The sequence below is a fragment of the Diospyros lotus genome, chromosome 6, assembly GCF_014633365.1.
Source record: "Diospyros lotus cultivar Yz01 chromosome 6, ASM1463336v1, whole genome shotgun sequence".
Lineage (NCBI taxonomy): Eukaryota > Viridiplantae > Streptophyta > Magnoliopsida > Ericales > Ebenaceae > Diospyros > Diospyros lotus.
In genome coordinates, this window is record NC_068343.1 from 11,781,788 (window position 1) to 11,925,966 (window position 144,179).

General features: G+C 37.1%; 13 protein-coding genes and 1 non-coding gene across 31 annotated transcripts; 4 read left to right on the forward strand and 10 right to left on the reverse strand.

Annotated features, from left to right (window-relative positions):
- Positions 1-222: 222 nt before the first annotated feature.
- On the forward strand, positions 223-36,632 carry LOC127803294 (protein S-acyltransferase 10). 4 transcript variants are annotated; one of them, XM_052339416.1, is made up of 12 exons: positions 223-383; positions 468-582; positions 1,495-1,569; positions 1,697-1,768; positions 1,974-2,111; positions 7,193-7,228; positions 29,028-29,061; positions 30,562-30,671; positions 32,526-32,612; positions 33,407-33,490; positions 35,931-35,996; positions 36,214-36,632. In XM_052339416.1, exons 1-12 carry the CDS (start codon positions 302-304, stop codon positions 36,389-36,391), a joined length of 1,077 nt encoding a protein of 358 aa, XP_052195376.1. In that variant the 5' UTR covers positions 223-301; the 3' UTR covers positions 36,392-36,632. The 4 variants fall into 4 exon arrangements, with proteins under 4 accessions (XP_052195376.1, XP_052195377.1, XP_052195378.1 ...); XM_052339417.1 differs by having other exon boundaries at positions 468-579; XM_052339418.1 differs by lacking the exon at positions 7,193-7,228 and having other exon boundaries at positions 36,214-36,631.
- A 264-nt stretch (positions 36,633-36,896) lies between these two features.
- On the reverse strand, positions 36,897-54,409 carry LOC127803293 (ribonuclease E/G-like protein, chloroplastic). Of its 7 annotated transcripts, XM_052339413.1 has the most exons (14): positions 54,237-54,409; positions 53,347-53,542; positions 52,807-53,059; positions 51,386-52,719; positions 50,983-51,300; positions 50,804-50,845; positions 49,762-49,886; positions 47,048-47,195; positions 46,212-46,284; positions 39,543-39,655; positions 39,282-39,401; positions 38,829-38,984; positions 37,249-37,445; positions 36,897-37,133 (listed from the first exon to the last, which is right to left on the reverse strand). In XM_052339413.1, the coding sequence occupies exons 2-13, from the start codon at positions 53,401-53,403 to the stop codon at positions 37,266-37,268; spliced, it is 2,919 nt and encodes a 972-aa protein (XP_052195373.1). In that variant the 5' UTR covers positions 53,404-53,542; positions 54,237-54,409; the 3' UTR covers positions 36,897-37,133; positions 37,249-37,265. The 7 variants fall into 7 exon arrangements, with proteins under 7 accessions (XP_052195373.1, XP_052195370.1, XP_052195368.1 ...); XM_052339410.1 differs by having other exon boundaries at positions 36,898-37,445; positions 53,347-53,437; positions 54,237-54,408; XM_052339408.1 differs by having other exon boundaries at positions 36,898-37,445; positions 54,237-54,408.
- Positions 54,410-64,051: 9,642 nt separating this feature from the next.
- LOC127803527 (protein FAR1-RELATED SEQUENCE 5-like) lies at positions 64,052-68,514 on the reverse strand. Of its 3 annotated transcripts, none has more exons than XM_052339799.1 (4): positions 68,132-68,514; positions 66,937-67,036; positions 66,778-66,839; positions 64,052-66,384 (listed from the first exon to the last, which is right to left on the reverse strand). In XM_052339799.1, exons 3-4 carry the CDS (start codon positions 66,788-66,790, stop codon positions 64,283-64,285), a joined length of 2,115 nt encoding a protein of 704 aa, XP_052195759.1. In that variant the 5' UTR covers positions 66,791-66,839; positions 66,937-67,036; positions 68,132-68,514; the 3' UTR covers positions 64,052-64,282. The 3 variants fall into 3 exon arrangements, with proteins under 3 accessions (XP_052195759.1, XP_052195760.1, XP_052195761.1); XM_052339800.1 differs by having other exon boundaries at positions 66,778-66,856; XM_052339801.1 differs by lacking the exon at positions 68,132-68,514 and adding an exon at positions 67,341-68,088.
- A 7,557-nt stretch (positions 68,515-76,071) lies between these two features.
- Positions 76,072-76,971, forward strand: LOC127804322 (uncharacterized). The gene has a single exon (XM_052341180.1). It carries the CDS (start codon positions 76,072-76,074, stop codon positions 76,969-76,971), a length of 900 nt encoding a protein of 299 aa, XP_052197140.1.
- Positions 76,972-79,091: 2,120 nt separating this feature from the next.
- On the forward strand, positions 79,092-79,901 carry LOC127804323 (uncharacterized). Its single transcript, XM_052341181.1, has one exon. It carries the CDS (start codon positions 79,092-79,094, stop codon positions 79,899-79,901), a length of 810 nt encoding a protein of 269 aa, XP_052197141.1.
- A 1,954-nt stretch (positions 79,902-81,855) lies between these two features.
- LOC127804325 (uncharacterized) lies at positions 81,856-82,846 on the reverse strand. The gene has a single exon (XM_052341182.1). It carries the CDS (start codon positions 82,844-82,846, stop codon positions 81,899-81,901), a length of 948 nt encoding a protein of 315 aa, XP_052197142.1. The 3' UTR covers positions 81,856-81,898.
- A 1,913-nt stretch (positions 82,847-84,759) lies between these two features.
- Positions 84,760-85,659, reverse strand: LOC127804326 (uncharacterized). Its single transcript, XM_052341183.1, has one exon. The coding sequence runs from the start codon at positions 85,657-85,659 to the stop codon at positions 84,760-84,762; it is 900 nt and encodes a 299-aa protein (XP_052197143.1).
- Positions 85,660-92,147: 6,488 nt separating this feature from the next.
- Positions 92,148-93,054, reverse strand: LOC127804327 (uncharacterized). Its single transcript, XM_052341184.1, has 2 exons — positions 92,932-93,054; positions 92,148-92,873 (listed from the first exon to the last, which is right to left on the reverse strand). Exons 1-2 carry the CDS (start codon positions 93,052-93,054, stop codon positions 92,148-92,150), a joined length of 849 nt encoding a protein of 282 aa, XP_052197144.1.
- A 3,518-nt stretch (positions 93,055-96,572) lies between these two features.
- On the reverse strand, positions 96,573-99,078 carry LOC127803240 (uncharacterized). Of its 5 annotated transcripts, none has more exons than XM_052339334.1 (2): positions 98,663-99,078; positions 96,573-96,626 (listed from the first exon to the last, which is right to left on the reverse strand). In XM_052339334.1, the coding sequence occupies exons 1-2, from the start codon at positions 98,894-98,896 to the stop codon at positions 96,588-96,590; spliced, it is 273 nt and encodes a 90-aa protein (XP_052195294.1). In that variant the 5' UTR covers positions 98,897-99,078; the 3' UTR covers positions 96,573-96,587. The 5 variants fall into 5 exon arrangements, 4 of the variants coding, with proteins under 4 accessions (XP_052195294.1, XP_052195291.1, XP_052195290.1 ...); XM_052339331.1 differs by lacking the exon at positions 96,573-96,626 and adding an exon at positions 96,674-97,805; XM_052339330.1 differs by lacking the exon at positions 96,573-96,626 and adding an exon at positions 96,697-97,805 and having other exon boundaries at positions 98,248-99,076.
- A 2,993-nt stretch (positions 99,079-102,071) lies between these two features.
- On the reverse strand, positions 102,072-102,968 carry LOC127804328 (uncharacterized). The gene has a single exon (XM_052341186.1). It carries the CDS (start codon positions 102,966-102,968, stop codon positions 102,072-102,074), a length of 897 nt encoding a protein of 298 aa, XP_052197146.1.
- Positions 102,969-104,710: 1,742 nt separating this feature from the next.
- Positions 104,711-105,466, reverse strand: LOC127803261 (uncharacterized). The gene has a single exon (XM_052339362.1). It carries the CDS (start codon positions 105,454-105,456, stop codon positions 104,821-104,823), a length of 636 nt encoding a protein of 211 aa, XP_052195322.1. The 5' UTR covers positions 105,457-105,466; the 3' UTR covers positions 104,711-104,820.
- Positions 105,467-110,686: 5,220 nt separating this feature from the next.
- TRNAL-CAA (transfer RNA leucine (anticodon CAA)) lies at positions 110,687-110,770 on the forward strand. Its single transcript has one exon. It is a non-coding gene; the product is annotated as a tRNA-Leu (tRNA).
- Positions 110,771-113,355: 2,585 nt separating this feature from the next.
- On the reverse strand, positions 113,356-114,285 carry LOC127804329 (uncharacterized). Its single transcript, XM_052341187.1, has one exon. It carries the CDS (start codon positions 114,283-114,285, stop codon positions 113,356-113,358), a length of 930 nt encoding a protein of 309 aa, XP_052197147.1.
- Positions 114,286-122,711: 8,426 nt separating this feature from the next.
- Positions 122,712-129,192, reverse strand: LOC127804591 (pentatricopeptide repeat-containing protein At2g17670). Of its 3 annotated transcripts, none has more exons than XM_052341465.1 (2): positions 127,723-129,192; positions 122,712-123,332 (listed from the first exon to the last, which is right to left on the reverse strand). In XM_052341465.1, the coding sequence occupies exon 1, from the start codon at positions 129,133-129,135 to the stop codon at positions 127,726-127,728; it is 1,410 nt and encodes a 469-aa protein (XP_052197425.1). In that variant the 5' UTR covers positions 129,136-129,192; the 3' UTR covers positions 122,712-123,332; positions 127,723-127,725. The 3 variants fall into 3 exon arrangements, with proteins under 3 accessions (XP_052197425.1, XP_052197423.1, XP_052197424.1); XM_052341463.1 differs by having other exon boundaries at positions 122,712-123,313; positions 127,723-129,190; XM_052341464.1 differs by lacking the exon at positions 122,712-123,332 and adding an exon at positions 123,339-126,783.
- Positions 129,193-144,179: the final 14,987 nt, after the last annotated feature.

The following is a 144,179-nucleotide window of genomic DNA, read 5'->3' on the forward strand; positions in this document are numbered from 1 at the left end:
AATTCACAATTATTAAAAATATTATTTATTAATAAAATTTGTGCACTCAATTATGCACACTAGTAATAATAATAATAATAATAATAATAATAATAATAATAATATTTTTATATAAAAAACAGGATCAATTTATTACCGTATCTAGGAATTGGGGGTCTGTTGAGCGTTGGGCTTCCATTTAATTCAAGTCAGTGAGAGAGAGACTGAAAGAAAGAATTTTAATTTGCCAATTTGCTAATAGGAGAGAGTGTTTACGGCTTTTGAGTCTTGATCGTCGTGCGATGCGAGTTCTGTTGGATCCATGACGATGGTGGGTCTCCGCGACGGATGGAATTGCGCCTTCCGCCGATGCCTCGACTATTTCCCCTCTCTCTCCGATCCCGGTAAAGCTTTCTTCCTTGCTCTGTGTTTCTGTGAAAATTGTAGTTCTCTGTGAAGTTTGATGTGTCGGTTTTGTGGGGGTTTAGCTCGGAGATCCTCTCTGTGCTTGAAACTTGCGCTGGTGATGATACATCTTATCTACGTCGGCGTTCTCTTCCTTTTCGATAAAGATTTGGTTGCAAAGACAAAACAACAACCGTGGTATTATTCTGCCTTCGACTTGTTGCTTTTGTTTTTTTTTTTTTTCAGTCTTCACTGCCATAACAACTGGCTTCACTAACCTGTATTAATAAAGAATGAGTGTGTAATTGGTCCGATCGATTATGAGAACCGTGCGACACTAGTTCCAGCATTGGCGCGTTTATGTAATTGGAACTTTCACCATTTGAAATTTCTGAGCTGTACTAGGGTGGTTGCTTGATTTCCAATTGGTTGGATGGGAAAGGATTTGAAGTAGGTTTATAGAAGATTAATTAAACATTTGCACATTGAGAACGAACTTATCTACTGTAGCTTCTCGGTGTTAATCTGGACCCTCAATTGTATACGAAATCCTACACAAGCTGTGACAATATTATTTAGTACTATTGCAACAATAGTCTCATGTTTTTAACAAGAATAATAAAGTTCCCCATTCTCATAAGGTTCCACGATCATTTTTTGGTGTAAGATCTTCTGAATGCAGATGAATCTGATGAGATATAGCAACTTCTTGTTATAATTATCTTTCCATATTTTCTTTTCTTTTCTTTTGTTCATGTATTGTCACAAGCATGGGAATGACTGATGCATCTAAGATCCTGTTAGTTCTTATACATTATTCATATGCAACAATATATGGTATACAGGAGAGAGGATGTTTATATAAAGTCAAAAACTGCTGTGCTTGATAACATGAGTCGCACCTGATGTGTAAGTCTTGATGGATGAATCTGAAATGCCTTCCAGTACTTTGACAAAGACTTGGGCAAATATTTCAATTATTGTCAAACATCTAGAGATGTGCATAATTCTTCTCTTGGTGATATTTCTGAATTGCTTTTATTCCTTAATGTTATTACCCTAACGCCTCCCCCCCCCCCCCCCTTTTCTCTCTATCTCACTATCTCTCAGGTACACAGGATTATATTTGTTTTTATTTGTTGCTACATTGGTTCAATATTTCTTGACAGCTGGTTCCTCTCCTGGGTAAGCATCATATTATGAAGAAAATGCTAATGCAAAAGGCTTTAATCTAGAAGTTTGTGTGGCATGTGTGAATATTACCTCATTTTTTATCTCTAATGATTGTTTTGTTCTCATTTTTATATGTTAGCTACGTTCTTGATGCAATGAGGGTTGCTAACCAGGCAGATAATTTATTGAGGAAGACATCAATGACAATGAAGTAAGAACTGGTATTCATTTTCATTTGGTTTATCATTACTAAAAGGAAAGATTCAGATAGAAAAGAAGAAAATATTTTAGAGTAGTCTTAGTTTCTGGTTTCTTAATTAAACGTATAAGATGCAGGGAAAGTTGTATTATCTGAATCTGGGTCTTATTGGTTTCCAGATTATTCTGATTCTGTGTTTTTGTATGATCAAGTAAAGACAACCTGCTTCAAGCAGAAATGTAAGCGTGGTTTTTCCAGTGGATGGGAATCAGTTGGGAAGAAACCTTTCAGGGAATAATCCTACAACCTGGACAAAGTTGGTGATGGAGATGTATCCTCCTGGATCTTCTCCTAGGTAGGAAACTTCTATTGGCATTTTTAGTCCGACTCATGTTTCAAAACGAAGCATGCAGTAAGCATTTTGTGTTACTTCTTTTCCTTTAAATTTTTGTTTTTTTATATATTCATGTACTTATTTAGACAGAATTTATATGTATATATACATTCAGTGTATCTGTACCTCTTATATAGAAAGATAGCTACAAATTAGCTAACATTTGCATTAAACAATACATCAGAGTATGATCAATTTCATCCTCATTGTTGGATTATGATTTATTGTAGGTTATGTCTAAAATACTGGAGGTCATATTGTTATGTATAGAGAGAATGGCCTTGGCCAAGTTTACTTTAAAATTTCACTTATCTGTTGGCATCGTACTATAGGTTTGTAGAAGAACAACATCATCTGCATTCTTGCACATGGCATTTTGAGCAATAGTTTAGATGATAGCTAATTAGTGTGTTTTGTTAAATTTGGGATGAACATGGCAATCTGGAAACCACAATGCCTATGTGTGTGCATATATTTGAGATCCAACAACAAGAACAACAATACCAAGCCTTAAACTAAGCTAGATAACAGCCATAAGCGAAGCTAGGAAAGAGAGATGAAGATGACGAGTATTGCAAATTAGGCAGGACCTTGAAGAAATACATGTAGTGATGCCTGTAGAGGCTTTGCTAAAGGAATTTAGGAGAGCAAAAGAATTAATGTCCATGGTACAACAACAACAACATATCTAGCTTTTATCCCACTATGTGGGGTGGGCTACATGAATTCTAGACTTCCATGTATTTTTGTCTTTTGTTATATCTTAATTTAGGTCTATACACTTCATATCAAACTTTAATGTCTCTCTTTAAGTCTTCTTGGGTCTGCCTCTACCTTTTTTTTTGACTAATTGTTCAATTTCATCAACTCTCCTCACAAGAGCGTCTTTTGGTCTTCTTCCCACATGACCAAACCATCTTAGTCTAGTCTCTCTCATCTTCTCCTTAATTGGCACTATTCTTACCTTGTTATGAATAACCTCATTTCTAATTTTATCTTTTCTTGTATGGCTGCACATCCATCTTAGCATCATCATCTCCGCTATGCTCGTCTTTTGCTCATGCTGGTATTTGACTGCCCAACATTTTGAGCCATACAACAAAACTGGTCTTATAGTTATTATATAGAATTTTTGTTTCAGTTTTAATGGGATTTTACCATCACATAATACCATCGATGCATTTCTCTATTTTAGCCAACCTGCCTTAATTCTATGCGTGACATCCTTGTGAATTTCTCTATCTTTTTGAATCACTGATCCCAAATATCGAAATGGTCTTTTTTTGTATGATTTGGTCTTCCAATTTTATTATAACATCCTCCACTCTTGCATTCTTACTAAATTTACATTCCGTATATTCTGTTTTCCTTTTACTTAATTTAAATCCTTTAGATTCTAAATTGTTTCTCCACAACTCAAGCTTAGTGTTCACTCCCTCTTTTGTTTCATCCACCAATACTATGTCATCTGCATATAGCATACACTATGACACCTCTATCTGAATGTGTTTAGTGAGTTCATCTATTACTAAAGCAAATAAGTATGGACTTAGTGCAGAACCTTGATGCAGTTCCATTGTAATTTTAAACGATTCAGTATTCCTTCCGCATGTTCTGACTCTTGTCTCTACACTGTGATGCATGTCCTTAAGGGCTTGTATATCGGTTATTCAGACTCATTTCTTCTCTAAAACCCTCCATAATACTTCTCTAGGGATCCTATCATAGGTCTTTTCTAGATCTATAAACACCATATGCAGGTCCTTCTGAAGATCTTGATACGTTTCTATTAGGCGCCTTAGTAGGTATATATAGCTTCTATTGTTGACCTACCAGGTATGAAACCAAACTGATTTTTCGAGACATCTGTTTCTTTTCTGAGCCTCTACTCTATTACTCTCTCCCAGAGTTTCATGGTATGGCTCATTAACTTAATTCCTCTGTAATTTTCAAAGTTTTGAACATCTCATTTGTTCTTGTATATAGGAACCAAAGTACTCTTCATCCACTCATCTGACATCTTTTTTGATTTAAGGATCACGTTAAATAATTTCGTTAGCTAGGAGATGCCCTCTTCTCCCATGTATTTACATACTTCTATTGGTATATTATCCGGTCCCACCGTCTTATGATTTTTCATCTTTTTTAATGCTTTTCGTATTTCTTTTGAAGTTATGCATCGATAAAATGTATAGCTCATGTTCCTTTCGGAGTTACTAAGATATCCCAACGTAACTCTTGTGTCCCCACCATCATTGAATAATTTTGTGAAATACTCCTTCCATCTCTCTTTAATCGCTTCCTCATTCACTAATACATTTTGGTTTTCATCTTTTATGCATTTCACTTGGTTTAGATCCCTTGTTTTTCTTTCTCTTGCTTTAGCTAATTTATATATATCCATTTTTCCATCTTTTGTATCAAGTCGTTTATATAAATTCTCTTATACTTTTGACCTTGCTTCACTAACAATTCTTTTTGTTGCCTTTTTCGCTTATTTATAATTTTTTAGGTTTTCTTCATTGCTGCACTGATATACAGCCTTATAGCAAGTTTTCTTATTTCTAATTTTCAATTGTACCTCTTCATTCCACCACCAAGACTCCTTTATCATTTCTACCTCTATCATTTGTCTCTCCAAGGACTACCTTTACCGTACTTCTCAGGGCAGTAGCCATTTCCCTCCACATTTAATTTGCCTATCATTCTCCATTCTATTCCCTTCTACCCCTTAATTTTTTTTTTGAAGATTAATTGTTTCTCCCCTTTTAAATCCCACCACCTAATTCTTGGATTTTGTTTTATGTGATTTTTTTTCTTCCAATTTCTTACTTGGATGTCAAGTACCAAAAGTCTATGTTGAGTAGTCAAACTCTCCCCTGGTATCACCTTACAATTCCTACAACATAACCGATCCTCTTGTCTCATGAGGAAGTAATCTATTTGGGTGCTTGATGACATTTTTATATGTGATTAAGTGTTCGTTTTCTTTTTTGAACTTAGTATTGGTTATGATGAGCCCATATGCCATAGCAAAATCTAGAATAAACTTACCCTCAATATTAATTTCCCCGAATCCATATCCTCCATGTACCTCTCTATAGCCGTTTCCGTCTCTACCCACGTAACTATTTAAGTCACCTCCTATAATCACTTTCTCTCATCTTGGTATCATTTGTATGAGTTCCTCTAAGTCCTCCCAAAATTTTGCTTTTATCTCATCACCTAACCCCGCTTGTGGTGCATATGTACTAAAGATATTCATAGTCATTCTTACTAGACTAACCTTCACCATAATAATCTTATCCCCTATTCTCTTTACATCCACTACCTCATCTACTAAGATTTTATCCATAATAATCTCCACTCCATTTTCGCTTGATTATTTATATTTTATATCCAGTTTCTGATAAGGTTTTTGTTTTTTCCCTACCCATCTCGTCTCTTGAAGGCACATAATATTAATCTTTCTCCTAATTGTTATTGTTTTGCCTAATGTAATTGGATGCTGGAATTATGGAAGAAATCAGGAAGAAATAAGAGATAATTTAGCAGCAATTAGTAATAGGACATAAATGTAACTAATTGTAATTTCGAAGGGTAGATTTGACTTTTATGAGTTAGTTATTTTTCCTTAGATAGTTTTGCCTCTCTAGTCTATAAATAGAAGTGGGCGGAGGTCAGTCTGATCATCGAAACTATTATATCTTTCATTCCTTGTGTTCGGATACAGTGAGAGGCGAGAGATAGAGTTGTGCATTTATAGTTCTTGTTGTCTTCGTTAGAGTATTGTATTCGAGAGGCAAGGTGAGGTGAAAGAAGGGTATTCTTGTACTGGTTTCTCATACGTTTCTAGTGGATTGGTTGCTTCTTGGATTGCTGGATGTAGTGCCATGTAAATGGCATGAACCAGGGTATATCGTGTGTGCTGCAATTTGGTTTGGTTTTCTTTACATTTAATTCTGTTTGTATTATTTTCATTTCAGTCTTGAATGTTGTTTGAGTTTCGGTAAGGTTCTTGAATAATTCTTGAGAGATTATAGTTCTCGGTTTTAACATTAATCATCACATTTACCACTTCCATAGCTTTGCCTGTTAATGTTCTTATGTTCCACGACCCAATCCTTAATCTATGATTTTGATTTTGGGTTTGACTTTGAATTTGATTTTGTTTTTAATTTTGGACTTGCTTCTTTACCCGCATCCGTCCAAGTAAATGCGAGGACCCTTGCTCATTTGTCACTACATCCGGGCGTCGATGTAGCGGCCTTAACTCACTTGACACTACACGCGGGCAATGTAACGCGTCGCTATGAAAGGCTACGCCCCAACGGTTTTTTATAGTTTGTCTAGAGTTCATGTTTTGGATCCGTCTAGGTTTTACGTTAGCTGTCGGCTAGCTAACACAACCCTCCTCCTTTATCTAGACTTGGGACCTGGCAGTGGATAACATCCAAATGCGGAGTTAATTAATGTCCATGGTAAGTGAATATTTTTATTCTTTGTTAACACTCAGGGTGATGCTAGTAGACACGAAAATTAACTTCAGCTGAGATGCTTCAAAAATAAATAAAAAATCAACAAAATAAATAATTGTGATTTTTGGTCCTTAGTAGATTGGAGTGAAGAAAGAGGACTTTGGGAAATGCTTATTTGGACTGGACCTATTATTTGGTCTTTAGTAAGTTTGTGTACATGTGCATTGAAATCTTTGGACAATTGCTAAGCATGGAGAAATCTAGCAGCTGATGAAATGAAGATGAAAAAGAATTTTCTCCACATAAAGACCATACTGACTAGCATCCATGAAGGGAAGACGGTTGCTTTTGCCACTTATGATTAACATTCATGAAGGCATTCTTGTCAGATGAAGTAAAGAGTTAGAATTTTAAAAGGTGGTGGTGGTGTGTGTGTGTGGGGGGGGGGGGGCTCTACTGATGATGTTATTTTATAATGTCAGTTAAGTAGCTTGCCTATAGTTCATCATTGATGTGGATAATGAAATCTCATTTTTTGTTGACTGCATGTGATGGAGAACACAGGCAAACAGACCGTTACATAATGCCCTTTCTCTTAAGGTTAAGTGACTCTATATCTTTGGCCTTGCATGTTTTTCTTAGCTGTCGATGTCCGTCATCTAAATTCGCTATGTCCAATCCTTAATCAAATAGGGTTAAGCTGTAGTTCTTAAACAGAAAATGGAAAGAGAATGTGATTTAAATTCAAGCTTGGATTGCCTACTAGCATAATCATAAGAGGATTTGCAGTTGATAACTGCATGATACCCAAGGGAAAGCATTTTGTTGAACCTACTTTAATTGTATTGGAGTTTGAACTTAGGTGGAATATCTTGCTGTCCACATTGTGATGGTGTGGGCATAATTATAATGCAAATAATTCAAGAAGAAAAACTTACATTTTTATCTAGAGCTGAAGAAAGAGATGCTGGTGTGATTCCTAACATTTTCATCTAGCTGCAGTAAACCTGATGCATAAGCAAAGCATGCATGGAAAACAATTATGGGATTACGTGGTGAGGAATTGTAGAAGTGCACAGTTGTCCGTCAATTTCTTTTGGTTGACTTTCTTCTATTCACCAAAATGGGATGTGGAAACAATATGATGGAAAAAAAGAAAGAAAAAGTATCTGCGGAAAGCATAATTCAATTGCTGATATTCGGACCTAGGTCACTAGTTTAAATCCTCATATGGTTCTTTGTACTAGGTCTGTTTTCACATGCTCTTTAACTTGCCTTAATCTAACATTCAATTTACATGCATTCATTTTACTCCTTATATATGGAATAACTAGTGATTTTTCATAAGAAAAGAGGTTAAATAAGAGTTGCTACAACTTTTTGCTTTTTGTATGTAAGGATTATTTTGCTTTTCTATTAGAGATCTGCTAGCTAACATAGACAGGAAAAAAAATTAACAAAAATGATTCTTTCATATAAAATGAGGTGGTTTAACATTGCAATTTATACATGAGAACGGTAAAATGATAGATGCCGTTGAATGAAGGGGTGCCAGTTACCATGCTTGCCCTCAAACTTTTAAATCAATCTTGGTGACCTGTTGGGTTATTTTCTATCAAATATGGCCTTGAAACTTATTTCCTCAAATAGGTTAGCAGAGGATTGTAGTATATTATAGGATGGGTGGCATGATAGTGGAGGTGTTGAAAGAAAAAAGGGGGTATTCTTGGCGCCTGGTATGATTTAAGATGGAAAGTGGAGGAAATGATGTGGACCACCAAATAATTCTTCAAAATATTAAAATTTAGGCCTCGTATTATCCGTTGACTATGCATGAATTTTCAGTACTTTATAACTACAGCGACCACAAATCAAACTGAATGATTACTCTACTTCTATAAATAATACTGAAATTAGAGATGAATTAAGATAAAATATGCACACATTTTATTAAAGCAAAAAGTTTAATTTGAATTTAATATTATTCTCTATGGAAATGGCTTTCAGAATTAAGGAATATAAAGATTGTTGGCTAGAATGCCTTTGCCTTGCTCTAGAAAAAGCACTTTTTCTGCACCCAAAGATTCTTTTTCATTTTTCACCCTGGTGGGAGGCCTGGGCACAACTAGGTGTGCGGAATAGATATGCAGTAAAGTAGAGGTAGATTGACACAGTAGGAACAAGTTGCTCAGATCGCCTGATTAAAAACACTTGATAGAGGAATGTAAACTAAAAGCTGATAAGACACTTGACAAAAAATGAAAAAGAGATGAAGGACAAAGCCAGCGCCACCGCCACCACCAAAAGGGAGAGAGAGAAGAGGTTTTTTTAAAGCTGATTGAGTGAAAGTTCTATTGATTTGTTGGTTTTGATGCCTAGATTTTTTTTTTCTAAATTTTAATTTTGAAATTCTTTTAGACAGAAGGCTTGGCAGAAATGATAAGGTTGCTCATTTGTGATGGAAAGGTCACAGGCTTGAGTTGTGGAAACAGCTGTCACACACGGCAACTTACCTTCTGTTATTTCCTTTTCTTAAATGCTGTAATCGTTTGCTTTATTTCTGTTATTGCCTATTATGATTGTTGCTTTAAATTCCAGCTGTAATAGTTTGTTACTAGGAGAATATTCTAGGAGAAGCCCATGTGTAAGGGGTAGAATAGGACAAACCGGTTGTTATAACTGATTACAAGAAGGAATCTGCTATGGCAGCGTCCATGCTAGAGGGTATATATACCCCCCCTCCTAGACCCTCAAGGTTATTAACGAGAATATTATTGGCAATCAACATCTCTCTCTCTCTCCCTCTTTTGTTATCTCCCTACTTCTCTCTGTTCCTTCGTCCTTCCTTTCTTCCCAGCCTTTCTACTGCTATCCACTGATTAATCCTAAGTCAATGAGATAGCCATTGTCACTAACAGTGACAATTTGGTATCAGAGCTATGGTCTTGGCCGAAGTTAGTAGAGCAATCTTCCATGGCGGAAGGTACCCGCATGAAGAGCTTTGAGTCGCAGCTGCAGTAGCTTAACTCGACAGTGACAGACTTCCAGAATTGTGTGGATCAATTAGTATGAGGAGCTGCTAGCAAGACTACGCCTGGAGAGAGAGGTGAGGGCAGAGCGATTGACGGTCTTCTGTGATTCTCAGCTCGTGGTATGTCAAATACGAGGCGAATATCAGGTGAAGGGTTCGAAGATGGTGGCCTACCTCCAAAAAGTTCGGAACTTAATGTGCACCTTTGAGAGGTGTGAGGTGAGCTAGGTGCCAAGGAACCAAAATTCACGCACCGACGCTCTAGCTCGTCTGGCATCAGCTCAAGACGCGGATTCCTTGAAAGCCATTTCGATAGAGTTCCTAGCAGCACCAAGCACGGAGGGTCAAGGCGAGGTTTTAGCGATCACGGTGGCCCCAGATTCGTGGATGGAGTCCATTATTGACTACTTACGGGAAGGAAAGTTACCAGATGACAGAGTAGAGGCACGTCGTGTGAGAGCTCGAGCGGCCAGATACTACCTTCATGATGATATGCTCTACAAAGGGGATTCACTGCCCCATTGTTAAGATGCCTCGATGACCCTGATTGCTAGGTGGTACTCAAGGAAATCCACGCAGGTCACTGTGGAAACCACGCTGGGGGGCTATCCTTGGCTCAAAAAGCATTTCGCCAAGGTTTCTATTGGCCTACAATAAAACAAGATGCTATGAACCTAGTAAAGAGATATGACACATGCCAAAGGTTTGCAAAGATCCCAAGAGCTACACTAGCCTATTTGTAGCAGATGAGAAGCCTGTGGCCCTTTGCCATTTGGGGCATGGATCTAATTGGCTCACTCCCAACAGCTCGCGGAGGATGTAAGCACGCTATAGTAGCGGTTGATTACTTCACTAAGTGGGCGGAAGCTAAGGAGCTCACACTAATATCCACGGCCAAGGTAGAGAGGTTTGTCTAGAGTAATATCATTTGTAGATTCGGAGTTCTCCAACAGATAATCACGGACAATGGGACCCAGTTCACCAGCGAGCAGTTCATCAAGTTCTGCGAATCGCTGGGGATCCAGAAGAGCTTCTCGGCTGTGGATCATCCTCAAGCTAATGGTCAAGTTGAAGTTGTCAACAAAATAATCAAGCAGATCTTGAAAACAAAGTTGGAAGCCAAAAAGGGAGCCTGGGTGGACGAACTACAAATGGTGCTCTGGGCCTATTGAATAACAGCTCGAACTACCACAAGAGAAACTCCTTTCTCTATGGTCTACGGGTTTGAGGCGATGATCCCTGCGGAGAATAAAGCGATCAGTCAACGAAGAGCCACCTTCAACCCTGAGGACAACAACTAGCTATTGGCCACAAATCTTGATTTACTCGAGGAGGCAAGGGAGTTAGCTCGCGTGAGGATGACTACCTATCAACAACGAATTGTGAGGTATTACAATCAGAAGGTTAGAGTTCAGTACTATAATGTCAGTGACCTCTTGCTGCACCTTATTTTTCCTGGAGCTCGCAAGGCCAGCGACGGGGCACTAGGCCCGAACTGGGAAGGCCCTTATGTTATCAAAGAAAACCTGGGCAATGGAGCGTATCACTGAGCAGATATGAACGAAACTATTCTTCCACGAGCTTGGAACGCGGAGCATCTCAAACCATATTTTCGATAAGCAACATCTTTTCTTTGCATGATATTTGATAGATGTTCTATTTATGCTGAAATTATTATGTTATGGAACTGAACTTACGATTGTTGCTGTCAAATCTTATTATTTTCGTTTTTCATTAAATTTAAGAAGTAAGAAATAATCCTAATTCGGGATTAAAAGGCTATGGTTTGCGAGCTAGAGCCCATTCGACTTGGCCTACGTGCCATGGTTTGTGGCTTATCTGAGCATTCATCTTAACCTTTGCCCTAGGCCATGGTTGGCGAAGTAGAGCCCATTCATCTTGACCGCAGTGTCATGGTTTGGCACCTATTAAGCCACCACCTCGGCTAAAAACTTATGAGTCATGGTTCTAGTTGAGGTCCTCTCATCTTGACAAAAGTCATGGATTGCGACCTACCTGGGTGTTCATCTTGACCTCGCTAAGCCCTTAAAAGTTATGGTATGTTAGCTGGGATCGAATAACGATTCACTTGGATGTATAGCTTGACGGCGAAATGCGATTTAATTTGACGTTCATCGAGCTACCGTATGTTAGATTAAATTTGATCTCGTGATCATGACCTACTGGACATACGACACGAACTAATGAAATCTTACTTAACATATTATCCGAAATTGTTTAGTTTTGAGATTTATTAGTTGTGAGCTAAAGATGTCCTTAGTTAACTAAATTTAAACTCATGCACGATCTTTGTGTTCGGCTCTCAGCTTGTAGCAAATGATAAAGAAACAAAAATTCGATTGAATGAGGAAAGTGTATTGCTTCCTAGTGGGGAATGCAATCACAATGCGATCTTAGCATTAGGTCGCAGGATGGAGAATTCAGGTAGGGGAATTGGATAGAAGGTTTGAAGGGGCTATGTCTCAAGTGCGGGAGGATAATGCGCAAATGAGAACAGAGCTGGGGGCCTAACTCCAGCAATTTATGGTTATGTTCACTTGCCAAAATGCGATGAGATTGGCCCCTGAGTTCCCTCCTAGAGATAGAACAGAACCATTAATACCAGACGATAGGCGAGACAGGGTAGTGGGAAATGATGAAGTCGGGATTGAACCGGAGGAAGATATGAGGAATATGATTGAAGGTGGACAAGAAGGGCCGAATCGTCCACAACCACTAGGGTTCCCAAACCCCCGGCTGGAGATTCCGGTGTTTGATGGGAATAATCCCCGGTGGTGGGTGAGGAAATGCGAGCGAATGTTCGATTGGTACAATGTACCTGAGGGAAGAAGGGTTGCCCTGACTTCAGCCTACTTTGATGACCTGGTAGACGCTTGGTACCAGGGGTGGGCGAGGGTCAGGGATAATCCTACATGGAGGGAGTTTATTGATAAGTTATGTGAGAGGTTTGGGGAGAGAAGCATGTCAGACGTTATTGAGGAATTCAATAAATTGAAACAGGTGGGAGAGGTGAATACCTACCTGAGGAGGTTCAAAGAGCTGAGATCACTGATGATCAACAACGACCCCTACCTCTCGGAAGCTTATTTTGTGTTTAGTTTTTTTAGTGGACTCAGCAAAGACTTAAGCCTATGGTGAAGATGATTAGGCCGCGGACAGTGGAGCAAGCGGTAGAAAGTGCACGTTTGCAAGAGATGGTGGTGGAGGCCTTGATGAGGAAACAGAGGCAACAACACTGGATTGTAACCAGGAGTGCGTCTCATCAAGGAGAAAAGGGACACAACCGTGATTGGGGTAGAGGCAACCAGGGTGTCAGGAATCCAGGGGGGCCTGGTTCTGGGTGAAAATACAATGAACCGAGGAGGCAGCCTGGATTATGTTTTAGATGCAGGGATAAGTACTATCCCGGGCATCAATGCAGACGACAGCTGTTGTTGCTAGAGGGAGACTCGAGGGAGAGATTAGAAGAAGAAGAAGATGAAAGGGAAGAGGATGAGGAGTTCGGAGAAGGGGATAAGGGTGAAATTTCGCTGCATGCACTGAAGGGGGTGACCAATAATAAGATAATTAAAGTAGAAGGGAAGGTTAAGGATGACAGTTTGTTGATCCTAATTGATAGTGGAAGCACGCATAGCTTCCTAGATGAAGGGTCTGCTAGAAGATTGAGGTGTTCCCTTAAGGAAACTCAACCCCTGTGTGTGACAGTGGCTAATGGAAATAAGGTGATAAGTGAGTTAGTGTGCCCGGGGTTCAATTGGGAGATGCATGGGGAGAAGTTTGAAATAGACTTGAGGCTATTGCAATTAGGGGGCTGCGATGTGATATTAGGGGTTGATTGGATGAAGGGAGTAAGCCCCATAAGTTTTGATTTCAATAGGATGGAGGTATCTGATAGATTATTGAAGATAATCTATCTAGGTTTACTGAATTTGGAGAGAATTACAACTGAAAAAGAGAAACAAATGAAACGAAAATGGACTTTTGAGAGGTCCACACTCTCCCGAATTCCTTACTACTCAAAAAGATGCCTTCCCCCTCTACTATCTTTCCTACTTAACTGTTATTCCAGCCATCCCTCTCTAACCGATTTTGTTATCCGCACATGCCACCAGCTTGCTCTACCCATAATACCCTTTACCCACTTTGTCGCTTCCTCCCTTACTCGTATCACTATTCTGCCCCTGCTTATTCCGTCGTTGGTAACGGAATTGTATGGGTCTCCTATCAATACCTCCCCCCATATAACTCACCTTGTCCTCAAGGTGGAAATCAGGGAATTGTTGCTGGAGCATGTCATAGGGTTCCCAGGTGGCTTCCAAAGGTGGCAGCCCTTTCCACTGAATGAGTATATCCAAGCCTCTGAGGTTCCTACCCATTCCTGGTCTTACACCAAGGATTGCCTTTGGTTCTGCTAACTTCTCTAGTTCTTCGCTGAGCTGGCTAGGGATATCGGTTTGGGCGGTGGATATACCGCTGGCCTTGCGTAATTGGGATACATGAAATATGGGATGTATGCTGCAAGTCGCAGGCAAGGACAGCTTGTAAGCGACTTACCCAACCTTCTTCTCCACAGCGAATGGGCCATAAAATCGAGGTGCTAGCTTTCTCATGAGGGCGGGCTGCCAGTAACTTGCGGCGATAGGGCCTGATCTTCAAGTAAACCATGTCTCCCACTTCGAACTGAACATCTCGTCTTTTCCCATCTGCCCCTAACTTCATCTGAGCTTGAGCTCGCAGTAATTGAGCCTTCAGCTCTTCCAACATCTGATCCCTTGCAACCAGTTGCTGCTCCACCGTCGATACTGGGGTAGATCCCCTTTCGAACCTCAATAACCCCGGTGACTCCCGTCCATAAGCTACCTGAAAGGGAGTAAGTTTGGAAGCCGTGTGGTACGAAGTGTTGTACCATAACTCTGCCCATGGAAGCCAGTTGAACCAAGCCTTTGGTTTTCTTGACGCAAAGCATCGGAGGTAGGTTTCTAGTGTCCGTTTTAGTACTTCTGATTGCCCATCCAATTGGGGGTGGTACGCCGTACTTCTGCATAGCTTCATGCCCTGAAGGCAAAATAATTCTTCCCAAAAATGGCTCATGAAAACCTTGTCTTTGTCAGACACAATAGAGCGAGGCACCCCGTGTAGACGTATCACTTCCTTCACAAAAATTACAGCCACACTTCCAACTGTAAAAGGGTGTCTCAGTCCTATGAAATGTCCATATTTGCTCAATCTATCCACCACAACCAATATCGTGTCCATATTTCTGGATCTAGGCAACCTTCAATAAAATTCATATCTATGTCTTCCCAAACCTGACCCAGAATAGGGAGTGGTTGCAAAAGGCCTCCCGGTGATAAGGTTTGGTATTTGTGCTGCTGGCAGATGGCACATTGGTTCACACAGCTGTGGATATCCTTCTTCATTCCAGCCCAGTACAAATTCGCTGCTATCCTCTTGTATGTCTTCAAGAATCCAGAATGCCCCCCCCCCCCCCCCCCTCCCATCGTGCCCCTCTTGGAGCAATATAGGAATCAAAGTCGATCCTTAGGCAAGTATAATCTGCCCTTGAATAAGAGCTGATTGTTGGCCCATTGATAGTCGGGTTTGGCCAAAGGATCACGCTGTATTTCTTGGATCAATTTCTGCACTTCCCCATTTGCCTCCACTTCCTCAGCATGCTGTTCAAGTTGAATAACTTTAGGAACTGTTATTGCAAAAGGACCAGCTGAGTGATTGATCTTAGAGAGGGCATCTGCTGCCTTGTTCTCCCAACCGGGCTGATATTGGATGTCAAACTGATAGCCCATCAGTTTCAGCATCCATTTTTGGTGTTCGGGGCTCACCAATCTTTGCTCCATTAGAAACTTCAAGCTCCTCTGATCAGTGCGTATGATAAACTTCCGGCCCAATAAATAATGCCTCCATTTTTGGATAGCAAACACTATTGCCATCAATTCCTGCTCATACACCGACTTGTTGCAGCTGTTTGGATTAAGGGCATGGCTGTAAAAGGCGATGGGGCGATGCTCTTGTATTAAAACCGCCCCTAAACTTGACCCGGACGCATCCGTTTCCACCACAAACTATTTAGTGAAATCGGGTAATGCCAGCACTGGTAAGGAGGTCATAGCTTCCTTCAATTTCTGGAAAGCCTTTTCAGTTGTTTCATCCCAACTGAACCTGTTCTTTCGTAGTTTTTCCGTGAGAGGCCAAGCCAACTTTCCATAATCCTTCACAAACCGTCTATAGTACCCCGTAATTCCTTTACCGACCCCGGCCTTGGCCACTCAAGCATGGCCTTAACTTTGGACTGATCAGCAGCCACCCCTTTGTGTGAGATGACATGGCCCAAGTACTCCACTTCTTGCTGTCCAAACTGGCATTTTTTTCTATTTGCGTAGAGTTCATTTTCAGCCAACACCTGCAACACCTCCTTCAAATGCTGCTCATGTGCCTCCAAGTCATTGCTAAATACCAAAATATCATAAAAAAAAAAAAACCAACACGGACCTTTTCAACTGACCTTTGAAGACCTCATTCATGAGGGACTGAAATGTTAACGGTGCATTGGTCAGCCCGAAGGGCATGACTAGAAACTCGTAGTGTCCCTCGTGAGTACGGAATGCCGTCTTGGGCACATCTTCTTCCTTAACTCTAATCTGATGGTATCCAGCTTTGAAAACACCGTGGCCTCGTGCAGTTCGTTTAACAGCTCATCAATTATCGGAATAGGAAATTTATCCGGCACCGTTATTTTATTCAAGGCTCAGTAATCTACACAAAATCTCCATCCCCCGTCCTTTTTTACCATCAAAATAGGGCTGGAAAAGGGACTAGTACTAGGTCTAATAATCCCTGCAGCGAGCATCTCTCGTCCTAACCTTTCAATTTCATTTTTCTGAACATAGGGGTAGCGATAGGGCCTTACGCTTACTGGGGCCGCTCCTGGCTATAAATTGATAGCATGTTCTCGTGTCCTTCTTGGTGGCAGCCCATCTGGATCATTAAATACTTCATTGAACTCAGCCAACACCTGCTGGATACCCCCTTGTGTGACATCCTTAAACTCCCCACAATTTGTCGACAAACACCCTAATTCGATGAGCACACCCTCCTCGCTGTCCTTTAGTGCTTTCATCATGGCTTTTAATGTGACAAGGGTTTTGCTTAAACTCGGATCCCCTTGTAATGTAACCCTCATTCCTCCTGCCTTGAATCTCATAGTTAAGGATTTCCAATCAACTTGTACCTTGCCCAAGGTTGCCAACCATTTCATTCCTAGGATGACATCCAAGCTGTCCAGCTCCAAGGGAAGAAAGTCCTTGATTATCTCTAAGTTTTGAAGAGAAAGAAGCACCCCCTTACAGATTCTAGTGCCCTGCACAGCCATCCCCGTTCCCATGATCACTCCGTAGCCTGCCGTCTCCGACCTTGGCAGTTCCAATGTCTGTTCTAGCTTAGCTGAAATGAAATTATGCGTAGCCCTGCTGTCTACAAGTACTACAACCTCGTGGCCAGCAATCTGCCCTCGCACCTTCATGGTTTGGGGTGGGGTAAGCCCCACCACTGAATTTATAGACAGTTCTATCACCTCTCCCTTAGCCTCCTACACCTCCCATTCACCCCCTCCTTCCACCTCCTCTTCTAACCCCAGCTCATCCTTCTCTTCGTTATAAATCACCATGACTTGTAACTCCCTATTTTTGCAGCGATGCCCAATAAAATACTTCTCATCACATCTAAAGCACAGGCCCTTCTCTCGTTTGGCCTTCAAATCTACCTCACTCAGTCTTTTGAAAGGCGGATTACTCCCCTTACTAGCAGCCGGATTTCGGTGCAGCGCAACCGCATTGGTTGTTGTTGGCTTTGGCGATGCTGATGGGGCAATCGTGCTCATCGATCGGTGCTGATTCGGAAATGGGCTGAAGTGAGTTGTCCCCCTGTTTTGACCACTTCCGATGGAGCTTCCTCTGACTACCATGTTTCTTTCCTCAATTCGTTGGACCACTTCCATGAGCTAATCCAATCCATTCGGCCTAAGCATTCTCATTTCCGCTCTGATTTCCGGCTTCAACCCATTGATGAATTAGCCCTCCAACAAGGCCTTCGGCATGCCTTTGAGAGGTGAAGCCAATGTTTCAAAGCAAAGGCGGTACTCTCTAACTGATCCCCATTGCTTAAGGGCAAGGAATCTCTCCTCCAGGGTCCTCTCATGCGTGGACCGAAATCGGCTTCTTAGCATCACCTTCAGTTCTTCCCAACTCCTTACCCTCCTCCGCCTTTGTTCCCATTGGAACCATGCGAGCGCTGGCCCATCAAAATAGAGGGCTGTGGATTCCAACTTCTCCAGCTTGGACAACTGATTAACGATGAAGTACCTTTCAGCCCTGAAAATCCAACCGTCTGGATCTTCCCCCTCGAAGATCGGCATTTCCAGGCGCCTTCCCTTATAATCGGACCTTCCTGCTCCTTCGACTCCATCTACCCCCTCGCCTCTGCCCATTCTCACTTCCGGCGTTCCCTCCATGAACGAAGAGGAACCCTGCGGCAGCTCTGTCCTCTTCCGCTTCCCTTTTCTCCCTCGCTCCTGTTCATCCCAATGGGCTATCAAGAGAGCAAATTGATCCATCAGCGTGGCCATGTTTTTCTCAATTCCGCTCACCTTCTGCACTTCCGACTTCAACGAATCCAATCCACTGTACAACCCATCTATCCGCCCTTCTAGGTCCCCTACTCGGTCACTAAGGTTCACCATGGAGATCAATTTTGTTGCTCCGATACCAAATGATAGATTATTGAAGATAATCTATCTGGGTTTACTGAATTTGGAGAGAATTACAACTCAAAAAGAGAAACAAATGAAACGAAAGTGGACTTTCGAGAGGTCACACTCTCCCGAATTCCTTACTACTCAAAAAGATGCCTTCCCCCTCTACTATCTTTCCTACTTAATTGTTATTCCAGCCATCCCCCTCTAACCGATTCTGTTATCCGCACATGCCACCAGCTTGCTCTACCCATAATACCCTTTACCCACTTTTGTCGCTTCTTCCCTTACTCGTATCACTATTTTGCCCTTGCTTATTCTGTCGTTGGTAACGGAATTGTATGGGTCTCCTATCAGTATCCTTTGACAAGGGGAGAAAGAGAATGACTCTCACGGGAGGAAGAGAGTTTGGGGCCTGTAGGATGATAATAGGGAAGAGGCTCCACCGAGTGTTCAAAAACAAGTGGAGCCAGCTGACCCAATTATTCTCCATTATGGCAGTAGAAGAAAGGGTCGAGCAGAAGCTATATGGAGAATTGCACCTGACGGTCAGCAACCAGCGATGTGAGCTTGACCAGGTACACCCTCAAACCCCTATGGATGAATTGCTAGAAGAGTTTAAGGACTTATTTACCTAACCTGCTACTCTACCCCCAACTTGAACCTTGGACCATTCAATTAACCTCAAATCCAATACTGAACCAGTCAACATCAGATCTTACCGATATTCTCCAGCCTAGAAAACAGAAATTGAGAAAATGGTGATGGAGATGCTAAAGCAATCCTTCATAAAACCCAGCCAAAGCCCATTTGCTTCACCAGTCCTTTTTGTAAAAAAGAAATATGGGTCTTGGCGTTTTTGTGTGGATTACCACCAATTAAATGCCTTAACCATCAAAGACAAGTACCCTATACCCTTGGTAGAAGACCTAATGGACAAGTTGCACAATGCCAAAAAATTTTCAAAGCTAGACCTTCGTTCAGGATATCACCAAATAAAAAAGACTGATGATGTCTACAAAATAGCTTTTAAAACCCATCATGGACATTTTAAGTTCTTGGTGATGCCATTTGGGCTCACCAATGCACCAGCCACCTTTCAATCCCTAATGAACCAAATCTTTGAACCCTACTTAAGGAAATTCATACTTGTATTTTTCGATGATATCCTTGTCTACAGCCCATCTCTGAACCAGCACCTACAACACCTAAAAACCACCCTAGAAGTCCTTCGATCTAACCAGCTCTTCATCAAAAGGTTTAAGTGTTCCTTTGGTCAAGATCAGGTCGAGTATTTGGGCCATTTGATATCAGGAGAAGGGGTTAGGACTAATCCCAAAAAGGTGGAAGCTATGTTAACTTGGCCAAAACCCACAACAGTGAGAGCTCTATGGGGGTTCCTTGGCCTTACCGGGTACTATTGTCGATTTGTGAGAGGTTATGGAGTGGTTAGTAAACCTTTAACCAACCTGCTAAAGAAAGGCAATTTCAGTTGGGGACAAGAGGTTGAAGAAGCCTTTGAAAGACTGAAGGTGGAGATGAGCAGAGTACCTATTTTGGGACTGTCGGACTTTGCTAAACCCTTTGTGCTGGAGACAGATGCCTGCTGAGGGGGGAGGGGGCATTGGGGTTGTGCTATTACAAGGAGGGAGACCATTGGCATTTCTAAGCCAGGCATTAAGCCCACGACATTTGGAATTAAGCATCTACGAGAAGGAGTTCCTGGCGATACTTATGGCTGTAGAAAAATGGCACCATTACTTAGAAAGTGGGAGGTTCATAATCAAGACATATCATGAAAGTTTAAAGTATTTGTTGTAGCAGAAATTGCAAACACAACTTCAGAAAAAAGGGATGGCAAAACTGATGGGGTTAGACTACATAATTCAGTATAGGAAGGGCAACGAAAATGTAGCCGCTGATGCCCTTTCGAGGTGCCAAGAGGAGGGAAGCATAGTTGCAATCACCACCGTTATATCAGAATAGTGCCAAGAAGTTATGGACAACTATGGGGCGGATGAACAAGTGAAAAAGATATTGGAAAGATTGGCAACGGGGTCTAAGAAGGTTGAGGGTTACACTTTACGTGAAGGTTTGATAAGATTTAATGGGAGGATTGTCATTGGTAATAATGGGGACCTCAAGAGGAAGATTATGCAGTCCTTGCATGAATCTCCTTTGGGAGGGCATTCGGGAGTTCAAAATACTTACCTTAGGGTAAGGCAGCTGTTCCAATGGCCCAGGCTAAAGGTTGATGTCAAGAAATTTATCCCGACTTGCGACACATGTAAGAGATGTAAACATGAAAATGTGGTTTACCCTGGTCTCCTTCAACCCCTTCCTATACTTGACCAAGCCTGGACCAGCGTTTCAATGGACTTCATCGAAGGGTTGCCCAAGTCTGAAGGGAAGGATAGTATTTTGGTTGTAGTGGACAGACTAACCAAATTTTCCCATTTCATAGGGTTCTCTCACCGTTACATAGCCCAAGAAGTGGCAAGGGCATTTATGGATCGAGTAGTAGCGTTGCATGGGATCCCAAGCACTATTATTTCAGATCGTGATAAGATCTTCACAAGTGTATTCTAGCAGGAGTTAATGAAGTCTATGAGGACCAAACTTAACATGTCGACATCCTATCATCCACAATCGGACGGGCAAACGGAAAGAGTCAATCAAAGCTTGGAGACCTACTTGAGGTGTGTGTGTATTCTACAACCTAAGAGCTGGCACTGGTGGTTAGCATTGGCCCAATGGTGGTATAATTCTAACCACCACACATCCCTAAAAATGTCACCTTTCGAGGCCAACTATGGTTACAAATCTCCCATCCTACCAGCCTTAGAGAGGTAGGTCACAACAGTAGCTGTTGAAGAATATATGCAGCAAAGGAGGATGGTTCTGCAACAACTTAAGTAGGAATTGCCTTCAGCCCAAAATAGGATGAAGCAATATGCTGACAAGAAAATGAGCGAGAGGGATTTAGAAGTGGGGGAGAAGGTGTATCTGCGGTTGAAGTACACCCAACTGAAAGCCCTCTCCCAAGGGCCAGTTTCCAAACTTAGCCCCAAATATTTTGGCCCCTATCCCATAGTGGGCCGGGTAGGGAAGGTAGCCTACTGTCTACAACTCCCTTAGGAATCCCAGATTCATCCAATCTTCTATGTCTCCTTATTGAAGAAGTCAACTGGAGCTGAGCCGGTTAACCCAGCACTGCCCACCAACCCCAAAGAGAAGGAGACTTTGAAGAAGCTGGAAGCCATTATGGACAAAAAAGTTATCTACCGCCAAGGGATACCCCTCATCCAAGTGCTGGTGAAGTGGCAACACGGAGATCAGGAAAGCGACACTTGGGAGTACCTATCAAGTATTCTCCAGCAGTTTCCCATGGCTATCAGCCTCCTTAGCATTTCTTGAGGACCAGAAATGGTTTAAGGGGGAGGGAATTGTCACACACGGCGACTTACCTTTTGTTATTTCCTTTTCTTAAATGTTGTAATCATTTGCTTTATTTATGTTATTGCCTATTATGATTGTTGCTTTAAATTCCAATTGTAATAGTTTGTTACTAGGAGAATATTCTAGGAGAGCCCTTACAAACCGGTTGTCATAACCGATTACAAGAAGGAATTTGCTATAGCAGCGTCCATGCTAGAGGGTATATATACCCCTCCTAGACCCTCAAGGTTATTAACGAGAATATTATTGGCAATCAACATCTCTCTCTCTCTTTTGCTATCTCCCTACTTCTCTCTGTTCCTTCTTCCTTCCTTTCTTCCCAGCCTTTCTATTGCTATCCACTGATTAATCCTAAGTCAGTGAGATAGCCATTGTCACTAGTAGTGACAACAGCTTGCCTGCAAACACGAGCCTCTTGTATTGAGAACACCCTTTTTGTAAGAAAAGCCAAGTTGATTGGGTTTAGGGTTGGAAATGTGGTGCAAAACATGGGGGCAAGGTAAAAATTTACATTTTCAACTTTCAATGATTTGTCACAGGTGCATCGCCTACCAGGTTCAGTGGACAGTTGCCACTAGCTCATGATACTTCTTTATTTCAAACATATTAATGTTTACTTCTGTTGATATGAGGAAGAAGAATATAGATTATAGAAAAAGTTTGGGGAGCTATATTTATGTAGGATGGGAATGTTAATGTTGTGTTTGCCTAGAGTTTGTGCAGTAGAAGATCAGTAAAATATTGGAGATGCATCGGCCGGAAGATTAGATCAATTGGGGTTAAAATACCAAGTGTAATTACTTAGTATTTTGGGGAGGCCTAATTGTAATATCCCAATAGTAGTTGGTTATATTGGGACGTCCGCCCCTTCTATAAATAAGAGGGCATGTGAGGCAGTCGAGAACCATTCCAAAAGAGAGTTTCTATTTCATCTGTGATCGAGTAGTAATTTCATTCTTGAGAAAGAAAGGCTGAGTGTTTAGTCTTGTGTATTATTGGGAGAATGAGTTGTGTGTACTCAGGGATATAGATGAGGGTTAGAAGCTTGATGTGATGATCGATTTATCTGAACAAAGACTGCTCTGTCGGGTGTTGACTGCTAGATGTAGGTTTGCCAAAGGCATTCTGAACCAGGATAAATCTCGTCTCTTTGCTGGTTTGATTTATCTTTTTGTTATGTCATATTTCATTTTGTTTTGTTTTGATTACTCAATTGTTTCTAATTCTATGAGTGTGTAAAAGAATTCGAGTGGGAATTCTCTTCGGGTTGGTCATGTTTGAGAGTCCTAATATCAACAATCTGGTATCAGAGCCATTCTTCAACCAAGATAAGCTTTCTTGTTACTTTTTCTTGATAATTTCTTGTTGAATTTGTTAGACATTAGTTCTGATTATGGCACTGGCAAAAATGATTTCGACCTTTGGAGAATTAAGATGAAAGCGCTTATAGGGAATCTAGGACTGAAAGGGCCATTAGAAGAAGAGAAAAAATTACCCGAATCTAGTACTCCTGAATAGAAACAAGAATATAGTAAGCAGAGGGAAGAAATAGATGAAAAAGCCTATAATACTTTGATTCTTAGTCTTGGTGATAAGGTCCTACGGGAGGTCTCCAAGATGACCACTGCCCTATCTTTATGGAATAGGTTAGAGACTTTATATTTGACTAAAACTCTTTTCACCCAACTGTTATTGAAAATCAGATTTTTCTCATTTAGAATGGGAGAAGGCCAGAAGCTACAAGATCATATAGATGACTTTACAAAGTTGTGTTTAGAAATTAGATCTAGAAAACATTGATATAAAGTATGACGATGAAGATAAGGCTCTTGTCCTTTTACATTCTTTACCAAGATCTTATGAGACTTTTGTTGACATATTAAAACATGGAAGAGAAAATCTGTCTCTAGATGATGTTATTGGAGCTTTAAACTCCAAAGAACTTCAACAAAAGGTAGAAGTCAGGAATTCTATAGGAGATGCTCTTACAGCTAGGTCAAGGATAGAAAAGAAGGATCAAAAGACTAAGGGAAGGTCTAGATCAAAGTCTAGAAACGGTAAGAAAATTGTAAGATGTTTCTTATGTCACGAAGAAGGTCACATTAAAAGGAGTTTCCCTAAGAAAAAGAGGGAATTTCAGAATAAAGGGAATGTTGAGATTTCATCCTCAATTTGAGAATTTGATTATGACACTGCTGATGCACTTATTGTGTCAAATATCGAGGATAAGCAGGCTTGGGTATTAGACTCTGGTTGTTCATTCCACCTGACACCTCATAGGGATTGGTTCCTAAGTTTTAGGGACTTAGATGGGGGTAAAGTCCTTCTAGGAAACAAACAGGAATGCAAAATCAAGGGAGTTGGGGATGTGAAAATCAAAATGCATGATGGAATAATCAGGACATTGTCAGTTGTAAGATATGTACCAGACTTGAAGAGAAATCTGATATCTCTTGGAGAATTAGACAAAAACGGCTACTCCTAGAGGAGTTGGTGGAGTCCTTAAGGTAGCAAAGGGGTCCCTCATATGCATGAAGGCTATCCTTCAAAATGGCATATATATGTTGCAAGCATCCACAGTGTGTGGAGAGTCAGCATTAGGAGAGGGAAAATCCTATGAGCAGTCTAGGTTATGGCACTATAGGATGGCTCACATTAGTGAGCAAGGACTTAAGGAATTGGCTAAGCATGGGATTTTAAGTGCTGGAAAGGTTACAGCTATAGACAAATGTGAAACATGCATATTTAGAAAATCTATAAAAGTTAAATTTCCTAAAAAGGCTATTCACTCCACTAAGGCCCCTCTAGAATATATTCATTCTGATCTATGGGGCCCTTTCCAAACCTTATCTCATGATGGAGCTAGGTATTTCTTATCCATAGTTGATGATTATTCTAGGATGGTTTGGGTTTATGTTTTAAAATCTAAGGATAGAACTTTTGAAACCTGTAAAACCTGGAAAACCATGATAGAAAATCAGAAAGGAAGCAAAATTAAGACCATTAGGACTGATAATGGTTTGAAATTTTGCAATAAGGAATTTGCCCACCTATGTAAACAAGATGGTATCCTAAGACACCTATCGGTTCCAGGAAATCCCAAATAGAACGGTTTGGCTGAGAGAATGAACATAACTCTTTTAGAGAGAGTTAGGTGCATGATTAGTCATGCTAGGCTTTCCAAATCTTTTTGGGGAGAAGCATTATCTACGGCAGCCTATGTTATTAATAGGTCACCATCTGCAGCCATAGGGTTTAAAACTCCTTATGAAATGTGGATTGGTCACAAGCCTAATATAGATCATATTAGGGTGTTTGGGTGTATAGCTTATGCTCACTCTAAGCAAGGCAAGTTGGACCCTAGAGCAATTAGGTGTTTGTTTATAGGATACCCGGAAAGAGTTGAGGGTTATAAATTGTGGAGTTTAGATCCAAATATGCCTAAGACCTTTGTGAGTAGAGATGTCACCTTTGATGAGGGATCTAACATAAAAGACTTTGAGGGAAAGGAAGAATCAAAGGATGTTGAGAAAGAAAAATCAGTAGATGTAGATCTACCTAAAGAACCATTAGATAGAGGCTAAGATAATCCTCAAGATCAGGACGTAAACCTTCTAGAAGAAAATGAAGGGTATGGAGAATTTTCTCCAAGTCAGCAGGATGACTATGAAGCATCCTTCTGCTAAAAAAATCCTCCTGATCCAGAAAGGTACAATGTTGCTAGGGATGGGAAGAGGAGGGTTTCCAAACCTCCGGTAAGATATGGCTATTCTGATCTAGTTTCCTATGCCCTGTCAAGTGCTGTGACAAAAATAAGGGAGGAACCCCTTTCATATGAAGCAACAATAAGGTCCAGAGACTCTCAGAAGTGGTAAGAAGCCATGAAATCTGAGATGGACTCTCTTAAACGGAATAATACTTGGGTTCTTGTAGAAAAACCCCTAGGAAAGAGGGTTGTTAGCTGTAAGTGGATATATAAAATTAAGGAAGGTGCTGGGAAGGAAGATAAGCTTAGGTATAAAGCTAGGCTAGTGGCTAGAGGCTTTACTCAAGTAGCCAGTGTAGATTTCAATGAGGTACTTTCACTCGTAGTGAGACACACCTCAATAAGGATTCTACTTGCAATCACAGCCCATCAAGACTTAATTTTAGAACAAATGGATGTCACCACAACTTTTCTACATGGAGATTTAGAGGAAAATATTCTTATGAAATAGCCAAAGGGATTTGAGGTAAGAGGAAAGAAAGTACTAGTGTGTCTTCTTAAGAAATCTCTTTACGGTTTAAAACAATCCCCTAGGTAATGGTATAAGAAATTTGACTCATTTATGTTGTTCCAAGGGTTTAAGAGGAGCTCATATGATAGCTGTGTCTATTTTATGCATATGCCAAATAATGTATCCATATATCTTCTTCTCTTATATGTAGATGATATGTTGATTGCAAGCCAATCAGCTAGGGAAATCAGGAATCTAAAAATGAGTTTGAAATCAGTTTTTGAGATGAAAGAATTAGGAGAAGTTAGGAAGATATTAGGCATGGAGATTAAAAGGAACAGGCAGCATAGGCAGCTAATTTTGTCTGAAAAATCCTATCTTAGCAAGTTAATCAAGAGATACAACATGAGTGATGCAAAGAATGTATCAGTTCCTTTTGCCCAACACTTTAAATTATCACATGAGCAGTCTCCTAAGGATAAAGAAGGCATTAAGGAAATGAGTAAGATTCCTTACTCTAATGCGGTTGGGAGCCTAATGTACAACATGGCCTATACAAGACTGGATTTGGCCCATTCTATGAGTGTATCTTGTAGGTTTATGGCCAATCTGGGTAAGGCTCATTGGGATGCTGTAAAATGGACCTTTAGGTATGTTAAAGGGACTTTAGGTATGGCTTTGGTTTATGGTGGAGGTAAATTAGAAGGAAAACCTTACATCTTAGGGTTCACAGGTGCAGATTTTGCTGCAGATATTGACAAGAGAAGGTCTTCAACAGGTTATGTATTTCAGCTATGGGGATCTTCCATTAGCTGGAAAACAAACCTGCAATCGGTAGTGGCATTATCCACAACCAAGGCAGAGTATATTGTTGTAACTGAAGCAATAAAAGGTCTTTGGCTTAAGAGAATCATTAGTGAACTATTAGGAATAGATGTTAAGGTTAGGCTAATGTGTGATAGTCAAAGTGTTATTCACTTGGCTAAGAATCCTTTACACCATGAAAGAACCAAACACATAAATGTTAGATATCATTTCATTAGGGAAATTCTTGAGAAGGAGGAGATAACCCTAATAAAAGTTGCAGGAGAAGAAAATTCAGTTGACATGTTTACCAAAGCTGTCCCTATGTATAAATTACAGCATTGTTTATCCATTCTTAATGTTCTTTGTATCTAATATGATCAGTGTTTTGTCTTACATTCTAGATGAGAGCAGGTTCAGGGCGATCGAGTGAAGAACTCAAGGAAAATGGTGGAGAATTGTTGTGTTTGCCTAGAGTCTGTGCGGTAGAAGATCAGTAAAATATTGGAGATGCATCGGCTGGAAGATTGGATCAATTAGGGTTACCAAGTGTAATTACTTAGTATTTCGGGGGGGCCTAATTGTAATATCCCAATAATAGTTAGTTATATGGGGATGTCCACCTCTTCTATAAATAAGAGGGCATGTGAGGCAGTCGAGAAGCATTCCAAAAGAGAGTTTCTATTTCATCTGTGATCGAGTAGTGATTTCATTCTTGAGAAAGAAAGGCTGAGTGTTTGGTCTTGTGTATTCTTGGGAGAATGAGTTGTGTGTACTCGGGGATATAGATGAGGGTTAGAAGCTTGATGTGCTGATCGATTTATCTGAATAAAGACTGCTATGTCGGGTGTTGACTGCTGGATGTAGGTTTGCCAAAGGCATTCCGAACCAAGATAAATCTCGTCTTTTTGCTGGTTTGATTTATCTTTCTGTTATGTCAATTGTTTCTAATTCTGTGAGTGTGTAAAAGAATTCAAGTGGGAATTCTCTTCGGGTTGGTCCTGTTTGAGAGTCCTAATATCAACAGTTAACCCTCATCATGGAATGGGGAGAGGTGAAGGAGTGATGTCGATACCCATACAGGTGGAAGTTATTTGTGGATATACCATAGTGTGTTTGGTTAGGTGAAATGAGGCTGCTTTTCTCTTCTTTTTTGTATAATGCAGTACTGTTTCTTCCTAATGGTTGTTCTATACCACTATGGTGATTAGTTTTTTCTAACTTAAAATACTTGTTTAATTAGTATAGCAATATTGTATATATATTAAATGTCAATTTTCTTATTGATATCTGTACTTGGTTCATGTGACAAATTATAGTAGGTGTTTGATATCTACAGATAAATAGTTAGAAGAAAGTGCTTTTCAACTCTTTTGAGTCACTGACAGTCAACAAAAATGTTGTGTTAGGTAGCTAATAATACTGGGACCATATTAACTAAGTAATTAAGCAACTTGACCGCCAAAAATTGAAGTTGTGTGTCATGATCCACGTAGCAAGGAGGGGGAGATAGAGTAATAAATGTAATAGGAAGGGAGAAATAGCTATTAGCAGTATAGGCGGTAGAGTATGCTGTAAGGGGGGTACAAGTTTGTTGCTGCTTAGGCGGGTTGTACATTCCCTAGCTGTAAGCGGTTAGCCGCACATGGGCAAGGAATCCAGCTATATATTCGGCTGATCCTTGCCCATGTGCAGCTAACCGCTTACAGCTAGGGAATGTACAACCCACCTAAGCAGCAACAAACTTGTACCCCCCTTACAGCATACTCTACCGCCTATACTGCTAATAGCTATTTCTCCCTTCCTATTACATTTAATTTCTCTATCTCCCCCTCCTTGCTACGTGGATCATGACATTGTGTAATATCAGCTCTCAAAGTGAAATATTGTATTCTTTCTTCCTTACATTATTGTAGTCAGGTCCATGTACCTTGAAATTTTCTGCAATGCTGCTAGATTTTCAATATTTTGATTATAACTTAAAACTCATAAAAAAATGAACAGTTTTTTCCACAACTGTAAGATATGAACCAAAATTTTCATAATCAGGTTTGTAATTAAACACAATTTAATCACTTCATATTTCCTCTTGTTTTTTTGCAGGTCCTTGACTTGCAGTTACTGTAACGTTTTGCCGGTAATTTTTTCTAGCTATGTTTTATGTACAACACCTGAATCTGCTACATCACCATTGCACAAACTCACATATGTGCACATATGCAAACACACTGGGAACACTGTTGTGAGTTTTCTGTAATCTTATGTCCTATGTTTAGTAAGATGAAGTAGAGAATTTACTTAGCCAACAAAACAGTGCCACCGAGCCTTAATCCCACTAGGTGAAGTTGGCTACATTGATTTTAGTTGGTCAATCATCCTTATACACTAATATATAACTTGTAAATCATTATATTCTATGTCATGCCTAAGAGCTTTTCACTATTTTTTTTTCCATCTTCCTTGACCTCTTTTGCTATAAACTTCTTCCATTCTATTTATTCTCCCCACAGATGAATCTATTGGTTTAGGAAAAATAATTACTCTAAAAAAGCAAGAGAACTAAAGCAGCCATCAAAACAGAGGGTATTTATAGACCAAGCCCTCTGGCTTAGTTAGTAACCGATATGATTATCAGAGTAGTGTCTATGATGCAGAAGTATATTATTGTCTATATTGTGACCCCACAGGCCTCCATTTAAAAGTGTTACCTAAAGTTAACTCTTTTGGGTTCATGAGACCGAACAACATATTATACCTAAGACCTATCCAATAAACTATCGAAATGGGATTGGATCGTGACAAGCTTCCTTCATTTTGGGCCATGCATCCTTGCCAGGCAAGAATATCTCATATTGTCATAATTCTAACATATGTCAGTCTTGGTCTCATACACTCTGTTGACACATATCCACACAATACTAGTCTTGCATCAGCGCACACTCTCATCTAAAGGTATTAACTGAACTTTACTCTCAGGGAATGACCTCCTGAATAGACTACTGATATGGGGCAAACTCCCCCCTTTAGGTCGTGGCATCCTCGTTAGGTCATAAATCAATTTGAAACACTCGGTTCACATCCACATGATAGTTGTTTTGAGTCTACTTTGGTACCACTTGTAAATCCACATATTCTCATCTATAGGTACTAGCTGAAATGATCCCTTAAAGATCAAGTAATTAGGTTTAAGATCTCCTTAGTTGACTGCCAATATGGGATTGGGCCATGACATGTGAATTCACATTTTACACTAGTGAAAGTTTCATATTTATCTTATTTTATTTTGTCTATAATTTTTAATGTTTGCATGCTTGTCCTGATTCTAAAGTTTGAATTTCATTCTACTGTGAAGTCTGTGGACTTGGTTTATTTACATGCATGTTTTTGATGTTTTCTCATATCTTGGTCCCTTTTGACGAAAATCCTTCAAGGAGAATATAAGCTTCCCATAACAGCATTCTTGTGAAAATTAACAGTGGCCAGAAATTGTGCCATACACTCCTGCATTCCAATATCATTAAATCTACAAACTCAAGAATAATTATGCATGTGCGTTTACAAATTCCTTTGAAGCTGTCGTTGCTGACACTCGGAATTACTTCTGGTTATTGTTAATTCTGCATCTGGCATGTTACAGCCCCCAAGAGCTAGGCATTGCCATGATTGCGACAAATGTGTTCTTGAGTTCGATCATCATTGTGTTTGGCTTGGAACATGCGTAGGTCAGGGTAACCATTGTCGATTTTGGTGAGTTTTCATCCTTTATTGTGTTGTATTCTTCTTGCTTCTTACTTTAATTAGCTTTTTAACCACCATCTGCTGGTGGTTGGTGGTAAAAATGCATGTCCTTACGTTCTTGGTGCTTTCTAAGCTTTATTGCCCTTGTTGCAGTGTGGCAGCTTTAGTTCCATGTGGTCACCTTAAGCTGTCCATCGGGGTGACATTTTCTGACCTATAAACAACCCGCCGTCCCCAAGAAAAAGAAAAAGAAATCTAGCAACATATATCCACACCCACCAAGGGTAAATTGCATGTAGATCCCCTATGGTTTAAAAAATGTCTTTGAAGGTCCTTGTGGTTTTGTCTTTTTGCATAGACCCCCTTCAATTCTACTAAATTCCACCTAGACCCTCTTGTGATTTTGACTATTTTCACACAGACCCCCATGAGTTGCTTTAATTTTTCATAATTCAAATCAAAATCAAAGACACTTATTTGGGCTATGGAGTTAGTTGGTGTTGGGGGGGGGGGGGGGGTTGTTTTGCAAAAGAAGAAAACCACAAGGGCTTTCAAAGATGTTTTTAAACCACATAGGGTTTCCTTGAAATGGCCCAAACCACAAGGGTTTATGATGTAGTCCCTTAGAATAGGATCTTGTAATAGGGAGATTTAATCCATAAATCTTACTGTCAGCTAGGAAGATGAGATTTCTTCCTGCCTTGCCCACTTATTTGACAAATTGAATGGGCTCATTTAAGGGAGGAAGAGAACCCAAAGATCTTCACAATACAACCCAGGTTTTGAATAACTTCTCTGATAATCCTTTTCCCCTCCTGAATGAAGTTTAAATACAAGTTATAGCCATATAAGCCATATAATAATAACTCTCTCTGATGATCATTTCTGTTATGCTCAAATTTGCAGATGTTGATACGTTACTGCCAAACATTTTGTTTCATATAACAAAGTTGGTCTTATAATTGTGTTATAAAATTGTTCTTTTAGTTTAATTGAATCACACTATCACACAAAACATCAACGTATTTTTCTGTTTTAACCATCATACTTTAATTCTATGGGTAATATCCTATCCATCTTTTTGGATGATTGATCCAAGAGATATGAACTGATCTTTTTTTGGAAGGCCTTGATCTTTGATTTTTTTCACCGTAACTTTTATTTTTACTAAACTTAATTTCTTATGTTATGTTTTGAATGTGGTCAACATTCCATTTATGAAATGACACAACTAATCATACTGGCTAAGGGTAATAGGGGCAGGGAGGGGTCATGCCCCCCCCTCTTCCCCCAACAAATAAATGTCACATTTGTCACATTCCTAGGGTTGTGATTGGAATTAGGGAGAGAAACTGGATGATAGAATTAAAGGAGGGAGAGAGAATTAGGGAGATAAGAATCCACTTCATTCATCAATATGGCTTTCTCTACATATTAGGGCCTGTTTATAGGCTATTCCACAGTAAATGAAATCTGGAAAATAGCACCCATGTGCTCCTAACAACTCACAAAATACCTCCTACTAACTACTACAACCTTATTACAATAATACCCTTCTAACTACCCTTGAGTTGTGACAACCTTCTGCCCCTGTTATCATAGTAAATGCCATTGTTCTTAAATATGTTCCAGTTTTGTTGCTATCGCGGAGTTTTAATATGCAATAAGTTCTGAATATGGAAAATATAATCCTTTTTGGACTTTGTGGTCCAACCAAATAAAAGGTATATATTAGGAAAGATGTTCTCATTTTTTGTTTCCCTGTGACTCTTATGTTGAACAAACTTTTTGTGAGCAATAATTCTTCATTTCATTTTATATTATTATTATTATTATATACTCTTTTTGCAAATGGATATGCAGGTGGTACATCTTTGAAGAAACAGGATTGTGCACTTGGACTGGTATCTTGTACATTACGTATCTAAAAGTTAATATTTCAAAGGCATGGTATGCATATCTCTCTGGTACCTTCATCAGTTGAGAAATTATAACTGGTTGTTTCTTGTTCTGTTCTCTCTCTCTCTCTCTCTCTCTCTCTCGCACGTGCGGGGGGTGGGGGTTTGGTTGCCAAAATTTAACGTGATAGAAAAGCAGTTTATTTAGGGCCATTCAGAAACCACTTTATTCACTTTTCAATTTCTTTGTTTTTTCATATTCAGTTTTCGTCATCATTTAACAAAAGGAAAACATGTTTCATAACTATGATTTGTTTTTACTTTAGTTTTTTTTTTTTTTTTGTATTTTTGCCTATTCTCCCTACCATTCCCATCACTGGTGACCGTGACTCTTATTGTACTGGCTGGGGTCTTGATGATTGCCAAAGGGCTCCCAACAACCTCTCCTCTGACCACCTTGGTAATTTGACAGTGGGAAGGGGCCCTGGGGGGAAGAAAACAAAAACAAAAGGAAAATTGTGAGAGCACCTTTTTCTTATTTTATTTTCTTGAAAAGTTTTCAAAATTTTGGAAAATAAAACCAAGCAATCAAACTCCATTTTATGTTTTTGTTTTCAAAATAATGAAAATGGAAAAGAAAAAACTGAAAATGAACACAATACTACCCCCCCCCAAAAAAAAAAAAAATAAAGAAAGAAAGAAATAAAGAAATAAATAAATAAAAGGAAGAAAGATGCCTACAAGTAATAGAGGCAATCTTTGTGATGACTATTCTTGTTAAGTTCCTCTTGCTCTTTGCTATTTTGATGCGATCTAAGTTTAGATACTGGAATGGAATTGTTTCAGGTGGATAGATGTGATAATGATCTTCTTGTTGGTTACTTTGTCAATGTGCTTTGTCTTTCTGCTGCTGCTGGTCCTGTTCCATAGGTAAAACTTATTTCCTCAAGGATATACCCCTTTTTCTTCTTGGCATCCTGTATTGATTTTGATCTTATGTATCACTGAAAGTTTGCTCTGCATTGTTGTAGCCATGAGAATAATTGGTACTGTCAATGCCATGTATAATAGTGCTACTTCAGTCAACGTTCAGTTTATTGGTTCTGTTATGATGCGGGCATATTTTAGTTAGTTTGGTTCTATGATTTCAGAAGTAGACATTAATTTAGCTGGTTTAGAATCGAAATGTTTTAGGACAATTAAAGCAGAAAGAGGTCAGGGAAAAAAGGGTTTGTGGCATTCATGGTCAGAAGATACTCAAGATTTGTTTGATTTATTTATTTTAAGTTGCCATGTCCAGTGCACATGTATAGAGAATCTTTTTTTTTTCTCTTCAAATACTGGAATTTTAAAAATTTTTAAACATTTGCCAGTTGGGCCAAATTATTTAACAAAATACTATCCTGTCTTTCACCTCAGTTACCATGTGCATAGCAGTTTCTGAACGAGGGAGAATTGCTGGTGAGACCGGCAGTTTATAAACCGCCAGTCTCACAAGCGACTTTCAATATAGTAAGTTCACTTTAAGTCAACCAATGCAAACTTTTAGAATGAGCTTAATGCATTGCAGTGTTCTAAAAATCGGCATAGGCGGCCGCCTAGGCGCCGGTGAGGCGCTAGGCAGCCCCTGCTCGCCGCGAATATGGCCTAGGCGGCTCCTCTAGGCACCAGCCCGATTAATCGGGCGGTGGCGGCGCCTAACCGCCTGGGATGCCTAATTTTTGTGTTTAAATTTTACCTTTTGTCGATTCCAAAGCCTCTTTTACTACTCTCAGCCGTCGCCCTCTCATACTCCTCTCAGCCCAAGGTCGCTGCTGCCTCAACGCCGCTGGTACCTCCTCGTTGCCTCGAGCTCCATCGCGACCTCCTCACCGCGTCAACGCCGTCAAGCTCCATCCTTGTTGCCGCGTCCTCGCTGCGTCAACGCCGTCAAGCTCCATCTCTGCTTTCGCTTCCACTTCCGACCCCCCCCCCCCCCCCGGCTCTCTCTCTCGCTCACGCGCGCGCATTGTTGGGTCTCTCTCTCTCTCGCATTGTTGGGTGTTAGTATTAGGGTTTATTATGTTATTTAATTTTTTTTATTTATATGTTAGATATATATATATTTTTATTTATATGTTAAATATATTAGATATATATATTTTTCTTTTTCTATTTCTATTTATATGTTAGATATACATATATGTTTTCTTTTCTATTTATATATTAGATATATATATTTTTTTCTACTTATATGTTAGATGTATATCTAATATATATATTAGATACATATATATTTTCATACCACTTTTAACTTTGATTTAATTAAAAATAACATCAAGTTACATCATAAAATTGAAAAATATAAAAAAAATCAACAGTTTTTCTAGGCCCCGCCTAGGCGCTAGGCCCCAGCTTGACGCCCGACTAGCGCCTAGCGCGTTTTAGAACACTGATGCACTGGAAACAGTTGGTCTCACTAGTGGTCCTTGGCTAAAAACTGTCACACTGGAAGATGTGTTGAGGTGTAAGATTTGGTTCAGGTAACATCTTTTAAAAGATTTTTAAAATGGGTAGTATTTTAAAAATTTCCATAAAGGGCAACATTGTAAAGGAGATGTTGCCCATTTAATTGAAGAATGATGGATGAGAAGAGAAACATATGAGGTGACGTGATAATGCAGAAATCCTGCCAAGTTAAAGCTTAATGCTATCTGGGTGTTTTGACATGAAGGCTTGTATTCATTCACCAATATGGGAACTCTTGAAAAGCTTGATATGGATTGTTGGGGCTCTTCCCTGAACAACTTAAACTTTTAGGACAACTGGTAACTTGATAGGAACAATGAGTTCCAATATAGAATAAGACAGTGCTGTAGAATGCTTGATAACCATTGTTAGCATTTCTGTTTGGGGCAACACGGATCATAGATTGCCAGACAAATAATGGGGAAGCATTTTTTTTTCCCTAATTGAAAGGATTACAGGGAACTAGGCTTAAGAAGTTAATTCAGTTAAAGCATGGTGGCTTGTGATTCAGGAATTTCATGCTGCTTGGGCCAATTGTTAGTGATAATGCTTTGTAGGTGTGTGTGAGAGAGGATTTGGCCTAGACTGTTGTGCAGGTGTTTGAACTATTCTGTTAGAAAATTCTATAAAATCTACTGGCTCACATTAAGTTCAGCCTGTTGATTGTGATGCTATAATATTATAACGCACAATGGATTTTTAACTCCATAATTCAGTTGATTTAATGGAGATGGTATTACCATATTTATGGGAGGAGATTTTTGTCTAATTTCATTTGATACACTAGAAACAATGGCTCTTTGTGAGTATTCTTCATTGTTTGTGTTTAATAGTTCTCTTTCCCTCTTAATCTTTATGGCAGCTTTCTTGTGTTAACAAATCAAACCACATATGAACTTGCAAGACGGAGACGCATTCCGTATCTGAGGTCAGTATTTGTTTTTCCTTCTGATGTTAATGAGAGAGATCGACGTGCAAATTATTTCATGCTTTTTAATGCGTGAATTATTTAATTCATTTAGAAGAAACCTTGGCAATAAGAATCATAATATTTGGAAAATGTCCTAAACCCGGTCGTGTCACTATTAAGTCAATAAGATCCTGAATGCAAAACGTCAAGTGAAGAACTTTGCATTGATCTGCAGGGGAATTCCTGAAAGAGTGCATCCATACAGTAAAGGAGCCTGCAGAAATTTGTACAATTTTTGCTGTACAATAAACGGTACATACAGTCTGGAACCGCTGCCGTCACAACAGGAGCTTGACGAAAAGTCGAAACCCTACACATGCATGGATGTTTTGTCATGCCGTTGTTGCTGTTAGTCTGGCCATTTGTATTATCCATCTTCATTATTTGTTTTTATCCTCTACTGGGACTTAGTTAGCCGATTTGATTTTGAATTTTTATGCCTTTATAGGTTATTTAAATCCTTTCTAATTTCCGTGCTTAATAGTGGAGTGAACTCGCTGTCTTTTGTGTTCTGAACAAATCTGATAGTTTTTTCATGCAAATATCAAGTCCTGAGCTGACAAATGATGTTCCAGAAGAAGCCCGATACTCATGGTACATTTCAGATATTTCCGCCATCAAATATTGATTTAGACAGGAAAAAGCAAAAAAGCCAAATGGGGCTTAAATAACAACAATCACTAATCTGAATTCGTAACAGTGATGACTATATGAATTTTAGTTCTATTTCCGTCCGTATCTAATGGTATGGTTGTACTATTTAATAAAAATTGCTGCAAACAAACAGCACTACCTCATTTAACAATTTCCCTCTCGATGAGTTCAAAGGTCTTTGTGGGCCAAGGAATTAGAAACCATGTTTTCGTTTGAATTGAACAAAACCATGCCAGGAACTCTTCGGCAGAAAGTATAATAGAATAAGAATCTTATTTAACAACAAATATACAAGTATATTAAAATGAAAGCTACTGTACATCTGCTTGGCAAATGAAGTAGAAGCATTCTATGGCTTGGAAAGATTGGAGGCAAAGGCGATTACAACAAAAAAAGGGTACATGCCACCCGAACTAGTCTGGCATTCAGAGGTTGAAAGACCTATACAGATAATAAAAGAATAAAACCAGAACCTGATCATGATAGCCTTTTGTGGGAGAAAAAGGAAAGGAAGGTGATCTTGTGTTTAAACAGTGCATCTCTTTATCTTTCCTACCTTAGTGAAGTGGGTGCTCACTTCCTTGCAGTCCTCCATTTTTTAATAGGAAATACAGTTAGTTTTCTGCTGGGAGCGTAAGATCCAACTTCTGTTGGTTGTAACATGGAAATGGCAACCTGATGCTGACTTCCGTAGGCCTCGTCATCGGTCAATGGTTTCACCTCAAATGCTCCCCTGGTAAAACCCCTAGCAACCTGAAGAATCAAAGCTCAATTACAACAATCATTCCAAATAATGGTAGCTATTTGGCTGAAGTCAAATTAATTAGTACACAAGTGAACATCTAGCAAAAAGAAAAAGAATATTAATTAGAGACACTAAACAGATAAAGCAGCATGCATATGATCTGCAAACTAACTGCTGTTGGTTGGCTTTTGGTGCTGAGAGTCATAACCTTCTCTAATGTTAAATACCCTTCATTCTCTTTTCTATTTGGAAAATATTTCTTGTACATCAAGAGCTACACCTTAGACTAAACACATACATGTAAATGATCAAAATACCTTTTGTGCCTCACGGTGAGGTAAGACGCATGACCAAAATACCCCACCTAAGGCGATGAGGCGCGATGGGTATTTTGGTCATTTGTGGGGATGTGTGTGGGCCAAGGTGTAGTCCTTGATGTACAAGTAGCACAATCATTTCTATTTCCTCTCTCTCTCTCCTTCTATCTGACTTAAAAAAAATAGAAAAAAACAATTAGTGGTCGCCAACGGCCATTGTTTTGGTCGGTCTGAGTTTGAACCCAAATTCATATAGGAGTCAAATTCTCTGTCTTTGAACCCAGATCATCCAGGTTCAACGAAACCTAGATGAATTTGGGTTTCGTTGAACCCAAAACAAAGAAAAAGAGATAGGGGACTTATCAAGATGGTGGCAGGCAACAACAATTAAAGGAGGTCAGCAGCAAAAGGAGAGGCAGAGAGGGAGAGGAGAGAAAGAAAAATGTGGGCGGAGAGAGGAGAGAGAGAGAAGTTTAAGTGTAAGGGTATTTTGGTCATTTTCAATGTTCAATCAGTATTAACTAATGACGGGAAATATTGTAACACGTATTAAACCTCAAGAGTATACTTCTCAAACATTAAGAGTAGTTCTTGCAATTGTCTTAAACCTTAGGGGTACCGCATATAATTTTCCCTATTCTTTATTGAAAAAACCTCTTTGGATTAAGGCAACATGCTTTAAACACGACACGAGTCCATAGCTTAGATAAACATAAGCATAGTATATGCTAAAAAAATAACTTACAACAATAATTTTCCACGTGTAATAGAAATGCATTTGTAATAATAAGTTTATATTTATACATGTCATCCCTCTCTCTGGTGTCCTGAACTGATGGATCTCTGCATATTTTGCCATCTTTGTTGTGTATCCATATCTGTAATTCTAGTAGTTCCTTGATAGGATTGAGCGGGTTATTTAGTTATTTATTTTAGTTAAAGAATAAAATACTTCTCAGAACTTCTAGACAACTCAAAAACTTAAACATGTGAACAGTTATTTAACCAGTATACCCATTTATTTCCAACTTCTGCCAACAATAGTAAGTAAATGATTGTGCTATTTAGATGTACCTTCAAAAGGATCCAAACTTTGAGAGAGCTACTCAGAACTGCTAATCTTGTTCTTTTGCCAGAAGTCAAGTAGTTACACATGTAGCGATCGACCCACAGCATAAATCTTGGCCAGGATTTGGGGTTTTGGGGATCTGGTTTCTGGCTCATCATTGCCTGCCGAAAAATCATCAGAATTAAAATAAAGTCATAAAACTAGGAATAAATAGGTAAAGAAAAGTGAAGCATGTTGCTACGATGAATAAGATTTCCAAGCAACTAAGAAACAAAATAACAAACACAGAAATGGCTCTCAAAGTCGAATAAGAAATATAAAGGCTGAGAAATTCGGAAGATCCTTTCCGTATTTCATTCACAAGAACTATGATGATCAATCAATAGCAAGTAAGTTGTGGACCTATAGATCTGTATAACAATATAGTAACTTCCTTATTGCTATAGAAGAAAACTTACAAGCAACCGGCAAATTTCGTGCTCAATTTTGGAAAATGAGGTCTCCAGAGCTTCCACTCTTCCAGTAGCATGGCAACAAGTGCATGGTTCACTAATCATAAATGTCACACTAGGTCTAACCTGTCAAGGGTGGTAACCAGCTTATTAGGAAAAAGTAAATGCCACTAGTCATCTATCATCATCTATCTTGTTCAAATGGTTTCTGCAGGTAGTAAATGAGGCCAAAAAAGAAAAAAAAAAATTGAAAAACAGCAAACAGACCCTCTTTCTGGTGATTTCCATAAGCCCATGTCGGGACAATTCAGAGACTTTAACCGTTGATCGGTCTCTCTCCACAGCCTTTTTAACTTCTTCATATACCAGTCTCTTGTTTGCTGGAATATAAGATTGTGTAAGTTTCACTTTTACATCTGGAAGTCACTATTAACATAACATCATTCACAAAATAATATTTATAAATAAACAATACTATAAAATAAAAGTGGGACCAGCAGGTGTCGCCTCAAATTCTCAATTAACTGTATGTTATTTTATTTGCCAAAGATTTTATGTTATCCTTGCAAAATACACAAAGAATGGAACTTGATTGGCCTATATTTTATAAATATGACCAAATCAACTTGATGGTATTATAGTTATTCCAAAATCTTCTTTCGTTTTCATGTAGACAACCAAGTTAAGGAAACACTTAACCCAATGCATGAGGCAAAACTTAAACAAGTTTTTCCATCCTTGATTGTTGCTGATCTCATGTTACTACCAAGTAATATCTAGTCTACTGTACCATGGCTTTCCAAATTGTAAGGAAATCATTGTTCTCCTATAGTGCCTATGTGGTACGGGTTTGCTTATGCTTAACTGGTTTTGAATACTTTGATTGTAGTTAAACTACTTTTGTTCATAATTAATTGAGTGTTAGGGTACTGCATTTTTTCTAAGTGCTATTAGCCGCTGAAGTGATCTTCTCACTGATTGGCCCTGTAGTACTGAAAAGGCAGCTGTAGATGTCAAGGTGCAACCTTACCATAGAAGTCCTTGGGCTTCTTTTCTTTCCCTTTATTTTGTGTCGGCAATTAGGTCCTAATCTTGGGCAAGATCAGTGTTGATTGATTATGAATGATTGATTGATTATGATTGTATATATTTCCTAAATTAGGATTGTATCTTCTAGATCTAGATTAGTATATATTTCCTTAATTTGTTGTATCCTAAAAGATGTATATTTCCTAATCTAGGTTTAGAAAGCTTTCCTAAGCTAGTCTTTGGCAACTTCCTAATCTTCTAAGGAAGTCTGTATAAATCATAATCCTCCCGTGGGAGATGAATAAGATTGAAGAGAAGCATTTTTACTATTTTTCTTGACATGGTATTAGAGCTCTAGGAACTCTTAACAGATTCCTTGGGACATTCGTAGCCTATCTCTTTCAATCTTCTCTCTGTCTCTCTCTTTTTTTTTTTTCCACTCAAACTTCATTGACAAGGTCTACCATTCAAGACCCTACACTCGATTCAACAGATTCTAGCCATACCTTCAAGCAGTTTACCGTTTGAACAGTAAGAACTACCTGAAATGGTCACAATTAATCCATTAATCCACACCTTCCTTAAAGGAAAAGGGAAGCTTAGCCACTTGTTGGGAATTGGCCCAAAGGAGAATGATCTAGCGTTTGAAGCATGGGACGAAGAAGACTCCTTGGTGATGTCTTGACTCTGGAATTCCATGATTCTAGAAATCAACGACACTATCATGTTCTTAACAACCAAGGATATCTGGGAGGCCATAAAGTTGACCTATTCAAAGATCAAGGATGTAGCTCAGATTTATGAGATACAAGCAAGGGTGGCAGCAACCAAGCAAGATACGAAGACCATCACAGAGTATGCAAATTTGTTGCAAACTCTATGGCAAGAACTGGACCACTACCAGTGTCTAATGATGAAGTGTAGTGAGGATGTTGCACTATATAAGAGATTTGTTGAAAATGAACAAACATACAACTTCTTAGCCGGCCTCGACATAGAATTTGATGTGGTCAGAGTGCAAATTCTTGACAAGGAAGACTTACCTTCCTTAAATGAGGTAATTTCTTTAATATGAGCAGAAGAAGGGAGAAGGAGTGTAAGGCTGGAACCCATCCTGAGTGAGAGCTCTACTCTAGTGTCCTCGAGAGCTCACAATCAAAGCAAAGGGTCTAGAGACGAGAAGAAACCCATGGATAGGGATTCTCTATGGTGTACCCATTGTAAAAAACCTAGGCAAACCATAGAGAAGTGTTGGAAGCTTCATGGAAAGCCACCCAAAGGAGGACCAACAAGGAGCCAAGTGCAGGGACAGGCCTATATGGCAATCAATGGCCAACAATCTGAACCAAGGGATTCTGAACAAGGAGGAGAGACCCTTGAGCTCAACAAGGCAAAAATTGAAAGGCTAAGGAGTTTTTTGGGGTCCCTAGACAAGAAGGCAAGAAAAGGTACCAGCTCTCTTGCTCTCACATGTACTCTTTCCTCCTTTTTTTCTCTACATGCTTCAGAAACTTTGCACCAAAATTGTTGGGTCCTAGACTCGGGTGCTTCAGACCACATGACCTCCTATCCACACTTGTTTATTTCCCATAACCCTTGTCCTAGCTCAAGAAAAATCACAATGGCAGATGGCTCTCTTACCACTGTTACCGACCAAGGAGATGTTCTTCTCAATGAGCATCTAACCCTTAAAGAACGTCCTTCATGTTCCTAAGTTGTTTGCTAATCTCATATCAATTCAAAAACTTATTGAAGACACTAATTGCAATGCATTTTTTTTATTCTAATGTCCATGAGTTACAGGAACAAGGCAAAAAGAGGATGATTGGGCTTGCTAGGACTAGAGAGGGGCTTTATTATCTCGAGGAACCAGGTGGACAGGACAAGAAGGAGTCTCTTTCCCTCCTGTCATGCCTAGCTCAATCCAACGAAGATAAGATGTGGTTACAACATTATAGACTTGGTGACCCCTCTTTTCTCACTCTCAAGTTAATGTTTCTTGATTTAGCCAAAGGTCTTGACTTTGAACATTTTAGTTGTGCTGTGTGTGAACTTGCAAAGCATAAAAGAGTGTCTTTTCCTCTATCCAATAAAAGGATTTATTCTCCTTTCTCTTTAATTCATAATGACATTTGGGGTCCATCAAATGTTCTCAATATTTCTGGGACAAGATAGTTTGTTATATTTGTGGATGATTATACAAGGGTGGTTTGTTTATATTTGTTGAAAACAAAATCAGAAGTAAGCCGTGTCTTCCCTATATTTTACAACATGATTAAAACTCAATTTGGGGTGGAAATAAAGCGGTTTAGATCAGATAATGTTAGAGATTTTTTCAACCTATCTTTATTTGTTTTCTTTCAACAAAAAGGTGTCATTCATGAATCCTTTTGTCCCTACACTCCTCAACATAATGGAGTGGCCAAGAGGAAAAATGGCCACCTTTTGGCTACTATTCAAGCTCTTCTCTTTCACCATAACGTACCAAAACATTATTGGAGGAAAACAGCTCTAACAGCCACCTCCCTTATCAATAGACTTCCATAAAAAACCCTAGAATCTCATAGTCCTATTCAATTATTGACTAGTCATTTTCCTGATTTTCATGTGACTAGTAATTGGCAGCCCAAGATATTTGGGTGCACAACCTATGATCATATTCCTTCAACCAATAGAGGGAAGCTAGATCCTCGTGCCTTAAAGTATGTGTTCGTTGGATATTTAAAATGGTTATCGATGCTATCACCCTCCTTCAAAGAAATTTTTTGTATATGCAGACATGACCTTTGTTGAGTGAGAGTGAGTCCTACTTTAAATCCTCTAGTACTCAAGAACAAAATCTAACCTTGACCAATAGGGATTCTCCTTTAATTCTCTTTGACTATGATCTATCACCTTCCTTGAACCCATCTTCTAATATGAAGGATTCGGTAAGTGTGACACCAGAGGAAGTTTCACCATCTACTCCTCGCCCATTACAGGTATATTCAAGGAGAAAGAAATCTCAATCCAAGCCCCAACATCCACTGCAAGTCCTACTAGTCTTGAAATCTCCCCAGACAGAAGTGACATTGACAATTCTGCCACCATTTCAGAGCCATTTCTAGGGATCTCTTCAACTAACCCTCTTGATAATAGCTTTGTAAAACTTGTTGAATCCACACTCGAGACAGATACATATGACTTGGATTGGCCCATTGCCCTTAGAAAATGAACTAGAACTTGTACCAAACATCCTTTACACCTATTTCTTTCCTTTTCTAAGCTATCATCTACCCACAGAGCCTTTTTTACCAGCCTACATACTATTCCTATCCCAAAAAAAATTTCTGAAGCTATAGGGAATAAGAACTGGAAGGATACCATGGAGGCTGAGATGGCAGCCCTAGAAAAAAATCAAACCGAGGATTTGGTGAAATCGCCTAAGGGAAAACATATGATGGGTTATAAATGGTTTTATACTGTGAAATATAAGTCTGATGGGTCTGTAGATCGATACAAGGCGAGATTGGTTGCCAAGGGGTATACACAAGTGTATGGGGTGGACTATTTGGACACATTTGCACCAGTGGAAAAGTTGAATACAGTTAGGGTTCTCCTTTCTTTGGCTGCTAACCTAAATTGGCCATTGCACCAATTTAATGTCAAAAATGCATTTTTGCATGGGAGTCTAGAGTAGGAGTTATGTATGGAAATGCCACCAGGTTATGGGACAACCACATGAGAACCAATTGTATGCAAACTAAAAAAGGCCCTATGTGGACTAAAACAGTCCCCACAGGCTTGGTTTGGCAGATTTACAAGTGTAATGCTTAGCATGGGATGTAAGCAAAGCCAAGGAGACCATACACTTTTATTCAGCACTTGGCCATAGGGTGAGTGACAATACTTATTGTGTATGTGGATGATATTGTTGTTACTGGTAATAATGAGGAAGGTATGTCCCAACTAAAGGAGTGTTTGGTGAAGGAATTCGAGATCAAAGATTTGGGGAGATTAAAATATTTTTTGGGAATAGCGATGGCTCATTCAAAAGAAGGCATATTCGTTTCCCAGCAAAAATATATAATGGATCTCCTAAATGAAACCAGATTGCTAGGTTGCAAGGCAGTCGAAACCCCTATTGACCCGAATCATAGGCTAGGAGAGGCTTTGGAGGATAATATGGTTGACAAAGGGGATTATCAAAGACTAGTAGGGAAATTGATATATCTAGCCCATACTCGGCCAGATATAGCTTATGTTGTAGGGGTGGTTAGTCAGTTTATGCACAATTCAAAAGAAAGACATCTCAGAGCTGTGTACAAAATACTTCACTATCTAAAGGGAGCACCTGGGAAAGGCATTTTATTCAAGAAAGGAGAAGCCATGACACTAGAGACCTACACAAATGCTCACTATATAGGATATGTTGTAAATAGAAGATCAACTTCTAGCTATTGTACCATGTTAGGAGGCAATTTGGTAACATGGAGAAGCAAAAACAAAATGTGGTTGCTAGGTTAAGTGCTGAGGTGAAATTTCAATCCATGGCTCTAGGTATGTGTGAATTATTGTAGCTAAAAATTTTACTAAATGATCTCAGGATTGAATGGACCACACCTATGAAACTCTATTGTGATAACAAGTCAGCAATCAATATCGCTCATAATCCAGTTCAACACGACCAGACAAAACATGTTGAAGTGGACAATCATTTCATAAAGGAAAAATTGGATAGTGGACTAACATGCACATCCTACATTTCATCACATGATCAGTTAGAAGACATGCTAACCAAGGGCCTACCTGTAGCCGTGTTTAGAAGAATGATAAGCAAGATTGGGATACATGATATTCAAGCCCGATCTTGAGGGGGAGTGTCGGCAATTAGGTCCTAACCTCAAGCAAGATTAGTGTTGATTGATTGACTGATTATGATTGTATATATTTCCTAAATTAGGATTGTATCTTCTAGATCTAGATTAGTATATATTTCCTTAATTTATTGTATCCTAAAAGATGTACATTTCCTAATCTAGGTTTAGAAAGCTTTCCTAAGCTAGTCTTTGGCAACTTCCTAATCTTGTAAGGAAGTATGTATAAATCATAATCCTCTTGCGGGAGATGAATAAGATTGAAGAGAAGCCTTTTTACTATTTTTCTTGACAGTTTGGTTTTCCATCTAGGCATCCCCTTCTCTCTTTTTCTTTTTTTTAAAAAAAAAGGGGGGAAAAAAAGAAAAGAAAAGAGAGGAGCCCTCCCAAGACACCACCTAAAAGTACTAGATGGAGTTAATTTGAGCTCTTAAGATCAAGTAATGCACACAGGACTTCCTAATACACTTCGTATATGGGATTAGGTCATGACAATAATGCTGAAATATTCTATAGCACTGGAGACAATAAAAACAATAGCCAAAGTGTTTGTGACACCAAATCCCATTTTGAAAGAGTAGACCAATGACTGCTTGTGCTGAATGCAAAATTTTTCATTTTGGACTCGGCAAATTGATAAGTAGATTGCCAAACACATGGGGGACCAAAATGGGATTCTTGAAGTTGAAATGTCAGTTTTCATTTTAACTTCCAATTACAATCCATTTGAATATAATACACTTTCATAAAAATATAATAAAGCTGCAGTTGTTGAATATATTATCAATAGACATGCAAGCATGTAACCCCAATCTGTTAGAATATAATAGATTTTCATGAAGATACAAAAGTGATATATTAGTATAATATATCATCAACAGAGATGCAAGCATGTAATCACAAACCGTTTGAATGTTTTCATGAAGATACAATAACGTCAACTTAGTAGGATAAATCATCAATAGAGATGCAAGAGTTAAATATGCCACACAAGTGTGCGCACAAACACACGTGAAGAGAGAGAGAGAGAGAGAGAGAGATTATTCTTTACCATCATCCATCATATCAATGAAATCTACCACAATAATGCCGCCAATATCTCTCAGCCGCAATTCTCTAGCAATCTGAAGGGGTTGACATTGTTAGTAACACCACTTGAGCATCCCATTTTTCACAGCACCAATAAGCAAATACAATGCATGGATAATATATTGAAACATGGAGAGGGGGAAGCAATTTATAGAATTATTCCAAGGTGGGGTTGATAGAAACAGCAGCTGTCTAAGGCAGTGAACAAGCTATGGTTGTGGGTTGCTTGGTGTCTGCATGTTAAGGCATTTGTATTATCATTTAATGTGGGGAAAAATCTAAAACACAATTCATTCGCAATAGAGTAATGTCCTTTTTCTGAGAATCCAATATAAATTGCTTAAGAACAACTTACCTGAAAAGTTAAGAAGAAAAGAGAAGCAATTGTTTCAGAAGCCCTAATAAATATTTTTTGTCTGAAGCCTTCATTGTATCTTGTACCAAGCTGATTTTCAAGAATAAGCTAGTAATGGAATCTGAAAAATATACCTGAGGAGCAACTAACATGCAGGAAGCTAATTCAGTGATGGATATTGAACAAGATCGTGAAAGGTATTTTAGACTCAGCCAAAAAAAAAGGAAAGAAAGGTATTTTAGATCATAATATCAGCTAACTAAAAACTTCCAATTTCAAAATTCATCTACCTAAGATTTTCAGATTTTCTAAATCAGCCACTTTTGTTACTAGACGACCCTAGTCTTATTCAATGAAAAATTTACAAATTGATTCCAATAAAATAGTCTTGATTTACTAGACTGAGCCAATTAACTATTTTGTAATGCATAAGGTTGATTTACTTGTCTTGCAGCAGCTAGGTTGACATCAAGAATTGCTGTCTCTTGGGATCTTCCCTGACCAAGCATGCATTGTCCACCATTCACGTCAATAGAGACTAATGCCTCAGTTTGCTCAATAACTAGATAGCCTCCATTAGTGAGAGGAACCCTACAACAGAAGACGTGTAATCAGCAGATGGAGTCTAACAATCAATTTGGAAAGAACAAAGAGGAAGTTAGGAAAATTGTTGTGAACTAGATTCAAAAGAAACTAAAATTAGTGGAATTTGAGATAAAGACATAAACTCAACACAAAAAACTAACATTGAGTCTTATCCTATTGAGATGTCACTGACTTATTCTTAACCCCATACATCTTTTTTATCCTTTATTAGGTAGATAACTAGCCTTCAAACAAGAAAACAAAATTTTTAAGCAAGAACTGGAAGTGGTAGAAATTGTAAACAAACAAGAAAAGAGGACAATTATAACAATAGAGGCTAGAACCTTTTACAAAAGATTGATCCTCCTAAAGCTGTGGGAGGATGCCCCAGAAAAATCCAGTGTGGAAGTATGCCAAGGCCATTTCAGAATAATACAACAAAAACAACATATCAAGCCTTAATCTCAATATATGCGAGATTGGCTACATGAATTCTAGCTTACCAGCATTTCTATCTATGGTGCTATATTTTGTAAGGCCCTTATAGCTTATATAATACCTAAGTTCCCCACCAAGTTTTTCTTGGCCTTCCTCAACCTCTCTTTCTATGTACTTATTCCATTCCATCTACTCTCCTCACAAGAGCCTCTATTGGTCTTCTTCTCACATGACCAAGCCATCTTAATTGTGTCTTAGGTTAAAACAAAATTGTAATCTTGTTTTACAAAGCTGGACAACATTTCTGCATTATGGCATTCACAGTAACATGATTTAAGGGTGTATCAGACAATCAGACAATATTTTGGTCTTACTGTTATAGCTACACTGGTCCTCTTTCATATAACCCCCCCCCCCCCCACACACACACACACAAAAAAAAAATAAAGAGTATAGAATTGTTAAATGAAGTTTCTTCAGAAATTTAGGAAACTGTTAGAATAAAGAATTTCTGGAATTAATTAGTGTTCATTTTCTTTTCTAGCATAGACAGCTCAGTCCATATTTCAATTTTAAATTCTAGGCATCTATTTAAAATTACTCAAGTGTTTAAGGCAATTGGCAAACAGAATAAGAAGTGTTTGAGAAACATTAGGTGTAAAAAGAAATGTAGTTGAAGTATATTAAACAAGTGATAATGATGCAATGTCCTATGTTTTATGGACACTTAAAAACCTAGAAGTAGCCATACTTGATACTTAAAACACATATGGGATACGTCAGGATATGACCGTTTGACATGCAACCAAGTTTGTATAGACAGTCAACTTTGATACATGCTCACACAAAAAACTTTCATTTTTATATACAACATTCACTGCTAGTTTGTAAATACTATTTTGGTAAATAATTTGTTGGTAAACATCATGTTACCCTAAAAAGTAGCATTAACCATTTAAGAAGTATAAAATATTGGAATGCTATTTGGACACTCAGTTGTGACGCTTTTGGTAACACCCGTGCATTGATGTGTTGTACTTTGTGTTACATCAATGTAGATGTACAACACATCAATGCATGAGTGTCATCAAAAGTGTCACAAGACTTACAAATGAGCATCCAAATAGCATTTTTGATAAAAATATAAAAGGTAGTCCATGTATATTGGACATGCCAAGTAGATAAATCTGACACTTAAAATACCCATATGCCATATTTAAGTTGTATAGGCAATTTCATATAAAATAGGCTACACAACACTTCTTTAAGAGTGCAGTTCAAGCACTTGACAGTTCAGCAGGTAATTAAGAAAATGTATTTTATATGAAAATTTGTGAAAAAAAATGGATAAGAAAACAGAAATCGCAAATATGGTTCATTTAAAAGATGAGGACTATAACAAAGGTCTCAATGCAAAAAATAATTCTAGCGAATGCAATAGTCCAGAACTATTCTGTAGAACAGAGCACAATGATATCCCCAAGCTTCAAAGTAACAGCCCTCATGCTACGGCTGCCTGCATGACTAAAACCAGCAAACAACAATCATGACAGTATCTTGGCTGTCTAGGTAACATTCAAAATATGTATGGACAAAATACTAGTCAGGTCACTAAATCCTGCTAAGCCTCTTCAATCACAATGGAGAGTTAAATTACTGACCAGAAACCTGTGGTCATTCATTATTCTATGAATGATGGCAATATGTAGAAAAGAACACTTGATATGCATTAGATTCAAGCCACATACTTCTTCTATTATCAAAACTAACCTGTGTTGTGTTTATTTATTTCCTTACCCATGTATTAGTATAATTGTATTTAACTATGCCAAAGACAAAAGCCTACCTTGACCAATTCCTTTTAGATGCCACACTAGCTGTTTAACACCATGCTGAAATAACTTTGGCAGCTTAATTAGAATGCATCTCTACTCTCAATATGCTAACCATGTCATATCTATATTATATTATAGATTGACAAGTGCATCCTTTTAGTGAACTTATCACCAAGTATTATTTTCAGTAACAAATAACAAATATTCATAATATACATATGAAGTACTACAAGTCTAGACAATAACTACCTTGTAGTATGACAGTGAGAAAAATGAAGAGAACAGCTGCCTTTTCTTACCTTTTACTCAAAATGTTGTTTATCTCTTCCTCAATCTCATATTCATCAAAAAGTGGAGTTCTTTTTTTGTATAATTGAACTTGATCACAAAGATCAGGAGCTATTTCCTGAAGATAGTTGGTAACCTGAATATAATAACATAGCAAAGTGACAAGTGAAATTTAGTTAATGATGGAAGACAAACTTTTAATCCATGAAAGCAAATTCAATAAGCATGATATTTCACTGGTGTTTACGACACATCTGTGCATAATGATAACCACCTCGATTCACTTGTAAACTCAACAATTAATAATATTAATCTTCTAAAACCCCAATATTGCAAATGGTAACATAATTAGGTTCAACTACCATACCCATGTAAGAATGCCAATGGAAAAGATAAACAATATTCTAGGTAGGAGTTGCCAATCCCTTTGCTTCTTGGATACAATTGGAAAATGAAGTTAAGTTTAGCAAAGAATATTATTAGACGAAACATCTAAATGGACAGCTTAAGAAACATGATGCTTTGACAATCTTAAGCATCCAGCCAGTATATATTTTACAATAAGATTGACTTTTGTTGGGAAATTAAAATTGTAGGCCATGTTTTAGAGTTGAAAACAGGTTGATATGCTTACAGAGTGGACTCAAGTTGTTCTTAACCACGCAAAGTTCAGCTGACATGTTCAACCTTCAGCATTATAATTGGATCTTATCAAACTAAAATCAAACTGATAACGACATAGCATTGTAATCATTATCCAATTTGTTGTTGGAGCCCTTGGTTGGTTTATCTGTTTTACACATGCACAGAAGCCATAACCAAATACCGGATCCCCTGCACCCCTCCTAGCAAGAGAGAGAGAGATGATGGTTACTGTGACGGTCACCTTCACCCCTCACAGCCACATGACCATCCACAGTATAATATGGTCATTTACAATTGATAGGGGAAGAAAAATCTAAACTCTCTAAGCATCCTGAAATTCAAGAACAAACAATTCCTTCCAATTAAACATTAACTTCATTAACCTGGTGTTTTTGACCGATGCCATACCTCATGATATGTCCTTGAAGAATCAACAACCAAGCTCTTAACCTGAAGGGAAGCCATGTTAAGAGACCATAACAAATTGAATCACTTCGATGGCATACCTAAGGAAAGCTTGAAACAACCTATACTAAGCATGTCATAGTTTAACAAAATAGTGGACAACTAATTGAGGACTTGTTCACCTTATCACTAAAGTAATCCTGGACAACACAAAGTGTTTGACCCATTGCCCTGTGCAACAGAACAGGAATTGCCCCTTCAACACCTTCATCTGCAGCAAGAGCAGCAGATTTTGCGTGGTCCATTATATCTTTCCAAGTTGAAAGCAAGCCTTCCAAATCCTTCTGTAATTCATCCAAGGAGCGACAGGCAGCAACAGTTCGCACAGTAAGACCAAAACCTTGAGGTTGCAAAGTTTTTGCTATGACTCGCAAGCGCGTTCGCTCAACACCAGAGATTTTTCTTGAAATTCCAATACTATTGCAACGAGTGTTCAGGATCTGAATGCCAAACAAAATAAAAGGGTTCCAATAAACAAGAAATACAGAAAAAATGAATAAAAATTTGATCAAAAAAATGAAATACCCAAAATCTGCTCCTCAATTTTGGATAAGCAGTTAGAGTGGGACCCTTTGTACCCAATCCCTCTTTAACAACTTGTACAATGATTTTAGTGCCTTTTCGAACTTGTCCCCACTTGTTTTCATTGGTGCATTCGTCCTTAGAATCTGTTTCCATATCTTGGACCTGAGAAGGTGGTGAATTCTCAAAAAGATCTTCCACATTGTGCATGCTTCCAGCTAACTGACCTGAACTGCCATCAAAGTCAGCTTCCACCTCATCATGAGCAGTTAGACTACCATTGACATTTTCCTTAAGAACTTGTTGAATATCACATTCATCCTCAATGTCATGCTCTGCATACTCATCATGCATGTATTGCACTGATTCATCATCACTTTCATCATCCTCAATTTCATCTATTACTTCAGCACCATGTAAATTTATCTCATTTTCTTCAGTGCCAAGCGGCTCCTCAAGCATGGCAAACATGGAGTCATTTACTTTTTTCTTCTTTGTAGACTGGCGAAAAGGAGGGAATATGAATGGTTCCCTGCTATTCTTTATGTCCATAAGAGAGAGTCTAGGACTCCCAATATTTACAAATGCACCACCCATATGGGGAACAAGTTTTGTAACTACACCAAGATATACGCTATCACACTGAACATTGTTTTTAACAGGTTCCAGTAATAATTCAACCAATTTTCCATCTTCTAACACAGCAATTCTTTGCATGGTACATAAGGAAGAGTTGACCAATATAATTGTAGGAACAAGATCATCCTGAATAGCTGCTTTACTCGCTTCTTCAAGTACCAAATTTTCTGTAGCCTCATGATTCTGGGCATTAAGTTTGGGGAGAGCTCCTTCATCTTCAACAGTTTCTTTATGAGAAACTGCCTCGGCAGACTGCAGAAAAAGACATGACTCAAATAGCCACGGCTCCTCGACAGGCTGGTCCCTCTCAGAGACAGTTCGATAATGATTGCATTCATCATTAATAGAAATTGAGGTATCTTTGCATTTAGAATGGGATTGCGCCTTTAATATGGGCAGATCAGAGGAATGTGCTCCTAAACAGTCACCATTATGGTGTTGTACAATCCCATGTTCACCTGTTAAACCATTAGATCCATTAGAATGTGCAGCATAATGTGACTGGAGAGATGAATGAAGTAGCCAGGGCTCCTCAACAGGTCCATCAATCTCAGAGACTTTGTTTTTAAAATCTGAGACCTTGTTAGTTGCAGCATCTGTATTCTTTGTGTAAATTTCAGATTCAACATTGATGTCACTTGATAATTGCTTTGAGACCAAAGAATCACTTTTAAAGCATTTCAGAATTTGGCCATTATCTGTCAAATCACTGGAAGTATTTGAGTGTCAAGAAACATATCAAGAAATGACATGAACACAAAGAAATGTTTTCATGAAAGTAATACCTCTGGCCGGATATAACATGAAAGGTTCAAGAGGAAAATATGTCTCCTCCATCCTTGACCCCATCAGTTGAGCTCGAGACTTTTTGGCATAAAATCTCATCCATGAATCCATCACCATAATTTTCCTATACCGTTTTCCAGGTGGAGGTACTGAAAGAGAAAATTCAGGCCTGACTCTCAATAGTGTATCACATGAAGGCAACATATGTCCCTTTTTGAAGAAATTACACTTGAAATTCCGGTGAAGAAGTATCTGCCAAAACCATAAAAGTCAACAGAAGAACTCAGTAGAATATTTGGTAAACCTTAAAATGGTAAACCATATCAACTAAATCCTGTAGATCCATAGTTTCCATATTAGATAACATGTTCGCTTCGATCCACTCTTCTTGTTAAAGAAAAACAGAAAAAGAGTGCTGACAGGAAATTTTTTGACATCAGTTGCATGATTGACTGACTGATGAGCTGTTCTACTTATAATGCACTGCGTTTCAAGAATTACCAAAATAAGACTTGGCTTATCACCAACTCAGATTTTACCTTGACATCTGAATTCCATAAGTTAGCATGCTCGGTAGGAGACATGAGAACAGCCATCTAAGAACCCATCATCAAGGGCAAGACCACCTGACTAATAAAGCCAAACATCTGCGAAATCAACTTCTCTAGCACAAAGCTTTCCATGTGATTCTCCAGTCAATGGAGAATCCACAGAGTGCTGAATCCATTATCCATTCTATTTAAATCAACACAATAAACTCTCTGAGAACATGTACAATCTAAAACACTAAAATCTGCAGTAACTGATAATAATCATGGCAGAAAATTGAACAAAAGGAGAAATCAAATAGACAGAGAAAAGGTTATCCTTGAAAAGGTCAAATGAAATCAAGTTTTAAGAGGACACATAACCCCCCCCCCCAACCATGGCAATATACATCTAAAAGTGAATCATTTGTTGCAGAGTTGTCTGGAACAGCTTCTGCAAGAGACAAGTGACACATAGAACCTAAAATTGCATTTTGCAAAACACCTAAGCAAAACCGGAATTACACCTGAACTCAGTTACTTAACACTAGCATTGTCATAGTTATTTTCATCATCTGAAATACCAATACCCTTTTGATTGGAAAGGCTAAAGAAAATTATAACACATCTACTTTGACGGTTCTCGTTTTAGTCTAGCAAAGCAATTAGCATTGAGAAAACCAAGCAAATTTACAAACACGTGGCGCTCAATATCACTGGCCCCGCACCAAAAAGTGCATTTCAGCAATCACTTTACAGAACCTAAACATTATTCCAGTAATTTCAAGATGCTCATACTAGAGAGCATGAAACCATATAGGTAGCGGTTAGATGCAACAGCAGAAACTTCACAGAAGTACTAACAGATACAGTGAGAGAGAGAGAGAGAGAAGGCACCGTACGAAATGGGAAGCAATCTTTCTACTTCTGAAAACGGGAACGGAGGAAGAGTACGTGCTGAAGCTGCGAGGGATAAAGGTTCACGAAGCTAAGCGTCGAACACCGAGTTTTGAGTTCACGTTTCCATGGTATTGGTAGATAGAGAAACCGATTCCAATTTCCCTCTACGCGAGGAAGATAAGGAAGACTATATATACATGGGCAATGTTGTCTTTTTATCAGAAATAAAGGGCCGCTCTTTTCAATTTAATTCTCTATTGGTTTTATTTATTTATTTATATTTTTTTTATAGGTTTCAGGTTGAGTATTTATTTATTTATGTTCAATTTTATATAAAAAAAAAAAAAACTCGAACAAATAGTGGCAGAGCTGGGATGGGGTAAGATTTTCTTGGAGGGTATGCTATATGAATATTACAAATATGTTAATTAATTAATTATATCAAACCAAACATTTTAAAGCAAATTCAAGACGTTTAAAAAAAATATTAGAAAAAATCTTAAAAGTGAAAAAAGCATGCTCAGTTGACCTCTACTTCAAATTGCCAACATTTTTTAACACATATTTCTTGCTATTTTTCATCGGAGTTGGAGTTGGAGTTGGAGTTGATTGTTTACATGTGTGGGCAAATGGCAATGAGAATTAGGATTTGTGATTTCAATTTGGTTTGGGTTTGCAGTTTTGTGTGCCCAAATGTGTTATTCAATGTTACCTTACTTAACGTTGCAAAGAGAATTAGTGGACTGGGGAAGGATTATTTGTGATTTTAATTTGGATTTTCGTATTTTTTGTAATCATAGTCTAAACCCTAAACTTTAAATTGTATTCCCCTTTTAAAGTTCAAGTTACAAAAAAAATTAAATAAAAATAAAATTACACATAACCATAAAGATTACGAGTACTAAAAAAAATGGAATTAGGACTCCTCATGTGGGCTAAAACCTGATCATAAAAATATGACCATAATTGATGGGAATTCTTGGGGATCTCCATTGGCTTGGACTTAAAAAGAGTTATAGGAGATTAAATTAAATAAATGGCTTCCCTACTTAAATGGTATAGTCCCTGTTGTTTGTGTCAGCATTGAAGGTGGTTTGTGCCTGAAAGTGCTAAGAAGCTTTGGAGGATGTATTCCATTACACACTCCTTTTATTTTACGGTTAGTAATTTATTAGCCATTCAGTATTTTGCTTCCTTTCATTCTTAGCCAAACCATTCTACACCAAAAGGGTGGTCAACGTGGGAGTAGGGTTCATGGACATGTTAAGGTACAGAACATATCAACTATACTTTTGACGATGATAACCCAATAATCAATCATTTATCAATTAATTACCCTCCCCGAATAATGGCCCGTTTGTTGCAGCTTAATTAGAGAAATTATAGCTTCTAATTTCTCATATTATAACTTCTAAAATTTAGAATAAATTGTGAACTTGTTTGTTGTAATTTCTCAGAATTTGTAGTTAAACAGTTATGGTGTTTGATATCATAAACTATAAAATAACTTATTTTTGTATAATTGTCCATAATACCCTTAATAGTTATAGAATAATAATTTAAAAATTAATTAGTGTATATGTATAAGTTTTAAGTGTTATAAAAAAATTAATTAGTGTATAAAGAAAGAGGAAGATGGCAAGAGAGAAGAAGATATCTGAAAATGAAGATGGCAATAGAGAAGAGAGACTCTTGATTGCGTGGACAGAAGAGTAATTCTTTGTTAAAAATAGGGGTAAAATTGTCACAAAAATATAACTGTTTAATCAAAAGTTGTAGAAATTGGGATACTCCAGTTTTGAAAAAGCCAACTTCTATCCCTTCTAAAAACTAGTAAAAGCTATAAATTAGAATTCTACAAGTTAAAACAAACACTACATTCCTACTTTTTTGAAACTAGAAACTAAAAGTTACACATTTTAAGATGCAACAAACAGGCCCAATGCTACTTGAACAATTTTATCATGATAAGTTTGTTGATAATTAAATTTATCATAATATTTTGATATCAAAATATCGCGATATTTTAAACCCAATAAACAGCTCAATTTTTGAATATTCACCAAAAACATTCTTTCTCGTACTCTCTCTCTCTCCCCTTTCAAATCTGAGCTTTTTTCTCATCTTCTCTCTCTTTTCCCCCTCTCTCCGAAGCATCTTCTTGACCTTCTTCATTCATTTTCCAATTGTCTCTTTCTCCAAAAATATGAGCTTCTTTCTTCACCTCACTCGCTCATACTAAAGCAAAAACCTACTTACCTACCCAAAAATTCGACACCTCCTTAATCTATGAGATTTTCAATGTCTCATCCTGCAACAGCAATGATTCTTAGGTATCACCTCTATCTCCCAACCTCAATCTCTCTCTCTCTCTCTCTCTCTCTATATATATATATATATATATTTCACAATCTCTTCCACACATCCCTCGCTTATTGTGTTTCTCGCTTTTGTCTATTCTATATCTCTCACTTTTGTTGTCGATCCCTCATTCTCTCTCTTTTTCCCCCATTTTTCTCCATGTCTTCACTCTCTGTCGTTCACATCTATCCGACAACCAACTTCATTTTGCTTCTAATTTTTTAAAAATTAAACTAACACATACATAATATATATAGTATATTTACTAAAAATATATTTGAATATAACTTTGAGTTAAATACACATTTTTTAAATAAAAATATAAACTAAACAAGATACAAATAAATAACATATTTTGGGTTAAAAATATTTTATGTTATTATTTATTTGTATTATTTGTATAACGTGAAATATAATACTATAATTTTGTATAACTTTACATATAATTTTTGAGTTTTGTAAAATCTGATATTATGATTTTGTATAATTTTACTTACAATTTTTAACCTTTTAATTCTAACAATATAAATAAATAATAACATAAATATATATAATTATACATAAAATAATTATAAAATATATAAAATTTTATGTTTTGTATGAATGATAAAGAGAAGAAATATAATTGTATTGTTATTGATATATATGAATATATCTTTTTATTAAAAATAAATATTACAATATTATAGTTTATAGTTTGATTTCATTTTATAACTTAAAAAATGAAACAAAACTACAAAATAATTTTTTAAAAATAGCAAGCCAAACTATGCTCTTAAAAGGTTCAACATATTACAAGTTATGCTCTTAAAATTTTTAAAAGTTGCAAAATAGATTTAATTTGGTCCAAATAATTTTGTATAATATATTTGTGTATATTTATATGTTATAGAGTACATGGTTGTTAAACTCTCGATTTTACCGGTACGATTTTACAATTTTGTGTATTAAAAACCCTTACGATTTTGAAGTTGAATCGCACTCGATTTTACGATTTTACATGTCGAAGACCCTCTTACGATTTTAACAACCTTGATAGAATATACTGAAACAACGGCAAAGGCGGTTGCGTTGGTGGCGACTGCCAAGGCGGTGAGAAAAAGAAGAAAGAGATGGAGGAGGGAGAAGAGAGAGAGAAGAGAGAAGGACATGAAGGCTAGCTCTCGACGGACAGATCAACAGCGAGATGAAATACTAGATGAATTACGAGAGCGAGAGATCAACCGTGAGATTGATTACCAGTCATGCACTGCTGGCAGGTCACGCATTGCGTGACGAAGGACTGAACGATCACAGGCAAGAACGAGAGAGAGAGTACGCTGGAGACGTCAGATCTAGACCAAGTGCCACCAAAATTTAGCTGAAGAGACAATGTTGCAGCTGCCCAGATCTGGCAGGAGATGTCGTAGTGAGAGAAATGAGAGAGTGAGAGATATACACACACACGGAGCAAACCAGATACACACATAGGAGACGGACGCAGCTTGCAGAAGTTAGCGACAATGGTGGAGAGAGATAGTGTGTCTCAGTTTGTAGAAATAGGTCGCAATGGTGGAAAGAGATAGAGAGAGAGAGAGAAGGCCTGAGTAGGCTTTCAAAATATTGATAAGGGCAAATCTCTAATTGTGACATGGATAGATGTGTAATTTCAACTTAAGTTGTACTCGCCCAAGAGCTTTTTCTTCATACTCTCTCTCTCTCCTTTGCGTCTCCTCCACCTTCAACATGTGTCTCTTCCTGTCGTTGTCGACCCTCACCACCAGTGACGTCGATCCTCTTACATCCATTCCACCTCTCGCCTTCGATCTTCTAACATGCTTCTCCTCCTGCTGTTGTTGGTTCTCACTAGTAGCAGTGTCGATCCTCCAGTATCCCATCCAATAGCAAAATTGATCCTTTGACATTCCTTCCAACTCACTAGCAGTAGTGTCGATCCTCCAGTGTCCCATCCAATAGCAAAATTGATCCTCCGACATTCCTTCCAACAGTGGCATCTATCCTTCGACATCCCTTCCACTTTTCACCCTTGATTTTCTGGCATTCCCTCCACCTCAGATCCTACGTGTAGTAAGTCCAAAAGAAGAAGAAAAAAACCATTTTTTTATGGTTTTGTTTGCATTTGTTTTTTTTTTTTTTTTCTTTTGCCATGCACATGCATTTCCAGTTAAGTGTACGTTTGGGGTAGAAATTATTTTTTTTTTTTTGGGGGGGGGGGGGGGGGGGGGGGGGTGTTGGGCTCTGTTACGTGCATGATTCCTGCAATGCTCCTGTTCGTATCTTTTCCATTATGTGGAAGTTTGGCTGTGTTTCCTATCTGTCCCTATACATGATGTCATGTCTTGTAAAGTGATATAAATCTAGACTTTCAAAACTTATTTTCGCTACATGTTCATATCGTGTATGTACATATATATAGATGATATAACATGCAACACTACTGTGTTACCTCTTACTTAAACCACCCGAGCTGAAATGATCAGGGAAATAGACAGTCGCAGCCAACCAACTTCAGCACCAACAGAAAGTTGACCAATTCCGAAGACAACAACTTTTGTTTATTATATATATTTGTAAATTTTCATGTTATTTAATGTTGTGACCATAAATTCTCTTTTAACTAAATTGGTTACCTGTTCATCCCCTATCGGCAGATTCAGCCGATTGATCACTATCCAATTTTATTGTTAACTTATTCTTACAGTCTCCATTTTAATATATTATTAATGTTTTTTTTACATATTTTATAGTGTATAAATTTGTAATGTTTAGTAATGTTTTTTTACATACTATAAAAATGAAAGATATCGACAATGTTGAAACATTTCAACTACAATCATTTAACTAAATCAAATTTAAATTTTATTGTCTTAGCTAAGATAACGTCTAATTTGAAAATGAGTGAAGTTTCAATCAACTCCTCTACCTCTCATCCAAAAATTGTGTATAATTATGATGCATCTATTTGAAACTACACATCATGGAATAAGTCTAATCCTAAAAGAAAATTCTTAATGTGTTGATTCTAGAAGGTAATTTGTTATCTTATAAATGAAAAAACTGTTAATGTGAATGTAATTGATTGTTAGATGGTTTAGTGAACATGATGATGATTGTAGATGATTTCAATGAATTGATGATGAATGCACAAATCGTGAGAAGGAAATATGTGGAGTTTTGTTGGATAAGTTGAATAGAATTAAATGTAACATAACATAAATGGTTAAAGAAAGATAATATTACAAGAACAAATGAGTATTTTTGAGAAAAAAAAAAAGCCTTAAAGAGAAAAAAGAAACTGCTAAAGCTTGAGAAAGACTATAGGTGTATCATGAAAAATAACTTTTAATTGAAAATAGAGCTCAAAGAGTACAAGACAAAAGAAATTAAATTTATTAGAGGTATGATAGTGTTGGGGTTGAATTATTTTCTCTTAATTTTATGAGTGATAAAAAATAAAAAAAATAACTTAAAGGTATTTGACTTTACCGTAATAAGTACATTTCTTGTTTATTAATTATGTATTTACAAATTATTATCTTAGTTATTAGTACAATAATTAATTATCTTGATGGTTGTCTTAATCAATGCTAAAATATAAACATAATTTTTTTATATTTTGGCATACTTGATTCTGGAAAAAAATATTAATTGTGACCCATATATATATATATATAGAGAGAGAGAGAGAGAGAGAGAGAGAGAGAGAGATGAGTTTGAGTCTATTGAAGAATGTAACAATTTATATTTTTATTTCAGTGTAAAATAAATATCAATTGTTAGGGGCCAAACTCACATATGTGGAGAGTAGACGGCGAAATGCCATTAAGAAAGTATTTTGCACATTTATGGAATAAATTTTTTTATAAAAATAAGAATAATCTTAGAAGTCATAATTAATAACGATATCATCAATTATATATATCATATTTTTATTAAAAAAATATTAAATAAAAAAGACAATGACATATAATCTTATTAAATTTCTTTTAAAAAGACATTAACTAATTGATAATATTGTTAACTCTTAATATTATTTTAAAAATAAATATCAATTCATATATTGGGATTCACAAATTTAGTGTAATGATGACATTAAGGACATGTTTGATTGGTCATTTTTTCCATGGAAAATTATCATTTTCTACCTAAATTTTAGCTTTTGGAGTGTTTGATTGGCCAAATTTTTCATGAAAAATATTTTCTCACTTAAGGTCACGTGACCCTCTTTTCCCACTTTTGCTAGAAAATGAATTGCCATGGAAGGACAGAGAAATTATTTTCTAGGCAAGCTTCGAAGTGTCTCTTGGAGAGAGAATGGACCAAACTTGGTCTTTCCCTTGGCTTTGAGAGGGCTGGCCAGTGACGGGAGGCGAAGGTGGGGCGACGGCCTTCTTGTAAGAGTGGAAGAGATGCTGTATCGAGTGGGGGCGGAAGGAGGTGAAGAGCAGATTACACGCAGATATATATATATATATATATACACACATTACAGTGAGGAAGATGGGTCTCTGTTAGGTAAGATGGGTTTCTGCTGGGTCTCTGCTTTGCTGGGTTTCTGCTCTGTTGGGTCTCTATTGCAATATATATATATATATACACATTACAGTGAGGAAGATGGGTCTCTGCTAGGTAAAATGGGTTTCTGCTGGGTCTCTGCTGCAATGTATATATATATACACACACACATTACAGTGAAGAAGATGGGTCTCTACTAGGGAAAATGGGTTTTTGCTGGGTCTCTGTTACAATGAGGAAGATGGGTCTCTATTGCAATGTATATATATGTATATATACACTCACATTACAGCGATGAAGATGGGTCTCTGCTGCAATGTATATATATATATATATACATTGCCTTCATCTCTGATCAGTAACAAATATCTTCCTCTCTCCTCAGCAACAAAGATGGGTCTCTGCTCTTCACCTTCTTCTTTGCTGCTCAGCAACAAAAATTGGTCTCTCTCTCTCTCTTTCTACATTTCCTTCTTCGCTGCTTAGCAACAAAGATGGGTCTTTGAAGGATGGATGAATTGAGGGATGTATATTTGTATTTGATTTATTTTTTTTTTTGAATATTTTGTATATTTATATTTAATTTATTTTTGTAATTAATTATTAATTTGTATATTATTGATTAGTGTATATGTGATTATTTTTATGAAAAATAATTGCAATCAAAAATCAAAAGTTGAAAAATTACAACAATTTCTAAGTAAAAAATTAAGCCAATCAAACACCTTCAATTGATATTTTCCTTGGAATATAATTCTAGGCAATTGAATTACCAAGAAAATATTTTCTTTCCATGTAAATTCCATGTTTGCAATCAAACACACCCTAAATGTTAAAGAACCTGCTTGGAGAGTGCATTAAGCTACGATTATAAAACGAATTTGGATAAAACTTGAGATGTTTATAGCTGTTGTGATTAGGAGTAAAGAAATGGGTGGGTTAGGTGAGGAGCCAGGCAGCAATACCCCACCACCCACTTCAAAGTCTTGTTATTTAAAGTAAAATTTAAAAAAAAAAAAGTGTGCAAATATTTAACAGTTAATTAATGTCTTTATTTTAAGATTACTTTTTACTTTAAAGAAAAAAAGAGAAACCACCCGACCCAATTTATTTAAGAATTAAATATGGACCTCATTTGATTTTGACATATGATTCTTGCAGGTTATTTAGTCAGTATTTTATGAAGTATCTAGAAGCATTGTGGGGGATAAGATAAATACGTCTTTTAATAAACGTTCATGTATATTAATTATTTATCTCAAGTTTAGAGCACATTGTCACTTATCATTTATATTTTATAGAAATTTATATTTAGAGTAATATAAATGTCAATTATTATAACAATATTACATTTAAAAATAATATTAAAGTTCCATTTGTTTAGCCAAAAACATTTTCCCGAAAAACACTTGTTTTCCTGGTAGTGATTGGTACCAGGAAAACAAGAAAGTTAAAAATAACCTTTTGATGAATAGAAATTGAAATGTTAAAATGTGAAGGATGATAGAGTTTATTTTTTTTATACATTTTTTTAATCTAATTTTGAGTTTAAATGTGTATTATTTAATCGGTTTCTTTTGATCAATATATACACATTTATTTATCGATAAAAAAAAGAACAGAGGAAGCAGCAAAAAGGGTGAACTGAATAACGAGAAGAACAGAGCAAACGGCAACTGGTGGCTCTCGCAAGCCTCACGCAGCCACTCGCCAGGCCCAAGCCAAGGTCACGCAAGCAAGCCGTGCACGGCAGGAGGCAGACTAGGCCCACGCAGCAAGCAAGCCAAGCAGCAGCCACCTCACCCGCGCAAAGCCAACAAGGCGCACAGCAAGGCAGGTCAACAGCAGAAAGGCAGACGGCAACCTGGGCAAGCGGGCGAGCAGCAGCTGGTTCATTTTCTTTTTTTTGGTAGAAACGTAAATGTATTAAGAACAAAGAAACTGTACAAGAATGCTGGACGTACCCAAACAAGAAATAAAAAAAAAAATAATCAATGACCCAAAATGAGGACCTTAAAATGAATCAAAACATAAGAATACAAAGAACATGCAACTCAGTATACTTGTGTTTTGATCCAAGGAATAACCGAGTCCACACAAGGCCAATGGCCAGACACTGCAGCTTGTTCATTTTCTTTATCCGTAAATAAATGTGTATAGATCAAAGGAACTGCACAAATATACTTGGAATACCTAAAAAATACATGAGTCAAAAACTAATAATCAGTTTCTTGCTGTTCACAGCTATAGGCAAACATGATATTAAGAAACATGATATCTCTCTTTAATAATGTTACATGATATCTCTTTTTCTAAACCCTAAACATTAAGAAAACACTTTCCCTAGAGAAATGGAGGTCAAAAGAGATATCATGCAACATTATTAAACTCAAATGGTAAGGCTAAATGTCTACCTCCAGTGATTGAATAGGACGAAAGCCAAAATGAGGGAGGGTTGGAAATTAATATTATATATATATATATTAGCTTTTTGGAGAAGCCAAATTGAAAAGAGAAGAAGAATGAAGGAACAATTAAGGGAGGAGGTGGGCAAAGCCGCGAGGCACATCATGAAATGGTTGCTTGCGTAGAAGCAATGTAACACAGAGGGGGGCAAAAGTAATGTAACCGAATTTTTCAGTTGAATTTTTAAAAGTTTATTTAGTATACATTTTAAAGTTTTTAACCTTAAAAATCACATATTAATCCCAACCTTTCAAATGGATATTAGTATAATATTTTTTTAAAAAATATGAAATAATTCACATATTATTCGACTGAACAAGGGTTTTAACTGGAATGGATCAAATGGGCTCAAGCAGAGGCCCAAGAGAAAATAATTACCACTAAGATTTTGGTTAAGTTTCCAATTTAACTAATAAAGAAAATTATGATATGTAAACTGGGCTAACAAGGTTTAAGGCAGGCATGACTCGAGATGCATTTTCTTATGCGCACGCTGATAACTCTCTTAAGAATTTAAGATACCTTCACTAATTCAAAGTTAAAATGGGAAAATACCTTACTATATATGTATAACAAATAGCCTAAGAACAGTAGCATATTAAGAATTTAGAGTCATAAGTTTCATTCTTCGGATAGTTGAAACTGTTTCAAACAAAACCCTTTATTTTGACCGCTGAAGCCGTTGGTCCCTTTGTCTGCTAGCATCTCAATCCAAGATTTGATGGCTTGAAACTGTTGCTGCCTCTCCACAATCAAAGACTTGTTCTTGCACAGTGTGTTGAGCATATATATTACTACCACAGCTTAGCTTCGCATTGGATATGTTCAATACATTTAATTGAGATTCAATCCACTCCATAGTTGCCCGAGTTTGTTCTTCGTCATCTGCTACCAAATTTGCTACCTTCGCAAACGCATTGCATAGTTCATCATATCTTAACTGCCCAGGAGTATTAATCCAACCATTGTAATTGATCTTGACTCTCTTGTAAGATCTACTCACATCTCTTCTCCATCGCTTTAAGATATACTTCTCAGGTACTAATCTCACACCATTTCGAATCAATACTGTAACAACATGTCTGCAAATTATTCCCCTAAACTCGAACATGTGACAGCTGCAAACAATATCACATTTCTCTTTCTCAAACACAACCACAAATTTTTTTTCCTTTACTTTTTCATCAAAGATGATATCTTCTCGTACCTCATACCTTATACCTAATGGTCCCTCTTCAGTAGACACAACCTCGCAATACATCTTTCCAGTGAACTCTTCTTGAAACTCCTTGAATTTTGAAATCGTGTACACTTTTTGAAATTGTTTCTCCATAGCATACTTTGATACACATGGGACCACCTGAGAAAATGACTTCACATCTGCCTGAAACTCATTTTCAATTTTACACCTTAATGCCCGCTCATACTGTTCAACAAATTGCTTCAACGAGGTTTTCGAGTGTACATATCCATCGAAGAATGCATTCATACACTCACTCCGTTTTGTTGTTGATATCCCTGCCCAAAAATTAGTTTTCAAAAAACATGGAACCCAACGACCTCTTTCTCTGTAAAGTCCAGACAACCACTCGTTGTCATGCAATGTATATTTCTCAATCATTGAACTCCAATCGTGCTCGAATTCTTTTGGACTCTGTGATTCGTACACCATGTCATGTACAACTGAAAGAATTGAAGCCTTACAACTATGATTCCCAATTTTTTCAGGCAACTTCTTCAGTATATGCCACAAACACCATCTATGCTTTGTTTTAGGGAAAACTATCTCAATTGCGTTTTGCATAGCCCTATCCTGATCAGTAATTATTCCCGCAGGAGTCTGATCCTCCATGCACTCAAGCCATGTCCTAAATAGCCACACGAAAGTTCCGGTGTCCTCGTTGGAAACTAGACCACATCCAAGTAGTGTCGACTGTCCATGGTGATTTACACCAACGAATAGAACAAATGGCATATCGTACCTATTAGTCAAGTATGTGGTATCAAATGTGACAACATCGCCGAATTCCTTATATGCTTGTCTACACCTATTATCTGCCCAAAATATATTCTTCCATCGACACTCTTCGTCCAAATCCACACTAAAATAAAAACCCGGACAAAGGATTTGCATTTTTGAAAAGTAAGATTGAATAGCAGCAACATCTCCTTCCCCAAGTCTTAACTTCATAACCTTATCAATGCAGTTTCTGCAATCATTTTCCACAAACGTCATCTTCTCATATCCACCAGCTTCAACAACAGTTGATTTATAATTTTTGTGTGACGAAATTTCAGCTATATCATTCACCTCAAGTTGTCGCTTCACATGTTTGCTCAATTGTCTATTGCATCGATATAACCTAGATTTGGTTGGACTTATTTTATGGTTATGCTCAAGATGGATCGTGCTTATTCGCCATGTTCCTACAACATCTGAACAGGCTGTCATCCTAGCTTTACACCCTAATTGAATAGTTAGTTGAGGCTTCAGAGGGGTGCTAGCTTTACTAGTTCTTTTACCTTCTCGGCTACATGCATATGTTACATATCTTACCACCCCATCATCACCCTTCTTCGAATTCCTTTTTCTAACTGGAAAACCCACATGATAAGCATATCCTTTGTAAAATTCAAAAACTTCATTCTCATTATTGAACTTCATTCCAACCTTAGGGACAAGATCACTGTGTTCTCCTGGCAGTTTGTCGTTTAACGCAGGACACTCATTATCTTCAAAAATTTCCTCATTATCAACAAAAGTTTCCTCATTATCTTCGAATGATTCCACAAGCACAGTATGATTTCCTGGATCAAAATAAAGTACAATCATATAATAATACAATGCCAGCTATATAATTTGCATTATCCCACAGACATCTTGTTTTTCTTTTTTATATCACTAATTTTCTCATAAATCAAGTAAACCACATTTGAATAATTTGCATTTTTCTCTAATTCTAAGTGAAAAAGTTACTATTTAGAGAAAATCTCATGGTAACAAATTGAGAAAATTTGCAATCCTATCACTAAAGTCCAAATCCACTTTGTACCAACTAAACCAATATTTGAGACACCACAGTAGAACCAACCAACCAAGTACAAAAAACAAATATATGAGCTCATCAAGATATTTATACTCACTTAAGGCATATGTCTGAGGAAATTGTGCCAGATTTGGGAAAAAAAAATCAAACATACCTATGTCACTCATGGGGGTTTCCTTCGTCTTCTAAAATAGAATTGATTGTTTGCAATAAAATCTGAAAAATTATAGAAACTGAAGACTTCAGTAGAAGTACAATATGGTACATGATTATATAAAAATAAATGATAGAAACAGAAACAGTGGAGACCAACCGAGTAGATGCCAGTGAGAGAGACAAGGTGCAGTTGATGAGACGCTCTTGGTGGAGGACCATAATATGCGTAGTCTTTCAGCCACTAGTTCATCTGCAACCTGAAATATCCGTAGTCTTTCTAAATCAATGAATACTATTTCATGGTGAACTGCACATGATAAGAAATTTAAGATGCCCACCAGTAGTAAATAGGAAATCAAGCATCTTCACATGCACTATACTAGATCTGAAAGGATTAAGTAGGAGGTGAAGGAGATCTTTACCAATAGACTAGACCTATAATAATCTTAACATTACTCTGAAGAAAGCTTATAATTAATCTCTAGATAGCTTTGAAAAACAACACAAGTTAACCCTTTGATGTTTGTTGAAGTACACTCAAGAAAGAAAAATGTTACAAACCTGTAGGTGGGACTTGGGAGACCTTGGAAGATAAGAAAAGGCTGTTGTTAGAGGAACACCGTGAAGTTTGGAATATGAAACCAAAATATAACTATTTTTTCCTGTGATCAAAGTATATTTTCATAATATAACAAAAATTCAGAGAAAAATGAATATAATGTAAATCCTTATACAGAAACAGTATTCATAATTATTCTCTTTTAAGTTTATCAAAAATCACTTACTATAATGTAGTTTGCTTTCTTTTTTCCTCTATGTTTATATATGATTTAGGCATCAGTTTTTCTCACTTAACGAATCAAAAATCTGTTTTTCTTGATTAGATTGATTCTGAAGAGAATAGAGAAATTATTTTACAACTAAAATAATAGAAAATGATTAAGAAAGGGTGAGGTGAAGATTCAAACTTCCAAGTGTGGAAAATGAGGAGCCAAAACATGTGCATCCCCAAACACGGTGCCTGTGTGTTAGGCACTAGAAGCCCAATATTGGCACTGCCTTCTTTTCTAGGGGAAGAAAACTAATGTAAACTGGACAAATAAACATTACATTTATTAATTAATTCATTGAGCCAACTATGTCCAACAGTCCCAAGTACTTCCATTGCAATCACCAACTTGGCTAGTGTTATTTATTTTTAAAATGGTTCTGAATTATGTTCAAAACTATGTCGTACCCACAATTAAGTCTAATCAATCCCCCATCAAGTATTCTGCAATGACATAACCCTAATCAAACATACAGAACAGATCTTCAAAGAACATAAAAAAAAGGTTTCAGTGTAGATATACCGATCAAATCAGGGAGGATTCAAATCCAAGGAGAATGGAGATGGAAGAACGGTGCAGTGGCCAACGAAGGCTCGCGGTGCCAGAGATGTTGGCGTCGGTCTGAGCAAAGAACAGAGAGGAGGAAGATAGTTGCCGGTGCCAGAGATGGTAGTGTCGGGCAGCGAACGGAAAGGAGGAAGTTCCCGGAGATGGAGGCGTCGGGTTGATCGGAGGACAGAGAAGTGTCGAAGATGGTCAGCGATGGCCCAAGTCGGTCTGCAGTGGCTATGGCTGCGGCTGCGGCTAGAAAGTGGAAACCCTAGCCCTGCTTCGCGATCTCAGATATGAGAGATCGAGTGCGGGTGGTGAGTGGAATGGGCCTGGCATTCTCTCAATCCAACGGGTCTGTGATACCTGTTTTATTTAATAAACGGGTTTAATTAAGTTGCATGAAAATCAAAACGAAAAAAAATATAAAATAGAAATAAAAAATAATATTTTTAAAAATAAAAAAAAACTAAAAAATACATAAATAAAAATATAAAGATTTTTTTATAAATATAATTTTTATTTTTTAAAAAATAATTATTTAATTAAATATAAATATAAATTTTATTATTTATTAAAATAAATATAAACACAATTTATTTTTATGTCTAAGCCAAAATAATAGAGATGGAAACATATTTTTAATATTATGGAATAATTTTTAAATATTTTTAAAATTATGAAAATAAGTTAAAAATAATTTTTTTGTGTTTTTTAATATTTTAAGATGAAAAACATTTCAAAAAAGTCAAAATAAAACCATTTCAATGTTTCCATCCATAAGAGGGTTTAATGAGTATGGATCTACCAAATATAATGCGGTCCATCATAAACGGATCTAGATCCTCATGGGTTTGAAACGGGTAGGATCCATACCAGACCCGACCTATTGACAGGTCTAGTTATTATCACATTCACAAACTTGTGCTTCATGGCAGTGGCTGCTACTTCCAAAACCAAAAGTAGTCCTTGCCAAATCTGATCCATTAGCCTGCCTTCCAGATCACACCCTAGCATTCTCAAGATTGAGGAGGAGCTGCGCAACTTCAAGGAATGGGAAGCAGTATCTCCCACTAGCCCAACTGCAAGGACTCTCAGGCAATGCTCTTATCAGCAAGGGAGGGTCCGTATAGAAGAAGCATGGAAGACCTCCTCAACTTGCCGCTGACCCAACAACTAGGCCTCTCCAGCGATCAGTTGGAGCGATGCGTCGACGAGTTGCAGGAGGATTTCATTAGTGTTCTGGATATCTGTGGAAGCGCAATGGATTTCTAATCTCCCAAATCAAGGAACATGGCCTAGATGTCCAGTGGTGCCTCAGAAGGAGAAAGGTCGGCCCAAGTGTAATGACTTGTTAATGAGTTTAGAATTTTACGAAAAAATATAATTTTATTATGTGTGATGTATTTTAGATATTGTTCAAATTAAATGAGTCAAAATATTTTATGTGTTTATAAAAAGATAAATGAATGAAAATGTTAATTTATAGGAAAATGAAATGTAAGTGAAAAATTAAAATGAAGTATAAATGGGGTTGATCATGTCAATAAATGGGTTGTGCCAATAATTGAAACGTCTAAATGGGATGGATTGTTAGAAGATTTAAAATAAATCCATTTTTAATCAATTGGGATATTTAAATTGGGTTAAGGTCAAGTACAAATTGTGTTGTATTTTATTTAAGTTAAATGAAATGGGTTGAGATCAAGTTGAGGAGTTAGCCCATTGAACTTAATAAATGTATTGAGTCATTAATGTGGGCTTGAACCCATGTGCATAAAATATGGTGTTTTAATAAAATGAAAAATGAGATGGTGTAATGACTAAAGAAGGTTTATATTTTGTATTGTGTGTGAAAAAGGTAAGGGTGATATGGAAATTTTTCAAATGAATAGAATAAAGAAAATGTGAAAGAAATAAGAAATTGACGAAATACCAAAACTGAGCTTGGATATTTGTGTGTGCGCGTATGCAATTGAGGGGCAAATGTGTATGCCATATCCCCTCATTCTTTTTGTCTTGTTTTTTTCTTCTCCACTTCATCTTTGTCTCTCTTCCGAGAACTTCTTCTTCTTCTTGTTGCTGGGAGCCCAAGTAGTGGAGGTGGCAATTGGTTCTTCTTATTCTCTTTGAGCACTAACCAATTTAAGGCAAGTTCCTACTTTTTTTTCTTCTTCTTTCAAGCAAACATCCAATATTTATTTCTTTTAAATGATGGATGAGATGTTTCTTTTGTATAAATGATCATGGTTTTTATCCTTGTGGTAGTCTTGAGGACCATTTTTGTAGTTAATGAATTTTATTCCATTTTTTTCAAAATTTATGGGTTTTCTCTTAAAATGTTGTTGAGTTTCATTGATAGTTTCTCTGGGGTTTGTTCACCCCATGTTTTCTTTCAAGGAAAGTCATTTGTGAGTTAGGAAACTAGCTATGGGGTTAGGTGTATCTTATGTGCTCTTTTGTTCTACAATATTCGTGTTTGTTCGTGACCCTCGTTGTGACTTCGGTCTACTGAAGTTTCCACTTCGATTGACCTAAGTCATCCAGTAGTTTGTATATAGCTTCGATTGAATGGTCAGTAGACCTAAGATTATGAATAAACATTCTGCTCAACTTTGATCGACTGAAGTTAAACTTCAGTCAACTTAAGTCAGAGTTCGGTCAACTTAAGATACTTAGCCATTTCAACATCATTTTTTCAGCACGAGGAGTTCTGTGCACCTTACGTTTTTTTGTACATAACTTTTATAAATATCGGAATCAAGATTCGCTTTTTGTGTTGTAATCTAAACTCGATAAGCTTCAATTTGGTATAAGATTTGAATCATTTGGACAACTATTAGGCCTATGGGATTCCTTTGAAATGTATGCTTGATTCGTAGCTTTCTCCTTCCTTAACATTTGTTTCTATTTAAATGTTGAATTGTGTAAAATGACCAAGAATTTTAGTGGGCAAAAATTGAGGGTTTGTATAACATATTTGATTGTGCTCTTAATTACTGTGATTAACTCCATCTAATGCTAAATGATGCAAGTAGAATTAAGGGCTTTGGAAGTAAGATGTGAATGATAATGTGGTAATGTGGTTGCATGAATTAAGTTATGAAGTGTGTATAAAAATTTCGGATACATTGAAATGTCCCTATAATTGTATGATATATGATAGATAGGGGCCTTTGATAAAGGAAATACACCCATAAAACACCAAGGATTTTAACCATAATATGCCTTATGATTGTGATTATACAAGTTGCATTTGAATTGATTATCATGGTGAGATTATGGCATCTATGAAGTATGTTAAGCTTGGCAGTAATTACTATCGTGCATTCATAGTATGGCCATGTGTATGAAGCTATGTTTTAAGAGTTTGCATGTATTAAGGTATTTAATTGTGTAATGACATATACATGAATTGCATAAGAAATGTTTGATTGTAATTGAACATAATGATATGAAAATGAAATTATGCATATCTTGTATGGTGGTGTGTCCGTGCAATTATACTGCATAGTGGTAGTGGTGGTGAAAATTGGTTCGTGATTGCGATATATAAAACTGGAGGGGGTTTTGAATCCCACAACAGCCGTATTTTGTGACGTATAAGACTAGGGGGGTTTGAGTCCCACAACAACTATATCTTGTAATGCGTAAGATAGGGGGAGGGGGTTTGAGTCCCACAACAGCTATATCTTGTAATGCGTAAGACTGGGAGGGTTTGAGTCCCATAGCAGCTTGTGATTGGAATATGATGGTAAGTGCTTCCGCACATGATGGTGACGGTGATGGAGATGATATTTATGGATGTGGGGCTCAAGTTATTGATTTGGTAGCCTGTCCTTGGCTATTGGAAGATTTGTAATCAGAGTCATGGGTGCCAGTATATGCATTTTATGTGGGTCCCAAGAACCATATGTGTGTATCTATGCATTTATCTTATGGTTGGGTAACGTGTTATATAATCACATGGCATGGATTGTGTGTCGTTTATGTATATATGATGCATGTGATTAAATGTGCCTTGTGTACCAATCTGTTACGCATGTACATGGTTATCTTATAGGATTGAAAATGTGTTTTGGTAAAATGTAAGAAATTATTTTTCTTTGAGAATGTTGTTGTTGAGTGTAAAAGATATGAATCCAATTGATGTCTAGATGTTGGGTAGTGATTTTTTTCTTGGCCTTGAGTTATTCATGCCTTCATATATTGATCTATTGATGCTTCCCTTTCCTATATACTTGTTAAGTCTTGTGGCTCACCTTATTTATTCTTGTTATTCCAAGATAAGGGGAAAATAGTTATTTGGGATAAGTCCTGCTTAGATGTGTACAATGATGTCTCAGCCTTAAGATCCATGGATATAGTTTTGAGAGTAGAGTACATCATGTATCTAAAATCTTAATGTCTTTTATTTCAAAAATGTATAGGTGGTAAGTCCAAGAAGATGGTGTAAAGAGTATTGTATAATTTATTTTAACTCTTATTGTTAGTGAGCAAATACGAAAATAAAAAATTTTGAGTAATTTTCGATATGTATCCATTTTGAATGGACATTCTCTCAAACTTCCTATGCTAGCGGATAAATCCGGGAGCAAACCCTAACATCAAGCATCCAAAACAGTATTAGCCAAGTACCCTCACTGCAGGAAGAAAATGAAGAAGGAAGCCGAGACTTGGCTGCAGTGTTGAATAAAAGGGGGAGCCAAATTGGGGCCTCAGACTCACCACTTTCAATGCTAAGAGAGGTGGAGCTAGTGAGCATATCTATCTTTCATTCGCTTCTCTGCTACTTGTCCATGCCGAAATCGGATGGCAAGGCAGTGGCAGTCTCTGGTTTCGAAATTGCTGCACAAAGGGGGCAGTGGCATGTGAGAATCAGCTGGAGGATGGGAATGACTTGCAAAGCTTAGATGTGGCGCTGCTTGGGCTGTGCAAGAGTGATTCGAGAGATGGCTGTGAGATACGAATCCAGGAGGCACAAAATAGGCAAGTCTTTGGAGGTGGGAGTTGAAGAGATTGAGAACGGATTGGAGGGCTTGTTTAGGAGCATCGTTAAAGCCAGAGCCTCCCTCCTTACCAAAGTCTCTACAACAATTCGATTGTCTTATGGAGGTGCTTTCAACTCCAAATCCAGCATAAGCATCCAAGTTTTAGAGGATATGCTTATGCGTTTTTCTATTTTGCACCATGTACATAAAACCATATTATAGAGATGTATAAAACAATATAAATTGTTCTTCAGCTGACTGTCAATAGCCATCTTTTGTTTGCCTTAATAAAATTTTGCTGCGTTATTCTTGAAACTACTGACAAGTAATTACCTTTTTAAGTACGAATATAAAATTTCTAATTTAAGAACCCAGAATGTTGTATTTAAACAGAAAAGTAAGCCAGACACAACCTTGTTATCACTGTAACATTTTTTACCCAATCAACAGAGAGTTAATCGGAAACAAAAACATAATGAAAAAGGAATAAACGAAAGCACAACAGATAGAAGAAATAACACAGTGAGATTTTTACCGTGGTTCACCTCAAATTAGGCTAGGTCCACGTTGAGCTCTGATGAGAAGAACTCATTGCATTATATGAGAAATGGAGATTGCACCCTCAAAAAAGCTCACACAAAACTCTCTGTACAACACTGATTCGATAACCAAAAATGCCCAAGAATCATTAATACAGATTAGGGCTTAACCTATCGAACCACAAAAATAAAGACATAACATGTATAGAGCTTACAAAGCAAAACGAAGGAAGCCACAAGGCACCCTTAAGGAGACTCCCAAACCACTCACCTTCCCTTCTCCTTTCTTCTCTCTTTCTCGGCCTTACCTTTCTTCTTCTCTGTCTTTGTTGATCTGACGCTCCAAATCTCGATGGTGAGCTAAATAGCAGATTTGAACGACTGGGATAGGACTTCAAAAAGGTAAGATGGAAGGCTACGATTTGATCGTTTAGTACAATATATCTTCGCACGGAAGAGAATAATTAGGCGCCATCTGGATGCCAGGATGGTTGCCATGTGGCCCTCCATTATGCGCCATGAGGCAGCCCGAGGTTGCTGATCGTGGCCCTCCAACTCCTTAGCTTAATACGCATCATTTGATGCTTCACTAATAACACAGAATAACTGGAGTAATTAGAAACGTTTAACAGTTGACATTTTCTTAATAAAGGAAATGATTTTCTGCAAATTTGAATTCTAGCTGGGTACAGAGAATTGAACTTGAAACACAAGCGAAGAAATTTGGACTGCAGGTAAATAATTTATGAGAGGGAAGGTTCATCCTTTTAACAATCTTATTTTTATTATAAACCTGTGACGGAAGGGTCCTAATGGATCAGTATAAATGTTTGGCTGGGTCTCCTCTCCAATCTCACAGTGTGATTTATATTGCCTAGTCCCATTAACACTGTCACATTGCGGGTGAGAGAAGCAGGGGAACATATTATTTGCTGATCATTGGTTTGTAGATCTCATAAAGATTATGTAGCTGTTGATCACCAATAGTAGCGAATTAATTCAGGTGTATAATCATGATTTGATTATTGTTAGTATTGTAATATTCATGAAGTGGAGAAAAATGATACTCTGTACAAGAAAAAGACAGCTACATAAAATTTTGAAACTGTTTCTATAAGGGAACTAAAGCAACCAACTTTAGTTTCCTTATGCCCCAGTAAATGTTCAATCACTTAAAAACTATAAGATTTGGCACTGAAAGCAACTGCTTTATCTCTGGTTAGCTTCCAATTACAATAGATTTTAGCCAAATAAGTATAGATTAAAATAATTCAAGCAACTTTCTAGGAGTTGATTATAAAAGGGTGGATTCCTTATCGAGTCCCAGCACAAGCTTATCCTATTAATTGTCTCCTTATTAGGTTGCTGCAAACCCTTTTTAGTTCTCCTAGATATTCCTCTAACTTTAAAAGTCTCAAATTATTTGCAATTTTTTTTTTCCCTCCATGTGTTCTGATGTAAGAACCAAGGAAACTTGGAGTTCCAAGTTAAAGCGATCACGCATGTGCTTAAAAGTAGCTGATTGAACTAGTTCATTATTTCTTTTGGTTTCTTCCGAGGCAGCCTTCATGTTATGGATAAAATTCCAATTACTAATACAATTAGGGTTTTTTAATTCTCAAAGTTCTTCCTCTCCAGACAACTTTGGAAGCTCCCGTTCCTTTCTATATTGTAACTAAAGCTATTAACTCGTTTGATGAACCACAGATATCCTTCTTCTTTCTTTCCTAATTTACAGATATACACAAACAAGTAATAACACCAAAAAGAAAAAAAGAAAAATAAGAAAAAGGAAAGAAATAATTGCTAAGTTAAATCAAAGGCTGTTACCTGGATAAAAGGAACAGTATGAGAGCGCTCTAGATTCTAACTTCAGGGTCCTCCTTTTGCCATTTCTTTAAGTAGACACACGCTTGCAACAAGCCATTCGTGCATTCAATTTAATAATGCTCTAATAAACATTTCTTACTCTCCACAGAAGATCTGGATCTCAATCCCTCTCGTATCTTCCTTTGCTATAATAAAATATAGCTTCTTGTATTATTTATGCCTTAAGCTTCTCCCACAAGAGACAAAACCATGGCACGCCACGTACGTGGAGGAAGAAGAGGCAGCTTGAGAAGAAATGACATGGGATTCGTGGCAGTAATAGCGTAATGCAGGGTGGTGGCACATTAGAATTAGGGCACCTCATGCCCGCAAAAGGTGTAAAAACTTAAAGGAATTCAAAGGAAGTCCACCATTGCTTCACGTGCTCATCCATTTCTTTTATCTCAGAGTCTGGCTCACCATCTCCTTTCCTGAGTTACAAATAGCAAAGCATAGAGCCGGCAGTTAAACATATTCAGAAATTTGAGCTTCTTGTGAAAGAAACATAACAACAATGGCTGCTAGTTCTTCAAAACTCAAGAGTTGTTACAGCATCCGATCTATTAGCCTGCCTACCAGATCACATCCTACCACTGCTGGAATTGAGGAGGAGCTGAGCAAGTTCAAGAAATGGGAGGCATCGCCCACACCAACTGCAAAGACAATCAGCAATGATCTATTGGGACTGCAGGACCTGTACACACGGGCACAGGATCTTCTTGAATTGCCACTGACCCAGCAAGTGATATCTCGCCATCAACACGCGAGATGTGTGGATGAGTTGCAGGATGGGTTGATGGGCCTGTTGGATATCTGTGGCAGAGCAAGGGATGTCATCTCACAAATCAAGGAACATGGTAGAGATGTTCAGTCCTCTATGAGGAGGACAAATGGTGACTCAAACATCCAAAGCAGCATAGCTAAGTACACTTGCTTTAGAAAGAAAATCAAGAATGATGCCAAGCAGTTGATTGCAGTGCTCAAGAAAATGGAGAATAAAATTGGGGCATCCCCACTCTTGGAACTAGACCATGTCTCCTCGGTTGTTAGATCACTAAGAGAGATGGAGTTGGCGAGCATCTCCATCCTTCTTTCACTTCTCTCCTTCTTGTCTGTCCCAATCTCATGGCCAAATTCTGCAATACGGTCACTGGTTTCGAAATTATTGAACAAGGGGGCAGTAGCACGTGAAAACAAACTGGAGAATGTGAAGGATCTGCAAAGCTTAGATACTGCAGTGTATGCCCTGTCCAAGAGTGATTCAGGTGAAGGGGATAAGAAGCAAGTTGTACAAAATGGCCTCAAGTCTTTCGAGGTTAGCATCGAAAACATCGAGAATGGTCTAGAGTGCTTGTTTAGGAGCATGATTAAAGCAAGAGCCTCTCTTCTAAACACAGTCTCTACAACAATTTGATAATCTATAAGATTTTTTTTTTTGGTACATATAAAATAACAGGAAATGTCCATACATTCAAGGGCATGGGAAGGTGTGAACCCACGACTTCATGTTCACCATGGGAGTTGGTCAGCACTTGAGCCACCCTCCGGAACATCTGTAGGGATACTTCAATCCAGCATGAGCATACAAGTTTTAAAGGATATGCTTATGGAATTTTCAATCTTGTATCAGCACCCATGTACCTAAACAAGGAAATACAATGCCCCCAGGGGTATAGCCTGGTGGTCCTGACGATCTCGTTTGGAGTTTACTCTGTCATGGTTAGAGTGTTGTTTTGGGATCGAAATCGAGGACCATCAGGTTTCCTGATTTAACTTCTTCACTATACTCTGGGACCAATAGGTGAGGACGCTTGGGCGTTACGTAAACAAAAAAATACAATTTAAATTGTTATTCAGATGACTGTCAATAGCCCATCTTTAGCGTACTTTACTCATATTAAGTTGATCTGAGCTTAAGCACTTGAATTAGTACTCCAATCTTGGAGCTGAAGTTGAGAATCGTCCTAATATGCAGTTCAACATATCTCAACATAACTCGTGTCATAATTCATAAAAATTGCCGCTAAAGATTCCAGAATAACAGGATTAATTGTAAACTTATGACAGTTAACATTTTCTTTAACAAAGCAAATGATATTCTGCAAATTTAAATTCAAGGTGAGTACAGAGAATAAAATTTTAAGCACAAGTTAAGAAATTTGAACTGTAGGCAAAAAGCTCATGAGACACAAGTTTCATCCTTCTTTTTGACGAAGTTACTATAAGGTGAAACGAGGTTTAAAATTAATCTTATGTACTTGGAAAGGACGAGTTTGAAAGACACAATCACTCAAAGGGAACAAAAAATTGTTATTTTATCCAGCAAAGAAACAAACGTGAACAGAAAATAATCATCTCAAGATAGTCATGAGTTAGTGTTCGCAGTCATGAGGCTCCCCACTTTGCTAGGGTTGAGGGAGAGTTATATTCATACGCAGTCTTTCCCTTACTTTTTCTGCAAAGAGACTGCTTTTCTTGACTCGAATCCATGACCTTCCTGTCCCAAAAGCCCAACCTTCATGTTGCTACCCAGCCCCCCCTCTCTCGCAAAATAAACAATAAATCACAATTTTTTTTTTTCTGAATAAAGGAATCTTAGAATACTAGTATATTAAACTATCCTATAAGTTGAACGACTGAAAAATATTGGCATCCCTGCACCTACAGTTGACACATCAAGAACTGGTTAATTCAAGAAAGAGAGAAAAGAAATGGTTAATTCAAGAACTGGGTGCTAAAAATTAAGGTTACAAGCTAGGACAATTAACATGTCAAGTTGTCAATATTGCCATTTTTGTTCGTAAGTTTTTGAATTTTAGCTATGTATGTATACCTCAACTTCAGAAAATTCAAATGCAGCTAAGTCCAGATATTTAAACAATTAGACATGCAAGAACATGCCATTCGTGCAACACATTATAATAAGAACTCCACTTCCCTTCAACTTGCTTGTCTTTTGGTTTAACCCTACAAAACCGGATCTTGATCTCCCTAGTGCCTTAATTTCTACACATGATTAAGGTTTAATGTTGTTGTTATTGGTGACTCGAGGTTCTTCAAAATGGGACAACCTTGACAGGCCAGCTCTGCAGGGGTGAGGCAGGTTCAATTTTATAGTAGCCAATAGAAGGTAATGTTGAAGAAATAGAACAATGCAGGGTAGGCAAGAAGAAGTTTGATTTTCTTTTGAATGGTACAACTCATCCCCATTTCATTAGCATGGAGAATACAGATGATAAGTTGATAACAAATTATTAGATCATTGCTTGCCAAACGGGTGACAACATGACCTAATTTGACGGAGAACCCTCCTTGGCATCACATGCTCATAATATTGTTATGGAAAACTCCAGGCCTCATCATTTTGCTTATCATTTTGTATAAATAGGCAAGTGTGGAATATGTACTTACAATCAATAACTTGAGCCTTTTGTGAGTAAAGAGAACAAAATGGATAGCTCTTCAAATTGCAGCCATCATTTCCACATCCGGTCAATTAGCCTGCCCTGCAGATCGCATCCTAACATAACTGTGATGGAGAATAAGCTCAGCAAGCTCAAATCATGGAAGGCAACATCCCCACTAACAGCAGAGGCAATCAACAATAGTCTCTCAGGACTAGAGGATCTGTACAAGTGTACAGATGAACTTCTCGATTTGCCGCTGACCCAACAAGCCCTCTGTCCCCACCAGCAAGGGAGATGGTTCAATATGTCATTGGATATATCGGACAGGCTTCTTGACGTTTGTTGCATTACAAGAGATCTGATGTCACAAATTAAGGAACATTCTAGAGATATTCAATCAGCTCTCCGAAGAAGAAAAGGAGATTTAAGCATTGAAAGCAGCATTGTTAAATACCGTACCTTTAGAAAGAAGATGAAGAAGGAAGCAAAGAAGTTGATTGCAGCAATGAAGGAAACGGATAACAAGATTGGAGCCTCACCAGTCACAGAACAAGATCACCACGTCTCCCCGGTGATTACAGCACTTAGAGAAGTCACTGCAATTAGCATCTCTGTCTACCATTCCATTCTCTTGTTCTTGTCTGCACCAGTTTCTAGGCCAAAGTCCAGAAGATGGTCTGCGATTTCCAAGTTCTTGCACAAAGGTAGAGTAGCTCCTGAAGATCAGCAGCATAATATGAGTGAGTTGGAAAGTGCAGATTTTGCATTGGACATCCTATACAGATGTGGTTCAAGTGATGGGGATAACATGCAGATTGCACAAGCTAGTCTGGAGCAATTGGAGGCTAGCATTGGATCCATTGAGAATGGCTTGGAGTGCTCATTTAGGCACTTGATCAAAGCAAGGGCGTCTCTTCTGAACCTAGTATCCAAATAAAAACATAGTTCGTCTTGAAACCCGCATAGGCATCCAAGTTTTACAGGATATGCTTATGGATCCCAATTTTGTGATCAACAACTATGTATAAATTTTTCATGTATAGAAGAAAATGGTATAGAAACCATCTTTTATCATGCAAACTATGACCTCTCTATCTTCTTCTAAAGTCATTATGCATATATTTTGCAGAAGTAGCATAATATGCTTTGTTAAAGAAACTAATACAACCCCCCAGAAAAAGATGGAAGATACACCACATCTGAATATATATACATAAAGAGACAGACAGACAGACACACACACACACTTGGCTCGATGCAACAAACTAGTAACAGGGGTTCAATATCCTCCCTAATGAATGAACTGAAAAATTGCATCCGCATTTTAGTTGGCATCATCCCAATTCAAGATCTAACTCTGGTCATCACCAAGCATCCTTCCTGTCTTGGAGATGAATGCTAGAAATTATCGAAATCCATTGTGTTGTACTTTATTTTTTGTGCTTGGATGCATATACAAATAGGTAATAAACAAGGACATCAAGTATTCTGATAGTATTCTCAAAATATTTTAACAGTGAAGTTGTAAAAGAGATGGTAATTAATTTTCTGACGATGCATATTAGTATAGAAGCACTACAAAACGGTCACCGTTACGTAACATTTGTAACCCCCGGAACTTACTGGAACGGGGGAGAGCAACTGGAAGAATTCGTGTCGGAAGCGGCATCGTCTAACAAAGAGAGAATGAGGAGAGAAAAGAAATTAAGAGAGAGAAATCGGCGAACAGAAAATAAGAAGAGTAGAAAGCTTACCGGCGACGAAGCTGAGGTAATGAACTCGACATTTCCGCTCGGTTTTCTTTCTTAGATAGAGTCGCCCGAATTTTCTTGAGTAACCAACGGCGATGGAGACGGCAATCGGCCTCCGGCCGGAAATCGGCGACGGCGCCAAGGTCTCTGGCCATGGCCACGGGCTGCCCCACCTTCTCGGTAGGCCGCTGGAATAGAGTGCGATTTTGTTCACCCCCTTAACAGGGGTGAACAAAATCGCACTCGCTGGAATGGGGAGGGGCGCCGGTCCTCTTTAAATCTAACCTTATCGGACCCATAAAAGATGGTCCAACCGGGTTTGAACATTTTTTTTTTAACGAACCATTACAAGTGCTCCCACTATTCGATTTTATGATTTCAGCAAGAGAGGTAAATTAAAGAATCTAACAAGCAGGTTTCGACCCCTAACATAACCCCAAACATGAGGGCAATAAGCATTTTTCATTTTTTAGGATCGTTCCTTATTTGCTGAACTATTTTCTAACCAAAACTTGAACACAGAATCTCTGGACTCAAAAAGGAACACCCCAGCATATTTTTCCTTTGCCAGTTGATCTATGCCATGGGAACGGGTTTGAACATTTTCTTTAAAACTAGAAATAGTCGAAATGGGCTCGACAAAAATAAACTTATACTAAATTACAACTATTTAAATGATGGAAATATCCTTACAAACTTTTTTGGGCCAACTAGTCTAATTATAAATTTGTATATGATGTAAATACATTTATATCTAAATTATAGTTAAATGTACATAAATAAAATTAACTCAAATTATTTTAATTGGGTTTGCTTCATTTTTTTTGTATCATTTGAGTTTACTCTAAATAAAATAAAAACGCCTTTAATGTATGGATATGTAGTTTTATATTTTATTTTTTATCTTATTGTTAAAAAATAATTAGTTTTTTTCTTTTTACTTCTTTAAAAATTCTAAAAATGGTATCCTTAAAGTAGCTGTCAAAATAAATTTTCTTTCCCCAAATAGATTCAAATAGATGGCTAAGATAATGAATATGGATGTTACTTAAAATTACTAGCAATTTGAGGAAGAAAAATGGGACACACAAGGAGAGAGCTAACTCAAAATATACACTTCAATTGATTAATGTACACAACTCTACAATATGCAGCAAACTTTAAAATGGCTATTACAATTGGCCTAATGGGACAGTATATTCAGAAGAGAGACCCTTGTGTAGATCAAGTGCCTAAAGAGGCCTTCCAGTCCACTTTCAAGACCTTCAATGCTTCCCTTCAAATCCTCCAACCTTCCCAGAACAGATTGAATCCTCTCTGCCACAGAATCTTCTTGTGAACCATACAACACCAAGCTGTTCAGTTCCATCTCCACCTCCTCCATCTCGTTCCGGCAGTTCTTCTGGCCATCGCCGCCTGCCATCGCCCCTTTGTGCACCAGACTTGAAACTAGTGACCATCTGCTAGGCCTTGGCTTGCCCACTGGTGTTGAAAGAAACAGCCATAGCGATTGGAAGATCCAACTGGTGATCAAACTTGCTTCTCCCAGCACTCGAACAACAGCGCAGAGGTGGTGATCTGAATCCGGGAGAGTGGATTCAGCAAATTTGCTGTCTGTTCTTTGCTTCAGTCCAGCCAGTGATTTTGCTGCCTCCTTCATCATCTTCTTCCTAGAGGATGCGTAAGCGTTGACATCTAGTTCAGTGCCCGTATTACCAACTTTTCTTCTTCGAAGAGCAGATTGAAGCTGTTGAAGACCTTCCTTTATTGCCAAAACTGCATCCCTGGTGTTGCTGCATATGTCTATACAACGGACAGACTCTTCTAACAATTCGTTTGCCCATTTTTCGTGTTGATTCTGGGAGAGAGCTTGTTGAGTCAGTGGTAAACTGAGAAGCTCCTCAATGCATTTGTACAGTTCTCCAAGGCCAGACAAACCAGTGCAAATTGTCTCGGCCTTTGATGAAGAAGAGGATGGCTTCCAAATTTTGAGCCTTTTCAGCTCTTCCTCAATTCGAAGCGTGCTAGGATGTGATCGAGCCTGCAAACTAATGGATCGGACGTGGTGGTGACTTTTGCACTTAGGGGTGAAAGCAGGCATAGTTGTTCTTCTCAATATGGAAGAACTCATGTCAGTACGTCAATTTATAGCAAGACAGAATAGAACCAGGAGAGTCTATTTATGGTTCTTCATGTCAATATGATGGTCACCATCACCATGTGAAGGCAATGTGGGTATTTTCTCAGTTGCTTAGCGTCTTGTCACCCCTTCAGCCAACAAAATCATGAATGATCCATATCCTATTTAGCCTCATAGGAGAGAAGTGGTACGGTATATCTTACAAATTAGATTTTTTAGGCTCCTCCGCCACCGCCAACCTTTATGCTAATCCATGGTTCATCAACCCAAGGAAGTCGGTTAGATAAATAAAGGAATGGTGGCTCCCAAAGTTGTCTGGAGAGCACGAACCTTGACAAAAGACGTAACTCGTACAGTGGTGAGATCTATAGAGATCAAGAACTATATTAGTATTTGATTACAAGATATAGATATGTGGATATGGTGGTTGTGACAAATAATGAAGAGATATTTATTTTTATATCTATGCACGGGTGGCTTGTACCCACAATGCCCCCCCTTGAAGTTTGCAGCCTACCGATGTATTTAATTAATGAGGTTGATTAGTGCATGATTATTGCACTGTCATCAAAGTACAGCTAATATGATCTGTACTTGATCCATGAAACCTACTGCTTGATTGACCTGCATTCATTGTGAATTGTCGCCGTTCCTTTTCTAAGGTAAGACAATCATGAGATCGCATTTTGGAGAAGAGTGAGTAATTTAAGTTCAGGCATAACTGTCAATTTAGTCGTGTTTTCTTAGATCTTTTGTATGCATTTAGAATAGTCGATTTTTGAAGGTAAAAACTCAAGAAACTTGGAAATGTTCAAGGTGAGATGGAGCAAGAAAAAATGATAAGATTAATAGCGCTGCTGCTTGAAGTTCTGATAAGAAAAAGCATTTTGTGGGACTACAACAGTTCACCTAGGAATTCTCAATCTTACTGTTTGTTATCTCATCTCACTTTTCTTGTAGGAAAATACTATTGGTATATCTTTGTGTACACCTTGGACTACATAAAGATATACCAATGACCAAAAAGCCCCTTATGAGGCGCATAGAGACGCATGTGAGGCGCAGGGCATTTTGGTCATAATACTCCCTTATATAACCCCAAGATATACAAAATAGATGTACATCTAACATGATCCTTTCTTGTAATTCAAGAAGCAGAAATTAAACTAATATTTGATATTTGGAATCTGAACATGAATGGTGTTGCGGGAGAAAACACGATAAATAATGAACTACCTTAATCGACTCCTGTGAGGACATCTGTGATCATTTTAACTTGGAATTCCCAAATTTTGTTGGTTATTACATCCTGGACGCATTGAAGAAGACGAGTTTACCAGAATAACTTGAGAACCACAAAGTTTAAGACAATACCTGGGAGAAATAAAAAAGGGGCTGCAGCTGCTTAATCTGGGGATGCACTAGGCTAAGGTGGTGCCTAGCCTGTGCACAAGCATCTTCCCTTTTTTAATCGACTCCTTGGAAAATATTTTCAATTAGTTTAATCAACACACGCTTGGCTAAAATCATTTCCTAATTTTTGGAAGATCACCAGGCATAAAGAAATTGTCCTGAACTTTAAGCAACTCTTTAGATTTGAGCAGTGGTGAACAGTTCATGATGCTGCTCGATTGATATGCACTTCTAGAAAATCAATTGTAGCATAATGCTTATGTTCGATAACTTCAGCTCTAATATAAGAGATGAAACAGAGAAAGATTCATTAAGATGTAATCACATTAGACGAGAATATCTAATTCTGCGCAAGAATTTGTATGAAGTTTTCTTTTCATTTAGAGACTGAATCTTTTACGAGGCTATTGAACACAAAACTGGAGTCCATAAGCATATCCTCTAAAACTTGGATGCCTATGCAGGATTCAAGATGACCGCAAGCATCAGCATCACATTATCGGTGAAAGTATGTTCAGAAGAGAGGCCCTGGATTTAACCAATCGCCTAAATAAGTCGTCCAACCCATTTTCAATCAATTTAACGACAGCATCCAAATGCTCCGAGCTGCTTTGTGCACCGTGCATATGGTCCCCGTGACTGGAACCTTGTCTGGATAAAACGTTCAAAGCAACATCCAGGCTTTCCAACTCCTTCATATTCTTCTGTTGGTCATCGCATGCTACTCTGCCTTTCTGTATGAATTTGGAAACCAGCGACCATCTTGTGGACTTTTTGGAGATTGAGGTGGACAAGAACAAGCAGAGAAGTGAATGGCAGATGGATATGCTAATTGAACCAACTTCTCTTAGCAATCTAATCAAGGAGGCGCCCCGGGGGTCTAGTTCTAGGAGTGGTAAGACTCCAATTTTGTTATCCATTTGTTTCAGTGATGCGATCAACTTCTTTGCTTCCTTCTTCATCTGTTGTCTAAAGCAAGAGTACTTTGCAATGCTGCTTTCGATGCTGAGATCTCCTTTTCTTCTACGGAGAGCAGATTGAAGATCTTTAATATGTTCCTTAATTTGTGACACAAAATCCCTTGTGCATCCACAAACATCAAGAAGAATGAGTGATATGTCCAATGATTCATTGACCCACCTCTCCCGCTGGTTGGAAGAAAGAACTTGCTGGGTCAGTGGCAAATTAAGAAGTTCATCCACAAATTTATACAGATTTTCGAGTCCTGATATACCATTGAAGAGAGCCTCTGCAGTTGGTGTGGATGATGCTTCCCAAGTTTTGAGCTTGTTCAGCTCCTCCTCGATCCTAATCATGCTAGGATGCGATTGGCTAGGCAGGCTAATTGAGCGGCTGTGGCAAGGATTGTTGAAATTTGAAATGCTAGCCATTTTTGTCTTCCTTAACAAATGAATCAATTTGTGATGGTAGGGATGCTCTATGCTTGAATATTTATACCACATGAAAGTCAACAAGATGATCCATCCATCCTCCAAAATAATATGACAAAGCATCTGATGCCAGAGTGGTTCTTTCTTTTGGAAAAATTGGCTGTCTTGCCACACATTTGGCGAACAATTGTCTATAATCAGTCTTTTTCTATGTTCTGCAATATGAAACCAATATGAGGTGTTGAAATACTATGTGTTTGTTGTACCAATTACCAAAGAATCAACTTCGTGCTTGCCCAGCACTGTGCCATTACTGCCACATTGCTCTCTTTTGGCTACTATTATATTGAAGCTGCCTCACCCCTGCAGACTTGGCCTGTCAAGGTTGTCTCACTACGAACAAACTCAAGTTACCAGCAACAACTCAAATAATTTTTTAGCGCAATAGAAACATTGAGGAGATCAAGATGCCGATTTGTAGGACTAACAACAATAATAATCGGATTAAGAAAGGGGGAGTACATATTATAATGTGTGCACGAATGGCTTGTTGTTAGGCTGTCTTCACTGCAATTCCAAATTCAATAATCTTGCATCAATTTGGAGGTGGCATCAGGGCTAAATCATCTACTTCCATGTACGGCTGTACCAGTTTCGGCAGTATAATGGCCCATGATCTTTTTGCTCGGATTAGTGCCCAATGTTCAGCTCATACTCCTAGAATCCAAAATTTGCAGAAAGCATTTGCTTTATTGGCAAATTTCAATTTGTTAACTAGTGGAAAAATTGGGCTATTTTTCCCAAATTCAACTTCACCATAAATAGTATCGTATGATGAACAGTACCCACATAAGTGAATAATACATGAATAATTATACCAAAAATTGCATCAAAAAAAATCCTAAGAAAGATTAGAGAGGTCAACGGTCTCACTTAAAATTCAGACTCTTGAGACTAATTTTTCTTAGACATGCACTTAATAGCACAATATATCACTAACACTACTATGAATATATTCAACAAAAATTATTGAATATAGTAATAAATAGAACATCAGAATTTAACGAGATTCGGCCAATTTAGCCTATATTCTCAAACACCATAAAAATTACTTCACTAATTTTCAAAAAGAGAAATAAAAATAAAAGAAAGAATACAAATTGTTTGGATGATTTACATAAGAGGGGGAGGGCTCCTTTTATAATAAAAAGAAACCTTCCCAAACCCACAATCAACAATGTGGGATTTGGGAGAGCTACAAAATCAACAAATCTCCACCTTGATGAATTTCTCAAATCCCAATCAGATTCCTCAATTAACAAAATTCTCACCAATGAAGCTATCATTAGTAGTTTCTTCAAATGCACTTTGTAGCGCCAATTTCAAATATTAAGAATATTAATCAAGTTAAAATAATGTTAGAATTTGACTGTTGTCATTACCTTAGTTATCATATCAATAAGATTTTCAGTGGTTCAGATCTTTTGAATTTGTATATCACATTCTTCCAGAATTTTTCGTATAAAGTAATATCTTATATTGATATACTTCATCCTTACATGATAAATTTGATTTTTTTGCTAAGTGAATAGCAATCTGACTGTCATAATGTATCTTGATGTATTCCTGACCAACTCCCAATTCATCAAACAACCCATAAAGCCAAATTGTTTCATTCACATCCTTTATAACTACCATGTACTCTGCTTCTGTTGTAAACATGGGAATTGTAGACTGTAAGGTAGACTTCCAACTGCCCGATGCTTTTGTAAAAGTGAAAACATAACCAGTCGTAGATCGTTGGAATCACAATAACCAACTATGTATTTACCCACTTTCTCATCTCACTCAAACACTAAACCAACATCTATAGTGTTCAAAATATATTGCATAATCTATTTCACATCTTGTCAATATTCCTTTCCAGGATCATGCATTTACTTGCTCACAACTCCAACTGCTTGTGAAATATCGGGCTTTATATACACCATAACATACATCAAGCTACCAATAAAATTTGCATACAAAACTTTTGACATATACTCCCGTTTCGCAGCACTCTTTGGAGATAGAGATGCACTAAGCTTTAAATGAGGAGCTAACGGAGTACTCACAAATTTTGATTTTTCATTCATGCCAAAACATTGTAGTGCTTTCTTCAGATATGTTTTTTGAGACAAACAAAGCCTTTCTCTTTTCTCGTCTTTGATTATCTCCATGCTGATAATCTTCTTGCCTTCTCTCAAATCTTTCATTTCGAACTCCTAATTCAACTGAGCCTTTAATTTTTCAATTTTTTCACTATTTTTTGAAATTATCAGCATATCATCAACATACAGGAGAAGATAAATGAAAGATCTATCATGTAGCTTTCGCAAATACACATAGTGATCATATTTACTTCTAGTGTACCTTTGTCCCAACATAAACTTGTCAAATTGCTTGTACTGCTGCCTTAAAGATTGCTTAAATTCGTACAACTTTTTGTTTAGTTTACAAACCTAATTTTCTTTACCAGCAACCCTGAATCTTTTTGGCTGAGTCATATAGATTTCATCTTCCAAATTACCGTGTAGAAATACGATTTTCACATCCATCTGAACTAGTTCCAAATCCAATTATGCTACTAATGCCAACAAAATTCTAATAGAGAAATGTTTCACAACTAGAGAAAAAAACGTCATTATAATCAATTTCCTCTGCCTAAGCATAGCCTTTAGCCACTAACCTTACCTTGTAATGGACATCATTTTTATCAGAAAATCCTTCTTTTTTTTTCTTTTTTTTTTTTTACATATACCCAGTTGCATCCAATTGTCTTCTTTCCATTTGGTAAGCTGACTAGCCTTTGTGTTTTATTCTTCTGAAGGCACTGCATTTCTTCATTTATGGCTTTCCTCCACTTTTCATTTTCTAAACTTTGGATAGCTTTATTATAAGTGACAAGAATGTCATCATTTACAATTAAAGATGCATAGGCCACCATATCAACAAAACGAGCAGGTTTTTGAATCTTTCGTCATGGCCTTCCTATTGCAATTGATTCCTGTTGATGTGAAGGTTCTTGGATCGGAACCTCTTGTTCATCTGACGAGTCATCTGCTGTAAGAGTGTCTTTATTTGATTCATTATTTACTGCTGGGTCAATGAATCTTTTATCAAACTCCACCTATTTTGGAGTATTCTCTACCTGTTGTGAAGCATCATCAATCTGCTGTACAACTTCATTTTTTACCTTATTCAACATGGTAGATTCATCAAAGGTAATATCCCTACTAAAGATTATCTTCTTTAATTCTGGACACTATAGTCGGTATCCCTTTATTCCAAAAGTGATCCCCATGAACAATTCTTTCTTTACTCTTGAATCCAACTTGGATTCCTTAACATGGTAGTATGTAGTGGAACCAAACACATGTAAGGAATTGTAATCATTAGCATGTTTTCCTAACCACACCTTAAAACGAGTTTTTCCACAAATAACAATTGATGACAATCGATTAATGAGGTGACTCGCATATGCCACACCTTTAGCCTAAAATTGCCTGTCTAACCCAGCATTGGACAACATACACCAAACTTTCTCCAGTAACATTCAGTTCATGATCTTTGCCACCCCATTTTGGACTGTGAATTGTCGAACAATACCTTCATCTTGACAGACTTTGTCAAATTGATCATTTTTATACTCAAGACCATTATTTGTTTTGAGTCGTTTGATCATTCTACCAGTTTGAGTTTCCATCATATTTTTCTAATTAAGTAAACATCCTAACATTTCATCATTTTTCTTCAAAGTATACACTCATACTCTTCGAGAATAATCATCAACAAAGGTAACATATTAGTGTTTGCCTCCCATTAATGATGAAAGGTCCCCATGCATCTAAGTGAACATAATCCAGAATACTCTTAGATTGTAGTGCCAAATTTCACTCTCGTCTGCTTCGATCCCCTTGACACAGTGCTCACAAAAATTCAATTTGCAAGTATTGACATCTTTCAACAATTCTTACTTGGCTAGAATTTGTAAGGATTTTTCACTTGCATGTCCCAAATGCATATATCATAGTTTGGTTGCTTCTGTATCCCTATCATCATTAGAAGCTATTGTTGTTGCTATCCCAATAATTGCATTACCTTGATGGTAATACAAGTTATTCTTCTTTTGAATCCCTTTCATCAATACAAGTGCAATAGATTTCACCTTCATAACTCCGTTTTTTGCAATTACTTTAAGTCCTTTGGATTCTAAAGTTTTCATAGAAATGAGATTCTTTGTCAGACTTAACACATATCTCACATATGTCAGTATTCTAGTTGATCCATCATGATTCCTCAAATGGATTGTACCAACTCCAATTGTTTCACAAGGTGTGTCATTTGCTGTGTAAACAACTCCTACATCAAGTTCTTGAAAGTCAAAGAATCAGTCCCAATTATGACATATATTGTGGCTGCAACTTGAATCTAAAAGCCAAGCACCAGAATAACTTGTCGAATAAGTAATAACAAGTGAAAGGTCTAAGTTTCATCATCAAACTCAGCTACATTTGAGATAGTTTTCCCTTTGTTAGGTCTATTTTTAATTTTTAACTTTGGGCAGTCCTTCTTCCAATGGCCTTTCTCTTGACAAAAGGCACACTCATCTCGGGTTGAACCTCAAACTAGATGTCCCTCTCGTTCCTTTCTTCTGGTTTTGCAAATGACCTCTTACAATCAATGCTTCTGCTGAGCCATGCATTACTTTTTTCTTATATTTCTTTCTCAACTCATAGCTATACAAAGCAACACAAATTTCACTAAGAGATACTTGAACTTTCCTATGAAGCAGACTTTCAAGAAATTTAAACTCCTAGGAAAGGATCCTTGTAACATCAAAACCAAATCCTCTTCTTTGAATGTTTTATTCCAATTCATCAAATTAGCTACTAATTGATTAAAGATAATTATATGATCATTCATTGTGGTATCAGGAACATAAGTAAAGCAGAATAATCTTTTTTCATGTAAAGCTTATTTTGATCATTTTTCTTCAAAAACTTTTCTTCCAATGTCTTCCATTATATACTTGCAGAAGTTTCATTCAAAAATGCATACCTCTGTTCTCTGAATAGGCATGATCGAATTGTACCACATACCAATCGATTGATGATCTTCCATTCTTTTTTTTTTTTTTTTTTTATATATCAACTGGTTTCTTTTCCTCAATACCAATATCTAAATCTTGTTGAAAGAGAGCATCTAAAATCTCACATTGTCACATGCTGAAATGACCAAAATTGTCAAACACCTTGCAATTCTTGTATTTGCCAAATTTCTCGCCAAATTGGACAAGGAAAAGGCTCACAATGTGGATGTTTCTGAACTCCTTTCATTTGTCATTTTTGTCATATTTTATATTCAATAGTTATCAAAACAGAATATCAACAATCCAAATAAATCTTTTATGATGTGAAAGATCAGACAATGTAATTGCAATTGCAAAGCATATTAAGAAAAATTTGGCAATTTTTTTGTCAATATAAACATAGCTACAATTAAAAAACCTTGTACTTTGAAATCGATTATTAAAAAAATTAAATTATTATTTTTAAATTCAACTTCACCGTAAATAATATTGTATAAATAAATAATACCATATAAATAAATAATATGTAAACAATTATACCCAAATTCATACTAAAAAATTTCAATAAGTACTAGAAGGATCACAAATGATCCCACTTTAAACCTACACTTCTAAAATAAATTTTTGCTAAAACATGTACTTAATAATATAATATATCACAAACACCACTATAAATATATTTAATAAAAATTATTTAATATAAAAATAAATAAAATATCAAAATTTAATAAAATTGACTAATTTAGCCTACATCTTAGAGACTATTAAAAATACTTCACTAATTTCTTAATAAAGAAATACAAATGAGAGCGGAAAATGTAAATTGTTAGGATGATTTAGCCGCGGGGGAGGGGGTGGGGGGGAGGGCTCTTTTATAATAAAAGGAAACCCTCCCAAACCCACAGCCAACGACGTGGGATTTGGGAGAGCCAAAAAGTCAACATTAACCATCATAATTTGACTCTTTTTGGACGCAAGTGTTGAATTTGCTAAACTTTTTGTTGAGATTGACAATTTTCATGAAACTCGATATCTGATACGCTAAGAGTACAAAAGGACAGGACAAACAGTTTTGCATGTAGAGGGTATCTAAAGTTTGAGCACAAAAAGAAAAGGAATGAAAAATTCAGATAGTAGGAGCCTTAAATGTCCCAAACTCCAAGTTTGAGAGAGAGAGAGAGAGGGAGAGAGAGAGGCAACAGATGAGCAGAACAGAAATTATATTGTATTTTCTTGCATATCTACAGAATATGGTTGTACAATGGGTGCTAAATACAAAACTGGAAGTCCATAATCATATCCCCTAAAACTTGGATGCCTACTATGGATTTGTAGATGGATGTATCTCCACAGATCATCACAATGGAGTAGAAACCATGTTTAGAAGAGAGGCTCTTGCTTTAATCATGCTCCTAAACAAGCACTCCAGACAATTCTCAATGTCTTCGATGCTAACCTCAAAAGACTTGAGGCTATTTTGTGCAGCTTGCTTCTTATTCCCTTCACCCGAATCACCCTTGGACAGGGCATACACTGCAGCATCTAAGCTTTGGAAGTCCTTAACATTCTCCAGTTTGTTTTCACATGCTACTGCCCCCTTGTTCAATAATTTGGAAACAAGTGACCGTATTGCAGAATTTGGCAATGAGATCGGGACAGACAAGAAGGAGAGAAGTGAAAGAAGGATGGAGATGCTCACCAACTCCACCTCTCTTAGTGATCTAACAACCGAAGAGACGTGGTGATCTAGTTCCAAGAGTGGCGATGCCCAAATTTTATTTTCTGTTTTCTTGAGCACTGCAATCAACTGCTTGGCATCATTCTTGATTTTCTTTCTAAAGCAAGTGTACTTAGCTATGCTGCTTTGGATGTTTGAGTCACCATTTCTCCTCCTCATAGAGGACTGAACATCTCTACCATGTTCCTTGATTTGTGAGATGACATCCCTTGCTCTGCCACAGATGTCCAACAGGTCCATCAATCCATCCTGCAACTCATCCACGCATCTCGCGTGTTGATGGCGAGGTATCACTTGCTGGGTCAGTGGCAATTCAAGAAGATCCTGTGCCCGCGTGTACAGGTCCTGCAGTCCCAATAGACCATTGCTGATTGTCTTTGCATGCAGTTGGTGAGGACGGTGCCTCCCATTTCTTGAACTTGCTCAGCTCCTCCTCAATTCCAGCAGTTGTAGGATGCGATCTGGTAGGTAGGCTAATAGATCGGATGCTGAAACGACTCATTAGTTTTGAAGAACTAGCAGCCATTGTTGTTCTGTTTCTTTCACAAGAAGCTCAAATTTCTGAACACGTCAACTGCAGGCTCTATGCTTTGCTATTTATAACACATGAAAGGAGACAGGATGTGCCAGACTGTTCATGAAAGAAATGGACTTGCATGTGAAACCAGAGTGGGCTTCCTTTAAACTCATTCAAGTTGTTCAATGAGCCGGCATTAGGTGTGCTAATTCTAATGAGATGCAACACGTGCCTTACGCTGATACTGCCACGTTGTTGTGTCCTCTTTGCTGTTATAAAACTCAAGCTGCCATGGTTTTGTCTCTTGCGGGAGAAGCTGAAGTAATATATAACACAAGAATCCATATTTTTATTATTGCAATGAAGATACGGGAGAGATTGAGATCCAGATCTTCTTCTGTAGAGAGTAAGAGATGTTTATTAGATCATTGTTAAATTGAATGCACGAATGGCCTGTTGCAAGCGTGTGCCTCCTTAAAGAAATGGGCAAATGGGAGACCTTTAAATTAGAAGTTTAGAGCTTTCATATCCATCCTTTTATCCTTTTATAACCTCTGTTTAACTTAGAAATTCTCTTTCTTTCTTTCTTTCTTTTTCTTTTATTCTCTCTCTCTCTCTCTCTCTCTCTCTCTATATATATATATGTAAGATTATGAACGCATAATTTCCTTCACAAATATAAGTATTTTTTTTTTAAAATAAAAGAAAAAAAAAAAACAGATGAGTTCAAAATAGAACACTCCTCACACTTATTATTCACATTTATAACTCTAGACTCATATTTATTGATCTACACTTTAGGAAATTCTCTTGTGTTCTTAAAAAATATCACTACAAATAGAGATGTGAAAAGAAATAATCTGTGTTGAAAAAGAATTTAATATTGTAATGAAAAAGCCAATAAAAAAAAAAGAACTCATTACCTTACCTTATAAGTATGGGCGATTCTATTTAAATTCTTATAAATATTTTCTACTCTATATATGGTGAATCTAAAAATGTAACTTCAAGGTTACTATTGACATTGATGTAAATTTGTAAAAATTTTGATTCATGGTATGCAACAAGTAGGGGTGACCTGTGGCCCAAAAAAAGATGTGAACATTTGGTCCCTGTATCATGACATAAGTGTATGCAAATATGTTTCTATATTTTGATTTGCATGCTAAGTTATATAAGAATTCATTTTTTTATTGTGTTTATATTTTTCAAATAACGCCTCACATGCTACATCTTAAGGACTTGGACCCGAAGATAATACACATATATGTACTCTGCTTACTAAGTGAAAAAAAAATAAAAATGAGAGAAGATTCTATCTACAAAAGAAGATCAACGGAGGATACTCAATTTGCTCTCACTGACACCATTCACGGGACCCTAATTTGCCACAATCTTGTCTTTTTGTTTATTTTGTAAATATCTATAAGTTTAATTTATGAGAAAAGTCTATTCTCAAAGTGTAGTCTTGTTCTACATTTTTTTCCCAACCTTTTACGCATAATACATTAAACCTTTATTTCTTTAAATATAATATTAAAGTTAAATAAAAGTAAAGGGGGAGGAAGAAGAGTATGTATCCTCCTTATTTGTTAGCATGGCCTTAGCTAAATATCTTATATAAAAAATTATAATGTAATAATCTCATTTTAATTATTTCTAGACTTATATAAATTATTTATGCACTTTTTATTTTATTTATTAGGCCAGGACTTATTTGTTAGCCATGACAGAAGACTTTAGCTTTATTTCTTTAAAAAGAAAAATCCTATTTTAAGGTCGTGATAGCAATGGATTCGTTAACCCAACATGGCATTAATATGATACACCATGCCATGTCATGTAGATTTATCTCCCACATGCTTAATAACTTTGGAAAATAATGCTTGTCGACCATTTTGGTAGAACCAAACAAAGGAAATTAAGAATTTAATTGAGAAAATGCAAGAAAAAAAATGTCATTGCCACTGTTGCTGTCACTGCTTTGTCGTCACCTTCAACACAGACAAGGAGTAGAGAAGCGAATGAAGGATGGTTATGCTCACTAGCTTCATCTCCTTAAGCTTTGAAAGGGATGAAACTGTGGTCGAGACCTTGACTCTAATGTCATGTATAGCACAAACTCTCTACTGTATAAATGAGTCTAAGTAACAAATAATTGAGTATTGCATTAACATCAATGGTACAACATGATAAGATAAAATCTTGCATGGAAACTTCTTATTGTTACAGTAATTTTGAAATGTCAAAAAATATTTTTGGTCTATTTTTATAATTTTAAAAAATTTTTGTGGCAATTTATAATATTAAAAAATATTAAAAATATATTTTTAATTTAAAAACACATTTTTATTCATAAATAGGGGTGAAAATTTTTCAATCTCTAATTCAAATTTTTTTAATTTTTTCTAATTCAAAATTTTTATATTTTTTTTTAGATTGAAGAATTATTTTTATAATTTTTTATATTAAAAATTATATTTATAAAATTTTTTCTATATTTTGTTATTTATGCATTTTTTTTCGAGTTTTCATTTTTTACTTTTTCTAAAACATAATATTTTTTATTTTTATTTTATATTATATACGTTTCTCATTATAATTTTTTGCGCAACATAATTTAATTCAGCCTTATTTAACGAATGTCACTTAGGATGGATCATGTTGATTTGCGCCATGTCACCCTAACACTCCTACTCATTCACAAAATCGACCGGCGGGAGACTGGGGACGCCAGCGGCCACGGCCGGTAGCTGGTCGGAGGCCAATGGCCGTCGCCGTAACGACCAGGGTGTCTGTCTGTGGAAGAAACGGAACAGTCAAGTTCATTACCTCAGTTTCTTCGCCGGCGATAATCCAGTAAGCTTCCTTCTCTTCTTCTTCTTCTTCATCATCTTCTTTTCACCAACTAATCCCTCTCAATCTCCACTCCTCTATTTCCTCTCCATTGTCTTCCTCATTCCAGCGACCATCATTATCCGAAACTTCCCCCGCGCTTTCCACAATCGAATTCTTCCGGTTGCTTTTCCACGTTCCAGTGATTTGCGGGTGTTACAAACGGCGACCTTAAAGCAATGGTTTGATCAGTTTTTGTGTAACGGTGATTATTTCATGGCGCTGCTCTACTGATATGCATTCTCAGAAAATGAATTACTCTCTTTTTACGACTTCAACTCGAAACAGGAAGGATCCTTGGTGACAACCAACTTAGATCTTGAATTTGAGATGATCCCAACTGAAATGGGGGATGCAATTTTTCAATTGATTCATCAGAGAGAAAATTGAATCCCATTTTATTAGTTTCTTGCGTCGATCCAAGTATATATAAAAATGTTTTTCAAATGTCTTGACATGTGGTTGAGGCCCACTCCCCCATCTGATTTTGCCTGTATCGAATAAACATTATATTACTCAATGTGTATAATATAATATTTTTGTGTATATATAATAGAGAACATTTAATTAATTTTGCATGCGTTTTGATAAAAAAATATGTAAGGGCGTCTTGTAAAACAGCAATGTACTGTATCTTCCATCTCCTTCTATAGGGGTTGGATTTGCTTCGTTAACATATACTGCTTCTGCAAAAGATATGCGTAATGACTTTAATTAACAAGAAGATAGAGAGGCCATATTTTGCTAGATGAAAAAGGTTTCATTATCATTTTCCTCTACACATGAAAAATTCTTACGTAGGTGTTGATCACAACATTGGAATCCATATGCATATCCTGTAAAACTTGGATGCCTATGCAGGTTTCAGGAGGAACTGTGTTTTTATTGAGATACTAAGTTCAGAAGAGATGCCTATGCAGGTTCGAAGGTTGTGTGTTTTGCAATACCAATAGAATATTGGAGAACTTGTACCTTTTGGCTTTCACATCTGTAGGTATCTATAGGGACGTCCTCATTGTACGAGGCTTCTACAATTATCAATTTGTCAGTTACAATTAAGAAGGAAATGCATGGTGCCTCCAAAGCTGTATGGAGACTGGAGAGGACAAACTTTGACAACGGACGGAAAATTGTACAAAGGCAACGTTCAGGGGATGCGATGCAGAGAATTAAGAACCATATCCACAATTGATTATGAGAAACAAGTGGATCCATCCATGTGGTAGTAAGACAAAAAAATGCAGATATTTATTTGTACAAGTGTGGGCATGAACACATTAACCACAATGTTCCCCTCGAGGTTTGCAACCTGACAGTGGAGGAGTTAATTGCTAAATAGATAATTGATTATTGTATTATCATCAAACGTACAGTTAACATGTTCTCTCCCTGATAATATCCATGAAACCTAGTTCCACCTTGAGATATGGCGTAATTTCAATTTTCTTCTTGCGAGGTTGGATTAGTTTCTTTAACTAAGCATGTTACTTCTGCAAAATATATGCATAATGAAAAGAAGATAAGAGAGGTCATATTTTGCATGATAAAAGAAGGTTTCTATATCATTTTCTTCTATACATGAAAAGTTTGCACATGGATATTGATCACAAAACTGGAACCGTAAGCATATCCTGTAAAACTTGGATGCCTACGCAGGTTTCAAGAGGAACTGTGTTTTTATTTGGATACCAAGTTCAGAAGAGACGCCCTTGCTTTGATCAAGTGCCTAAACGAACACTTCAAGCCATTCTCAATGGATCCAATGCTAGCCTCCAAATGCTCCAGACTAGCTTGTGCAATCTGAAGGTTATCACCATCACTTGAACCACATCTGTGCAGGATCTCCAAAGCAAAATCCACACTTTCTGTTGGGCACAAAATAGAATGTTTCCTTTAGAAGTTTCTGATGTGAAAAAGTGTGCCTTGATTACTAGAGCTAGTGATGCAAAAATATGGCATTTGCGTTATGGGCATTTGAATGTGAATGGGCTGAAATTGTTGAGTCAGAAAAATATGGTTGTTGGGTTGCCAAAAATTGATGCACTTGACTTTTGGGAAGGGTGTGTATATGGGAAACAGAGTAGAAACACATTTCCTATAAACAAGTCTTGGAGGGCTTCTACTTGTCTTGAATTAATTCATGCTGATGTTTGTGGTCCAATGTCTGTTGAATCCTTTGGTGGGAGTAGATATTTTTTGCTGTTTATCGATAATTACAGTCACATGAGTTGGGTTTACTTCTTGAAAAACAAGTCAGAATGTTACTTTTATGCTGGCGTTGATCACCAGATTGGCCTCTTCCTTTACCTCTACCACGGCCTCGACCACGAAAGCCACCTCTGCTCTATCCGCGGCCTCTTGAATTTTCTGACTTTCCCTTGTACGGAGACTCCCCCTTCACCTGAAAAGCCTTCTCCTCAACCTTTTCCTGGGACCTGTTAAGCCTACCCTCATGGGCTAACAAAGAACCCATTAATTCATCAAAAGTATAAGTTGTCAAGTCCTTAGATTCTTCAATCGCAGCTACAACATGATCAAATTTTGAGGTTAAACTCCTAGAAACCTTGCTGACAACAGTCTCATAACTAATATTTTCTCCATAAGACTTCATCTGATTAACAATTCTAGACACACGGGACAGAAATGCTTGCACAGATTCTTTCTCTTTCATAGCTAGCGTTTCAAAATCACGACGAAAGGTTTGTAGTTTTACTGCAATTACCTTTTTGTCACCCAAATATTCCTTTTTCAGAATCTCCCACGCCTGATTGGAGGTGCTAGCTGATGCGATTCGGGAGAAGAGATCATCATCCAATGCCGATTGAATAAGAAACAAGGCCTTTGCATCTTTCTTCCAAGTGTCCCACAACTGTTGGTTAGGCTGTGCCGGATTTGGATCTACAAACCCTTTTTCCACCAAGTCCCATAGCTCCTGAGACTTGAACATGGTCTTCATTTTGAGACTCCAGAGGTGGTACTTTTCCCCTTTGAAGATTGGAATGAGGGGCTGTTGCGATGATGAGTTTGCTCCGTTGCTTGCCACCAACACTCTGTTTACTGCCCTGTTTTTGTTTTTTTGTGCTGTACGCTTTGCCAAGTTATGACCGTCCCTGGGTGGTTTTTTGTTTGAGTGAGGAAATAAAAAAGGCTGAAGGACTTAACGTGTTTGACTCTCACTCAAAGTGCCCTGGTACCAAGATTTTGTTGGAAATTAAAAAATAGGGGAAGTGGGTCCCTGCAGGTAGGCCTTGTTTCAATCTCTATCCATTGAAAGCAAAAACAACAACCTATTATATACACTTACAGAGTAACAATCAGTCCTAATTTTAAGTAAATAACTAAAGATAATGGACCACTAATTCAATGAATCTTAACAGAAAATCAATAATTAAATCCTAAAAAAAATGAAACCACGTCCACGATTTTGGAGCACTACTCAACACTTTCCCAATCAATTCATATTCTGCTGCTGATCTTCAGAAGCTACTCTACCTTTGTGAAAGAACTTGGAAGCCACAGACCATCTTCTGGACTTTGGCCTAGGAACTGGTGCAGACAAGAACAAGAGAAGGGCACGTTAGACAGGGATGCTAATTGCACTGCTTTCTCTAAGAGCTCTAATCACCGAGGAGACGGGGTGATCTTGTTCTGTGAATGGTGAGGCTCCAATCTTGTTATCCATTTCCTTCACTGCCGCAATCAACTTTGTTTCCTTCTCCATCTTCTTCTGAAGGTGAAGTATTTAACAGTGCTGCTTTTGATGTTCAAATCTTCTTTTCTTCTTGGGAGAGCTGATTGGATATCTATAGAATGTTCCTTAATTTGTGACATCAGATCTCTTGTAATGCAGCAAATGTCAAGAAGCTTGTCGGATACATCCAATGACTCGTTGATCCATTTCCCGTTCTGGTGGAGACAGATTGAGAAGTTCACCGGTACACTTGTACAGGTCCTCCAGTTCTGAGAGACCAGTGCAGATCGTCTCTTAAGTTAGTGGGGATGATGCCTCCCATGTTTTTACCTTGTTCAACTGCTTCTCCATTACAATCATGCTAGGATGTGATCTGCAAGTCAGGCTAAAGGACCGGGTGTGGCAATAATGATTGGAATTTGAAGAACTAGCCATTGTGTTCTCTTTTCTCACAAACGGCTCAAATTTTTGGATGTAAATACAAGTTCCACGCTTGCCTATTCATACAAAAATGATAAGCAACATTACCTGGAATCTCCATGACGATCATATGATCATGTGATGCCAAAATGGGTTCTCCTTCAAATTAGGTTATGTTGTCACCCCTGTGGCCAGCAATCATATAATAATTTGTTATCATCTGTATTCTCCATATACATGTGCTATTGTACCAATTGAAAGAGAATCAAACTTTCTTCTTGTCTACCCTGCATTGTTCTATTTTTGCAACATTACCCTCTTTTTCGGCTGCTATAAGAATGAAGCTGCCTCACCTCTGCGGAGCTGGCCTGTCAAGGTTGTCCCATTTTTTACGAACCTCTAGTCATCATCAACAACAACATTAAACCTTAATCATGTGATATAAATAAAAGCACTCAGGAGATCAAGATCCGGTTTTGTAGGGTTAAACTAAAAGCCACGGTCCTGAAGGAAAGTGGAATACTTAGTATAATGTGTTGCACGAATGGCTTGTTCTTGTATGTCTATTTAATCATTTTGGCTGATAAATCGTGGGAAACTATTTGCTAATGATATAATTTTACTTATAATTGTTAAAATATCTGGACTCAGCTGCATTTGGATTTTCTGAAGTTATAAGAGTTATCCTTGCATAGCTAAAAATTCAAAATCTTGAGAACAAAAGTGGCCATTTTTACAAATTGACATACTATTTAAGCATCTTTGTTTATAACCTCAATTTTTTAGCACCCAATTCTTGAACTAACAATTTCTTTCCTTTTTTTTGTATAGAGATTGGCAGATGTTTCAAATTTTCAACAGCCAGTTAGGGGGAAGGTAAAACAAAATTGTAAGTTCAGAGGTCCAAATATTTTTCAATAGTTTAACTTATAACATATATAGTTTAATATAATTGTATTAATCTAAGATCCCTTTTATCCAGAAAACTATTTTTTGCTTATTATGACTTATCATGAGGTGACTATCTCTAGTTCATTTTGGAAATGTAATTTCTTTCAAACTTGTCCTTTTCATGATTACGAAGCAAAGATTAATTTTAAACCTTCTTTCACCTTTTATAGTAGCATTGTTGAAAAACATATATTATACCAATAAAGAGGATTACGATATACTAAGATTCTCGTACTCCAGACGATTCAAAATGTACTAGAAGAAGTGATTCCTCATTTTCATAATCTTTCAAAACCAAGTGCTGATTCAATTTACTAGTCAAGAAGCAAGTACAAGACTTACACATCACTATGAAGCATAAGAGAAATGAAGTGTAATTTCAATATGTTCTTGATAAAAGTTATTTATCTTACCAATGCTTAAAAAAAAAGAAAACAATGTAGAGCTCAAAATATCAAGTCGGTACTGTCATCCTTCAGTTTTCATCAAATGCAAGTAAACTTGCAAAATTTCAATGTGGATGATGACGGTTTAAAGTGTAGGTGATGCTCAACTTGTTCGTGTGAGAAACCAAAAGGACATTTTGAAGTTCCATTCTTAACTTATGAGACCATATAATGCCATAAAATATAACTCAAAATTGCAGTTTTCCCTTGGTTATCACATTCTCAACAAGTCAATTGAAATAATTCAACTTTCAGAACTGTACAAATAAGCATCCTTTAACAACTTCGTTTCTAAGGTTGAAGTAGAACTGAAGAATAGTAATCAAGATTTTCTGATCTAAATGAGTGATCAATTTGCAATCCAGACAGCGCAGCATCAATTTTAGTCCAATGATCGAAGAGATAAGGGATTGAAGGGCGCTCCTGTCTTCTGTACGGAATAGGAAATTAAGAGAGAAGAGGGATATTTTTTCCAGGACAAAATTTTGTCATGTCTCCTTGTATATTTTACATGTTTTGGTTCATGTACATGGTTGCTGAATACAAAGTTGAACATCTGTAAACATATCCTCCAAAAACTTGGATGTTTGCAGGATTTGGGGATGAAAATATGTTAGAGATCATCACAATGCAGTGGAGACTATGCTTAGAAGAGAGGCCCTTGCTTTAATCAAGGCCCTAAACAAGCATTCCAGACCATTGTCAATGGTTTCAATGCTAATCTCCAAAGACTTGAGAATATTTTGTGCCGCCTCGATTCTATCGCCTTCACCTGAATCACTTTTGCCCAAGGCAAGCAGCGCAACATCTAAGCTTTGCAACTCATTCCGGTTCTCCAGTTGGTTCTCACACGCTACTGCCCTTTTCTGCAGCAATCTTGAAACTAGTGATTGCCTTGTTGACTTTGGCTTTGAGGTTGGGGCACACAAGAACAGGAGACGTGAATGAAGGATAGAGATGCTCGCTACCTCCACCTCTCTTAGTGCTCTAATAACCAAGGTGGCATGTTGATCTAGTTGCTCCAAGGGACCAGCTCTGTTGACCATTTTCTTCAGGCCTGCAATCAACTGCTTGGCATCCTTCTTGATTTTCTTTCTGAAGCAAGTATATTTAGCGATGCCGCTTTGGATGCTGGAGGCACCCTTTCTCCTTCTCAGGGAGGATTGAATATCTCTACCATGTTCCTTGATTTGTGAGATGAGATCCCTTGCACTGCCACAAATATCCAACAGGCTCATGAATCCATCCTGCAAGTCATCCACACAACTCTCCTTTTGATGGCAAAATATAGCTTTCTGGGTCAACGGCAAGTTGAGAAGATCTTGCACACGCTTGCACAGGTCCTCAAGTCCTGAGAGTTTATTATTGCTGATTCTCTCTGCAGTTGGTGTACTTAATGCCTCCAATTTCTTGAACTTGCTCAGCTCCTCCTCAATTTCAACAGTACTAGGATGTGATCTGCAAGGCAGACTAATAGATCGGATGGGGTAACGACTCTTGGGTTTTGGGGAACTTGCCATTTGTGCTGTGTTCAACTCACAAGAGGCTCAAATTTATGAACATGGTAACTACAGGCTCCATGGTTTTCTATTTATATCCCATGAAAGGAGACAAGATGAGCCAGACTCTTCAAATTAACAATGTGATGAGCATGTGATGGCAGCGTGGTCTCCCTTTGAATTTGGTTAAAATGTTGCATCATTGCCAACAATGATCGAGTAATATGCTATTCTTTAATGGGACGCATTCTAGTGAAATGGGTATGAGGTGTCCTAAAATTATGTTGCCACTTCCCTCTTGCCTCCCCTGCAGTAGGGCTTTACTGCCACATTATGCCGTGCTTACTACTATAAAATTGAAGCTGCCTCACCTCAGGAGACGCGGCCTGCCAGGGTTGTCTTGCGTGGAACAATCATGATTCTCCAAAATGACAACACAACTATATTCTATTTTATCAAGGAAGATGCTGGAGACATTGAGATCTAGATCTGTACGGCTTACCGAAAATTTAGGGATGGATATGGGGTATCAAACAGTACATTTCTAAAGGACTACTACCAGTAACAGAAGTATCACACATATCTTCACCTTTTTCACTAATGTTCTTATCATCTTATGAGTTGGTAATCGTTCCTACTCTTTCCTCTAAAATCTGGAGACTTCTTGCTAACCCACACCTGGTAGCACTGGAAATGCCTTATTTTGTGCATGCTTCTTCACTTTAATTGCAGTCATAGTGATATGACGTGATGTTTAAATTCATATGGTACCATAGACTAGCTTCTTGCTAGATGCAATACTAATTAAACTGACTATAAGAAGATAGATTAACTTTGAAGAATGTACTAACTATTTGAGATTAAGTATTTTTTCTTTCATTGACTGGTTATGAATATATGTTGTGATATGAAGTATTCTAACTGAATAGCGAGGAGATTAAGTATTTTTTCTTTGTTCATGTAAAAACAAGATCAATAGACACTGTGTGAGGTGGCGAGTTGATGACGTAAAAAAAATATTTAATGAAAAAAAAGAGAAAAATTAAGAAAAACTTGGTGAGAGACTCAATGAATGAAGGCTGAGTATGATGATGTTTTGAGAAATGTGTTTTTCATATTTGAGAATTGTATTGCAGGCCATGAAATTAATTCTTTGTCAACCACTGTGAAACTCTTTTTCGGACAAATAAAAACTAACAGCTTGATTAGATAGCAAAGTTCACAGGAACTTGACAATTAATGAATTGTTCATGCTTCCTTCATCTTTAAAAGTGCATCTTTAGCTCATATTTGAGTGCGTTGGACTTCATCTTTAGCAAAGCTCAAAAGATTTTTCTTTAAAAGAACTTGCCAATAAATGAAGTTTAAACAATTTTTAGAGGAGATGTAAATCTATTCTATATATTTTGGTTGGCTCTTATTCCTTTCCCCCCCCCCCCCCCCCCCCCCCCTTGGCTCTTATTCGAAATGCTATTCTTTTACTCTCAAAGGATACAGAAAGAACACAGTGATCCAAGAAGTTCCTTGTCTGTTTTACAGGACTGCATAGAACAGTGCCTTTTGGACGTAAACAATTTAATTTTATATTAGAAGTTATGTTTGTACATTATGTATATCGTGCAGAGATATCAGATATTCAGGAACCGAAAATGTAATTTTTGGCAAAAACATTGTACAATTACTTGGAGTTGAATTCGGAAGTAGCTCACTGAGCTAGAATGACATAAAATCTATGGAATATTATTATACATTTGAGTGCAGAGACATTTGCAGGTCTATGGACTGGGGGGTGAACAAAATTGCACTCGGGAGCAAATCCTCTAAAATATGGAAAGCCCAGATGAATGTACAAGAAGTTTCTCATCTTTCACTTTCAGTTGAGGACATTAAGCAGAGAGACTCTGTATTTAATTAGACACTTGTAAATGCATTCCATTTCAACTTCAACCCCATCCATGCATAGAGCCATGGACTCCAGCTTCCTCTGCACCGTCTGCAATTCAAACTTAAGATCATTGTTCTTGGCTTGCTGATGAAGGCTGCAAATTGCAGCATCAACACTGGCCACTTCATTCAGAGTCTTCTTCTCCTTCTCAGAAGGAAGAAATCCTATGGAAATAACCCGGGAAATCATCGAACACCCGCCGATCTTAGTCTTCAACACCGGGCTAGAGAGGAACAGCGTGAGAGATCTCAAAACACGGATGCTGACACTGGTTACTTCTCTCAGCATTTTCACTACTGCTGAGAGGTGTTGATCTTGGAATAAGATAGCAGAAAGGCCAATCTTCTTTTCAGCTTGCTTCAATGCCCTAATGGACCTGGAAATCTCCTTCCCCACCTTCTTCCTGAAACTGATATAATCACCAAGGTAGCTTTGGATGCTTGATTCTGCACCTTTTCTCCTCAAAGCTAATTGAAGAACATGAACATGCTCCCTCATCATCAGCAGCACATCCTTTGCAGTGCTGCTAGCGTCCAGCATTGTGACAGACTCATTCAGAGCCATTTCAATTGCTTCACCACCTTGGTGGCCAAGCAGAGCTTGATGGGTGGATGGAGAGTGAATCAGTTCATCAACACAATTGAACAACTCTGCAAGCCCAACTAGACCGACCTGAATCGTTCCGGCTTCAGAAACTGGTGACACTTCCCACTTCCTCAGCTTCTCCAACTCTTGTTCAATTCTGAGACAAGTAGGTGGCAGCCTGGAGGGCAAGCTGATGGACCTAAGTGGTGGCAAAGCAGATGATTTTGCCATGTTTTATTTCCTCTGCAAAAGCTGAAGATCACTCAAGTTGCAAGTTTTGCTTGAAAGGGAAAGACTGATTCCTCTTCTACTTATAAGACCTCCATTTGTGCTGGTGCAATGCATGTGGTGCCATTGTGGGCATCTCTTGTGCTTTATTTTAATTGAGAATGGTATTATTTGGGGCAACAAGCTGCAATATCTAATTCTTTCTTGAATCTTATGGCCATGGGAAGCGCAACGCCGTTGCTTTGGCTGGCCTTTCTGTCATATTCTTCTGGGAATGGTCTTGTTTCAATGAACTGTATGTAGCTGGGTGTACTGGTGAATTAGATGAGTCCAGAAATATAGGGGCAGAAGGACGACAAGGAGATTGTCTTTTTGTGTTTCTGATAAATAATAATCTGAAATGGTAGAATGGTTTGGGACACATTGCGGGGCATGGAGGCACGACGCAGCAGATGCTTTGGGATTTGGGGTGAACCTGGCAGTAGTAAACACAAGGGGATGGCATCGCAAGGAAACCAATGGTTTTGCTATTTCACATGCTTCTTGTTACTAGGAGCAGACCATGATTCTGCATGTCTCCTGCTTGCATTTTTCTCTGTATATGCAAATTGTACCTGTGCACACCCAGTTAATTTGTTATGTTTGTTTGGCCAAGCAATCTGCTTGCTGTTGGCGACGCTAATATTGAAAAGATTGAACGATTAGTTATAAATTTTCAACCTTTCAAGTATCATAAAAAAAAAAAAAAAAAATGTAATGTGACATATGTGATACCATATATATACAAGTTTAGTTGGATCTTGAACAAGGTAATGCCTAATTTAGTCTAGAAGGTCAATTGTTTCTGGACCTCCTCTTCTTTGTGCCATTTTCGTGGAGACTCGTATGGTCTCAAAATTGTTTTAGAGATCAATGTCGTTTATATTTTTTACTTTTGACACCCCTTCACCACAAACAATGTTAATTAAATTAAAAATTAACAAAAAATATTAAATAAAAATTCAAAAAATACAAACAAATTGATAAAAAAAAAAAAAACCATCATCAATTGATTGGACTTGGAACCATTGAGATATGTTCTAGTTGTCGAAACCCATGGGTTCATTAGAAAATGAGATGGGAGGTTGATATGGAGTTGGAGTGGCAGCGATAGCCAAAATCACATGATAATAATAAAGAGATGAGAGTTCGACAAAGAAAGATTAAAAAAAATACATAAAAAGTGACAAAGAGAGCAATTAAGATGCAATAGTTAAGTGATGAAAGTGAAAAAAGAGAAGTTGAGAAAGTGGATGATTAAGACAAAGAGATTATAGAATCAACAATGGCTCGAGATGGCATTGATATTGCATAGGAAAACAAAGAAGTAGAGAGAATCAAAATAGAAAAGGAGAGGATAAAAAATTATAGTAATTGATTAAAACATTTCTTCTTCTTTTTTTTTTTTTTTTTTTTCTGAATCTCATAAGCGATTGGAGCCCATTGTTAATAGGTTTTGGTCGCCCCATTGGCAATGGTTTTTTTTATTTAATTACAAAAAAAAACTAAATGAGAATGTTAAGCATCTTATATTAAAAATAAGTTTTAATTTCAAATTTTCTTTTTTAATTTGACTCAAAAAAATGTGAGTGAAGAGAGAAAATATCTTTGAAATTCAATTTGGTTCCCAAATTAATTAAACTCAGATTCGTAACCTCAACAATTAATTCTTTTTGACTGGGGGATCAAGTTACAAATTATGTCGCCAACTCAATAATGACAAAAAAAATAATAAATATTTCTAGCTAAATAACTGTGATTATATATCTATAATCATATTTATGATTGTAATTACACAGTTATGGATTTTTATAATTGTGCTCATAATTGAGTAATGAACTATATTTGTGGTTTTTATACGTTATTGTTTTAACATATTACATAATTAAATAAAATTTTCAATAAAGTTCAATTTTTTTTTTGTAAATATTGCTATAATATATTTTAAGCCCACAATTTTATTTATTAAATATTTTTATAAATAAAGTACAACTTAACGATATTTTATAAAGAAATATATATTATTAAAATTAATAATTTATAAAATAATAATAATATAACGATATTTTTATTTTTAAACTATAATCATATCTGTATCCATTTTAGTTGGGATTTAAAGTGTTTGCTAGGCATGATTACGATTTTTTTTTTTTTTTGAAATTAACCTAATTGCTTTCTATTCCTAAATTTATCTTTACTTTTAAGTCATATATATTTTTAGAGTAGTGGGGTGTCATGCGTGCTATTTATGTATAGATAAAAATAATGTACAATTGATAATTGAAGTTAGGCTCTTTAGATTTAATTATTCTAAATTTATATGAAGAAGAGTTTGGATTAGGGGTGAGCAAAAGTTTGGTTAAATCGAACTAACCGAACCGAACCGAAAAGTTTAGTCGGTTCGGTTCGATTTTTCAAAAATAGTAGTTCGGTTCGGTTATATTTTTGTTTAAAAATAGGTTATTCGGTTCGGTTCGGTTATTTTGATAAAAATATCAAAAAAATCGAACCGAACCGAACCTGTAAAAAATAGCCTCACTCACTTGAACCTAATCGGCCACAACCCCTCCTCGCGCGAACCGAACTGCCCCTCTCACGAAGTCACGCACGCAGGCGCGACATTTCATTTTCTCTGTTCTTCGTTCTTCTCTCTCTATCTCTCTCTCGCGTCTCGACATTTCATCTTTTATTCAATTCGATTTTGAGTTCACAGATCTGGTGATGGCGAATACGAAGACGAAGGCGAAGGCGAAGATGAAGGCTCTTCGAAGCTTCGTAGATTAGGCACTGACCGAAGGTTTTTTGGCTTCATCTGTTCATCTGTTCTCTCTCCCTCCACCATCCGTCGTCGATGCCGAAGAAGAAGACGAAGGCCGGAGACGAAGACGAAGACTACGCTGATGGTTTTTCGGTAAGTTTGCACTCTATTTCTCATTTACATTGAAATTTTGAAACCTAGATCTACTAAAATCCCAACATTAGATGCTTTTAGTTTTTGGGTATGTGGGTCACCGTGGTTGGGGGAATCTGATGATCGATTCCTATCATCGGAATCGTCGACCAGCTAGGTGGCTGGCAGCAACAGCAAAGCCGGTCTCTTGGTTAGTTTGTTTCTAGTTCAGTTTTCGGTTTCGATTCGGTTAGCATGGTTTATGTTTCGGTTAGATCGGTTTTGGTCAGATTGGTTTGTTGGGGTTGGTCGGTCGGTTCGGTTCGGTTATTGCATTTGGTTCGATTCGATTCGGTTCACAATTTTTGGGCAATTCGGTTCGATTATAACCGATTGCACACCCCTAGTTTGGATATAGTGATGAAAATTAGTTTCAAGTTAAATTAAGTTAGAGGTTATGAATTTAAATTTATTTATATAATTTTTATTTTCAAAAGAATTTAATTTATTAATAAAATTATAAAGAGCATTAGTGTCTAAGAGAATAGATTTTTGTTAGGGAAATTTGCAAGTACTGAACTTTTGAAAAATAGGATACTTTAAAAATCTTTGCAAAATTAGTACTTTTGAATATGTATTTGACAAAAATATCCTTGCTTTTCAATTAGCTATCTTCTTATTCTTCCTTTTCAATGGCGCTTCTTCTTCCTTGTTGATTAATTTGTTGAGAAGATTTTCAAAGTTCGCTACACATTGCGACTGTGCGTTTTGCTTTCTTTGCCTAAGCTATTATTCTATTCTATTTTTTTTTTCAATGGCGCTTCTTTTTCCTCATTAATTAATTTATTGAGAATATTTCCAAAATTCACCGTACACAGCGATTGTGACTCTTGCTTTCTCCACCTAAGTTGCTATTTTATTCTATTTTTTTTATTCTTTTTCAATGGCGCTTCTTCTTCCTTGTTGATTAATTTACTGAAAAAAATTTTAAAGTTCGTTACACACAACGACTGTGCGTCTTATTTTCTTCACCTAAACTACTATTCTATTCCATTCTTTTTATTTATTCACCTTCTGAAATTAAGTTTTCCATCAAACAAGTACAAAAGTTGTCCAAAGTATCAGTTTTAGATATCGGTTTGTAGATATCTGATGTAAATATCAGTTATTGATAGATATCGGTTCAAAGATATGAGTTTAAAGATATCGGTTGTAAATTTCTATTATAGAATACAGTTGTCCTAAATATCTGATATAGATATCGGTTTAATGATATCGATAATTGATAGATATTTAATGTAGATATTAATTTTCTACAACTTGTTCTTCACTTTTGTGGGACACTCGAACTTTATAATAGAAATCATTTCATGTTTCTATGCAATTTTTGTTATTATTGATATATATTTAATCAACCGATATCTACTACAATCGATATCTATAATAGATATTTACAACCAATATATTTGGACAACCGTATTCTACAACAAAAATTTACAAGCAATATCTAAAACTAATATGTTTGTATAACCTTTGTGCTTGTATGATGGAGAACTTGCAGAAGGAGAATAAATAAAAAGAATAGAATATAATAAAATAACAGCTTAAACGAAGAAAGCAAAATGCAGTCACTGTGTGTGGCGGACTTTTAAATTTTTTTTCAATAAATTAATTAGGGAGGAATAAGAAATGCCATTGAAAAAGAATAAAAAAATAGAATAACATAGCATTTTAGGTGAAAAAAGTAAGATATGTGTGGCAAACTTTGAAAATATTCTCAGCAAATTAATTAACAAGAAAAAAGAAATGTCATTGAAATGAACAAACAAGAAGAGAGTAACTGAAAAGTGGGGGAAGGGGTATTTTTGTCAACTATACATTTAAAAGTTTTAGTTTTGCAAAAATTTTTAGAGTGTACTATTTTTCGAAGGTTCGGTACCGAAAGTCCTATTTTTGCAAATTTCCCTGGATTGCCTAACCCAAACATTTTTATTAGAAGAAAAAGCACTAGTAATATCTGTAGTTTGCTGAGTTTAAATCTTAAGCAGCACTGTCAGGATGGCCGAGTGGTCTAAGGCGCCAGACTCAAGTTCTGGTCCTCGTGAGAGGGCGTGGGTTCAAATCCCACTTCTGACAATCTCAACAATTTTGCATTCTTTTTACAAATATGCAACTCATTCGCGGGCCTTCCCATGTGGTCCAAAGCGTTTTTTTCTTTTGGGGTCGACAGAAGGCCCACAGGCAAAACGTTACTTAATCTCTTGTTGCTTAATCATATCTACATATATATATATACCAACACCATGTGAGTGCAATGGCTGGACTTGAGATGTCTTTCTTTGAGGCGGCTTCCAATGCTTATGCCTTTGATTTTGCTGGAGTTATCGTAAAATATATTTTGAGTAGGTCAAAGTTTAAACTCGTGACCTATCAAAATAATACTGGTCTATCACTTGTTCTTCTTTTGTAAATCGAGCTGTGCCCCGGGGTTTCAATGGCCGGAGTTGGGCAACCAGAATGATCGACTGAGATGATATAGTGTACTTATTTATTTGATTGATTAATTAAGTAGCTCTTAGAGATGCCATTAAACATTTTTATATATATACCAATATTCAGTGTACGATTGAGTAGCGATGGATCTATTCAAATTCAATGCATCATATATATATATATATATAATTCTATGGATGATTTTAATTTAATTTTTGCATATGCCTTGCCAGAGGACAATATCCAACCAATCCACTCCACTCCACTCCCGAAAAGAAACTGATCAATCATTCCATCATACTGGTTAATTGCACCAAATTAATACGTTCTAGTTCTAGTGGTGATTAATAAAATTTTATGATAAATATAAGGTAAAATTGTAAATTCCAATCGTTGCATGTTCTTTAACGTAAAGATTTACAGTTATTTGTCATGAATAAAACAAAAAAAAAAAAAAAGAAAAGAAAACTACCTCTACTTACGTTTAGGTAAAAATTAATTGACCAAAAGGGGATGATTAAATCTCATGTTTTGGCATTAAAAAATAGTAGTTATCTTTTAAGTATAAAATGTCAGCCTTCATGGACCTAAACTTTTCCTATAAATAAACAGATTTGTGATTGAAAATGAATTCATGTTACTGATTCCTTCCTCTATTTCTCAAACTACTTGCTCTTCTTTTCTCCTCCAAATTCTTGTCGTCTTCTATCTCTCACAAGGTTGTTGCTGCTCCCCATCAAATTGAACACTTAAACCTTTTACTTTAAGAAAAGTACTATTTGCGTACCATGATCTATCTGATCAAAATGGGTGTTTTGTTTAATATATTCTCCATTACTGCTTGGAGATTAAACATTTGCTCCACATTTTTAGGAGATCGAGACGGTGGGCCCCACTTCTCAATTTCTTCTCGCCCTTTCCCTCTTAGATATCCATAGTTTGAGTATTTAGATTTTTTTTGTTTTATGGGTTAAAGACTTAGATTTTAAGTTCCCGTAAACATGCTTTTTTATCTAATTTTCTCGTAGTTCTTCCTATTTCTGTTAAGAAAGATGAAAGTAATCATAACTTTATTGATATCCTGATCCGATTGAGATATATATACCAGAAGATTAGATATACTTTATTCTCTAAATTGTCCTTGTTTTTATTTTTCCTTTGCTAGAAAGAAAGATTCAATACAAGATCGGATATTAAAAACTCCACCACAAGCAAATAAAACCCAAAGAGCACAATCCACAGCCGAAGGCTCCAAATAAAAGAAATTTACACACTGCGAAAAAGGCTACAAGGGGCAAATCCTAAGAAGCCGCTGTTAGGGTGAATTGCCAAGAGCTGGGAGTTGTCTTTGAGCAGGATTATTGGGTCAAGCTGAGGATGGCAATGAGGAGCAAGTACCACACTCCATGCATTGGGGCTAATTGAATGGAACATGCTCAGCGACCACATCTAGAACAACCATGACCCAGTAACACCAAAACATGTAGATCTATTGTGCAGAGTAGACTTAGAGCACATCTTTCACGAAGCAAAGACAAAGCCCCCCATCATTCATGGCCAGTAGCAAACCAGAAGGGATAGAAGACATGCGAACCTAGGAAGGCAACAAGCCACTCTTTGAAGGAGTGATGGAACAAGGTAAGGCGTAAATTCATTATTTGCAGGCGTAATGACACAGAAGCATATCCAAAAGTTAGGGTTTGCGGGTTACTTGCTCTCTGGGTCTTTCCCTGCATCCCATGGATGGATGAGGAGTTCAACCATGAGTGCAAGGGGGAGGCCATCAACAATATTTTATTAGATGGCGGTAAGCTGAGGGCTTAGGAAAAGACTCTGGGGAGGATTAAGTTGACGTAGCAGGGAAGGAATCCACTTTAGAGTTTCAAATAGAGAGAGGAGGGCAATGTTCATAATATTAAACAGTTGGATTTAATTTCCAGTTCTTACATAATTTAATTATAAACTCACCAGAGAATAAATCACAGATAAGTTGTATTGACAATTTCTCCATTAATGCAAAATGAGCTTCGAAAGGAAGAGAGGACAATCTGTTATCCAATGCACATTATGCTGCTACCAAAAATGAAAATTGAGAGGATCGACGAAATAAACTCTCGGAGTTGATTATAATTAACATGTACTATTGGAATATGCTACAAAAATCTTACATTAGCAAATCTCCTGGAATGCTAATGCAATAATTTACAATGAATGCATGGTAAGTATCATCAGTGAGCCAAAATGTTAAGAAGGGAGACTCTGTGTTGGATCAGGCGCCTAAACAGGCAATCCAGTCCAGCCTCAAGCCCTTCTGTCCTGTCATTAAGAGCTTGCAATCTTCTTCTTGCCATTTCCACACCAATCTTTGCACCATTATTGCTCCTAAGGCATCCATGCAAAGACTGGATAGCCTCATCAACACTTCCCACTTCATTGAAAATCTTGCCATGGCCACTCTCTGAGGCTGCTACTTGCCTTGTAATCATCAACTTTGAGATCAATGACCATCCCTTAGCCTTTGACTTTGAAACCGGCACTTGCAAGAACACCAACACGCATCGAATGACAGAGATGGTAATACCGATTACTTCTCTCAACACTCTTATCATCATTGATAAGTAGTGATCCTGATCCCTGTCTAAGAGAGGAGAGGGTCCAGTTTTCATCTCTATTTGCTTCAATGATCTAAGGCCCCTAGTGATGTTCTTCTTCACTTTCTTCCTGCAGCAAAGGTAAGAACTGAGGTTGCTCGCAGTGCTGGAGTCTGCACCCTTCCTTCGCAACACAGACTGAAGATCTTGAACGCTCTCCTTCATGAGCGACAAGAAGTCTCGTGCCATGCTGCATGAGTCCAACAATCCTATGGAGCCCTCGAGTGCCTCTTCCACTAGTACTCCATGTTGATGCTGGAGAATAACTTGCCGGGTGACTGGAGAGCGGATGAGTTCTTCGACACGGTTGTACAACTCTGGGAGCCCAACCAGGCCGGTTCTAATAGTCTCAGCGTTTAAAGGAGATGCAGAACCTGTGGATATTTCCCAGGTCTTAAGCTTGTTTAGTTCAGCTTCAATCTTGCCACAATGGGGATGTAACCTGGAAGGCAAGCTAATAGACCTAAAATGACCTTGTGAACCTGTTAATGCAGATGACCTTGCCATCTTTTCTCTCTACCAAAGCAAGGCCTAAGGGCTGAATGTGATGATCCTTCAATGGCTCGAATGCATTTATATGAACTAAGGCTGTTGATGTAATAGCACTGTGCATGTGCTGTCAATGTGGATATAATCCTACCCTTTCTGATGATCATGCAAAAATTTGCCACCAACCGGCAATCTCAGATTCGGTTTTCAATATTACTTAATTGAAAACAAAGGGCACAGACCATAAGAACTTGATGCCTCATTGCCTCCCCAATAATCATTGGTGTTATCATCTTATCTTCAACCAGAGAGAATTCAACCTTAATTAAAAGTAGTATTATCTTGCTGTGGAGCAATTTCAAATCTCAACAACGATAGCTGGCAATCCATGCATTGCATACCCACAAACCTATGCTCATGATTGCAGCAGGGAGCGAATAGGGTTTGATAGAAAAGTATAGGTTTGTTGGAAGCCTAAACCTAATTTTGGTGCAAGTTCCACATGCATGGCATAATGTGGCAGAAGAGTTATTCTTTCAGAAGAGACAAGGCAGGCAGCATTTAGAAATGTATATATATTCTCTTTATATTGGAAATTGGTGCAGGCCCAACGAAGACAATGGAATAAACAAAGGATTTTGGATGGAAGCAGGTGGCAGCCTGTTGGCAAAGATGAGCCTTACAAAAATGAATACCCACAACAGGCCTTGATTCTCCTTGTCTCCATGTCTATTTACTGTCCCAAGGATTTTATTTTAATTAAACTTATAGTGCAAGCTGTATGACATTGTAACAATGTTTACTGCATTTGAGTAGCTAATGATGAGGCACGTTTATAAATAATAACGACAAAGGAGGGCATGGGCATCCTTCCTGCATTGCCCATTATATATATTATTAATTTGGAATAATATATATTATTATGAATGCGTATTTATCCTGAGCATGGAGAACGGTGTACCAACTGTTGTTGCTCAACAATAGAGCAGTAATGACAGAGAGGATTAAGGGTATCGAAATACAGAAATAATTAACTCTGGCTTATGGCTAAATGATATTTCGACGACAGGTTAGATTATAGATTATTGGTTTGATCGATTACCACCCTTGAGTCTATCAACTACCCGACATCTCATGTCAGATTGCGTTTTTCCTTTTCCCCAAAATTTTAAAATTGGTTACATTCACCTAATATTTATGCTAATAGTCTCTGTGTGTATATTGCATCTGTTATTAATTATTTAGCCTGTAGGTTCTTAATTAGGGACGTTTTTGTGAAGGCTGCTTTTATAAGAGTCCCAATTAATTGTGTCTACTTTCATCATTTCCCCTTTTTTTATTTTTCTTTCTCTCAATAAAAAACACAAGCATAGGGATGGCCATACAAAGCAAGGCCAATAGAGAATCGAGAAGAAACCGAAGGATGGGGCTAGAACTTAAATGGAGCATCAAAGGCATATATAGGACCATAGAGATTGGGAAAGGAAATCAATAGAAAAAAGATTTCAAAGCATGACGAGGGTACTACTAAAACATAGGACCATAGAGATAAGGGTACTACTAAAATATATATAGCTTGGAGATCCCCATGCAAAGCATGATGAGAATGACCCTAAAGAGTAAAGGGTTAATGCTCAATGACAAGCAAAGAAATGACCACAAAGGGCTGCAGTTCGTGAAGCAAAACAAATCTCTTTATTTCCGAACCCGAAGGACCAAATGCCCAAGAGCCAACTTAGACTCTATAATCAATGTCGTATTTAAAATTTTGGGGCTCGTAAGCAAAATGTAAAAATGGGTTCCCAAATCGACCACGAGGGCGAGCTAGCGAGGGTGCAAAACTACGATTTGTGAGAGAGAGGCAGTGAGCAATGGAGAGCGAGCCATTGGCCATGAGGGCGAGACAAGCGACTGAGCAGAGTAGCAAGAGGTGAGAAAGCGAGGGCGAGGGCAAAGGTCAACGGAGCATCTAGAGGAGAGAGAGGCAGTGAGTGATGGACCAATGAGACATGAGAGTGAAGGCAAGCCGCCACCGACAAGGGTAAGGGCGACAGAATGAGTGATGGAGTGAGAGAAGCATGGTAGCGAGCGAATCAACGAAAGCGAAAGAGGGAAAAGGGTAAGGGCGAAGCTTTGCAGAGGGAAAAGAGGTGGGCGGCTGGGCCTGGGCAATAGGCCTTTACAAGAAGGAAGATTTCCAATTTATGAGGCCCCAAATAGTCAAATTTTCATGGGCCTTGAGGCAACCACCGAATGGGCCTTATGAAACGTCTAGCCTTGACCATAACCAACAACCATGCATTACCAAAAAAAAAAACCATTGAAGAGTTAAAGATCCCAAGAAACAAAGAGCAATATAAAGGAAAAAAGTTGTAACTAGGGGTCCAGTAACGAGAGCTAGAAGGGAAGGGCCATATGCAGTGATCATAGGTTAAGCTTTTGTAATATTTCAAAATTTTACAAAATTTTGAAGGGTTAAAGTATGAGGAAAATCATTTGAATATGCCTGATTGATAAATAAATTAAAATTTTTGATACTAATGAGATTGTCAAAATTGTTTAGGATTTTGGACTACTAATTTTTGCTAAAACAAATCATTAAATGAATGACCTAGTAGTTTATTTAGAAATTTAGGTGTTAGTGTAATTACCAAAAATCTGTGAAATATTCAGCGAGATAACTTTCACAAAAAAAATCATAATTAAAAAAGAGATTAATAGATTAATATTCAAAATTTTACTGTATGAGTGTGATTATTTAAAAAGATTTGATACTTGACTGGTCCGAAAAAATAATCCTTGTGACAAATAAATTTTGGAATTATCTCCTAAATAATAGTTATGAAAATTGATTTCAAGATAAATTCGATTAGTAATAAAATAGTAATGCACCATACAAAATAGTAAAACTTGAAAATTTATTTGAAATAAGCTTGAAAATAAATTAATATTACACATATAGTAGTGTATTTGACCAAGATAATGATTAAATATGTGAAATTGAGAAAAAAATATAATTGAATGAAACAATTAATCAAAAAGAAAAGTAGATATATATATATATATGAAAAGAAAAATATATGTACATCTAGCAATAAGAAGAAAAAAGAAAGTAAAGGGAAAAAATATAAATATAAATAAAAATAATAAAAGTGAAGGAGTTCCAGCCAACGTGAGCTGTGCACCACACCTAATGCAATAGTGGTACAAAATTCCTCTAAAATTGAAAGGCCGCGTTATTTTTGTTTTTTAATTTTTAATTTTTAATTTGAGTTTTGAATTTATTTTTAATTTTTTATTTTGATAATCTGTTTTTAGAAAATCGAAAACGCGTTCTCTTTGTCATTTTAAAAAATTATTTTTCAAAACAGAAAATTAGAAAACGCATTCTTTTTGAAATTTTGAAAATATTTTTTTAATGATATTTTATTCAATAAATTTGATTATTAAGTAAATTATAAATATTTAATATTAATATATTATTAAAAAAATATATACATTTTAAAGTTAATAAATTTTATAATATTTTTTTCACTATAATAATAAAATATGAATAAATAAATAAATAAATATGTTTTGAGTTTTGAGTTTGTTTTGGATGAAAATATTCAAAATAATCTTTTATTGTTTTGAGTTTTCTTTACAATTTTTTTTTATTTTCAAAAATATATTTTTAAAACAGTAAAGAGAACGTTTTTTCATTATTTTAGAAAATTAAAAATAAAAAATGACTTAAAAACAATAAAGAGAACGCAACTGAAGGTTTTGAAAAGATAAAACAAAATAAAAATTTCAATAATTGGTGAAAAGATTTAGGCAAAAAAATTGAGTTTATATAAAAAAGAAAAGAAAAGAAAAGGAGAAGGGGCAGTCTTCTGTCTTTAGTAGGGTTGGCAATGATTCGGTTTGGTTTCGGTTTTTGCCAAAATCATAACCAAACCAAACTTAAATTACTAAAACCAAAACCAAACCATTACCCATTTAGTTTTAAAAATTTAAAACCATAACCAAACCATTCGGTTTCGGTTTAACCATGATTTTTTTAGTTTAATCCATACCAACAAACAAAGAGAAATAGCATTCGTAATTTTTTTTGATAATTTCACAACAAACATAGATAAATTCTAATAAAGTTACCTTATTCTTGAATAAAGTTACAAAATTTCTTGGATATAAAATCACATCTCCAAACCTACAATTATTAAGATCAATAAATTAATATTTGTATAATTAAATTGTAATTTAAGCTAAAAAAAATTAGTTACGAAAATTAATACCTTCATTAACAACATTAATTTATTCTTCGTAAATTGATGTATATCCATCTGAAATGAATGAGCCAACTCCATCTAATAAAATTATAAATATAAAAAATAAATTAATATGAAGAGAGATAAGGCAGAAAGCGAGAGGCAGCGAGGGTGAGAGAGATTGAGGGCGAGCGAGAGTAAGAGGGGTCAAGCCTTAGCGAGAGAAAGAGAGATCCAGCAAATGTGTAACATCCCGCATCGAGCGATAGGAAGAACCGAAACAACTTACCCTGATGGGCCTACACGAACTTCCCAGGGGGGTCACCCATCCCTGGATTACCCCAGGTCAAGCACGCTTAATTTGGGAGTTCTTTGCCAACATTCAGCCCAAAAGGTATCCAGCTAGTGTTGTTTCCTTCCTTACACTATCCTCGATATATACTAACTTCTCTGGTCTCTCGGGGTATTACATTCTCCCCCCTTGAGCACATGATGTCCTCGTCATGCGACCTTACAACTGGTCCCAGATCTCCCCCCGATGCATGGCCGATATGGGATTCGCCTAAGGTGCCTACACGCACCCCCTCAGGGACTCAGCCTTCTCGCTGAGGTTTGCCCCACCACCGCGCTCAGAGGCTCGGGGGTCGGCTCTGATACCACTTGTAACATCCCGCATCGAGCGATAGGAAGGACCGAAATAACTTACCCTGATGGGCTTACACGAACTTCCTAGGGGGGTCACCCATCCTTGGATTATCCCAGGTCAAGCACGCTTAACTTGGGAGTTCTTTGCCAACATTCAGCCCAAAAGGTATCCAGCTGGTGTTGTTTCCTTCCTTACACTATCCTCGATATATACTAACTTCTCTGGGCTCTCGGGGTATTACAAAATGAGAGCAAGAGAGATGCAGAAAGCGAGGGCGACTGGCGATCTCGCGCGGAGGAGCAAGAGAAAAGAGGTAGAGAATGTGAGAGAGATCGAGGGCGAGCGAGAGCAGGGGCCGAGCCCTAGCGAAAGCAAGAGAGATCCAACGAGGGCGAGCGAGAGCAAGAAAGATGTAGAGAGTAAGGGCGATGGCGCGCGGATGAGCGAGAGGCAGCAAGGGTGAGAGAGAGCGAGAGCGAGGTCGAGAGAGGAAGGAGAAGAGAAGGGGAGAAGGGTTTGCAAGCAAGACAATTGGGCTCAGGTGGGCTGGGTTCGAGTGGGCTGGGTTGTATATAATATATATTATATATACATATTATACATATTATATTATATATATATGCGGTTCGATTCGGTTACCCACCATTCGGTTCGGTTTCGGTTCGGGTTTTGGTTTGGTTTTAGTGAAAACCATAACCAAACCATACCCATTGAAATAATGTTCGATTTTCCCCAAACCAAACCATTACCCAATCAAACGGTTTTTAACCGCATTGACCGGTTCAGTTTTGGTTCGATTTCCCACGATTTCAGTTGCAATTGTCATCCCTAATCTTTAGTGACTCCATATATAGTGTGGAATTAAAATGGAGAGAACAGAAAAGAGAAAGGCCTTTGGCTAAGGAAGAAGAAAGGAGTCAAGCAGCCAAACAAAATTTTTTTCAAGCACATTACCAAGGTAAGGGAAATGAATAAATTTTTCTTAGCAAGTGAAATATATATTTTTGTTTTCATATTTTTATTTTTTTTATTTGAATATTTTTATTTTTTATTATTTTAATTATACCCCTAAATTATGCAATTTCAAATCATTTTAATTCTTATATTTTGACTTTTTTCATGTAGATATTCGAATTTTTTATTATTTCAATTACACCATTGAACTATGCATTTTTTACTCAATTTAACCTCTTCTCTAGAGTAATATTATGTGTTATTGGTGTATCTAACATATGTATTGTTTCGACACGTAACAAAATATATAAATATAGAAGTATTACATTACATATCACACAAAGTGTCCAAATAATATTTTTTTACAATTTTCTCTAATTTATTGTTGGTATTTTAATACTTTTTTTTCTTTAATTATATTTAAAAAAAGTTACTATTAAATAATTATTTATTTAATTTATAAGTTTGCAAAACATATTTATAAAAAATGATATTTAGACAATTTAAAGTGATATTTAATGTAACATTTTTGAATTTGTATATTTTGTTATGTATTTAATCAGTACAAGTGTTAGATATATCAATCACACAAAATATTACTCTTGAGAAAGGGGTTGAATTGACTAAAAAATGCATAATTCAGGAATGTAATTGAAATAATACAAAATTTGATTGTCTACATGAAAAAATGTCAAAGTATAAGAGTTAAATTGACTTGAAATTGCATAATTCAATAGTGTAATTGAAATAACAAAAAGTTCGATTATTTAAATAAAAAAGCATGCAAGTACATGGGCAAGAATATATATTTAGCCTTTTTTGATATGATGATTTGACTTCAAAAATATTATCCTGAATTCCTTGTGAAAAATGTTGAAAATGACTATGCATATACTTGTTATGTATTCTTTGGAAAATGTATGTTATATGTGAATGTTTTGATACATATTTGAAATTTGTTGAAAAGCAATACATGTCAAAATGTTTATACAATGCTTAATATATAGATATCTCACCCCTAAATATATTTTTCTTCTAGAAAATGTATATATGTAGATGTGAAAGGAGATCTTCAACGACAAATAGAAGATTGCTGAATGAAAGAACATGTGTTTTTTTGTTAGTATGAGACATAGAAGGACATTTAATTTTAATTAGTTTGAGTTATATATTACAAGTCTATACATTCTTTTGAGTTCTGAAACTACATAAATTTCATTTTTGGTAGGGTTTTGTATGAAAGTAAATCCCTATATAGTAATAATACCTAGACCATTGAAATGTTAAGATGTAAAGTAACTTTAGTATGGAAGTTTTGAATGAAAAATTGACGTATGTTTATATTCAATAACAGTTACTCTTTTGACTCAAAATGAAGTTATTCGTACATAATTATATCTTTAACTATATATTTCCTAGAAATTAGGATGTGTTGCAGAACTTTTGGTATAAGAATTTTGTTCGATTTTATAATTTTTTCTAAAATAATCACTGTTTGATTATATATGTTAATTGAATGATGTGATTGATTTTTATTGAAGAAACAATCAAGAGAAACAACAGATCTCAACTCATAGATAATATATTGTCGGAGGTACCACTCGAACTCCATATATAGTGAATGTCACAAAGTTTGCAAATTGATTTGGAAGCCTCATCTTCTGATGATGATGGACAAGGCTCCCAAATGGACCGACCTGGGAAGAGTAAAGAGTTGCTATGATTAACATTGGTGTAAATCTTTCTCCATGCCGCCTTATTAGTTGCAATTCCTATAAGGATTTTTTGAAAGAAAAATGACAAAGCTTTTGCAAGCTCAGTCAGAAGTAGTTGAATTTTAGTTGTTTGTGTAGTCTTAAAACTAAATTAGTTTCACACTTATAACCATGTTTTATAATGCTTGTTCGTTCGAAATGAGTCCATGGGCTTCATTCTTCCTTGTTCATTCTCTAGTCGTCACAAATGAAAAATTCCATCAAGTCTACACCACCTTCTTTATTTTTATTGTATCCCTATCTTTATTTTTATTATTATTTCATTTCCTATAATAATAACTTTCAACCACAACTCCCCTGCCTGTACTTTGTTTTTGAATTTTTGCGTTAATACCATTCATTCACTGCCCCTTCCCATTCTTGGCCAATGGTGGCAAAGGTACCTCTCACCGTCAACTTCAAAGACGAAGAGACCCGCCATTGAAGCCTCTCGCCACCACCCTCTCTGCCACTAGAGCAGTCGCCTACTACCACCACCACCCGCTGTTGCATTCTTCCCCTCTGCCACCCCTTTCCATCGTCGCACAACCCCTTCCCTCTCCGCCACCGCACAACTCCTCCCTCTCAGGTTGATTTGATTTGAAGTTATATTTATTGATTATAATGTTGATATTATTATTACATATCAAATTATTAGGTTATTTTTAAAACAAAAATTCAAGCTCGATCTTGACCCTGTCCTCAAGCTTCAGCTCAAGTCAAGGTTTAAAGCTCGAATCGAGCTCAGCTTGGCTTGGTTCAATTCAATTGCAACCCTATATATATATCTAGTTGTGAAAATCATTCATATGAGTCAGTCATGCAAATTAGACAAAATGCTTCTCTCTTCAAGCATGGCGAATACAAAATGCTGCTTGCAATTGAACAAGTTTATCGTAATACACTAGAATACAAGTTACCAAAGAAACTGGTAAGAAAAGAAAAAAGTCATCAATAAGTTTTCCCTCAAAGCATACTTGCAAACTTGGATGTGTAAACCTATCGCACCTGACCATTCCAGGTGCAATGAGAAATATGTACTTGCACATCGATGCTGAAGGGCCGGATCAAGGACCATATACCAAATTTCCAACACAGAAGATCCGAACCAAACAATTAAGCATGGTGGCAAAACCGATGCATCTCAATGGTTGCGTTCCTCTAGGTGGTTAGATTGCTCACCCCCAATTCACGCTGGATCCAGACCCGAAAGCTTTGTTAATATTGGCTGGTAGTTGGCAACCTTTGGATGGTCCCAGTTTCCTGCTTGTTGCATTTTCCCAATACAGTTGCATGCTCCAGTGCCAATCTAGTGGGTATGCTTTGTGCCAGGTTTAGGGCCATAACAGGATGCCCTTTTCTTGGTTTCCCAAGGGAAATTCATTTACCATTCTGCCATTCAAGCCAATTGCAGATTACCACAATCCCTGCCTCTTAGGAACCTAGTAGAAAGAAAATCAACTGCTAGTTTACCAGCAGTACAGGAATGCAAATCTCAACCAATTCTAGCTTAGTACTGACAAATAAAAAAGGTAAGAACAATAATAGAAACAGCAACAAAGGACCAATACAAATAGCAAAACTGAGCAGCTATGAATCCGTATAGCTTACAAATTGAAGGGGAGAGAGCATGTACGCTAAACAAAATTATACAATCCATTTCAGGTTATTATCAATTTATAGAAAAACTGAGAATTATATTTTCTATTTTGTCATGTAGCATAGCTATCAAAGGAGCAAGTTGCCTCAAAAGTCTGGTTGATAAATAAACAGCTGATCAACCTGATCCACAATTTTTTTTTTTTTTTTTTTGAGACAGTAAGTGTGGACTTCCGTTGGATTTAGGAACCAGTGCACTATTTCTTGTTTCATAACATCCAAAGAGTTATGGGGTCTGAATGGAATTTTGAGTTTATTATTTTATTTTTTTTTTAGGGGAAGGATGCCAATGACTACCAAAAATAAGCTCCCTTGAGGCCTCCTAAACATAAAGTCAACAAGAGCTGAGAACACTCCTAAATACAATGCCCAGGATACAAGAAAAGCATCTGGTGGTTGAGATTTGAGCCATAATTCTATAGGTTCTTGTTTAAGAATGACATGCAATAAAATTGCACTCATCCAACCCTCCTAGGACCTTGAACTGGAGTAAATACTTGTAAATTGGGCTATTATTTTACTTTTTGGACCATTAAGGAAAATGAAGCTCCAAGCCTAACTTGAGCATCCAAAGTAAAACATTTGGAGCTAAAGCTTAACAGATGCTAGAAAGGTCGCCAATTCCAACTAAAATAAAGAAGGGAAGCGTATTCACGGAGGTGGGGAGGGAGTCAATTTCAGGTTTCCATCAAATGGAAATGAAAACAGAAGACACAATTATTCAAGATAAGTTGTGAAAACAGAAGATACATTGACTCAAACTGCCTCTCTCATGTCGCCAGATAGACTTTCCTCTATAGTTGGGGCCAAACACATGCAACTATTTAATATTGTGTTAACAGAGAAGTGTGTACCTATGACATTTTGCCTACTCTGATATCACTTAAAGTTACATAAAATTGGTTTAATATTAAACAATCAATTAGGGTTGTCACAATTTGTATTTGTACTGAAAGATATTACAGCTATCATACCTTGCCAATATACCTAAATACATAAATATATGATACCATACATAAACAATAATTTTAAACCCTGATACACCAGATGTTTTGATAATGCATCTAAGCGCATAAATACCAATTATCATATATAAACAAGACTTTTATATTCTAAGACTCTAGATGCTTGAATTAAGTTAACTTGATCTACATTTAAAGAAGCAAAATGTAGCCATGACATCATTTCCTATCCTTTACTCAATGAGGTCCACCAACCCACCCAAGTCCTTCCAAAGGCATAACATAATATTATTTATGTAAAAATTTTCCACTCTGGAGTAACAGATTACAAGTATGTGGGCTAGAGGTGGCAATTGTATGCAGTCAGCACCAAGGCCAGTGATGGTGGTGGACAGTTGGGAGGAGGCAGGTGGCCTATGGTCTGTGGTGGGTATTAAGGTGTTATGTCATTGTGTGATAGTGCTAAGTCATGAAAGACAATGTGTTGAAGAAAGTGAAACATGGTGTTTTGCAGAATGCAGAGGCTACTGTCTCTGTACTGAGAAGTGATGAGTGGAGAAAGTGACCACTGGTACCGGCAGCTTTTAGAGTATAACAGATCATAGGGATTAAAACACAAAAAGATGGGTGGAAACAATGTTAAAATATAAATGGAGAATAATCTTTTTCATGTCCTGTGTTGGGCAATTTGACTCAAATTATATTGTAAGGTTCAGAATTCATGAGCCATTCGTTTGGACAAAAAAACGAATCTCGAACTCATGAAGCAGAAGACACTATGAGAAAAGTCCAGCATCATAGTTTAAACTTGAAGACTGTTTCCTTAATGGGTTTGGAAAGGGAGCAGAAAAAGAAAATGTAAAAGGGCTCTATTTCTTCATTTGATCACCAAGTAAAATGATGCAGAAAAGATAAATATAAGGAAAGTAGATAATAGTTTTTTTCTAATGTCATTTCTCCTACCACGTGACTTATTATCTGCACAGGAAAAATCTAACTTCTACTGTTTCCTTATGTCCCACTAAAAACGAATAGGTCTATGGCAGCATATTCTTTCAAGCCTGGACAGAGCAAGGGTAACATTCCCTCCATAGTAACAACACTAGTAATAAACAACAGAACGTACATAAAAGATAAACAGATATAAAACCATTTATATTAAGAAATAAAAGATGCCCACAAATAATTGAGTTAGTAATGAGCTCAACTGAAATTGCATATAAAAAATAAGCTTTAACTAATTCAAGTCAAAATTCAAACTTTGGACGAAAATTTAAGCCTTAAGAGGAATTTATGTGATAAAGAAGATTAAGCTACAATGATTGCAGAAATTCCCAAATTAACAACAGAGTCAAGTGCCGGTGCATTAGTGGTTAAAACCATAATCTCTACGTTGTAATGCCATTTTTGAGAGTTACATGATCAGGACTTCGTTTTAAAAAGAGGGCTAATCATAAAAATTCCTTTTCGTGAATTTGCAATTTTATCCAATCCTTTCAATTTTAGCAATTAGGTGGGTGCAATTTTATCCAATACATAAAATCGATTTAGAGAGAGTGTTCATACTGAGTTGAAATGTTAGGTGTCATATAATAATAATATTTATATGACCCATATGTACGCATAAATTAAAAAAAGAAAAAATGTAACTTGAGTTTGGGTCTTAAGGTTAGTTGACCTTGGTTTAACCTAGGTTGTTAGAGGTGAGTTATGGTTAAATAAAAAAACTTAAGAATGGTGGATAAACTCATATTTTTGCCCCCTATACTTTCACGTTTTTTCGTGTGACCACCTGAACTTTTCAGTATTTCAATTATACCCCTAACCCATACATTTTCGAATCAATTGAACATCTCGCCAGGAGCGTACAAGACACCCTCTAAAATGCCCAAATTATCCCTCCATCCTTTGCAACCCTTGAACATTGCCAACCGTCGTCAACCCCTCGCAATCGCCATCAGCCCCTTACACTCATTGTCGCTGTCAGCCCCTCGCAATCTCATTTGCAGTCGTCGTCGACTACAGTAGTTGTCATTTCCGATCATCACGACTATTCCCGTGCCTTCTCCGATCATCGTGACTGACTGTCAATCTTCTCCTATTAATGAGACCTCTCGCTTCGTCTTCTCCAGTCATAGTCTTTCCAATCGGTGATGCCTCTGATCATCCATCTTCTTCTTTAGTTGCAGCAGCAACCATCCGTCCATTCGACCAATTTGTCTTCCCTTACCGACGACTCCTTTGCCTCTTCACCTTCCACCACCACCGATGCCTTTTTACTATCGATTGCCCTGCACCATAGCCACCACCAACGATGATCGGTTCATCTTCGCTGTTTTTTTTTTTAACTTGTGTACATGTGGGTCCATAAATATTATTATTATATGACACATGACATGCCAAGTCAACACGAACACACTCCTTCTAAATCAATTTTACATGTTGAATGAAATTACACCCAATTGAGCCAATTTGGACCTAATTTTCAAATTTGAAATGATTGGATAAATTTGCAAATTCGCGACAAGGATTGGGTTATTTCATGATTAGCCCTTAAAAATAAAAACTTTGCTTTAAATTTTTTTTCCCTTCATGTGAGGATTATGGAATAAGTAGGAGTCAAAGAGTAATTCCATAATCTGTATATGTTGACCAAACAATATATGAGATTTCCAGAGTCCGTCTATTTTCTTCCCACAAGCAAAGCAAACATGAACTAATTAGAAATATGTTCAATTAAATTGTAATAGCATAGAGAACAGAGCACCAATAAGAACATAGTTTACGATCCTTATTTTTCTACAGCGCACTTGCATGTAATTTTATGCAGAAATAAACAACATACCAAGCCTTAATCCCACTATGTGAGGTTGGCTACATAAAATTCTAACTCGCTAATCATTTTTGCAGATGTAGAACTCAAAAATTGTTAGAACCCAGATATCAGTTATACATGTTCTAAAATTTTTAAAATGAACTAAAAAACATATACACATTAAAATCCAAAATGAGCCTGGACCGTTAGAATCTCAAATGAATATTTTTATTTAAAACATATTAAGACCAACTGAGTAATATAGGTGGAAGGTTGTTATCTGTTCCCCAAAATTTATGGAAGAAGAATTGGACTCAATTGCTACATTACTAAATGATAAGATAAACCAATAATCAAAGGAATTTAAAAAAAGAAAAAAAGGACTGACAGATTTACTTCAAGATAGTGAAAATACCAATTAAACTGCAAGCCCTTGTTCTTTGGCTTTCTTCAGCCACTTCAATGTACTTTCCAGTGTTGAGTATGCAGCAAAATCTTTCAAACTCTTACTCTCCACTGCATAGTCAAATACTTCATATGCTTCAGCAACCTTACCATTCCTACAAAGCGCCCTCAAAAGTGTCCCATAAGTTCCTGTCTCGAGCTTCATATCGCCCGATTTCATCACACCATACAATTCCATTGCCCTTCCCAATAACTTTGCCTTGCATAAGCCATGAAGCAGAGTGTTATAAGTGCATGAATTCGGACTACATCCTTGTGCTTCCATCTCTTCCAACAGCTGCAACGCTCCCAAAGCATTCCCCTCCCTGCACATCCCATTCATCAATGATGTGTACGTAACTTCATCTGGAAAATGGCCCATTTCCGCCATCACATTTAAATATTTCCTTGCTTCTTTAACTCTTCCAGACTTGGACAACCCAAAAATCAAAGTATTATAAGTCACCAAATCAGGCTCGACTCCTCCTTCCTTCATTTTCTTGTAAACCCACAACACCTCGCTTCCCTGACTTAACATACAATAACCCTTCATAATTATATTATACACATAGCGATCCGGCTTAAATCCATCCTCACTCAGCAATTCCAGCAACCGCGTCGCCTCGCGGAGGTTCTTTTTGTTACAGACATTGTCAATCAAGATTGTGTAAGCAACGAGGTCGGGCTTAATTCCGAAGCAGTCCCGCATTTCCTTGATGAAATTGTTCACAACACTGACAGGCCTATCCTTGCACAGATGTTTGAGGAGGAAATTGTAGGTGTAGGAATCCGGAGGAGAGTGCTTCAGGCAAAACTCCTTGAACAGCTCGAGCGCGAGGTCGAGACAGCCGGCATTGCAGAGGGAGCGGACAGCGACGTCGGTGGTGACCTTATCTGGAGGAAATCCAGCGGCGGCCATGAGGCACAGGACTTTGCGGACGTTGTTGAGAGTGGAATCGGGAAATTTGCAGGACTGGATTAGCAGAACGTGGTAGGTGGACCGGTCGGGCGAGAAGGTGGGGTTGTTCTTGATCATCTCCCGAAGGTGAGAGATCGAGTCGTCGAGGGACGATACGGCCGAGAAGGACTGGAGGTGGGAGTTGTGGTACTTGAGGTAGAACGCAGCGGCAGACTCAGCCGTGATGGAGTCGGCGAGGGCTTTGGCATCGGAGTGACTGGGGATGTTGAAGGGGACGGTTGGGGGTTTAGGGTCTCGGGCCGTGGAGGGAGCTGATTTTTTCTTGGAGACTTTCCTAGGAAAGTGACGGTCCCTCGGAGGAGGCTGGGTTGGGGTTCCCGATCCAACGGCGACAGAGGGACTCTTCTTGAGCAAATTGGATACCGGAAAGGGAGCTGTCCTCAGTGCCGGCGGAATTTTCCCCATTTCCTCCCTTTCTCTTGCTTTCTTCGTCGTCTTGGGTTCGGTCGGAGTTAGGGTTTTGATTTTGATGGAAAAGAGAGAGGGGTACTTTGGTAATTCGACTTCTGTCCCGCGAAGATTGTATTACTTTCTTGGGCTGTAGGGTAAGGTTTCCTTATCAATTATTTATTTAAAAAAAGAAACAAGAACAAAGGTAGCACTTAGAATATAATGGGTATCCAACCTAGTGGCAATTGTTAGAAACAAGGGTACAAATAAAGTATTTAAAATAATGATTAAATATGGATAGGGTCTTTTATCTATAGTATCTTAATCTTTGGGTGCAAAAAAAAAAGTGAAAGCTCTCACCTTAAGGGTCCACGCACGTGGGAAGAGTTAATCACGATATACAACGGCCTCCAAAGTAAGAGGAACAGTACATAGTATCCACAAGAAATCACTCTCACAAGAAGATGAAACTCCCATACTACGGCTGTCATGACTCGAACTTGCATCTTTGAGTACAATCTTCTACTTTGTGAACCATTCGTACTATGTCCGTGAGGGCTATAGTACCTTAATCTTGAATATATATGTGTGTGTGCATATATTATTTTATCTAATTATATTGTAATTTATAGATTTTAAAAAAATGGAATCAAACATGTTCTCCTAAATTTGAAACTTAACTTAATTATGGTATTTTATATTGTTCACCCTCACTAAAAAACTAATATGGTATTTTTTATTTTTTAATATATTAAATAAAAATATTGTAGTTATTATTTTAAATTTTTTGCTTGCATTATTGACGGATTCTTGTATTATTAAATTATTATTGTGAAATTATTTAAGTTATAAATATAAATTTATTAGAGTAAAATATATTAAGTATACCAATATAAAAATAAAATTAAACAAAATATCTTAAAGTGCAAATTAAGAGATATGAATTAAAATGCTAAGCAAAAAGACAGATAAAAGAGTTGGTACTTGTTCAGGGGTGGATCTACTCACAGTTAAAATTATTTTTTATATTAAAAAAATTAATATTTAATATATAAAATTATTTTTTAATGTAAAAAAATAATTTTTAATAATAAATTAGTCTAAACAAAATTACAACTTACCCTAAAATCTGTGATGTACAGTTTTACATCATAAAAAAAAAAATTCATTATCTCCCTACATAAATTTTTGGATCCACCCCTGGTACTTGTATAAGTTCTATTATTATCTCTAACCATGATTTATAATATGGTAATGATATATAATCAGAGCCTTTAAAATATATTATTTATAAAAATAAAGAAATTTATTAAAATTTATATATCAAAAGAGAAAAAGCACGTGAGAGCGAGCCAAACTCCCACCAAACCCTACTAGTCGCTAGTTGCCAATTGCTTCCTCCCTCTCTCTTACATCTCGTCTTCTTTTCTTTTTTGGCCATTACTTGTTGGCCGTCACTCACCTAGAAGGGTATCATCGACCATTGTCCATTGTAGATTCTGATGATAAGAATCGATCATCGAAATCGTCTTAGTCTTATGACTAACATATCCAAAAACTAAAATGATCTAACAATTGAATCTCAATGTATCTGAAAATTATTATTTTTTTTTTAAGAAAAAGATCACCCATTTTTGGAAGGGCATTGCCAGCCACTATCCATGCAAAATTATAGCTATTAGAATCAACCATTGAAATCGTCTTGGTCTTGTGACCCACATAAAAAACCAAAATGATCTCATGGTTGAATCTCAATAAATCTGAAAATTAATTTTTTGAAAAAGACTATCCATTTTTGGAAAGGCATCATTGGCCACCATCCATGGTAGATTCTAATGATCGAAACTGAGCATCGTCTTGATCTCGTGACTAACATATCTCTTGTTGTCAAGTTATAATAATAATATTTATTTATCTAGGGATCAGCCTGAGCAAAAGTATCCATCAATGTCAAGGGTCCAGAGTATTATTCGCGAGGCTTCAACGGATCCGGATTGGGTTGGAGTTGGAATTCAACAAGGCTTGGGACTGGAATAGTCTTCAGAATCTTCTTTGTGAGGTACCTGAAAAGGTCTTTGTGTGACAAGCAATATGAGGGCCCTGAGGGGGTCTTCAATAGATTGCTCTTCCAAGGCTAAGGGTAAGTTGTCCAAGATTTAGCCTACGGTCACAACAACAGTTAGAAGGCCACACGGGGGAATTCCCCTCGCGGGCCCTCTGACGACCAAGTCAAACAACATTCTGATAAATACGCCCAATGCATGTCGCAGGTATTATGTATGGCATTACTGATATGTGCATAAATGTTCATGTTTATGCTGATGAATAGTTGCTCTTTCATGAATATTACTGTTCAAATAACCGACTGGCCTGAGAACCAAGTGATCTTAATGGTATTGCTGAAAAAATCGACTGGGTCTTGATTGAAATTGACTGGGTTTTGATTAAAATCGATTGGCTGGAGAACTGACTAGGTCTTGATTAAAATCGACTAAGTTTTGATTAAAACCGAGTGGCCTTGAGTAATGATTGAGACTTCATAAGAACCGACTAGGTCTTCATTAGAACTGAGTGGCCTTGAGTAATGATTGAGTCTTCCTAAGAACCAACTAGGTCTTCATTAGAACCGAGTGGCCTTGAGTAACAACTGGGTCTTCATTAGAACCGACTGGCCTTGAGTAATAATTGGCCTTTAGTAACGACTGACCCTTAAGAATCGAGTGACCCTTTGAATGCTTGAGAGCAAAATAGAGTCCTTGTCCCTCCCAAGATGAATCCCCTTAATGAAGAGGCAAGCCTCCTATTTATAGAGAAGGGGGTGAGGGACACGTGGCACTCATCCTCGAGATTCCCAGGGGACACGTGGCAACCATCTGGAGCTTCACAGATGGCATATTTTGGGCATATTCCACTCGGGATTTTGAGGTAGCACAAGGCTAAGAATTGAGTTGGACTCGGTTGGCTCCCACTTGAAATCGAGACTCACTCGGTTTAAAGGAACCGAGTGAGTCTTGGTTGTAGTCATTTTGGCCACCACTTGAACCGAGAGCCTCTCGATTCTATAAGAGGAGAGGCCTCTCGGCCCCCTTAATGAAACGAGTGGGGGGCGAAAGCCCCCTCTTAATTACAACCGAGACCCACTCTGTTGTGGCCAACCGAGTGAGACTCGGTTCAAGGGAATCGAGTGCCTCTCGGTTCTTTAGAATCAAGATTGATTTGAATGCGACTACTATTCTTGCGTGAAGACTATAGGGAACGCTTCGGCCTCGGCTCAAACGAAACAAGTGGGACTCTTGAGAATCGAATGGGACTCGGTTCCTAAGAACCGAGACTATTTGATGGCTACCATTGTGTAGCCTCTATGCAAACCGAGTGGGTCTCGGTTGCAACCGAGACCCACTCGGTTTTGTGGCCACCAAGGTGTGGCCACTTTTGAACAGAGGAACCGAGTGGGTCTCGATTCCATTGAACCGAGACTTACTCAATTCTTGCCACCAAACCGAGTGGGGTTTTGGCCCCAAGCATTTTTCCAATTTTGCTTTAATTTTCCCTCTTATCTTGTATTTACATGCATTTATTTCGCATTTACTTATCGATATTTGTTGGGTATATCAATTGCTCCTTACTCTTTTGACCGGATGCTCTGGTTGAAAGAGTAATTTGCCCTACAAATTCAGCGGATAACCCTTGCTCAATCTTCGTAATTTTTTCCAACTATGTAACTATTGCGTTCGAACTATTCTGTATTTGTGCACGCATTTCCATGCTTTTTTGTTCTCTCGCACCTTTGTAAATAAGTAGGACAACGGGTTTCTTGGTCATAATGTCGCGGCTCCCAAATTCCACATATATACGCTTGCTGAAATCGCGGGCATAAGGCCTTCGTTTTGCAAATAATAGAATACCAATATTTTGTTTTCGTGGTTCGGCGGCACCCTACATCTGCAACCATAGAAAATAATCATATTTTGTTCACGCGGTTTGGCATAACCTTATGTCCACAGTCGGAGGGAATAATTACATTTTGTTCACACGGTTTAGCGTAACCATCAATAGTTGGCTGTGTGTGTTGGGCACCATCACTTTCATCCTCTTAGACTAGGCCCTCCTCATGTGCTCGAGATGAAAGCTGCTTGCTGCAATGCCTGAAATTCATCCTGCAAAAGTTGTGGTTAGCTACTGAATAATTGGTAGGAAAGCCAATTTCATAAATATTAAAATTGTAACAAGATAAGTAATGTGTACATAAATACGTAGTTTTTGATTTTCTATCAATAAATTCTGATGTGCCATTTTTTCTGTGGGTCATCACAAATAAATAAGATGTAGTAGGCTCGACACCATGTTCTTTAATCTGTAATGAAAAAAGTCATTCATACAACTATATTTATATAGAAAAATAATTAAGTGAAACGAATAAAGGAAAAAGGAAATAGGTTTTGTGATTATACATATCTATCATTGTGCTCAGATAAGGGTATGGAACCATAAGTGTGAACATTTCCTCCAACTTTAGAACTTCTATTTTTCTTGACTTTTTCACATTTTGCTTTATAAGTTTCGGTGCTCCAAAATTTCTTCATTTCTTCGAAGATATCTACACCAATCCAATCTGGCTTCTTACTTTGATCCCTTCTAATGACAGCCAACATATTTTTTAATTGCTCACTTGTTTTTTATTGAAACACTTGTGAATTTCATATTCATCTTTTGAATCCCATGCGTATAGTTTCTGCAAATTTATGGTTATGGTGATAACAATTATGATAAAACTGAAAATGTAGTACTATGATAAAATTGAAAATGTTGTAAGATTTATAAGTAGAACTTGATCACAGTACCTTAAACTCTCCAAACCATAACTCTTTTAGAGCTGGGTCCATTTTAGCAAATGAGTAAGTCGGATGATCAAACTTTTTCTTAATTATTTTTGTAATTTTACGAACACATTGAGGATTACTAAACCTATTATAACACACAACAATTAGTAATACACACAAATAAATACACATACACTGCTATTAAACCCTTTTCCTAATATATAAGAGAGGATTATGCGTGTTTATGAAACAAGAAATACATACGAGTCTGTGCCCCTAGGCGTGATCACTTGATGTGTGTCTGTGGTACATGTGAAGATGTAGACGTTGGTGTGGGGGGTGGATGGTACACCTCCTGAAGAGGTAGACGTATGCTGGGTGGTGGTGGTGGTTCGACCAATATTCAATACAGCATCATCCAAAAAAGCATCCCTTAAGAAGATATTTTCTTAGGGTGAGGGTTCATGCACTGCAATGAATGAATTGACAGAAGATGGGGCAAAGGGTGTACCAGTGAATGCAGACAGACGACCCTCATCACCGCTCTCACCTCGGCCAACTGAAGTACTAAGGGAGGAACGCCCCCTATATTGGCCATGACCACCTCGCTTTTAAAGTCTACCACCTGACATATCCTACGACACAGAGCATACAATAATTTACATTTAGCATAATAGTTAAATGTGTCAAAAAAAAAATTCATTTCCAAAATACGATTCAGTCTTCTTTCGTTATATGATCATATAAAATAATATTAAATAAAATATGATTACTGAGCTCAATAGCCTTACCGGGTTTAATGTGCCAATTAAACCCGCTACGGGTTTGATTGGCCATTTAAACCCGATAAGGCTATTAATACCAGTAATGCTCAAACAATAACTTGATTGTGTAACTCTTTAGTGGTTGGGATCCCCCCAACCCCTAAACAATATAGTATAAAAATGAAAAATATGATTATTCGGATCAAAAGTGTTCCCAGGTACATTATATATAAATATAATTGGACAAATTAACCAGGAACGAGTTTAATTGGTACATTCAACCCGAGTCGGGTAATTAAACTCGGTGAGTTGTATATAATATTTTTTGTTTTTATTTTTCAAATGTACTCCTACAAATCCTTAGTTTCTTATATCACTTAAATGAGCTATGGTTCTAGGAATTTACGTTCATTGTGTAAATTGTGCCTACATTGCACAACAATCCACTATATCGGGGCGAACAAATTTTGAGTGCATTAGTTAAGTATAAATGATCAATTGTGTTTCATGGTACTATTTCACATAATGGAGTTATATATATGTGTGTGTGTGCGTGCGTGCGTGCGTGCGCATATTAACCAACAAAAAATAAAAAATAAATCGGAGTGATCACCCACTACCCGGAGGGAGTGATAAAATTTCCATCACTCACTGGAGACATACCTATCACTTACAGAAAAAAGACATACCTCTCATAATGAAAATAAAGTATAAATCAGAGTTGCAACCTAGGAAGAAGCCAAAACTGTAAGATAAATAAAAGTAGAATTAGTTCCAAGAACAATGAATTTAGGATATGTTAATGTGTCACTACATTGTTGCACAAAGAAGTGTTAATTAGTGAAGTAAACAAAATTTATATATGAAATATGCATACCAAAGGAAGACTTGAATGAGGCTGCAAATAGGGAACATGGAGTGACATTCCACTCCACCAAAATTCTAACAAAACATGTATTATTCATGTGTATCATCCTCATCATCATCTTCTTCATCTATATCCTCCTTCTCATCTTCCTCTTTAGTTGTATCCACGTCCTCATCTTCTTCTTCATTATCAGGCTCCCCATCCCCAACCACAAAAGTGTCATTAATGGAGTACTCTTCAACTTCTTTAGCCTCAACTTTATCTCGTAGGTTATCGAGTTGTTCATCTTTAACTATAGTAGGTTGCAACACCACGTCCTCATCTTCTTGATAAATATGCAATGTTTGTTCAGAAGTTGGGGCATCAACCGTGCTCCTTGCCTTGGTTTGAATAACTACCCACCAATCCACCAAATTACGTTGTCGACATGGATATAGGGTATAGTAAAGTTAGTGCGCTTGGGAGGCATGTATAAAGGATCATATTGATTGTACCTTCTAATAGACCGAATCTCAACTATTCCGTATTGTTTATTTATCCAGGTCCCCTGCCCTGGAGTCGGAACAAACCATTCACAATTGAACAGCACCAACTTTTTAAGTGGTAACCCAGGGTACTCCAATTGGATAACCTCCTTGAGTATCCCATAATAGTCATCTTCTGGTTGTCTGTAGATAGAACCCCCAGTACAAACTCCACAATTTTTTGTGGACTTGCCTTTACTCCACAAATTTGTTTGAAACTTATAACCATTTACAAAATAAGTATGCCATGTTTGCACCATCCTCAAGGGTTCCCATGAGATGTCATGTATTTGTTAATCATGTATCTCATTAGTTGGATCATGCACCTACTCATATTTTGTTTTAAACACAATACATGTTAATAAAAAAATTACATTATTCACGAACATAGAATTTAATCTACTAACACACTTATTTTTAGTAATTGAAAGGGACCTACATAGTCATTGAACCATCTTGGAAACTCAGCCTCAATCCTTTTATCAACTTCTTTGGCATCCATGTGTGGTGTAAGCGCTCTTATATTTTCTACATATGTACTGCAGTATTAAGAGAAACCAAGTTCATATACTAAGTCTTAATTAAATCATGATCATTGAACAATCGTGGAGATGTGTTATAACGTACTTCAAGTAAGGTTGGACTTCGTCAAAATTTAAGAGAACGTAAAGTGTCGCACGATGAAGTTCTTGATCAGTTAACATACGTTCGCGATGTTTGCTAGCTAGGCATCCTGGCTGATTGAAGATAGAAAATGTATCTGCACCCGATTGTACCTTGGCGCCATCATCATTTCGTGATGCTTGTGTCTGCCTTGATTGTACATCAACACCAAAATAATGGCTACAAAATGTGGACATTTCTTCTTTGATGTAGGCCTCGCAAATGGATCCTTCCACTCGAGCCTTATTTTTTACCTTCCTCTTCAACGTGTGTAAGAACCTGAGGGTTTAAAAGGAAAAATAAAACACCAAAGAGAGGAGTAAAAACATATACTAATACTAGTGTGAGCAATACTATCATTATTGTTACCTCTCAAAGGGATACATCCAACGGTATTGCACTGGTCCACCAACACATGCCTCATAAGCTAAATGTATGGGAAGATGCTCCATTGAATTGAAGAAATCGAGTGGGAATATTCGTTTTAGTTTACAGAAGGTTACCTTAATGTTCTCCTCCAACGTTTTCACCTTATTAAGCCTTAGAGTTGATGAACAAATCTCCCTAAAGAATTCGCTAAGCTCTGCAAGGGGCTTCCATATAGGGTTTGGTAATGCCCTCAATGCAATTGGGGGAAGACGTTCCATGAAAACATGGCAGTCATGGCTTTTCATCCCATGTAATTTAGCATTTTGAATGTGCACACACCGAGCCAAATTTGAGGATTACCCATCTGGAAGCCTTAATTGTTTAACCCACTCACAAATAGCTCTCTTTTGTTCCATGTTCAATGTGTATTGTGCCTTGGGTTTGAAGAGCTTACCATTGCCTCTGTCCACTAGCTCTAGCTCCCTACGTCTACAATATTTTTTTAAATCCATTCTTGTCTTTGTATTATCCTTGGTCTTGCCCTTGACATCCATAACAGTATTAAACACATTATCAAACACATTCTTTTCTATGTGCATTACATCTAGGTTATGGCTAATTAGATTTGTTTTCCAATATGACAACTCCTAGAAAATGTTTTGCCTTGTCCAGTTGTGATCAATTCCATAACCTGGTAGGCGCATAGGGCTTGCGTTGGTTATTTTTGGCAAGTTTTTAACTTTCTCCCAAACTTCATCTCCACTTAATCGCTTGGGAGGTGGTGATTTGTCAGCCCTATTTTTTACAAATGCATCTCGATTTCTTCGAAATTGGTGATTTAAGGGCAAAAACATTTGGTGACAATCAAAGGATGACGTCTTTCAACTATGTTTAACTGTAAATGCCTTTGATTTTTCCATGCATTATGGACAAGCTAACTTACTTGCAATCATCCAACCCGACAGCATCCTATATGCGGGAAGTCATTTATGGTCCACATAAGTGCAACCCTCATTTGGAAATTTTCCTTCAATGAGATACCATATGTCGTCACACTAACATCCCAAAGCATATTCAACTCGTCTATGAGCGGTTGTAGGGACACATTGATCTTACTCTTCGGATTGTTTGGCCTAGGGATAATTAATGTCAAGAACATATACTTATGTCTCATGCACATTCACAGGGGGAGATTGAAAGGGGTGATGATCACAGGCTAGCATGAATATGTTCCACCTGATGGGCCATATGGGGAGAACCCATCAGCGCACAATCTCAATCTAACATTGCATAGATCACGTGCAAAATAAGGGTGCATTCTATCAAAGTGCTTCCATGCTTCTCTATCGGATGGGTGGGAAAGTACACTAGACTCTCGAGAGTTTTCATGATGCCATCTCATCTCAGTAGCCGTAGCATTTGATGCAAATAACTTTTGAAGTCTTGGTGTCAAAGGCAAATACCACATCTGCTTTCTAGCAACATCCTTATACCCTTTGTGACTTGCCCTGCGAACATATCGCGAAGCATGACAAAGCGTGCACTGTTGCTTATCAACATTGTCCTTATAGTATAACATGCACCTATTAATACAACAGTTATCTTTTGGTAACCAAGGCCTAGCTTTGAAACCATCCTCTTTGTTGTATAAAAGTTTGATGACATTAGATTTTCTTTAGGCATTATCTCCTTCATAAGTTGAATGACCCCATTGTAGCATTGTTGAGGCATGTTATAATCAGACTTAATGCTAAGTAGCCTAATTGATGCTGACAACTCTAAATGAGTTGAACAACCTTCCCACAAGGGTGCTTGTGCAACTGCCAACATTCATAGAATCCTTGAGCACTAGCATTAGGTTGCTCATCTTGTTCATCTTCATGAAGATTGGCTCCAAATGAGGGACCTGCTATATCCAGGACCATCGACTAATGTTGGTCTAAATTCTCAATGTAACTCTGTTGCATGTCATTTTGATGAGTTGTCGGTTGAACTTCTGGTTGTATAGTGGGTGACTCTTCCCCATGGCACATCCAGTAGTGGTAGTTAGCCATAAACCCCTTTCGAAACAAATGTAACTTCATTGTGTCCATATTTAGGAATTTCAAGCAACCACATCTCACACACGAACATCTTATGAGCATGCTATCACATCTAAATTATGGTCGAGAGCAAACATAATTTATGAAGCCCTCAACCCCATTGAAGGATTCAACTAATAGCCAGACTCGAGGTCTCGTTCTATTATACATCCACCTCCTATGCTTAGGTACATCCATGGTCTACAAAACACGATGGGATTTTGAAGTTTGATTTCCCTAAACATAGAATTAATGATAAATAAAACAACAAAAAGGATACAAGTATATTTCATAAATAGCAGCATGAAAAAGAATTAAAATGAACTAAATAAACCGCACTTGCCTCGAGTTCTCCGATCAAACAAGTATATTTATCTAACAAGATGGAAAATAAAATGTAAAGCTTGGATGCATAACAACATGGAAAATAAAATGGCAGAAAAAAAAATAGAGATTAAGGTGATGTGAAGCATACTTTCAAGCGCGACCTGACCGTTCGTGAATGAGACTATTGAGGAAAAACAAACACAAAATAAATAGGTCGATACACATTTACATGAACCAGATAAAAACCATATATTTATCTAAAAGGAAACAAAAAAATACTAGATCTGAACGATGGCAAGATGAGACGGAGGGAAGACGGCGCCGACGAGACTTGAGATTGACAAAGTGGAAGTAGCGACGGAGGCGATGGATGGAGGCAGCCAGGCGACAACGAGAGTATGAGAGAGGGAGATGAAGGCGCAAGTATGAGATATATATATATATATATATATATAGAGAGAGAGAGAGAGAAAGAGTGTGTGTGTGTCTGGAAGCAGCGACGGAGGCGATGGGCTAGAGGTGGCGACGACGATGGTGGGAGTATGCGGGAGGGAGATGGCAGGAGTATGAGAGAGATAGAGGGTGTCTGGAAATGAAGAAATGAAGATAGTGGGGACTTAGGCAATGGGGATTTGGGATTTGGGCGGGATAATATAATAGGTAAAATAAAACGATCAGAATGGACATATGACCAAGAATGATGATATTAAATAAAATATGATTACTAAGGTCAATAGCGTTACATTTAAACAAATGGAAATGTAATGCTCAGACAATAATTTAATTTTGTTTGATCATTACATTTAAACCCCCTCGTCCCAGCAAAGAAAAAAATATTAAATAAAATATGATTAATAAGGTCAATATCGTTATCGGGTTTAATGTGCCATTTAAACCCCGACTGAGTTTAATTGATCATTTAAACCCGACACGATTACATTTACTAATTTTTGCGACAATTTTTCAAAATAATTAACACAATTAAATTATTTAGGGTAACTAGCATTCTCAGGTTTATTAGGACAATTAAACTCTGGACAGGTTTAACTGGCCAATTAAACCCGAGAAAAGGAATTAAATAAAAAATTGCATATTGGAGATTGGATTTAATGTCCCAATTGGCAATTAAAACCCGACGCGGATAATTAAAACTAGTGAGTTATGTTTGTTTTTGATAACACAAACCAATCACCCGTGCGATGCACTAGTTTGCTTTGAAGTAGTTAAAATAATCGTTAAAGCGAAAGTTGTATAATTTAGTAGTTATAATAAACGAACATCACAACAAAGAAGTAAAAAATAAACAAAATAATCAATTACCACATTTAAGACAAGTCAAATTTTTAAGAAAACAACAAAATAAATTTAAATTAATTAAACTATATATAAAATAAAGATAATTTAAATAATTAATTAATTATATAAATGACAATAGTCAAATTTTCAAAATTGATTATCCATACATGACTTTACATATTTGTCCTAACAATCAATTATCACATTTAAGACAGTTCAAATTTTTAAGAAAGCAACAAAAATAAAAAATAAAGTTAAAAAATAAAATTATAACATTTAAAAATATAAAAAATAAATTTAAATTAATTAAACTATATATAAAATAAGGATAATTTAAATAATCAATTAATTATATAAATGATAATAATCAAATTTTCAAAATTGATTATCTATACATGATTTTACATATTTCTCCTAATAATTAATTACCACATTTAAGACATGTCACATTTTTAAGAAAGCAGCAAACAAAAATAAAGTTAAAAAATAAAATTATAACATTTAAGTTATATATAAAATTATAACATTTAAAATTATAAAAAAATAAATTTAAATTAATTAAACTATATATAAAATAAAGATAATTTAAATAATCAATTAATTATATAAATAATAATAATCAAATTTATAAAATTGATTATCCATACATGACTTTACATATTTCTCCTAGCAATCAATTATCACATTTAATAAAAAAATTACTTTTATTTAAAATAAAGATATATAAAATAATTAAATTTATAAATTAATTAAACTATATCTAAAATAAAGATAAAATAAAAAATTTACTTTAGTTTTTTATACAAATTTACTTGGCCATCAGTATTCGGCGGTATTACCTCATATCTTAAGATTTCTCCTGATTTAAAAAAGTCTAATTTTTCTGTAATTTATTTCAATTAAAATCTTATGTTAATATTTAAAAATTAATTAATGATCTATAAAAATTCATACTTAATTAATGACCATCTATATCTATAAAAATTCCATTTCGAGTAAGTAACAAAAATAAAAAAAAACATAATAAAACATCAAAATGGGCGGGAAAACAATTTGATGGCTATTTTGTTATAATATATATATATAGATAGATATAGATTTGTTTTTTCCTTTAAAAATATGGATAGTCTTGAAAATTTGATACCTTAAAAATTAATTAGTATTGAAAAACTTAACTATTTGATTACCTTAAATAATTTTGTATAGATATGTTAAGATATCACATTTTCAAGACTGTAATATAATAAATAATTTTATTATAATTATTAAAGTAAAATTAATAATTAATTAATCATTACTTTTGATTTGATGTAAGTTTTGGAGGAAAAAATTTATTATATTATATTTATTTATGAAAAAATATTATAAAATTTATAATATATTCACGGCAGAGGCATTCGTTATTTTCTATTTATTATATTATATTTATTTATAAATTTTATAAATATAAATTAAAACTCATAAATGTGAGAAAACATGAGTTTTCCTCACATATAATATAATTTATAAATATAAATTATATTATATTTATTATACTAATTATTTTTTTAAAAAAATTAATTTCTACAATGATAACAAAACTTTGAAAGTATGTGATGTGGCATCAACTGAAATTACTAGAATACCCCTACGCACTGATAGTCTCACCTGCCACGCGGATCACCTGAGAGACCGACACGTGGCAAGTCAACACTCCGGAGCGGAGCCCGGGAAATCCGGGCCGAACCGCAAGACCCGTTCCAACTTGACCGGGATTCTCGGGGGTCGTGCCCGCTCATCTCGGATACCCCAAAACGGTTTCGCCTATAAAAGACAAGGACTCTCGCCAGGTATATACAAGCTCTACAGCTCTCTCACTCACTACTACTTGCTTTACTCTACTGATTTGAGCGTCGGAGTCCACCCCGGGGGATCCAAGCCCCGGCCCTCCATTGTCTTGCAGGTCCTACACCCGAGGTCCGACATCCCCAAGTCCGAGGTTCCATTCCCGAGGTCCAGTCGTAGAGGTGGCACGTGGTGGTCGGTCCCAAAAACCATCATCATTTGGCGCCCACCGTGGGGCCGACGTCCATTCTCGCTAACCTCTTCATTCCCTTCTTGAGTGTCAAACGACTTTCACTCCTCTCCACAACTAACCACATGGCTCCCCGAAAAGACGTGACTCGCAGCCAGGTCGGAGCCAATCTAGAAGCCCCACAACAAGGAGAGAATCCACCACCTCCAGCCAATCCCATGCCGGAGGACCGACTCACCAGGTTGGAAAACCAGGTCCAACAGCTAACTGAGTTGTTGACTGGTTATCTACACCAGACCGAACAGCATCGTTCGCATGTGCCCTCTCAGCGGGCGGAGCATCAGTCACCTCCTCCTGCTCGGGAGCCTCGTCAATCCCGCCAGACGGGTCAGGAAATCCACTCCTCGGAGGCGGCAGGATCCACTTCTGCCCCCTCGCGAGAAAGAGGGACTTCGCAGGAGAGACGATTGCGTTTCTTAGAGAAGCAAGTCCACGAACTCAAGAAGGGAAAGGAAGAGTTGCTCCACCTCGGCTCTAACCAACCCTTGAGTAAGGGCATCATGGCAGAGGTTCCACCGGAAAGGTTTCGTATCCCCTCCATCAAGCTCTATGATGGAAGCACAGATCCCTATGATCACGTCGAGCTTTTCTCCTCTCACATGCTGGTGCAATCGGGGTCGGACGCGATGTGGTGCCGGGCATTTTCGGCCACTTTGGGAGGACATGCCCGGACCTGGTACTCCTGCCTTCCCCATCGTTCCATCAACCGCTGGGAAGAGTTGAAGACCTGTTTCTTAGCCCACTACGCTCCCTTGAAGCGACACCGGAAGTCTTCCATGGCTCTGGTGAACATCAAGCAGAACCAGGGTGAATCCCTAAGAGATTTCGTAGCTAGGTTCAACGAAGAGGCATTAAGTATCGATGAGTTTGACCAGCGAATCGCAATGGTGGCTCTTCAGAATGGCTTGAGAGCTGGGCCATTTGCTCAGTCCTTAGCCAAGACTCCACCTCGTACTTTCACAGAGGCCTTAGCTCGGGCTAATAAGTACATCAACGCCGAAGAGGTGATGAAGGTGAAGCGGGCGGAACAACCTGACAGGAAAGAAAGAGAAAAAGAGAAGAAAAAACTGGCCCCAGAGCAGAAGACGGACTATCGTCCCTCCCGAGCTCCCGATCGCCCGAGTTTTGGGGGTGCACGTGGAAGCCCGGTGAATTACACTCCCCTCAATACAAGTCGAGCGGAGATCCTCCTGGCATTGGAGGATAAGAATTATTTACGGCGTCCTCCCCCGCTGAAATCTCCACCCAACACTCGAAGCAAAAAGAAGTATTG

Excerpts from the sequence above, each read along its gene's own strand:
- LOC127803294 (XM_052339416.1), top strand. The coding sequence starts at position 302 with ATGACGATGGTGGGTCTCCGCGACGGATGGAATTGCGCCTTCCGCCGA. Across the intron at positions 2,112-7,192 it reads CCTCCTGGATCTTCTCCTAG|GCAAACAGACCGTTACATAA; the intron begins GTAGGAAACTTC and ends TGGAGAACACAG. Across the intron at positions 7,229-29,027 it reads ATAATGCCCTTTCTCTTAAG|GTCCTTGACTTGCAGTTACT; the intron begins GTTAAGTGACTC and ends GTTTTTTTGCAG.
- LOC127803293 (XM_052339413.1), bottom strand. The coding sequence starts at position 53,403 with ATGGCTGTTCTCATGTCTCCTACCGAGCATGCTAACTTATGGAATTCA. Across the intron at positions 53,060-53,346 it reads TATGGAATTCAGATGTCAAG|ATACTTCTTCACCGGAATTT; the intron begins GTAAAATCTGAG and ends TGGTTTTGGCAG. Across the intron at positions 50,846-50,982 it reads AGGATTACTTTAGTGATAAG|GTTAAGAGCTTGGTTGTTGA; the intron begins GTGAACAAGTCC and ends GCTTCCCTTCAG.
- LOC127804322 (XM_052341180.1), top strand. The coding sequence starts at position 76,072 with ATGGCTGCTAGTTCTTCAAAACTCAAGAGTTGTTACAGCATCCGATCT.
- LOC127804323 (XM_052341181.1), top strand. The coding sequence starts at position 79,092 with ATGGAGAATAAGCTCAGCAAGCTCAAATCATGGAAGGCAACATCCCCA.
- LOC127804325 (XM_052341182.1), bottom strand. The coding sequence starts at position 82,846 with ATGAGTTCTTCCATATTGAGAAGAACAACTATGCCTGCTTTCACCCCT.
- LOC127804326 (XM_052341183.1), bottom strand. The coding sequence starts at position 85,659 with ATGGCTAGCATTTCAAATTTCAACAATCCTTGCCACAGCCGCTCAATT.
- LOC127804327 (XM_052341184.1), bottom strand. The coding sequence starts at position 93,054 with ATGGCTGCTAGTTCTTCAAAACTAATGAGTCGTTTCAGCATCCGATCT. Across the intron at positions 92,874-92,931 it reads GCAAGTTCAAGAAATGGGAG|GACCTGTACACGCGGGCACA; the intron begins GCACCGTCCTCA and ends TTGGGACTGCAG.
- LOC127803240 (XM_052339330.1), bottom strand. The coding sequence starts at position 98,896 with ATGAAGACCATGTTCAAGTCTCAGGAGCTATGGGACTTGGTGGAAAAA.
- LOC127804328 (XM_052341186.1), bottom strand. The coding sequence starts at position 102,968 with ATGGCAAGTTCCCCAAAACCCAAGAGTCGTTACCCCATCCGATCTATT.
- LOC127803261 (XM_052339362.1), bottom strand. The coding sequence starts at position 105,456 with ATGGCTCTGAATGAGTCTGTCACAATGCTGGACGCTAGCAGCACTGCA.
- LOC127804329 (XM_052341187.1), bottom strand. The coding sequence starts at position 114,285 with ATGGCAAGGTCATCTGCATTAACAGGTTCACAAGGTCATTTTAGGTCT.
- LOC127804591 (XM_052341465.1), bottom strand. The coding sequence starts at position 129,135 with ATGGGGAAAATTCCGCCGGCACTGAGGACAGCTCCCTTTCCGGTATCC.